The 102,564-nt window shown below is 40.8% G+C and overlaps 3 protein-coding genes across 9 annotated transcripts; 2 read left to right on the top strand and 1 right to left on the bottom strand.

Moving 5' to 3' along the window:
- Positions 1-13,806: 13,806 nt before the first annotated feature.
- WDR20 (WD repeat domain 20) lies at positions 13,807-58,934 on the top strand (the record flags this gene model as incomplete). Of its 7 annotated transcripts, none has more annotated exons than XM_084270609.1 (4): positions 13,807-14,070; positions 40,961-41,143; positions 46,011-47,288; positions 58,172-58,934. In XM_084270609.1, 4 exons carry the CDS (start codon positions 13,807-13,809, stop codon positions 58,223-58,225), a joined length of 1,779 nt encoding a protein of 592 aa, XP_084126735.1. The 7 variants fall into 7 exon arrangements, with proteins under 7 accessions (XP_084126735.1, XP_084126734.1, XP_084126733.1 ...); XM_084270608.1 differs by lacking the exon at positions 58,172-58,934 and adding an exon at positions 56,442-56,519; XM_084270607.1 differs by having other exon boundaries at positions 13,822-14,070; positions 40,961-41,147; positions 45,943-47,288.
- A 5,260-nt stretch (positions 58,935-64,194) lies between these two features.
- MOK (MOK protein kinase) lies at positions 64,195-85,708 on the bottom strand (the record flags this gene model as incomplete). Its single annotated transcript, XM_084270707.1, has 5 exons — positions 64,195-64,327; positions 70,651-70,732; positions 74,278-74,348; positions 80,724-80,829; positions 85,702-85,708. 5 exons carry the CDS (start codon positions 85,706-85,708, stop codon positions 64,195-64,197), a joined length of 399 nt encoding a protein of 132 aa, XP_084126833.1.
- A 1,739-nt stretch (positions 85,709-87,447) lies between these two features.
- On the top strand, positions 87,448-100,006 carry ZNF839 (zinc finger protein 839; the record flags this gene model as incomplete). Its single annotated transcript, XM_084270506.1, has 8 exons — positions 87,448-88,155; positions 89,044-89,979; positions 92,079-92,330; positions 93,113-93,205; positions 93,562-93,714; positions 95,319-95,459; positions 96,741-96,879; positions 98,645-100,006. The coding sequence occupies 8 exons, from the start codon at positions 87,448-87,450 to the stop codon at positions 99,625-99,627; spliced, it is 3,405 nt and encodes a 1,134-aa protein (XP_084126632.1). The 3' UTR covers positions 99,628-100,006.
- Between the last annotated feature and the right edge of the window lie 2,558 nt (positions 100,007-102,564).

Raw genomic sequence — 102,564 nt, 5'->3', positions numbered from 1 at the left:
AGTAAAAAATTTTTTCCTAACATCCAATCTGACCCTGCCCTGGCCCAATTTTGTACCATTTCCCCTTGTCCTATCACCTGTCACTTGGCTGAAGAGACCACTGCCCACCTCTCTACAACCTCCCTTCAGGTAGTTGTAAGGATATTTGACTAAAAAGGCCTTAGACAAACAAAATCCTAGATTTCTCATGAAGACATTAAAAAATTATAGTGATGGTAAAGTTACTTAAGAGCCTCTGCATCAACAAGCATGGAAATAAACCATGTGGAAGGACCACTTTTGTTTAACAAAGAAGATTTATTATTTATAAATATTATTTTATATAAAGAAGACATATTTGGGATCAAATTGTTCTAATGCCTTCAGCAAAACCAGGAAGGAAAATTGTTGGAAAGGCCTTCGTCATTCAGGAACACTTCAGAAACTTGTAGGTCTTAATAAGCACAGTTCCTAGAGACAAAGAAAAAACCTTCAAAGAAATGTTTCCCTTAGAAATCAGAGGATTCAGGGAAAGAGTGAGAGAGCAATCTGATGTGGAGATCACTTATACTTTCAGATTTAGTTGTCAGTGGAATTTTAGGGTTTTAAGGGTTGAAAAAGTAGGTTTATTAAGCAGCAATGGCTGGAATAAGTTAAAAAAAGCAATTGCACATTTTTATTGAGGATACTGAGCATGCAGTAACCTCCACCATTCACTTTTAAGAGGGCACAGAAATGGGAAGAACTGATGAATATTGCAGAACTTCTTGAAATGGTGCAGAAAAGAATCTGATATAAACCTGGGTCTAGAAAGAATTTGCAGTGAGGACTTTTAGTTAATAATTAAGTTTAAATTGTGGCTCAAAACTAGCTCTGATACCATGCAGCCAAGTTACCTCGGATCTGACCGCTATGAAAGGTGCAGTGTGAGAAAGAGCCAGAAGAAGCCTTGGCTGAGGTTTTGCATCTCAGCTGAGGAGCTGCATTGGAGCTGAGGCCCTTGGTGTTGCTCTTTCCCTGAGCTATGCCATAGCTGTGCCTGAGTTCAGCCTTGCCCTTTGCTGATCCCAGCCTTGCCTCACTGACCTGACAACTGAGCTTGTCCTTGGACCTACTTCATTATTACAGATTTGTGTGACGATCAGTGAGCTATTGGGTAAAGCAACAGAACCAATTCTCCTCCCCTTGTTCAGGTACCATGGGATTATCACCACTGCCCCTGCCTGCCTCGGTTTTGCCCTTGTCTTTTGGGTCTCCATCCCTTGTGGAGCAACCTGCGCTCTGTCCATCCTGTCCCTCCTTGAAAAAGGTGTTCAGGTATGACGCCTCATATTCTGGGAAATTGCTTACAAAATCTGTTATGTCTTCTTTCCTTCTGATGGTCAAGGAAAACGCTGAAGAATGTTATTATTCCACTTTTTCTTGTCACCTACAAGTCAGTTGTTCAGAATCCAATACACACTGGGCTGTACTTTGAGTCTGCTACATGCATAGAAGCTTCAGATTTCGTTTCAACATAGGTTTTAGAAGTCATAAGAATTTTAAAAATCTGCAAGTTCAGGTTCTACATTTTTCAGGAAGGGAGATTATTAGCATTTAAAATTGATGTCCATAGAAATTGATTATTTCTAGGTATTTCAAACAAAAGATACAGTCTTTACTTTGGCACTCTATAGTCATAAGAAAAAGGCAAGAAAATAGTTTAAATATGCCCATATGTTCTGGGTAGGCTTTTTAGTACATGGTTGATAGATTTGTTAGGGTGTTGTTTTCATATTTCAGAAGGTACTTTCATTTTATTGAGAGATACAGTTAAGGAAAAAACAAGGTACTAAAATTATGGAGTACTTTCAGATAATCACAGACTAACACTTCACAGCTATCCATAATGAATGCTGAGCTTAGGCATAGTTTAATGATATTTCCCTGCTGTGTCAGACAGATCAAAAGATTTATTTCTTGGGAAAAAACCAGGAGAGATCTGAATCCGAGCTTCCTCTTCACAAAAGAATGATGAAAAAAAGAACAGTAGCAGTAAGACAATTCTGATTAGAGCTGACTATGAGGAGGTACTTTGAGAAATTTTGTTAAGAGCTGTGTAAGGACTTGATTAATCATTCACTTTTCTATCTGTAGCCTACAGTAACCAGGGAGAGTGAATTAGAGGGAAAGTCAGTTTTCATCTCTTTCATATAGATGCTTCTTTCCATACTGAGGCAAATCTCCTGGAGGAACTTGGCTGTTCATACTGAAATCCTGCTTTGCAGTCAGCTGAGCTGAGAGTATTCTTAGCCAGTTAATATGCATATCAGTATAATGCAGCTCCTCTACCTCAAGAAAGTAGGACAAACTAGAGTTACTAGAAGTCACCAGCTTATTTCTTATTCAAGTGCTGCTGGTTAATACCTGCCAGGAGATATTTCTGCCTTTTTTTTTTCTCTCACCACTGACAAAACAGAATGAGAGAGAACAGAAACCTGCCAGAAAGGCTCTTGCAGCTGGGTGGGAGTCACCTTGACTCCTGTGGTTGACAAGCTTAAAACTCAGATGCTGACAGACCAGGTTACCTGCATCTCCCCTTTATTTGTGTTAGGTATGTCTGGAATAGTGGAAGTACCTTTATTTTGTCAAAATCCAGTTGCTTGTTAAATGTCTAATGTTTTAAAAAAAAAGTTCACTCTAACCAGAAAAGTTCTTTATTGTAAAATAAAACTAAAAACTGATGTGAACACATTTTCTGGTTCTGGTTCTTGCTGTCCTTAACAGTAGATCTACAAAACAGATGCAGGAAGGGGCAGTAGAGGATTAGGATAGTAAAAGAAGGGATTTTTCAGCTTTTCTACCTCAGCACATAGCTGTCCTTTCTATTGACTTATCTAAAATTGTAGTTCTTTGGACCATTTGTTCAAAATGAAATACCTGTCTTACCTGTAGTTCTGACTATTCCAAGTTTGTTCCACCTGACAGAAGAACAGTTTTGCATCCATGTAACCATGATGACTTGATTTCCTTCTCCTTAATTGTCTGAGACAGAAAATTGCAAGGGCCCATTCTTTCCCCCAGAAGCCTCTGTGTTCACATTCCTATTCCAGTCTCTATTCTGAATGTTATTTCCATCTTGATTGATTTCCCTGCATATCACTGCACCCCACAACATAATGTAGAGTCCTTCCTGTAAATGTTAATGCTAGCAGTAGAGAGACAGCTTAGTTAATGTTACACAAGTAGCATCTGGGAACGATCAAGGACATTAGGTATGCAACTAGTGTTTCATTGCATGTACTATTAGCATCTCAAACAAGGCACTTACAAAGAGTGTAATTGGATAGCTGATGAATTGAGAATGCTTCTTCACAATTTCTTTGATTTACCTTTCTTCCAAATATTCTCTTTGATCTTCCTTCAGATTTAGGATAATCTTTGTTCTACTGCCATGGGGATCCCTTTGTGTGAAATCTGAGAGCTTTACTGACAGCACAAATGGCCAAACACCAAGATTTTTTTGAAGTGAAGAGTTAATATAATTGTAATATGACATTCTTAATCAACACTGACTACTTGATAACGATAAACTGGTGCTTTATGCCCATTCTGTGCTCCCCAAAATGCAACAACTACAGGAATCACACCACTTCAATGTGTATTTCTGCATTTTCAAAACCCTGATGGAGCACAGGAGTACACAGCAACATACGAACTGCAAGAGGGAGTTTATAACACAGAAATCGATCAACTTTGACCTTTTTCTTTAAATGTTAGGTATACTAAATATGAAATGCAGCAGTGTTGCTGTATTGTGTGATACCATCTTGATGCTCTTGCTATACAAAGTTCAGTCCGTGGTTATTACCCAGCCAGGGCAAAGTTAGAGATGCTAACTTAATTTTTTAAAGATTGTGCAGTATGCTCTGCAGTATCTTGGCTTAACATTAGCCATCTACAAGACAGAGAACAGTGAATTCTGTTCACATTTATCGTTGTCAATGACAGAAAGACAGCCTGGAACTGAAGGTGACATACATACTGCCTTTCTGCTTTGTGAGCATGGTCACATTTGCCATCAAATGTGGTAGGCAGAGAAGCTGGCCCCAACCAACCAGTACTGGAGACATCAGCATAAGCAGTGTTTCTATTAAAGCTCTGCTGCTGGACCTCACTACAGTAGTAATGGGATCAGCTTTGGTCTTTCTGTGCCTGAATCCATGATATTGCAGTGCAGTTGTGCTTGTTGGGTCAATTATTGCCAGGATCCAGCTTGTTTGGATCAATCTGGCCTCGAGTCTGATTTTGTTCAGAGACCACAAGAGGAAGCTTGAGCATTCTCTGGATATACTTAAGAATTTAGGCAGCCTTTTACTAGCTGAGTCACATTAACAGCTAGATTATTTGCAACTGATGAATTGCAAACGGGCTCCCTCAGAAAGGTTTTCTTGTTGGAACTGAAAGTGTTGAGAAGCGACTATTTCAAGTTGGAATGCAAAAGTCTTCTTGTCTTCACCCATGGGCTGCTTTTCAGTTTGCACAGATTCAGTCTTCATAAGGATAAGTAGAGCTGAAGCCATACAGCATGTATGTTTATATTTATACACACACACATGACTGTGGCACATGGCTTTTTAAACTGAGTGGAAAAAATACAAATAATTTTGGATTTAAGTCTTGAGAGTGAAGGACATAGAAATATAATTATTGTTTCAGATGTATCATCAATGCTCCATTATTTATTTTGGATTTGCAGTTCTCTCTGATTTCTACTTTCTTGCTTAAGATGAAGACAGCACAGGATGAGTATTTGTTCAGTCAAGAGGAATTTAGTAAGCTTTTTAATGTGGTCATGTTAGCTTGTATGACAAAGCAAGAAAAGTCATCACAAGATTTGATTCACTGTCACTAATTAATACACATTATGGGACATCTCAGAATATTCTCACTCTCCCTTAACTGAAATGCTACCTATACAGAAACACTCTGAAGTAATTATTTTTAAGCATGAGCTTGAAATTTCTCAGGAAGAATGATAGATATTGACTTAATTGCTATAATGAGACTAATATGGACTTGCTCATAATCCATTCAAGTCAGTCTATCAACTCGTAAATCCAAGCAAGAAAACACACTGTATTGAAAGGACATGTTCTAGTGCGAAGTCCCTCCTGTTGCTTCTTTGATGTTAACCAAGTCTGAAACCACCTATAGACACAGAGTTCCTGTTTAAGATAGGCTTAAAGAGAGCCCTATATTCACCTGTTTTGGTTAAAGACTGTGAGACCCTGGTGTGCTGCTACTATCTGGTTTTATTTTGCTCACAGTTCTGTCATAGCTGTGGGAAGGAAAGAAGACAAGAAATTGAATAAATTGTAATTCAGACTGACTGGAATTATTTAGAAGATTATGACAAGATTATGTTTGAATTTTCCAAAGGGAAGTGATGGAAAGAAACATACTGTAGCCACATTTCAGCTTACCTGAGCAGAGTAACTAATCTTTATCTGCTAAGTTTGGCAGTAAAAGAATCACTGTCATCACTCATGTTTCTGCAGAATTTACGTAGGCAACTTTCAAAAAACCAGCAGCCATCACTTGGTTTAGACATGCAGCAGGAGAAGGAGAGTAAAGAGAAGATGAGGGCGACTCTTCAGGCATGGAGCAAGTAAAGGCAGGTGCTTAAAGTGTATTACTCTGACATGCCATGTACCAAAGGCTGACTGGGATTGCTACCTGTGCAGGTTTTGCCTGGGGTAGAGTTAATTTTCTTCACAGTGGCTGGTATGGGGCTGTGGTTTAGATTTGTGCTGCGAACAGTGCTGGTGACACAGGGATGTTCCAGTCACTGCTGAGCAGGGCTTACACAGAGCCAAGGCCTTTGCTGTTCCTCACCCCACCCCACCAGCAAGTAGGCTGGGGGTGCACAAGGAGCTGGGAGGGGACACAGCTGGGACAGCTGACCCCAGCTGCCCAAAAGGATGTCCCATACCATGTAGCATCATGCTCTGTATATGATGGGAAGCTAGCCAGGAGGCAGGATCACTGCTTGGAAACAGACTGGCCATTGGGGGTTATTGATTTCTGCAGGTGGTGAACACTTGCAATTGTTCATGATTTGTTTTATATTATTATAGTTATTGTTATTATAATAATAATAATGATAATTATTTTCCATTTTTATCCTATTAAACTGTCTTTACCATAACCCACAAGTGTTTTTCCATTCTTTTCCTCACCCCACCGAGGGGGAGGGATGAGCATCTGCCTGATGGTCACTCACTGGTTGTTAAACCACAACACTAACATGTATATTAGAGGCCAGCAGCCTCCTCATTTGGTGTTCAGAAACAATGATTCTGATCCTGTAGTTAGAAAGAGCTTTTATAATCATTATTTTTAACAAAGTGAAGTAAAATGCTACCTACTCAGAACAGTGTTGACATATTGGTGTTGCACAGATATAAGCAGGAACATTAAGTGTAAACTTACAGAACCACAGAGTGTGTGATGTTGGAAGAAGCCTCTGGAGGTCATCTCATCAAACCCCTCTACTCAAGCAAGGCCACCTAGAGCAGGCTGCCCATGACTATGTTCAGTAAGAGCTGCTTTGAAACGAACTCACTGATGGGTGACATCTCTTTGCAGTCACACAAAGAGGACCACAGCCCTCTCTCAGGAAGAATCTTAAAGCTAAACTTGGTACAGGAGCAGCTGATTCTGCCCTGTCACACATGGCCTCAGCTCAGAGAGCACTGAAGAACAGAAATGGAAGATACCGCTGTGAATGGGTGGTGACTGAAGAGCCTTGTAGGACTGTTCATGTTTCTGAATGCAAATTAAGATAGTGGCACCCTCACTTGTAAGATTAATCCATTAAAACAAAAAAGAAGCTTAGAAACTATGTTAGCAATATACTAATGAGAGTTCCTTCTTGGTGCTTGTGCTGTTACTACAGTGGTCAGTAGGCACAATATGGGTCTCTGTGTATGCCCTACAACCCATCTGAGAGCTGGGATGTGAGAGTGCAGCAGTCTGTCTAGTTTGCAATGCTGTTCAAATTCACCAGATGGGGCTAACACTGCAAATATAAATATTCTCTACAGAAGTCATACTGAACAAATATATAAAGGTCGGTAAAGAGAGTGATACATATTTGTTTATGTGGCACAGGAGTTTTAACCTTCTAACACTAATATTTTGTTTCAATAATTTTCTATTAATTATATGTTTTAACTACTCAAGTATTCACCACCACCCCACAAACCAATAGCTGTCTCAGGAAATCTGTAGGCTTAATTTTTAAAAAAAATCTCTAACCAACTATAAAAGCACATATATAAGAATGGAAGGGTATCCTCAGCTGGGCAGGGGAGAGAAAATATAACAAAAGACTCCTGGGTTGAGATAAGGACAGGGAGAGATCACTCACCAATTACCCTCATGGGCAAAACAGACTCAACTTAGGAAAAAAAGCAATCTAACTTACTACAAAGGAAAACAGAGTGAAGTAATGCAAAATAAAACCAAATCTTAGAACACCTTCCCCTACCTCTTCCTTCTTCCCAGGCTCAACTTCACTCTCGATTTCTCTGCCTCCTGCCCCCAAGTGGCACAGGGAATGGGGGTTGTTGTCAGTTCATCACATGTTGTCTCTGCTGCTCCTTCCTGACACTGATCCTGTCTCCAGAGTCCATCTCCCAGGTTTAGTTTCATGTAGAGACTCTGAATGTATTTAGACATGCCAGTAAAGTTTTAGTTAGTTATTTAAGAAAAAAAAAAAAAAAGGAAATCTCTGCATACCAATGCATCTATCAAATATCCTTGTCTGTGTCAAATCACCGAATCAGGAGGTTTGTATTTGAAAATTGAAATTGTCTTTGAAAGATTTCAGACTGATGCTGCATAGATTCTTCTATGTCTTTAATAAGCAATTCTATCATTATAATTATCAAAGGGGATGAAAATACATTAAGATTTAGTGTGCATCCACCCTGTACTTGATTTTAGCACTTTATACCTAGTTATGAAAATAAAAATAACAGTGTACAAATAGACATCAGATGGCTTTTAGCTCAACTGACAACAGCTACTGGGAAATTACGAGTCATGTTACAGCTAGGGCATAGAAAGATGGAGGCAAAAGAATGTCACACTAAAGTATGCACTTGATTAAATGATTACTGATAAGTATATGTTACATAATATTGTATGAGCTGGGTAAGGCTGACAGTTTCAGGTAAACCAGAAAAGCAGGGACACAAGAGCCTACTCCACATAGGTAATCTTCAAACCACACTTTCCTTTAGTAACCCCAGCCCTTGCTTTATATATGCAGCAAGAGAATAGAGTAGAGAGAAACTGAGCAAGACTCATTAGGCACAGAGGAAGTCAGACTTCCAGTTAGACAGGCACTTAGACTGCTGAAAGCCCAGGTGCTGATAATTTATGAGTATTTAAATTTTTTGTGTGATGAAATTATAAGGTATATACGATAATGACATAATACATACATCACAGCAATAAATCCCCAATCTCCTCAGCCAATCCCTTTTTGTCTTGCAGATGACAAAATCCCTGTCATTAGAAAAATATCCCTCTGTGGTAGAAAAATTGTGTTGGGAAGTTTTGTCTAAACAGTTACACAGTTTCTCTCCCCAGTCTTGGGGAGTAAGTACAGGTAAGTGCTGGACACCAAGTGGATGGCAGAGACCTGTGAATTTAACTTAACACCTTTTTTGCCTTGCAAAGGAAAGTCGTGTGCATGACCATAATAATGACCATAATGGAACCAGTACATAATTCAGAGAAATAAGCTCTCCTTTCTTTAAATGTGCAATGACTCAACTAGCGCTGAATGAACAGCCTGTGCTATGCAGTACCCAAAGCTCCTGTGCTTCAGTGAGCTCATAGAAAAACTCATAAAAAGTCCCATTATAAGATCATCCATCTAAAACTTCAAGGCTTCATCTAAAACAATTTGGAGACAGTCATTCAGGCCATGGAACCTAAATTACACTTATGACACTGATGGAGAATCTCCTCTGACTGGACAGAAAGCAGATAAGCATTCTTCTTCTGAAGCTTTCTGGAACATCTTTGGGACAATATTGCCTCATTAGAGAAAGGTGATAAGGAAATGTAAAATGTTCTAATGAGATTTTAGTCCCTCTTTGACACATACAGCAAAGTAACAGAGAAAGATCTCACCATCACTTAGGTAGAAGACATGTGGGAAACTGAGGAACCTAGGATAAATTTAAGACACCTAAGCACATACCTCTCCAAACATTAAAATGTTCAGAGGTTCTTGATTCTGGTCACCTTTTAGAACTTCTTTGTTTTAGGCTGGCAATGCTTCCCTTCCCTTGGCTGTTAAGTCTGTTCTTTCCAAAGCCACCTTTCTCAGTTTTCCTTATTTCCTGTTCTGCTTAGGGAGTCTTAAATCACACGATGGCAGCCACTTGTCTTGCACAGATGACTGTTCACTAACTTGTTCACACCAACTACAGGTTGCTTGGTTGACCTGCAACGCCTATCCATAACCATGTATTACCACAGCATGATAAACACAAGCTTCCCAGCGAAAACCAGCTGAATGAAGCAGCTGGTTCTGATAGGAAGATAATATAATTTCTTAAGTTACAAATACACAGGAGTCTACTGCAGAGTTCAGAAATGTTCTTGGCCTTCTCAATGGCACTGGGTTCTCACACAGCAGCACCAATAGGCATCACTGTCTAGAAATTCCAGTTTTGTAAGGAAGTCGGTCCTTGCTGCTGGCCAGCAACCAGACCTTACTTATTCATAGGTTTGTCACTCCTTAGCTTGATTACAGCAATACTGCACGCATGGATGTCTCCCATATTTAGGGAGTTTTGAGAAGGACATAATGCTGTAGAACATTTTAGAAACACAAGCTATTTGTAGGCATATCAAACCAATCTCTCTGACTTTCCCTAGAATTTAAATTAGATTTGTTATCTGTCTTATCTTCAGAGAATATAATTTCCAGGACAGCTAGGGCTACAAGATAAGAACTGCTTTTGACAAGACCAAGACTCCTCACTATGCAGGTAAAATAGTCTGTTCAGGAGACAACCTACAGAATGCTGACTGCAAACAGCAAAATCAAATCTTCCAAAGAGGCAACAGTTCAGTCAATCATCCAGCTGCAAAGCAGGTTTTCTTTTACCTTGCCCACATCAATGTTTTGAAAATGTTTGTTTTGAAAAATATGTATGTTTTTAAGTAATAAAACCCCCTAACTATGAAAACAAAATGTTTCACATGCTCTTGCTATGGATGAGATGGGATGAGAGGACAATCAATATGCAGTGTATTCTAGCATAGCAGAAACTGTCTGGATAACACACTTTCACCTTGTAATACGTCTCCTAATGCATCATCTCATGTATGTATTGTTAACTATATGTAGTGGTTATGAAAAGATTCTTAACACAAATAAGGAGCTATGAAATGATACCATAAACAGTATTTTCTCATTATGAAAACAAGTTAGATGTACTTTAAAGTCCATCTAAGGCATTGGAGAAGTATTCCCAACACTGTAATTCTTTTTCTTCTCCACATATTAAATGGCACTTGCATGCCATTCTCCTCACCAGCACCAATCTTTCCACTAGCTCAGATTTGTCACTCACGTGTATGTGTGTGCCTCTCTTAGTAATCCACATGTATTCCTGGACTGTTAAATTTTGACACATTGCAGAGCTTTTGACTCAGTTGACTTCTAAGTCAGTCACAAACTAAATGCCTAAATTGGTGTTGGCATCAGAAATCCAAGCAAGACTTGAAAGGTCTACTATAGTTGACAGACACTGCAGACATTGTCTCCTGATTCCTACATCATAATCTGCTACTGTTTGCATGATGGAATATGGGTGTAGTCACCATCCTCTCTTTTCTTTCTTTTTTTTCCTTTTCTTTTTGGCTCAGAAGAGCTGGTAAAAGCATCACCAATGTCAGTTGTTGCACTTTTAGGGAAGTAACAGATGGCACTCAAATTCAAGCAAAGTTTTGTTGATAACTGTACTTGTATTGCATAAGTTTTAAAGCTGCAGTTTCCTCATGGCCAGCAAAAGCACTATTAATAATACTACATCCTGAAAAGCTGCAGATCCAATTTATGCTCTGCATAAATCAATCTCAAAGGACCACACTATTAATGTTAGTGAATTTTGCTCATGTCTGTTTTCCAATTTGCCAAAACATTTGCAAGGGGTAAAGGCATGAACCAGCAGTGATTTTGACTGACTTCAATTTACTGGGATGTGTGGTGAATACAAAAGGACACATAAGGGGATGTCCTCATGGGATCATTTCAGAACTATCGTATTTGGCTAGTTTGAAACAGAAGAATTTGCAAGTAGTACTGAGAGGTTTTTTTATAAGGCTTATCTGAGTAATCTCACTTTTTCCATTCTTTAAACAAGTATTTGATGAGTATTGTTGATGGGGCTGTACAATAGTGGTCTTGTGACTTGCAGCTGTGTTTTTCAAGCGAGAATTTGTCTTGGATTCCCTGTGGAATCTCTCAGCAGCTTTTATTGATGTTTCTTGGTAAATGTTAAACACTGCATCAATTCTTTGACTTTCTGCACCACCATGTACTGCTGATAGCCAGGTACTTGTTAACTGTGTTTATTCTTTGGATCACACTCATTCCATCAGTGACAGATGGCCTGCTGTGTTTTCAGTACGATTTGCATTCCACATGGCCCCTCTACTAAAGTTTCCCACTTTGCTGCTCAAAGTGATCTATCCAATTGTGTCAGTGGGTAATGAGTAAGATATATTGAGTATGCTTCCTGGGGGCAGCACTTTTGTCTTTTTAAAAAAACAATTATTATTATTTCCTTGCATTTCCTGCTCTTTTGGTGACTGCAAATATCCTGACCTTCTCTCTGAAAGTCCATTCATGAAATTTCCACAGGAAAGAACCACTCTTGAGATGATTCTTAAAATAATTTTAGCTCTGCTCACCCACTTCATGTGTTTTTAGGAGGTCACCAAAACCATATGGCTGGGCTGACTGAAAAGCTGACAAGATCTGTTGGTAATTATTGATTAGCTTTATCTTAAGAATTTCAAGCAAGGCTTCAATACCTGGCCTTTTGCAAGTTTGATTATCTCTACTGGATCAGATATTAACTCAGATACACGGTCTATTCTACATGAGTTAGCCTGTAGATCTTTGGCTTTTTCATGTTTATCAGCAGCAAAATAGTATTTACCTGCAAACTAAAGCTCTTCACACTAAACTGACTTGAAATTAAATCCATTTAACACCCTTGAGTCTGAGCGGACTTCTGTGATGGAGCTGATCTAGCAGAAAGGGGGGTCCTGCTTACCTCCAGCTCTGCTGTGTATTCCCATCCCCTCCCTCACAAAGTGGGGTTTTTTGAACCCTATTTATTTCACGTGTGCAGGGAGTTTAATTCTCTAACCATTTATCTTTCAGAAATGGCTCTCATGAGGTCAGGATGAGCACTGCTGCTTGTGAAGCAGTAGGTAAATCACAGACAACAAAGAAAAGAGCAGGATAAACTCTGGTAGCAGCTACATTTAAGAGCAACAGCTACAGCATGAAACTATACCTTGAAAGCACTAAATTTTATTGTTAATATAAGATGGTCTAACTCTGTGCTGCTTATCTTCCCCAGCTGCATGTTCCAAACTCCTTGTTTTGGCTCTGGCAATTCCATGACGAGGTGGATGAGCCTACTTGCTGATCAATAGTTTGCTGACTTGAGAACCCATCGTTTCTCCATGTATGCTAGTTTTCAAGTGGATCTGACTCACCCTTTGGTTGCATGATTGCCAGAACCTCTGCAAGGAAGATAATGGAAATATGTACCTGAACACAGAGGAGGGGCCAAGGCCCTTTTCTACAGGTGGAGATCAGTCTTAGATTAACCTGCATCAATGGTGAGGCTGCAGTTAGCCAAACACTTCCAGCTGAAACTGCTGCCTGAAGAAACAGAGTCCTGCCTCCCTGCCCAGGGAAACCAATCCTTCCCAGCCCTGCACCACTTCCATCTGGCACTCATCGGGTTCTGTGCAACACAGCTGCTTGTGTAGAACAAAGAAGCGAGTTCGGTGACAACCAGTTTTTCAGGTTAACGTTTCAGGTCCCCTCCCCAGCGCGGCTCTGCGGCCGCTGGCAGTCCAGCCGGCGCAGGGCTGGAGGGACGGAGGCACCTTCCCTTCCAGGGGCAGCGGGGCTTGACGTGAGGCGCGGAGACACAGCCGCACACTCCTCCTACTCGCTGTCCCTTCACAGACTTGCCCACGACGCCCTCCCTGCGGGGCTTAGCGACCCCCGCCTCTCGGGAGCTGGCAGCTCCACCGGCAGCGGACAAAGCCAACCGAGCCTATGAGCGTAGACAGGGTGTCTGCACCCCATTTTGGCGGCGGCTTTGCGCTGGGACCCATCAGCCCTGCACGGCTGCGCTGCCCCAGCACACGCTACCCCACCTCCGGCTCCTCAGGCGGCGGGTTCAGCCGCCCCTGAAGCGAGGCAGCGGATCCCCACGGCCCCCAGTGGCCGCTCCCCACAGCCGCATCTCCCGCCCTTTTCTCCCTGCAGCTCCGCCCCGCTCAGGCCGCACCGGACCCCGCGCCGAGAGGCCCCGCCCCCTCGGCACGTCGGGCCCACCCAAGGGCAGCTAGCGCGGCGCGTGCGCAGACGCGCAGTAAACAGGCGCCGCCGCTCCTCCCCCTTACGCCGTTTGCGTGGCCGCCTCCGCGCAGAGCCGCGAGCGCGCCGACGGCGGCGGCGATTGCGCAGTGGCGCTACATCCGGGCACTGGGGCAGGATGAATGCTCCTTTCCAAGATGGCGGCGGAGGGAGGAGGGAAGGAGATGAACGAGATTAAGACCCAGTTCACCACCCGGGAGGGGCTGTACAAGCTGCTGAGCCATTCGGAGTACAGCCGGCCTAACCGGGTGCCTTTCAACTCGCAGGGCTCCAACCCGGTCCGTGTTTCCTTCGTCAACGTCAACGACCAGAGCGGCAACGGGGACCGGCTCTGCTTCAATGTGGGCCGGGAGCTCTACTTCTACATCTACAAGGGGGTCCGCAAGGTACCGGGGCTCGGCCGCTGGGCTGGCGGGGAGTGGCGGGGGCTCCGCGCCGGCAGCCTGCCCAGGATCCGCCGGCTGCTAGTGGGGTGTGGGAGCCCCGCCGCGGGGGGCCGCGCCGTGGGCGGGGGGCAGAGACGGGGCCGCCTCTCCTTTGGCCCCCCCCGCGGCGGCCTCGGAGCTGCCAGTAGCCCGGTTCGTGGCCCCGTCGTGGCTGGGACTTCGGTCGCTCCCTCGATTAACTGGCTTGTAGGGTAGCGGTTAGGGGAGGGGTAACGTAGGCCTGGGCCGGAGGGCTCTGTGAGGGGACCGACGCCGGCTCGGTACTAGTGGGCTACGTCAAATACGGTGTCAGCGACCGCAAGAGTGAGGGGGGTGGGGGCTTTGAAGGGATGCGATTGTTTGCGCTCTCCTTGGTGTGCCGGAATGAGGGTTGGTTTTCCAAGACAACCCTGGGCCTCCTTCATCTGCTGCTTCAGGTCTGAGTTTGCTGGATGCTAATGCCTGGCGTGATTATGGTGGTGTTGGATCTCAGCTTCCAGGATCTTTCTAGCGTTGACTGGATGGCTACAGTATTCCCTGCAATCTTAGGCCTTTATTATGACTTTGAAGTATGGGCTGATTTTGGGGTTGTTTCTATATGGGAGCAGTGCAGTGAGCTGAGTTTTAAATGTCAGATAATTAACGCAGAGAAAGTTGCTCTTACAGAAAAGAACCATTGATGGACTTGAAAGATATTCCTTAAGTGTCATTATTTGATGTAGGACTAACAGTGCATGCGTTTGATCTCTCAGGTGACCGTATTCATGATCAAACCCCTTTTCTACTTGTTTCTTAAAGTCCTTGATTTTATGAGATTTAGAGAAGGATTCAGAATTTTTCATGCTGAGTGAAGGTGTGTCACTTCTGATATATGTAAACACAGATATCATGATTGTCAGGTTTCTATTTTGTGTTTCAAAAAAGTGGGTGTTCATTATTTTACATACTTAGTTTTCATCTGCCAGGATGTGAGCACCTTAAAATCTTCCCGCTCATAGCCCACCATTCAACCTGAGATGAAGGCACAGAGAACTAGTGAAATATGCAGGGCTGTGCAGGAGGTGAGCAAGAAATTATACCTGAATCTACTATGTACTAAGCTAGTGCCCATATCACTCCTCTTTTGTGTAAAATGTAAGCACCAACTGGAGAATAAAGCCTACGGGGTTATCTCTTGTCTGTGACTTGACAGATCTGATATGCTCTGTGTATTTACATGGAAAAGTGGCATGTGGATTTTAGTTTCACCTTTTGAGGAATTTTAATAATCTAGTTATGTTTCAAATAATACTTGGCCAATAGTTTAAGTATATGATGAGTATTTTGTATAAAATGGTATTTGCTATTTATAAGCTCCTGCTATCCGTGCTATTTATAGGTATTGCGGGTGGCAAAAGCTCTGAAAAATCTGTATCCTGAATTATTACTGTGTTTGGATTGTAGTATCTTAGGTTCATTTTTTACATAGCAAGTAGCTGCAGAGTTCTCTCACAGAGCAGGCCTTTATGTTGTGTAGTAATGGTGCATGTGATTCTTTTAAGTTGTCTTAGTCATCTCTTGCTACACTTCTGAACAAAAATCTAAGCCTGCAACTTCATTGAAAATAGGGAATTGAATAACTTTTTGAATTAGAAAACTTGCTTTAAATGTAATGCTTTAGGTGCTGGCGTGATGCACAGTGAAAAAATTTTAGTGTTGTCAGATTCTTCACTCGTGAGCTTTGAGGCATACCTGTTACCGTGTTAAATACTTCTTTTTTCTTGAGTAGTGTAAAACATACACATTGTTAGAACAGAATTAATTTCAGTGACCTTTTATAATGTTAACAATGTAAAATACACTGTATGTTCTATATGTATAATACATTAACTTTATTAAAATGAACCTTGAAAGAGCTGTAGTAGATTGAAACACGCTTATCAAAAATGCTGTAAGTAAGAATGAGGAAGATGGTCGGACTTAAACTTGTGATACTTGCTTCTTTGGAAATTATTTTGAACCCATTTGACTGGAAGCCATTGTTTTGTCTATGTACAAGCTTGCAATAAGAACAGGCTGATAGTCTTTGGACTGTTTGAGCTTTTCAGATTCAAAAGGTGACTATCGTAAAAGGGAGAGAGTTCTTGTTACCTGAATTGTCGATATGTAATTCTGCCTTAATCTGGGCAAAGAGAGTGATGGTATGCTGAAGACCAACCTAGTTGTGATCCTCTGCATAATAGAGATGACATCTTCAGCTTTAACTGTTAGTTCATAATTATCTAAGTATCCCCTAAAAAAATTTCCCTAATTACTTAAAGACTATAATTTTCATTTTGGCTAAAGCGTATTAGAATATTAGAGCATGAGTTCAGTTTAGTGAAGCCGTGCTGTGTGTATATATCAGTAGCAATGATTTTGTCTTTTTAAAACCTTTTATTAAGATCTGCTGCTTTCCTTCCTCTATTTTTACTAAAATGAATGAAAGAATCACCAGGACTTTATTTTAAGCAATGATGTCTGTTAGATACTGAGATAATTCTTGCATCAGTAATTCATTGCCGGTCAGGCCACATTAAGTAAGAATCACACTTAAGCCATGAATGACACTTAGGAATAAATAAAGTAATATTGAGTCAAAGATACCCCTGGAAAAAATATTTTTTTAAGTTAATGATGCTAAGTTTTCTTCTTTTAGTTTCCCTTAAATCCCAAATGCATTGCATCTGTTACATCTAGTTTGTAAGTCATCCTTTTAAGTAGACTGCTGAGGCATGTGTTATGTTTAGGACATTAAACCTATATAAAAAAAAAATAAACAACATTTCCAGGGATGTCTTTTTAACCTTGCTTCATTTTCCAAGAAACTTGGTTGAAAAGTTACTTCTAGTGTGCAAGACAGTAGTGTGGAGATTGGAGTACTAACAGGCAATGATAGTAGCTTGGTGTAGAGGCGAGAGTTTTGGAAAGCATTTCAAGTTCTCTTCAGAGACTTTTTGAAGGAAGAAGGTATTTTCTCCCAACTTTGTTGTTTGTCTCTTTTAAGGAAGCTGAGTTTTTACTGTTTCATTTTTTTCATGTTACCCCAAAACTTTACTATTACTGTGAAACACATCACCATGTTTCTATGTTTTCCATGTCATAGAAAACACTTCAAATCATGAGCTGGTGCGTTATTAGTTTTAAAATGAAACTTATGCAGGTCTCTTGTGTTCATAAGGCAAAACAAGCTTCCAGAAATCTTCTGCTTTCTGATTTCGATCCACTGAAAAAAGAAAGGAACCTATAGTTCAGTAAGGAGAAATTAAACCGTGATGGAATGAGATGTGGTTGTTTTACTTAAGTATGTAATAATTCTCAACTGAACTGTCAGTGGGCTTTCCCATTCACTCCTCCTTAAGGTTAGATGCGTATGGTGACCCTTGTTAAACAGAAAGGGTAAACTTTCATGAACTCAACTGATCTAATGATAGCTAAAAATGATGGTCCAGCAGTATAGTATCCTTCTGGCAGTATGCTCCTTTCTCCTTGCTGTGTTTGGCAGTGCTCAGCCTCTGGTGGAGCTAGTTCAGCTTGCTAAACCAGCAGCAAAATACTTGCTGTTTTTCTGGGCAGATTTTCTCTTGGCTGGGGGAGTTGAAATGTCTCATCTTGGGATAGAATATTAGCAGGCACAGCATGAGTAAAGAGTGTTGGGGGTGGTGGAAAGGAACAGAGCTACCCCCTTCAGTGGCCTGGGCTGTCAGATTGGATCCACTGCCTTATGATGTCTTGCCTGAATAAAGCCTTTCTTCTGCCTTAAGTCAGATTCAGAATGATCTGTTCTTGGGGAATTGTTGACTTAATTTTGATTAAGAGAGTTATAGGTGTCAAAGGAAAATTTCTGTTTTGGGGATTTGCTTCTTTATGGAGTAGGGTTATAAGGTAATCATTGAAAAATTACTGCTCAGACTATGATGCAATGATGCTTTGGATGGGTTGCCTTTTCCTGCAGCCCCAAATCAGGAGTGAGGGCTGTTACTTGGCTCTGGCTTATGAGACAGTCTTGGGGTACTGAGATACGGTTTGTGGCTAGTTTTGCAAAATGATTTATTAGATTCATTAGGCTGGAAAAGGAGAGCACGATCTCATCTCTCTTGCCTTAGGAATGACTGACAAGACAAGGCTTTCTAGATTGTTGCTGACATTACCTATCAGTTTCCCTACTAGGAAGCTAGTGAATCTTCCTTTAAGGAATTGTGTATGTGATAATTAATGTGTTATTCTCTATATTTTGTAAAGGTTTCTGGCCAAGATAGTCTGCAGCTGTCCCTGCAGTACAGCCAGATACAAGTACATACTAGCAGTAGTGTTGCGTGGTGCAGTCTTAGCTTTTATGTGACATATTGGGAAATTATGAAAATAGAATGTGTATGCATTTTACTTAAATTCTGGCTGCCTACTCTGTTAACATGTGGCAGACTTTCCTAACGTTGGGTTGGTAGTTTTGGGAGGGGTTTTTTTGAGCCTTTTTCATAAAGAGGTTTGTCTTTAGTTTTACTTTTTCCCTAAAGCAGCAGTCTGTCAGTAACTATATCAGTAATTAGTGTATTATAGGAAGCTGTAATGGTGTTGGAGTAGAAACATGTAGGTAATAAGCTCAAGTTGGTAGAGGCATGGAGGGCAGATTCTGTTGACTGCTTTTCAGCCTTACATTTAGCAAGTGGCTTATAAGTAATAATATTTATACTTAGGCAAAAGTGATCTTGTATCTCAACTTCTTTTATTAAGACTTTGCGTACTCATGATCTGTAAAAATACCCATCATGTGTAGGATTCCCTCCTTTGCAGTTTTCTAAATTACTTTTGTTATGTATGGGTTGATACTGGAGTCTTTGACCAGTTGAGAAGTGTTACCCTTGGTGGTAACTTCCATTCATTTCATAGACTGTTCATCTAAGATCTTGTTGCAATGACAGAATAATAATGTGTGGCATTTGTCATTGGACAGATTGCTCTGGGAAGAGTAGTGAGAGAGAATTCTAGGTTGGAAGCTAGAATCTGTGGGGAAAACCAGCAAATTTTCTCAAGATGTGGTGGGACAGTGTGTTTATATTACTGTATATTTAGAGATTACTAAGATGTGTCAGGCCTCTGAAAAAGATGTACATTTTAATAGTGTGTATAAGCTATAAAAACCCTGATACTGTAGAGATCTTAGAAGATGCACTTGCTCTGAAGCAGAGGGATGTATACCTGTGTCTTTGACCAGTTTTTAAACTTTCAGTGACAAGAATTCTACAGCCTTCTTAAATTGTTTTGGTGTTTATATGTGTGCCCCCCCCCCCCCCTCCCCCCCAATTTAATTAAACTTCTTGTTCAAGGAAAAAACAAAAAGCAACAGGCTGAATGCTGGTTTTTGCTGTGGGCATAGAGAACAGTTGACCGTTGCCTTTGGCTTTAACATATTCAAAAACTTGTTAATTTGTCCTCTCCTTTTTCCAAAGGTAATAAATACATCTATTTTTGTTAAACTTCTCAGATCTTGAGTTCCAAATGTTTGATTGATCTCCTCTATATTGGCTTCCATTAGCTTGCATAAACTAGATACAGTACTTCCACTGTGACTTAAGTGTAGAGTAAGGGAGAATTATTGCTTGATGTGTCTGGCCTCTAATATTCTCACTCATGAATTGAATAACATTGACATATTTTAATCCTGCTAATTGTTTTGACCTGCCTGAATTGTTTCTTATATTGCTGCTTTCTCTCCATTTTTATCCATATTTTCATTCTTTTTGGTTTCTGTTTATAAATGCAGCGTTTTAATTTAGTTTTATTAAATCTATTAGAGGATGTTTTTATTTACAGTTCTGTGCTACATACAGCAAAAATTTCTTCCAGTCTTGATTTTATTCATAAATTTTATGTGTACTTTCATCCATTAACAAAAGTATCTCATAGAACTTAAGAACCATGTGTAGCCTTTGCTGCTGACCTTTTTCTCAGGTTTGGGTTTGTTTTTTTTTTTTCAGAAGATAAATTAGACTTGTTTGGTGCTTCCTTTTGGCAAGTTTGTCTTGTATGCTTTTCCCCCCTTTGTCTAGTGACTTATAGTCCATTCTGTCTCAGTGGTTTTGATACCAAAGCAAGGCGTATTACCATAACTATCAAATTCTGCTACAAAGTGTTCTGGGTTTAAATATGTATTTATATCAGAACCAAACATTACTCGTACTGTCAGAGAGATGCAAAGGTGGCTAAAGGGAAGTTTTTAAAGAAATTCTGTAATTTCTTCCTGATTTGTTCCTTCTCTGTCTTGTAGATAATAGTTATGTTGGGACAGGATTTGCCAGTGGAGATATTGTGAGTAGATCAGTAGTACGTCACCTGTTGATCTGTGCTTCTGAAGGTATTTGAAAGTCTCTTGGAAACTTGTTTCAGGTGTTTAATGAATGGATATACTTAGCAGTTTGAGTTTTATTATGTAGATAGGCATTTTCTTTCTTAATTCTAGCTGGGCTGTAGTGAGGGCTGCCAAGAGATGTTACAGAATGTTCCTGTAGAGTTTTCTGAAAGATACAGGTTTTTGGTAACTCCTTTCCTTCAATTTATGCTTCTGAAGGAAATAGTGATGATCCAATATAGATTACCAGAGTATAGGTAGATTTAGGTGTTTAACTCTGTTGTGAGGCATATATAGAGCAACTAGGACTGGCTTAAGTAAAAGAAAAGAGGAAAAACAGATTTAAAATGACAGTGTTATACTGTTAAATGTTCTTGCTGTGGAAGAGAACAAAATGTATGCACTTGGTGGAGCTTGAGAGATGATGATCATCTGGGGGCTACTTCTGAGTAGTAGGTGGTGGCATTAGTCTGTAGTATTTTTGTTTCTCCTAGTCTGTACTTCAAGCTCGTATCACCACTGTTTGCCTTCCATAAGCTATTGCAGGATATTCTCTGAAGGATTACTCTTGCAGGGAATAGTTCATTTATCTGTGGCTGCCTGTTTGGCTGGCACGTTGGAAAATGAGTACTAGGGTATACAGGCCAAACCCTTGAACTGGTATGTAGTATTTTATAGACAGTAAAATTGTGCATATGTGTGGTTGGTTGGGGGTTTTATTGCCACTGCAGGTATAATTTTTTGTTTGTATTGTATTGGAGTGTATTTGTAGTAATATTACCCTTAGGTGAATTCAGCTGGGACAATATAAATTAGTGTAAAACCATCGATTGTGGCATTTATTCTTTGCAGACTGACAAAACTTTAGTCATAATGCTTCACAAATGCAAACAATGGTAATTTGTAACAAACACTTCTGTGTCTGTGCTGAGTTTTGTGGGCTGGCTTTGTCAGAATATTTACAAAAGGGTTGTGCTACATGCTTAAATTGCAAGGAGTATGCATTATGCTTTGACATCTGACAGTCGGCAGAACAGTTAAATAGTTAACTATTAGTAGTCAAAATGTACATTGAAGATGTCTCAAATTCTAATTAAAATGTTGCCTAGACCCATTTCTGAGAGGATTGCAAGCCAAAATTGACTTGTTTGACATTCTAGAATCAAATTTAATGCCCTAGTTTGATGTATTATTGTAGTTCTCTGGCTAAAGGGAACCTACCTGAAATACTTTCTTTTGAAGCACATGTGTCCAAAGGCCACTTGCTGTCCAGTTGTCATGACTATGCACTGACACTTTGGCAGGTTACTATTTGAATATGGTGCCATTTAATGCCAATAGTGCCCAATAACACTGTCCTTTTCAAAAGTTTAAGGAAACTAAAAAGTAACATTGAATGTGCCGTACTGTAAGTTAAAGTAATAATACTCTGTTGTGTCCTCAGAAATCAAATATTTTTCCTTCCCTCTCTGCACTTGTAAGCCCAAATATACATGCAGTCTGTCTTCTGGCATCTACGTACCTCCCATTCCTTGTCCCCGGGAACTTAAAATAAAGCAGCTGCTTTTGTTCTGGCTTCTGTTTAGCAGACTGTTGGTAGACTAGATGTAGCTCTTTAGTCTTTGTGGGCAGGACCACCAGCCGCTACAGTTGAAATCTTTCCAGTGGCAGTGTCATAACTTGAGTTGGAATTTTTCTTTTGCATTATTCAATAAAGCTGCTCATAATGGAATGATAGATCTCTAATAGATACTTTCTGCAAATTGATTTCAGTTTTGGTTTACCAACTATAATCGGTCTTTAATTTCATTAGTTAATCATAAGGTTCTCATGTGGATGTAATGGTCAAAGAAATAATACTTTATTCTTTTTTCTTTCCCGTTTTTAACTGTGTGGGATTGGAAGGTGGCTGTACTAAACAGTTTTTGGTTTAATAATGCCTAATTTTTGTACACCTAGTGCTGTATTAGACTAAATGCTAGTCTAAGCAAAAACTTACACTTAAAAATGCCCTGGAGTAGGGAGACAACATTGGATGTTATGAGCAAACTTCGTTATCCTCAGTCTCCTAGGAATAAAAAAAAAGTAATTGTTGTTATCTTACTGGAAGTTTGCAAACATTTTTCAGGAAAGTGATGCCATGTAAAACTTTGAGAGGACTCCAGGCTCCAGTTAATGGCTTTAATGTTCCCCTTCACCTAAAGGAAGGGAGAGAAGTGACAACAGGAGACTGAATGGGTGTCTATATATATTCAATCTGTCTGTTACAAAATCAGTGAATCCGGTGAAATAAACTATTGGAATGATGTCTTAATGACACTTTAGCTTGCATAGTCACATGGATAATGCACCAAGTCTGACTTAGATAAATGCTGTAACCATAACAAAGATGTTCTTTAAACTAATGCATGTGTTATTTAAACGAAAGTTGAGGGGGATGGCAACCTCCATCCATCTCACTCTTACCGGTTTGATGCCAGTGCCAGCACTAGATGCCCAGAGCTAGGAGAAGGATCACAGGTCAGCAGGAGAGCACCTGAAGTGCAGCACAAAGGAATTTCAAGTGCTCTACCCACACTGCCCAAGCCTCAGAAGGCAGAGACAGGAAGAATGAAGAACTGCCCACCTTAGGAGAAGACTGGGTTCAAGACCATTTATGAAACCTGAAGGTGCACAAGTTCATGGGGCCTGATGATATGCATCCACGGGTCCTGGTGGGTGAAGTTGCTAAGCCACTCTCTATCATATCTGAGAAGTCATGGCAGTCTGGTGACTAGAAAAGGGGAAACAGAACCCCCATTTTTAAAAAAAAGGAAAGAAGGGAGATACAGGAAACTATGGGCTGGTCAGTCACACCTCTGTGCCCAGCAAGACTACAGAGCAGATCTCCCTGGAAACTGTCCTAAGGCACATGGAAAATAAGGAGGTGATTGGTAATAGTCAACGCGCCTTAACTAAGGGTGAATTGTGCTTGACAATGTGGTGGCCTTCTCAATGTGGTTTGTGTTGATGGATAAGGACAGAGCAACCGCTGTCATCTAACCGGGCTTGTACAAAGCATTTGATGCTGTTCCACATGACATTCTTGTCTCTAAATTGGACACGTGGATTTGATGGATAGCCCACTCAGTGGATAAGGAGTTGGCTGGGTGGTCACACAGCTTTGTGGTTAGTGGGTCAATGTCCAAGTAGAGATCAGTGATGAGTGGTGTTCCTTGGGTGCTAGTATTGTAATCAGAACTATTTAACATCTTTGTCATCAACATGGACAGTGGGATTGAGTGCACCTTTCGCAAGTTTGCTGATGCCACCAAGCTGTGTTGTGTGTTCAACATGCTGGAGGGACCTTGTCAGGCTTGAGGGATGGGACCATGTGAACCTTATGAAATCAAGCAAGGCCAAGTGCAGGGTCCTGCACAAAGTTTGGGACAATCCCGAGCACAGTTACAGGCTGGGTGAGAATGGATTGAGAGCAGCTTTGAGGAGGACTTGGTGTATAAGAAGCTCAACATGAGCTGGCAATGTGTGCTTGCAGGCCAGAAAGCCAACCGTTTCCTGGCTGCATCAAAAGAAGCCTGACCAGGAGGTTGAGGGAGGGGATTCTTCCCACTCCATGTTCATGAGACCCTTTGGTGGTACTCAAGATGATTCATACTTTTCTTCATTGTCAGAGTAACAGAGGACTCGCTGTCAGTGAAGTTACTGCAGCAGGCTGGAGGCAGCTTGCTTAGCTGTTCTCTCATGGTAGCAGCATGCACTTCTGTTCCCTCTGAGCAGTACGTAGCCCCTTTGGCAAAAAAGTATTGGGCTGGCATTGATGTGTGTAGTGTTTTCTTCAATCCTGAACTGATAGAGGCACTGATTGTACATAAGAGAGAGATGAAAGGGGCTGCTAGAAAGATCAGTGCTCAGAGAAGTCCAGTCATGACACAAAAAATTATTTTGCTGTGCTTTCTCTTCAGTCACTTGGAAACCCTTTCTTTGTTTGTATCACCTCTGACTAGCAGGTGTTTTCCAGCTGTGGCATGTCCAGTGTGAGCTGATATAAAGAAGAATTTATATTTGGACAACTTGCTGATATTTGAGCTGGCTAAAGGTCTGATTATCTTTTACAGCAGGAATCCCTAGCATGCATAGGATTAGTATGCCCATATCAGTGGGAGGGGTGATTTAATGGTTGGGCTGTGTTCTCTCATTAGCCTTGGTTAGCCATTTAGTTCTGTGCCCTTCTACAGGCTTCTGTTAGGACCTTTAGCAAAGCGTTTGAAATATGGGCAGTTTCCAAGTGGCCAGCACTAATGGCTGCAGGAAGAGATCAGTAGGTGACAATAGATAGTCTGGTCTCTCCCTCCCACTCTTGAGACAAAATTCAGCCTCAGGTAAGAGACAATGTTATGTGACCATCTGGTATATTAAATAGTGTTAAAGCCATTTAGTGGTAATTTTTAAAGAAAGTTTTAATAACAGACGAAAGGTTTTTGTTTTGCCTTGTTCTTTGACCCCACATAATACCAATACCAGTGAAACTGTCAGCACTTAGTATTACTCAAAGTATCTTAATGCTTTGCTTACTATGAAATAAGGCTATTGAGAAGTTAGTGCTGAAATTTGGAACATGCTGTCTTTTGCTCTAAAACTGCTCAGGCAGGATTCTGGCCTGCAAACTAGGTGGTACCTTAGACCTTGTACATGCCAGACTGTGGGAAATCTGAGTTCACTGCAGGATCTGTGTTGGGGGTTTGGTTCTTCACATTTGTTTTTTTAGTAGCCTGTGCCCCTATTTTTGCCTAGTTGGGTTGGGTCATTACAAAGTGTCTTCAACCCCTGAAGACACATTTCAAATTAATGACTTGAGGACAAGAGTTAAGGCAAATATGCTATTTCATCTGCCTGTTCCTAAATACGACCAGAAAAAGCATAAACCAATGGTCCTCAGTCTGGTTTTGGAGCATAGGTTATATGCAGTTGGTCTCTAATTGATTCACCTAACTTCTGTAGAACTGTTCTGGGGCTCTTAGAATAACAGCTAGTTAAATCTTATTTTTAGTACAGAAGTAATTAGGGCTTTGTTCCAGTAATATTTTGTTAACATGCTGCAACATGATGGAGTTATGGGCTTAATAAAAACTCTGTTTCAAAAATGCCCAGTATTCCTGTAAGGCTTGCAAAATCCAACAGTAGCCAGCAAAGACTTAATTCTGACTTGCTGGATAGACATTATGTTGTATTTGACTCTTATTGAGCTTTATAATGGGAAAAAAAAATTGATTAACAATTAACTGATACAGTAAAATAAGTTTCCATAGCAACAGGGCAATGCAAGGTACAATTATTCAAACTGCTTTTCTGTAACAGATAATTTTTTCTTACAAGCAGTGAATTTACACTGTTGGACTAAAACATTGTTTTGTTATAGCAACAGATAATCCTGAGCTCTTTCACTGCTGCCTTTTTTTTTCCTTTTTTGTTTTCCCTCTCCAAAGAAATAATTTTTCCTCTTATGTGCTGAAAATGGGATGGGGGGAGTTTTCAAAGAATAAATGTGGTGGACTTATGGAAACTTGCCCTACTGCTACCTGTCTGTCTGTTATTTAGTCTAAGGGAGTTGTACTGGATATGTTGTGGTTCAGTATGTATCTATACTTCTACCTGTTGACAAGTCTACATGAAGCTGAACTTGCTCTAATTTAATAATAATGATCATATAGTAGCTTGCAAATTTTAAGTAAATCAATTTAGTCCTATGATGATTCCCTGAATCAGTCAGGCTTTTGGGTATTTGTGCTTTTTATGTTTAAAGTCTCTGTATTTTATTTCAGTAATTCTGAGCACCCTTAGAGGGTCTACTTTAAGCTTCACCATTCAAATTGGAAGAGATTAGGGTACTGTCAAGGGACTGCAGGTGTTGGGTTGGGGTTTTTTTTTGCATTATAACATACTTGTAAAGCCAACTTTTAGATGTTACTGTGTTTTGATCTTTTTAAAGTTAGACACTTGAACAACTTCAGTGATGAAGTTGCAGCAGCCTTAATCTTTCACAGGAAGCTTAATTTTGTGTAATGGTTTCTAAGGGTACTTAGGAAGTCTGATCACTTGAAATAACAAAAGCAGCAGTTCTGTCTGGCAAGCTGTATGTACAGTCAACCTCAAGGGATGCTACTGATACCTGTGCATGTATTTTTCTGATATCATAACAAAACCCTACCAGTTTTTCAGAGAAGAAAAAAATATGGTTCAAAGCCAAAGTGAAAGTAGTTGCTTTGAAAGTTTGACTGTCTAAAGCAGTAGCCCAACAGGTCAGGGAACTTTGTGTGTGTTTGCATGGGGAGGAGATTAACAACTTTGAGATGACGCTATCATTAAGTCATGCAATGTTTACAGTTTGTTCCATGTTTTGAGCACCATCTAAAAGCAGCCTGCCAGCTCTGATTTAAATCAGTGTCACCTTTAAGAAGTATAATTTTCTAACCAGTTTTACTTAGAGCTAATTTTCTAACCAGTTTTACTTAGAGCTGAGCCAATTTAAACCAGTTCCCAGTGAAAGTAACTTACTAAGTGTTTAGTAAGTATCCCAACTGAGCCTGTGAGCAGAATGAGAACAGTTCACAGATTCAGAGGGGTTGGAAGGGACCTCTGGAGGTCTAGTCAAACCCCCTCCTGCTAGAGCACCTTGCACAGGATTGCATTCAGAAGGTCTTGAATATCTCCACAGAAGGAGAATCCAACAACCCTTGTGACGTAATGTGTGGTTTGGAATCCATTTGATATTTACATACATATTTTTCTTATTTTAATTTGTTTCTTACATCTAGTAAATGTATTTTATCTTTGTTCAGCTCATCTGAATTATGGCTCGTTCCACATTAAAAGCAGGTGAGAAAGGACTGATTATAAGTGTAGGCAACAGTGTGACTAGACTGTAGGAGTAGGAGGAAATGAAAAGATCCACTGGAGGATAAGGAACAAGGAGGAGATCAAAAAGATAACTATTACTTTTTTGCTTTAGAGCTATGGATCTGATAAAACTTACTAGAATATAACTATTGAGGAGTTACAGTTAACTAAGCATAAATCTTAATCTTGCAGAACGTAATTATGAAGTGTAGTTAAGAAAAGAGATAATTGTCACACTTTGCTTTTGAGGAACTGAGAAAATGAAGAGATTATGTGCTTCATTGCATTCCAAGCTTTACAGAAGGTGATAAATTCTTTATGCATTATGTGACAGTCTGTAAGTATTGCAGCATTCATGAGAATATCTGTAATGAGCTCTAATATTGTGAAATTAGTTGTTTTTAATTCACCATATTCCTTATAGTGAAAACTTCTACTAAAAAACCTTTGATTGCCTGTGATGCCAGCGATGGACAGGTGTTTTCTTAAGGCTTATTACTGGTTGTATTTACATAGAGAAAAAAACATTCAAGTCCACTACTCTCACCCCTTCCCCAAAAACCCAACAAAACACTCCAACAACAAAAGAACCCCTAAAAACCCGTGCAGAATCCTAAACTGCTGCAAGTTACTTTCAGGTTTAAGTTTTGGCAATCTGAGGGGAGTAGACTTCTATGTTAATTTGGTTTGATTGAAGTAAAACATTGTCAACTGAAGGAAAGTGTTAATGTATAATATGTGTTATACAAGCAGTTTTATTTGAAGTCAGGTGCTCAGCCTTTCTAGTGTGATGCTGTGGTAGTATGGAAGAAGAATAACTGAAGTTCACATCCTTAGGAAGCAGCAATTTTAGATTGGTATAATAGGTATTTTAACTGAGGGAGTTCTGCAGAACCTTAAACACTGTCTGTTCTGAAATGAGGAGAGAATTAAAATATGTAGCTCTTTTATCTTTTTATATATTTCACTGATTACAAGGACTGTGATGTCAGCTTCTCTGGAGCCATTCTAACAGGCCTGGACATGATCTTGTGCAACCTGCTCTAGGTGATCTTGCTTTAACGGGGGGGTTGGACTAGGTGATCTCCAGAGGTGCCTTCCAACCCTTACTGTTCTATGAATCTCTTAACTGTTGGGAAGAGAGCTTGAAGTTGAGATTTCCTTGGAGTGATTTTTGGAAACAGTTAATGTTTTCATGGGTAATATTGGGACAAAGAAGTAAGAACATGTGCATGATGGTGAAATTCTCAAGAAAATTGGGTGGCATTGCTGTTTGTAATCAGAGTATTTTATAAGGAGAAACAAGCTGATTCTAGAACAATAAGTTAAGTGAAACTTCATTGAAAAAATACATACTTAGGGATTTTTTTTTTCTTCAGCCATAAAACTGTGAAAAGATTACAACCAGAGTGTAATGTTGATTACAAGCTGAGCCAGCTTGTGATACAGCTGTTGAAGGCAGGAGGCAATAACTGCAACTCAGATGTAGCAAATGAGGTTTGCCAATAGGAATAAGGAAGTGTCTTTAGTGCCATTGTACAAGGCATTGAAAAGATGGCTTTAATATTGTCTGAAATTGCAGTTGCTGGAGTTGATGGTGATTTTCAAATCCTGCTACTAGAAGATACTGTCTAATGTAAATCTGGAAAAAGAAGAGTGATTTTAATTAGCTGAGTAAAGCAATCACTGTTTCTTAAAGCACTAAAATAAGAGACAAAAGATGGGAGAGAATAAACAATACAAAACTTTCCCTACATGTATGAGAGACACCGCCAATTCTCCCACAAATCCCAATCATGCAAAATTCAGTCAATTTGTAAGGATCACACTTTGACTAGCCCTGCTGTAAGCTGTTGCTCATAGTTGAACTGTAAAGTTCAAAGAAACGCTAGCAACTACAGCTTGGCTTTGCCCTGCTAATGTTAATCCTAAAGTATGTTATCCAGTTACCTGGCCCCTCTTGCTCTACAACAGAATGGTTTTACACTAGGGTACAAGCTTTAATGTATGGAAGCTGTCTTTTTCATTTAAAAGCACTCATGGGACAGATTTTCCTTTCTGCTATGAATGCAAATGTTGATTCACAGGAGAGAAGATAGTGTCAAATAAAGACTCTTTGCTCTTCTAGTGTAGCTCGTTCTATAGTGAATATACTTGGTTCCTCACACTTGAATACATTCTCTTTATTTGATTGCTGTTTGTGCTCATTTTTAGCAATAAAGTTTCCATTACTCTCCCGTTTTAAACAACAGCAAAAATCCTTTGAGGTTTGTAATAGTTAATAAGGTGATTCCTCTAGTATGAGAATTGCTTTACTCACTGGAATGCATTAGGATGTTAATGTGTCTTGATCAGTATGCAGCACTAAACAGTTAAACAGAATTTCAAGTAGAGGCTCAGGCTGCTTGGTTACTGTGGCAAACACTGTAGGAAATTCAGGCCAAAGTTTGGAAACTACCATACACAAAAGAAAACTCATAAACTGAAATAATCACTTTGGAGAATAAATGTAGTTGTTTATAATTTCCTAGAATCCCTTTTCCAAATAATACTATTTTAAAATCCTTTTTTATCAAGCAAATCTTAATTGCCAGTTTGGAGTTTTGCACAAAGCAGGCACTGCTCACACGCAGGGAAGAGTGGCATTCTTTGTTGGTTTGCCCTCTAACTGCAAGGGCATTGAGTGAATAGAATAGCCTCTTGGAGACAGATAAATTACTTAAGTACCATAATAGAGGTTGACATATTTTCAGTGTGCCATGTCTTGTTTAACAGATATGACCAGCGTGCACATATATAATGATTTGCCTGTGTTAGTAATTACATGTATGTTACATCATATATAAAAGTCTATATATTTACTGATTCATGTGAAAGATTTGGAAGTATTTAATTAACTTTCCCACAGTTGTTTTGTCTTAAGGCTTGCTAACTGTAACAAAGATCTCTATATTGGTGTTTTAATGGGGTGAATCTCACTTTGATGGTTTCCCTGTTTGATCAGCTATCTTTCAACTGTCTGTGAACACAGTATTTCATATTGCAGTCCCCTCAGTATGTTGTGGCAAAGTCTGACATCATTGCATGTGACTTGCTGTACAGTTTTCTGTAGGTGTGGTCACTTGCAAGTCAGGCAGTTATTTTTCTCTTTCTGAATGCAAATTACTATGTGTATTTACATGTATCTTTTCCAAAAATCTTACTGCCCAAAGGCTAAGCTATTATGTGGAAAGGTCATTCTGTAGCTTGAGAGAGTCACTGCTTCTAAAAATCTCTGAAGATCAAGGCTAGAGTTGTAGTTGGACATGGAGAATGTGTGCATCTACCCTGGCATGTGGCTCAACCTCATCGCTTTATGCATTGCATAATCTGGATTGGAGATTATGTTAGATAGGTGGAGGCTAGGGGAAAGCAGTTTAAATTGTTATTATTGAGAAACTACAAGTAATTTGCTGTTGCCTTTATAGTGTGCTGTGTCTTGGGGAGGAAGACGATGTAGTGATTACTGAGAAGTGGTGTCACTGGAACATGGAGTGTTGAAGGTGATGGAACAAGCAGTTCAGTACTAGGTTGAAACGGCGTTTGGGAGCTCTCATGAGTTATAAATGTACAAGGGCCGAGTTGCAGACTTGTTACAGGTAGTAACTGCTATATTGAATTACAGGTTAGTCTGTGCTTTTTGCTGACTCCTTTAAAAAGGGGTTTACTGATCACTTTATAATTAAAACAATTTTAAAAAGTAAAATGTGAAAACATGTGGAAAGTTGTACTAGTGCTTAACTTGGAGGCTACAGGAAGTAAGCTGTGAAAAAGAATGAGTAAATGATATTACATTATATAAATCAATGTCCATTTAAAAGTGTTAATACAGGCCTAAAAAAAGGATTATTACAAGGATTCAGAGAAATGGTGAAAGTTGTGATAGCTGAAAACTTCTGTAGAAATACTGAAAAGGATGGAAGAATTTATTCTAGAAAGTGATTTAAGTGCTGTGTATATAAGGAATGTTTTGTCTTTTTGAGGGAACAAGAAGGTATTCAATAAAATCAGAGTGAAACAAAATTCAGAACTCATCCTTTTCCCCCATATATTTAACTATATCAGGATGTGTTGCTCTAGTCATTTAACACCCATTTTCTATTCCTTGTTTAGTTAAAATCTGGTGATATTTGTAATGCCATGTAGTTGTTAATGAAAAAAAAAGCCCCAACCCTGTAAAGGATTATTAAACTTTCATATTTGCAATGTAAATGGCTTCCTGAAAGAAACCTAGAAAGGACAATAATCCATTAAAGCAACTCACTTCTTGAGCTTCTGGAACTAATGAAGAAATAGTATTGGAGTAAAAAGTCTTGGATTGTAGTTCTGCAGTCTGTGATCGTGTGGTTTGTATGTGTGATGACTTGTTAAATCTGTGTCTTAAAAATTTATGCTAGTGAGGGAGAGACCAGTCTAAAAATGTGACCTGGTATCCATGCTTTATTAATAGCAGTGAGAGATCATTGTTTTGAACTTAAAACTGCACAGTGAGATCTCTTTCTTGCATGTCTCCTTAAAAAGAGCTGAGTAGGGGGAGAGGAGGAGGAAGGTGTCTGCACTGCACGCAGAACATACGTGAGTCTGAGTTAGGTTTCTGTTGAAGAGGTTTTTATCCAACAGGCTGAGCTACAGTTGAGCCAGAATTCTGTAGACCAGCTACTGGGAAGAGACAATAATATTGATATCACATCATCTTTTGCCTTCTTCCTATTAAAAAAAAAAAAAAGGCAACTAATTGCTTAAACCAAAATAGACCATCTAATTCAGTTCATGTCTGTTGGGAGTGTGTGATACAGTGACTCCATTCAGAGCTGTTTGAGTTTAACCAGCCTGTTTACAGATTTAGTGGGGCCGAGTGGGTAACATTGAAGTGAAAGTATCAATTTTTATCTGAATGGATCATGTTGTTAATTGACAACCGCTGTAAGGTGAGCTTGCAGAAGGAACTGTGACATACAGCTTTTGTTAATTGTTCTGCAGTGTGGGTTTGAGAGTGGTTGTTTATATGATGAAGATGAAGCTAAAACTCGTGCTCTTTCTGTATCATAGTAAAGCAGCACTGTGCAAAGTGTGTTTTAAAGGATTGGAGCACTTCTGTGGAGGAAAAGGACATGTTTTTTTCTGCAGGTGTAAGAGAAATTAACTTTATTAAATACATAGAAGAAAATGCCTCTTGAAAAGTTAACTTACAATGTCATGTCACTTCCCTGAAGTTTTAGTAATTTGATTATTGTGCAGCTGAAGATTGCTCAAGTTACTTGGAGTGCTTCCAGTCTACTTCCTGGAGTGAGCAGGCTGCCTGGATTCTCTTAGAGAGGATAGGCGCTGCTTGCAGACTTTTTCAGGACTAACCAAGACTTGCTCTGGAGAGCTGTTTTAAAGGTTGTGGTCAGTTCATCAGAACACTTTGAATCTGACCTGACTCGTTTGAACAGCAGTCACAAGTTGTAAGCTTTGGTCTTTCACCCGAAAGGAGCACTGACAGTATGGGTGTAAGTTTTACCAAATGAGTAATGGATTGCATTGAAAATGCTTTAAGTTTCTGAGGGAAGAATTTCAATGACTTGAGACCTCTGGGTCGTGGCAAATGGAGGCAGCAGCAGTGTTCTCTGCTCAGAAGACAGAGGAGGTATTTTTTGTGTGGATGGGTTCAAAACCTTGTTTCAATTTTCCTCAACCTCCCTGGCTTAGAGTAGTTCAAATGTGTTAACATTCCTGTCCTACTTTAATTAATGCCCTTTGCCCAGTCTTATAGAGAAACAAAGGGTAAGTTGATTCTTTATGCACCTGGGAAGTGAACAGGGATTTGCAAACAAAAAAGGTTTTTGGGGTTTTTTTTGAGTCTGCTCTTTGGAGCTTTTGAACTCTCTTAAAATAAAAACGTCTACTTTTTCTGGAGTTACTGGTTGACTGGTGCTTTCACCTTAGATAAGCACATCCTATTGGAAGTTATCTATACTTTAACCAGATTACTTTTGTTTGTTTGTTTATAGCCTTACTAAAATGGGGTTAACATTGTTATGGTAAACTGTAAATCAGACAGTCCTTTATGTGTGTTCTTTATGGTGTTCACATCCACTTTCTTGATCTTGCCAATTATATAACCACAGGGTCAGTTAATATCACGTAGATTCATTTCAAACCAGTGTGTGCTCTTTCCTTTGAGTGCTTAGAATAATTCTTCTGGAAACAGAATATGATTATTTTATTGGATGCTTCAGAAAACTAAACTGATGCTTGCCTAAGTATGGATTTATGTCCAGTTGTCTGGACTAGAGCTTTTATCTTAATGTATGTTGTCAGAGTTGTTTGCTGTATGAATAAATGCAGAAATTTTATTAAGTAATGCGTTTCTCCTTTCAAAAGTCATGTATGTCTTGTATGGCCCCAAGTGCAAGCTAAAGCTAGAAGGGAGGAGAATATCAAGTAGCTTCCCAAAATTGCAAGCAGCTTTGCACAAAATTGATCTTTAGGACTTTGTTATGGATGAATTGTGTGGAACACTTAAAAAAAAAAAATTAGGTTAAATAAAATTACTTGGTGTCCCTGTTTTACAGTATCCTAGAAACTCTTGTCACATGCCTTAGGTGTTCCTGTTCAGTATTTAATCAAGTGTTTTATAACTTATTAAAAACTGTTCTGCAAAGATACAGGAATGCATTCATGGGGAACAGTGGTGTTCAGGAGGGTAAATGATCTGTTGAGTGGAAAGAAATCTTGAAATGTTTTTGTTTGGAGCAGGTAAAAATGAAAATTATTTTAAGCTTTGAGATCTTTCAAAATATTTGTGTATTAGAGAAAGTACATCAGAAGATATGCCACTGAAGCCAAACTAATAATAACCATGATTTGAAGATCAGGATCTTAAGATTTATGAGAATAAAAATGCTACCTATTGGCCACTGTGCCTTCTGGAGGCTTTCTAGAGAAAGGGAGCTAGAGAGAGATACCTTAATGGAAAGTCTTTGAGGCAGGATGTTAAAAATAGATTCTTTTTCCTGCCTGCTAATTGTTTTTATCCCAATTTCTGAGTTCATATTTTCCAGTGCAACTTTCATCCCTTTCTTGTAGATTGTCTTGCCTTCAGTGAGAGAGGAATAAGGGAAAGCAAATGCATGTGCTTATTTTTAGTGTTTATTCATACCTGCCCTTATACTAATTATCAGCAACTCCAGCATTAGTTTTGTTATGTTAAGCTATTGCTACTTCAATTCAGAGTTGAGGTTTCTGTTAAATTTTAAAAGCAAAATTAAAAATTAAACACGAATTTTCTTGAGTTTTAAAAATGTGACTTTAACATAAAGCAGGTGCATTGAATGCAGTGTTGCAAAATAAAAGATGTAAAATTTCCCTGGCATTAATGTCTTTGCAAGGCTTGGGAGACACTTAAAACTACTCTGTGTATAGACACAAAACACCTGTTACGCAACCCTTAAAGCTAAGCACATCCCTTGTGTATGGAAAAAGCAGCTCTTACTTAAGAAACCTATTGCAGCTATGTATAAATAGGGCAGCTTTACAAATGCTGATTGTCTGGTGGCTTTTTATAGAATCCTAAGGAGAATTTTGGTTTGTTTGTAAGTGTTCCCAGAAGATTTCAAATTAGTTTATAAGTTTTCTGGGGGCTTTTAAAGTGGCCCTGAATGTCTGTTCATTTGGACAGTACCCAAAAGATTTGTGCTGTTGAATCTTGAAGAGATTCTGGGACTGATGAGAGTTCTTGCCAGACTTTAAACTTTCTACAGAGAAAGCTAAGGTCAGCAGTCTGCAGCTTGCTTGCAGTTGTGTTTGTAGAAGCAAGTTTGTTAGTGATTGGCTATGGCACTGTCAGCTTCCCTGAAGAGTGTATTATTGGAGCTTTATAGTTACACAAAGTCCAGGCAATGCTTTTTGTATCTCAGAAATTAAGCAGAACTTTGCTCTACATCAGTGCTCGTTCCAGGGAAAGATAACTAACTTGTTCCTCTAGTTTCCTTCCTACATGAAGTTCCTTTAAGACATAAAGCATGTCTTAAATAAGCTGGGAGTGGCTGTGTTGCTGCTGCTTTGATTGATCCTAAGGTTAGGATCTCAGGGTCATTCAGATTTTAAGGGACCTTTTGAGAATCTCCTGCCCAAAGCAGGGTCAGCTTTGAGATCAGACCAGCTTGAAGCAACAGTGATGTAACTACAAATGATTTTATTGCTAATATTAAGTGAGCTGTATGTTGGTTCTATAAAAGAAAAATATCTGAAAATGTACTCCTTGATAATTAAGTAGAGGGATTTCCAGTGTGGAGTATTGAAGCTAGTATTTCTGGCAGATCAAGAGAGGAATGATCAGCAGGTCGAGGGAGGGGATTCTCCCCCTCACACCCTTAACAAAACCCCACTTAGAGTGCTGCATCCAGCTCTGGGGTCCCCAACACAAGAACAACATGGAGATGTTACAGGAAGTCCAGATGAGGGTCACAAAGATCATCAGAGGGCTGGAACACCTCTGCTAAAAAGACAGGCTGAGAGAGTTGGGGTTGTTCAGCCCAACAAGAAAGGCCCAGAAAGACCTTACCACAGCCTGAGGGGGCTACAGGAAAGCTGGAGGGGGGCTGGTTACAAGGATGCAGAATGAAAGGACAAGGGGTAGTCCTTCTTAAGCTGAAGAAGGTTAGATTTATGTCAGATTATGGGAAGAATTTTTGACTGTGAGGGTGGTGAAGTCCTGGAAGAGTTTGCTCTGAAAAGTTGTGGCTGCCCCCTCCCTGGCAGTGTTCAAGGCCAAGGTGGATGAGTCTTTGGATGGCTAGTGGATGCTGTGTGGATGATGTCCCTGCCCATGGCAGGGGGTTGGAACTAGATGATCTTGAAGGTCCTTCTAGCCCCATTCTATGATGAAACACTTGTGTACTGAAACAATGAACAAAGTTCACAAGAAAATTCAACAAAAGTACCTGAATAACTCGACTTTCTTGCCATGTTCCTCAACTTTCTGTCCTTCAGTTAGCTCTGCAGGAAAGAGATGGAGACCAGCACAGACACTGAGGAAGAATAAACAAGTTTAACAGGGGTAACAGGACCTCCTGCTTTAGGTTTTCACTGTCCTCTCTAATACAGTGATCAGGTCTGTCCTGGAGCACCCTGCCCTGTTCATAGGGAATACTGCTAAGGCAAAGTGCTGCAGCAAGGGTTACCTTCTCTTTTTCTTTTTTTTTTTTTTTTTTTTTTCCCAGCTAGGGTTTAAAGAGCACCTGTGAAGTTCAGTGAAGTTCACTTAGTAATAATTCTAAGAGTTGATTTATCATGCTATTTCTACAGCACTATATACAGCTTTCTCAAATTGTGTTTGTAGACCAGGCACCATTAAATTCCTGGACAGCAAGGTACCACAGAAATAGCAAGCTACAAATAATAAGTGGTGAATTCTGAGCTCCATAAATGCTGAGGAAATTGCTTTCAAAAGTATAATATCTTGGGGGTTTTGTGTATTCTCTCTTGCTTTGCACTAGAGCTCTACCTACATAACCAATTTATAATCTGCTGTTCAAGATCAACTAATTTTGTGAACGAGATTTTCTTAAGAGGATTTTTTGAAGTCAAAATTTTATTAAATGTTTGCCTTCACTTCCTGGCTTAGAGACCTAATAGTCTGTCTCAATCTCACTTATGACTATGACCCATTGAAATCTGGTCTCCTGGCAAATGTGGTATTAAATACTATAACGTATCTAAGGAAAGCATTTTGATGACTACAGTTGAAATTATTTGAGATAAGTGAATAACTTTTTTTCTTTCTGATCTTGAAGATATTTTTTAGCTTGGAAGGAAATGTAGCATCTGTGATACATTTGATTCAACTAAAATTTGCAGAAAGCTGCAGATGTAAGTTGGGAAAAGAAAAGATACAGGAAGAAATCACATCTGTCAAGGAGCACGATTATTTCAAATCAGCATTTAATGTGATTCACTGTTTGGGAGGTCTTAGTATGAAATCTCTAAGTCATGGATCAATAGTACATAAAGAGAATGAATCTTGGACAGATATTAATCTTGGTTTACAGACCCAAGGTTATTGCTGCCCAACCTAATCAGACATTTCAAACATCAGAATCTGAAAACTTAAATTCAGGCTGATGTAATATATTGTTGTTGGGATTTTTGTACATTTTCTTTTTAGTGCTTAGGTATTTAAAGCTGTGGGTAAGATGCTCCATTTGACTGCCTTTCTGCTGGAAGTCACGATTCAGGCTGAATGGGCAAGTGCTGGACTGTTGGATTTTTTTTTCCTTCCCTACCCCAGCAGAGTGGGGGTAGTTTTGTTAAACTGTCATACTGTGAGAGTTAACTAAATGGGACTGGGCAGTCCCCAAAACAGTTACGTGGCTCACATTTTATGTTGCCTAAGTGGCAAAGTTGGTCAGTTTTCCTTCTCCAGAGTGTTTTAATCTGTTCAGAGACAGGGCTTGGAAGCTGTTGATGCCCAAGGTACCCAAGTTTTTTTCACCTGTATCACTGACTTCAGACAGGTGGTGTGTGACATTCCTCTGTTCTTGTTGTTCCTGATAACCATTATTCCTTGTTCCTTTGTCCAAGGGGTACTTGAAATACCACTGTGTGTTGGAAGGAACAAGCTTCTAATGCCTGTATCAGTTGGCCTAGGTGCTAATACCTGAGTCTTAGTTAACTAAATTGTACTTCAATGGCTTGCACAGATTTTTATTCTAAGGAAGGATGGTATTGACGCTTAGCCTTTCATTAGGTGCTCCAACCTTCTTTCAGTCATGATTATAAAGCGTTGGTCTCATCATGAATCATCCACATGGAGTCAGTTTCTCAAGGTGAACTACTGGAATAGTACCGAGTGTTTTTCAGAAGAAAATCATAAAGGAACTGGGATGGGAAGCATGCAAACAGCTTGCTACCAGCACAAGTAGAGGTGAGGATGCCTCATCCTGTGCTTGTAGCTTCCATGTTTGGTAACACCTGAGTCCAAGATCTTTCTGTTCTTTTTCAAAATACATCACCATTCTTCTGAAAGGAGGGCAGTTCACATCACCTTGTTCAGTAGTGTCATATCCTTGGATGTGACAGTTACTGACTTGGATCTCATGTAAAAGCTCTTTGTGGAGTATCAGATCATCCACAAAATTACTATTGCAAATGGACTTAGCCATGAGCTAATGAAATGCTGAGTCCAAGGCACGATTGAGTTCTATGAGTAAACGCTTTTCTTGCTCTTACCAAAATCCAACAGCAGCATTCAATTGTGCAGAAATAAAGAATATGTCTCCTAGCTCTTATGCTCATTGATTCTACCCTGCTTTTCAATTAAGAAAGATCAAGGTGAAAACAGTACTGTTGTGCTTGTAGATTTGTCTTATCTCCAATGGGCAACTGCATTCTACCTGAAAACGCTAGCTGCATGTAAATAAAAGGTGGGGCATCCCTGTCAGTACAAGCTGGTTAATTCTGGGTTAAATTAGTTTATTTATACTCCATTTAAGTTCAGACAGATTGTCACTGCCATCTGGTTCTCAGAAAACAGCTAGAACAAGCACTGTGAAGTCTGTGCTTAGATTTAATTTATCAGAATTTCATGTCTTGCTTGATCTGTTATTACACAGTTTCAGAAGATGGGGAACTTCACTTCCCTAAATTTGTGGACAACAAAAACAAAAGCTAGTGGTGTAAAACCTCAACCAGACAAAAGAGCAAGACCATTCTATGATAGTGAGGATTCTGAAAATGAACCTGGGAATACCTGTTTTTTCTGCTGGTTGTGAGAGTCTGTGGTGGTTCTGATTCAGGCTGAGTTCTGTGTACTTGAAAAGGGATTAGGCATTGAGTCCTGCTGGAACTTTGGTCCAGAGGACACAACCTTGAGTCCTATAGGTTAACCTTGTTAACTCTACGTTTCTTTGAGGTACAGAGGGATGCATCTATGTGTTTCTAGCTGGAAGACCATTATACAAAAAAGCTAACTCAATTTAGAGAGTTATCTCTTGGTAGCACTTATTTTGTAGTGATACAGGTCAAGGGAACTGTACACACTGTAAGAGATAACTGCATGGCCTCTAGGATCTGATCTTTCAGCTTCATGTTACAGACTTAACATCTGTCTGTGAATGCTCCTTGATAGGCATGCACGATCTCCCAGTAGAGATAGTATTCTATTTAAGTTCTCCTTGAAGAGGTATTGCTAATATTCTTTTTTAGCTTGTAATGGATCTCTGGTCTCTGAAGAATAACTTTTTAATCTGCTGACTTTAGATGTTGAAATACAACACCTCATTTTGGAGTTTTCAACTAGGAAACCATATGCCTGATTAAACTGGTTTATAATACACATTGCAAAACATAACTGCAACTTTAATAATGTTGTATATATATGCTCCTCATGTGTATTCCATAGTTAAATTTGCCTTGGAAATGGCTCACCTGATATGATTCACTGTGCGGGTAGCTATGATTTTTCCCTACTGACCACACCAAGGATGTGCTGCTCTTTAGACCTCATCCTTGAAGGATGAAGGATACGCTGGAGTAATTTTCTTTTATGTGAAGCTTGTCCACTTCCTCAAAGAAGTTTTATTTCTTATGTTGCTGGCCTGATTTCCTCTGCCTAAAAATACTGAAAAAGTATGTATGAAAATTAGAATCGGAGTCCAAAATCACAGCTACATCTCAGGTCTGTAATATTGTTGAGTATCTGTAGCTTTCTAATTACAGTCTCCAAACCTAGTAAATAGATAGTTTAAAAAAAAAATAAAAAACAAACAAAAAAAAAGAAGTTGAACCTGATGTATGATCTTGCATATTAAATGTGTGGGTTTTAATCTCTGGGTGATGAAAGATGAGGTTGTCTGTTCAGAAGTGATACGGGGATAAACATGGGTTACACAACAGCATTTTAAATTGCCTTTCTGTGCCTTTTGATTCTTCTGACACTTCTGTACCAGATCTTCAGTTGTTTATATTGAAGTTCCTCAGTTTTGTTGGCACTTATTTTGTCTGAGCTATATTTGAATTCTGTGTTCAGTGTTAGAAGCACAATTACTTTGTAGCTTAATGGCTTAATACAATAACTGTATCAGCATCTTGAGTAAGTGCTCTTAGGAAATGCTTTCTTAGGATCTAGTTGATATTTTTTTTTAATTATTGAGACCAGTATCATGTATTTGCCCATTATAAAACAATGGACTTGCAATACAAGAATCAAGTGATTGAGGATATGCTACTTTGAATTCAAAATTGGTTGTACTCAATATTGAGAAAGGTCCTACCAGGAAAGTAGAAGATACTTTGAGTCTGTGATGGAATGCCACTTCTGGTAGGAGAAGCCACCTGGGGATAGGTTGATCTTGAGGACTCGCTAGAGCCTTTGTGTAACTGGATGGTGGTGGTTGTTTGTCACATGATGTAGTTCCAAAGGCTAGGGTAGGTCTAGTGTAAAGCTGCTTTTTAAAGTAGGGTTCTGTAACAGCATGAACTGTTGCTTAGAATAAGCATTATTGGCAAATAGAAGTGGTTATGTGCACACATTGTGATAAACTGTCTTAATTCTGTTTGCTCTTTTTGCAGGCTGCGGACTTGAGTAAACCAATAGACAAAAGGATATACAAAGGAACACAACCTACATGCCATGACTTCAATCACTTAACAGCCACAGCAGAAAGTGTGTCTCTTCTAGTGGGCTTCTCTGCAGGCCAGGTCCAACTTATAGACCCTATTAAAAAAGAAACTAGCAAATTATTTAATGAGGAAGTAAGTAGAATTCTTAACATTGTTGCATGCAATGTATTTGTGATCCTGGATTCTCAGAGTTCTGGAGATGGCTCCGTTTGCCTATACAGCTTATGATTCAGTCACTACCTTTCTTTTCAGCTTTTTCATTGGCTTGGAACACTACAGAAAAATGTTATTCATGAAGGAATCTTTTGGGGAAAAGATTAGAAATTCGGACTTTCTAGTTTGGGTAATGCTGTAACTAGAGCTAATGACAGCTAACCAGTGGGGAAGAAAGGTCTACAAATCTAAATGATGCTGCATGTGCTCTGCAGTCAGTTGTTTCTGAGGATTCCAGTTCAGATAAAGACAACATTTAAGCCCCTTTTAACATAATATATTATGGTCAGAATATTTAATCATGTCAAAATAACAGTTTTTATGGTCAGGATGTTACAACAGAAACTATATCAAGGATTCCTAAAAGTTTTCTTGGAGGAGACTAGGGTACCAAGCTGAACGGTGCATAGGAAAAGCTGAAGGCTTACGAGGTCTTGGCCATGTGATGTTCCTAAAGAAACTCTCCATCAGCTTTTCCTGCTTCTGGGCAATAAAGGAAGATGGAAGGGAGTGCAGTGGGGAAGGTGCTAATGCCAAGTTACAAGACCACTGGCTCTAATTATCTGCTAGCATTGGCATTCTCAGAAGTGGCTGGATGCCTGATAACTGGTACAGGGGTTTTTTACAGCACTTTCTGCAGAAGATGAGCTATGGGATTTTGGGTGGTTTGAGGGGATGATTGGGTTTTTGGGTTGGGGGGGGTTTGCTTCTTTGTGTTTTAATCAAACTGCATGTCAGTTGTCAGGGGCTAAGAGCAAAGAGCTTTGCAGGTGTCTGGATAGGAGCTTGGCATATGAAGTTAAGCCTTGCTCAGCTTTCAAACTGAGCAAGGCTCTTTCCCACCTTGGAGAGATGTGTTGCCTTGTTCTGTCTTTGTGCAAAGAAGAGTGAATTATTGTTCTCAATGGGGATGATTTATAATTAGAACTGTCTAATTCCTTCTCAGCTTTCTAAAAGTAGCTACATCTAGATCAGAAGGGGGGTGTTTTTCTTCTTACCTAGCCTTTTCCCACCTGCTCTGTCTCTCTGCTTGTGTTGAGTGGGAAACAGTGCTGGAGAATCTCTTCATGTTGCACAGAGTGGCCTGGTAGAAACCTCTGTATAGGTGGTTGAAATGCTCATTTTAGCATTGTCCTAACACCCCCTCCCCCTGCAAATACTGCCCCTACTTCCCCCAAGAAATAATCCCAAAACCTCAAACAAAACAACAAAAAAGGGATGGGAACAACTCCACTAAAACCCCCAATAAAATGCACCCCACCCCAAACAAAACCCAAAACTTTCTTATTGGTGCAGTGTCACCACTGGGAACAGTAGTTATTTGTATAATTACTGCTCTGATACCATAAACAGCTAGAGCTTTGTGTCACAGAGTAGTTCCCACTCTTGTAGCTGAACTAGATTTGCTTTGAGGAAAAACATCTTCTGCAGAAACATTTAAAGGTCCAGTGCATCTTTACATGTCTGGGTGTTTACTGTATGGCATCTACAGTGTCAAGCTGTGCTGCAGGCTGAGTACTTGCTGGGGCAGTCCACAAATGATGGAAGCACCGAAGCCACGTTCCACTAGACAGTGCTGCCTTTTCACTTCCTGTGGTGGAATACATCCTTTGACATTTTGGTGGAAATTAAATGAGATGATTTCTACAAAACTAACATAAGGATTTGCTCGGTGCTACCAAAGTGATGTGCACAGGAGACTGGAGTTAAATGACAAATTCTTGTTTCCTACATTGATCTTATCTGCAGTTACAACTAAATCTAAAGCTTTTATGTGTTTTTAATCTGTCAGTTATGGTATTGAAGTTTGCCCTAGGCATGTTTGGAAGTTCTGGCTTGTATTTAAAAGCTATTTCAAAGAAATATCAGTGATCATTTGATGTTTCAGCCAGTTTGCTTGCTTCAAGATAAAGGGGCCTGTTGGATTTTGAATATATTTAGAGTTTAGATAGTTTGAGAATAAATATGTCTTCGTAGGCAGAAGGTGGTCTAAATGAGTGTTTACATCTTTTGACAGATTCAGTGCTAGAGGTAACAGAATTCACCACCTGCCCTGTTACTAATTTGGTGATTCAGGTAGCCCAAAGCTCTGCTTTGACTGTTACCTGTGGTAAAGCAATCTTAATCATATGTGAAATAACTTAACTGGTTATGACACAGGTTATCTTCAACTTAGACTGCATTAAGGCTATTGAATTTTAACTTGCTACTCTTCCACTCCCCCCCTTTCTTTTAAATTCTATTGACACAGAAGACAATAGGGACTTGAAAGGCTGAGGGGAGTGATACTGTGCAGTTTGTGGCTGCCTACCTAAATCAATCTGTGTCAATGGTGGTATTCCTTCTAGCTGTGTCATTTAAATTAGTGATGTCTTCTTATTCCCCAAACCAACCAAGTATACCTCAGAGCTTCAGTTGTTTCCAAATGATGGTTATTCTGAAGCTAGCCAATTGACTTACCTTTCTTTCTCTCTTTTTTTTTTATTATTTAAACTGAAGCCTTAAGCTGTTTGTTTGGGTGTTTTCCTAATAAACTTCCTATACCTGTGTTTCCAAAGCTCTTTGTCAGAGCTAAATGCCTAGTCATTGGTCACCTCAAGTTTTTTTTTGCTTTTCTGTGGCCTATGCCTCTAATTTTGTCCCTTCAAGCTTGCTCAAAACATGGCTACGAAGATAACCTTGGCTTGTCTTCCTGAGTGGTGACTGAAGTTCCTGCACTTACTATTCTTTCACCAAACTGAATGTAAGCTCCTTATCCCAGCTGCTCAGCTGATTTGCCTGATACTGCATTCAGCCTGTTCTTACAATGCATCTGCCAGTCTTATGGTCTTGTTTGGGTGTGCTGCAGAAGTGTGTGAGCCCAGTTGAAAGCTTTTAAAACCTGAGAATTTAAGAGTTTTATCTTCTTGCTGAATTCAGAGTTCTTCTGGTTGAGAAGGGGATGAGTTGTAGTCCCTTGCTGTCTATCAGCTTAAAGTCACTCTGCATCTTGTCTCTGAGCTAATCTGTTCTCACTGCAGATTGCCATCTTCTGTTTTGCTCACAACCTTCTTGAGGTAAAGATCAGGTTTTCAGGACTTATGTACAATATTTAGGATCATGTAGCCCAACATGATTATGGACTTAAAATGCTATTTCTAGTATGAAAGTTGATCAGCTGCTCTTATGAGTAGAGGTGGTATGTTGAGTTGAGTTGCTTTAGCAAAGGGGAGCAAGAAATTTTACTTTGTGGCCATATTAGGGGTAGTTTTGTAATGAGAAGATTGTAGCCTATAGCAAGCCAGCTGGGATGGTGTTCCCTGTCCCTTTTCTCTTGGTGTGTACCAGGTAACTGTCTGATATGTCTGATGTCATTGTTCCTGAGGCATGAATGATACGTATCAATGAGCAGATGACAAACTAGTTCAAATACCACAACAGAAGCTAAGAACATGTTGTTTTAAAGCTGCTGCATTTGAAGAAGCATTCCCATATTAAGTTACATGTCTCAGCTCTCATGTACAAAGCAGCCTGTTTAACCAGTGAGAAATAGAGAAGAGAGGCTGCCTGCTGTTACAGCAGTAACAGTATGGGCAAAAGTGCAACCTAAAATGAGCACGTGTTGCTTTCTTGTGATAGTTACAAGCCCAGAATGGGTAACAGCAATGTATTGTTCATGAGCTTGGGTTGGTACGTTTTTGGGGTTTTTGTGATAAACAGTATAGCAAGGGGTTTTGGGTTGTGGTTTTTTGTTTCTTCTTTGTTTGTTAACACTTTTGCAACTTGTTCTGGTATTTTCTTAGTTTCTTAGTATTTGCATTCTTGCCTTTTGTGTAGTTCAGCTCTTCTTTCAGCCTATAATCAATCTGTGCCAAATACAAATGTTGAATATGCATGTAAAGAATTACTTGTCTCCAAGATGCAGTTGAGTGATGCCATGGGTGACTTGGTAAGTTTTAGAAGTCCACCAGAACTGCACTAGCAAACTCAAGGAGTTAAACTTTGTCTCTCAGTTCTTACAGCATTGAAGACACAATAAGGAATCTTTGTTCAATGTGTGTGTGTTCATTCTTGTGCTATGATGGACTCTCCTTTAAAGAAAAACTTTTTAATAAACTTCTTAATCAGGTGATAACTGAGAGTACTGACAGGTCCTTGACTAATGAATGAAATGTAATTGGATGGTGAAGAGCATATGGTGCCTTCTGAATTCACTGAACCACGTGTGCAGTTAACTACTGACATTTCAGCCACATAAGTCTTCCTGCATATGGAGCTTTTGCTCCCTGAATCCGTAAAAGCTGATAAAGGCTTCTAAAGCCTCTTTTTCCTTCCTTCAGAGGATGGACTTCCTTTGTGACTTCAGATAAAACTAGTATCTAAATGTACTGCTGTTGATTTCTAACCTGTTTGCTGTGTAGTACAGATGAGTAACTACCTTTTTTCCCTTTAGCTCACTCTGTGTTTTCTTGATTGTTTCCTTTTCATTCTCTTCAACCTACACAGCAAAAAATAAACTTTAAAACACTACCTTTAGATTTACAACAACAGTTTGGCTTGATTGAAGTGTGTACGTTGTGTGACTGGCCCATAACAATAACCTTTGGTAGCACTGTCTAAAAATAATTTCCTTTTTACTGCCTGAAAAGTTTTTGCAAATGCAGTAGCATATACCTTCTCTCTAGAAAGCAGAGTTCACTTTGGTTAAGTATCCTTCCCCATCCCTCCTGAAAGCTCAGATTTACAGTTAATCATTAAAACTTTAATTTTCAGACTTTCTGATGTGTATCTTCTTTGTTTTTCACAGAGACTAATAGACAAGTCCAGAGTAACCTGTGTAAAATGGGTACCAGGTTCGGAAAGCCTTTTCCTAGTAGCTCATTCCAGTGGCAATATGTACTTGTATAACGTGGAGCACACTTGTGGTACCACAGCCCCGCACTACCAGCTACTTAAACAAGGAGAAAGTTTTGCAGTTCACACTTGCAAGAGTAAATCCACAAGAAACCCTCTGCTTAAATGGACAGTGGGTGAGGGTGCCCTGAATGAATTTGCCTTTTCCCCAGACGGGAAGTTCTTGGCGTGTGTGAGCCAGGATGGTTTTCTCCGTGTGTTTAACTTTGATTCGGTGGAATTGCATGGTACAATGAAAAGCTACTTTGGAGGACTGCTGTGTGTGTGTTGGAGTCCCGATGGGAAATACATAGTGACAGGTGGAGAGGATGACTTGGTAACAGTTTGGTCTTTCGTGGACTGTCGAGTAATAGCGAGAGGCCACGGACATAAATCGTGGGTCAGTGTGGTTGCGTTTGATCCATATACCACTAGTGTAGAAGAGAGTGACCCCATGGAATTTAGCGGAAGTGATGAGGATTTCCAAGACCTTCACTTTGGCAGAGATCGAGCAAATAGTACGCAATCTAGGCTATCCAAAAGGAACTCTACAGACAGTCGTCCAGTAAGTGTTACGTATAGATTTGGTTCAGTAGGCCAGGACACACAGCTCTGTTTGTGGGATCTTACAGAAGATATCCTCTTCCCCCACCAACCTCTCTCAAGAGCAAGGACACATACAAATGTCATGAATGCCACAAGTCCACCTGCTGGAAGTGGTGGAACTAACCCGGGAAGTAATGGAAACAGTATCACAACACCTGGAAACTCTGTACCCCCTCCTCTTCCACGGTCAAACAGCCTTCCACACTCTGCAGTCTCAAATGCTGGCAGTAAAAGCAGTGTCATGGATGGTGCCATTGCTTCTGGCGTTAGTAAATTTGCAACCTTATCGCTACACGATCGGAAGGAAAGACACCATGAAAAAGATCACAAGAGAAATCATAGCATGGGACATATATCTAGCAAGAGCAGTGACAAACTGAACCTAGTTACTAAAACCAAAACGGACCCAGCTAAAACTTTGGGAACACCTCTCTGTCCCCGAATGGAAGATGTTCCCTTGTTAGAGCCTCTTATCTGTAAAAAGATAGCACATGAAAGACTGACTGTGTTAATTTTTCTTGAAGACTGTATAGTCACTGCTTGTCAGGAGGGATTTATTTGCACATGGGCAAGGCCTGGTAAAGTGGTAAGTTTTAATCCTTAATGCTGCATCAAAGAACTAGAACTCTGAATAGGTAGTTTTCTTGAAATATAAATGAATGTTGAATATAAAATTTCTTTATGCTTAATGTAAAAAAAAATAAATCCTCAGAGCCATACTTTTGGATACTGCATGCCATATTTCTGAATGATTTGAAGTGTCTTGGATACAATTATTAAGTATAGTTGCCTTCCAGCAGAAGAAATAAATACTGTGCATCTAAACTATTGATCAGTGTTCTTATACTTAAGCATAACAACAATATGGTGAAAGCTCTTTATGTAAAAATCAAAGTAAAACCTGTCAATCACTAAAATAATTATAATCCTTCTAATGTTTTCTACAAAACACAGCACTCCCAGTGAGAGTAGCTTATGAAAAGCTGCTGCTTTTAAGTCTAATGAGAAACGTGAGCCTCTGAAAAAACTCAGACCAAAGCGTTTTGTTCCTCCGTGCTTTTCTGTGGCTGCCAGCCATTAATGTCCAGCCACTTCTTATTACACCGCCAGCCATTGCACGCACAGGTTTGAGAGCCCTTTACTGGCTGTAGTTTACGCTCTTGAAATTGAATCAGTGTTATCAAGGAACTTTAATTTTTAATTAAAGTTGATTTAAGTTAGGGAAAATCACACGAGCTTTCTCTGGGTAGCTGCAGTGTTAGGTTACTGTCAGTTTCGTTAGGCTGTTTGTTCATCCACAAGCTCATGCTTTTTGATGGCACCTCTCCTATCAGTTGAAAGTTCATTAGAATGTATTACTGGTTTTAACTCTTACTGCACTTGTACACAGGTAGAAGTTTGGTTTTCTCCTGTCCAACATAGAGCAAGCCAAATTTTGACTGAAGCTAAACTTGGTGATGATTTTAATAAAAGTATATTGTGCTGCAGTAGCTTTTTGCCACCAACACCTTCAAGGAATACAGCTGTGAAAACATTACCAGAGCTGATTGAGCAAAGAGGACCATTATTTCTGTGAAAATTTCTGAAAGGGCATGTAGGTTATCACCTGAAGGAAAAGTACTCTGGCAATACCTGAATATTGCCACACTGGGAAACCTAAATGAAATCTGCCATTCATTAGGTTTTAGCTGTTTGGTTCATAAACCTGACATGAAGTGGAGGTACTGTATATATTTATATACCACATCTTCATTGCTATAAATGTTGGAGTAAAACTCAGTAATTACTTTTAAAACTGTTCTATAAAATAAGCTTCTTTGAGATGTTAGCAGCTTTGCCACGATGTAGGTATGCAGACAGCACTACATCCACTCTGCATCTTAATGCATATTTAAAGGTTGAATCTAAAACTAAAAGTTGTAAACCCTTTCCTGGGGAGAAGGGAAGAGGGCATCACCTAAAAGTATTTTTTTGCCAAAGCACTACAGATCCAGCATTAATTTAAGGAGATATTAAAAAAAAAAATAGCCCCCCCCCCCAAAAAAAAAAAACCCTACTATTTTAAAAACTGTTTTAAAAGTTTGTCCTAAAGCAGTTACTGCTTCTGTGACTCGATGCAGTTCATGTGTCTTATGAACTAACTGTATACACATGCAGCAGTGCCTCAAATCCTGTTGGGACCTATATTTTCTTTTTGTTCTAAGACTCCCTTGCATACTACTAAACACTACACTGTTAAATTTATTTTCAGTGGCTGAGGTGGGTTTTGTTAGACTGGGTATAACTTAAATATGTTTGTGTATTGACTTTGATTTGGAATATGACATTTCAAATATTTCAGAGATAAAGTATGCAGTACCAAAAATCAGGATATATGTATTGGCCAATATGGAAAACTTTAATTACAGGTAAGTAATTTTCATGCTGAAGTTATCACTTTCAAAATGAATATATTGCACACTAATGTAAATGCCATATTGTTTAGGAAGTATTTACTTAGAAATTTTCAAATGAATTTGTTTTTCTGATTTCACTTGCATTTCTAGTGAGCTCACTCTGCTGGTAAAAACTAAATTTTGGTGGCATGTTTACAGGGCTTTGATAGGAAAATATTTGTGCCAGAAGGACGTTATAAGCACCATTTTTGTTTATAGGAAAGCACTTAATGATTTTATTTAATGAAAATTGTCAAAGTATAAAACACTCATGGTAATGTCTTTCTTACTGGGTTATATACCATGCATTTCTGTTTCGCCAGCTGTTTTATCCTAGGCTATCCCATTACTCTGGGGTTTAAAGCTGCTATTTCTAGTCTTCCTTTTGAAAAATGGGTCCCCAAGTGATCTTAAAACTTAGTCACTTTTTTGTCTGCCAACTCTAGAGTGAAAGCCTCTGAATCTTGCTGCTGCTTCCATCATTGCCTCAAAAGGCCCTCATTAAATTCATGCCACTGCCAGCCTAAAGAAAGAATTGGATGGAAAACTGAAGCAGGCTTGCAGTGTTTTAAAGTAATTTCCATTGAGCCAGTGCTACCTTTCCCTCTCATTTTTAATAGCCATCGAAAGACGTGCTGGATGATTGGACAGTGTACGACAAGTTCTCTCTGTTTTCTGCTTGGGCTGGTGCTGCCCTTAGTGGAAAAAAATATCCAGAAATGTCTCTTCAGCCATGATCCTTATGATAGCTGATAGGCTGTATGGTGCTCACAGAGTGTCCTGACTGTTTATCAACTTTCCAAATTACTACTTCAGTGTATACATAATCATACCTTGAGCTTGCTCACTGGATGTACCATCCTTGCATTGCACTTCCAGAACTGTTGCCCTGCCTCCTAAGGGGAGTGAGGTGAAGTGAATGCCAGATCTGGTTAGAAACACGTTGAATGAGGCTCAGGGTTCATTAGTTTCAATTGTCTGGTTCCACTTCATGTTAGCCTGTTGCTGAGGACAGAGGTTCAGGGTGGTGAGAAAAATAGGTTGCCTTAACAGGAACGTGAACTTTCTTCTCAACGTGGTGACAGTTAGCTGTCTCCCCTTCCTTCTGTCTTTTCTCCATCTAAATGGGATTACAGAACTGTTGTATTAATCTGAAAATGTATAAAATGAAGTTTAAAAGAACCAAGGTGAACTTCACGTGTTACTTCAAGCTGAATTGCAGGACCTGCAGAAGCAATTGAAAAAAAAACCCAAAACAAAACCCAACAAAAACCCCACAAGAAACGGATAAAAACCCCAACCACAAAACCACAGCCCAACATCACCCCCAAAAACCAAAGCGGTACCTGGATATGCAAAACAGGTTTTCTCTGAACTTAGTGCTCAGAGAAACCACGTGTTTCTGTGTTTGGCTTCAGAGTTACCGATTCACCATCGTGCTCAGTGACTCCGGTAAGCGTTGCCGACTGGTTGTTTCCTTTGAGAAAGCTCAAGGTAAGATTGGCCAGGTGCACGAGCAGGTGAAATGGCAGTGTATAACCTAGCAAGATAAACATGCTACCATTTTGTACAACAAATGCACATGCAATTTATTTATTTGACTTATTGTACAGGAAAACTTAGACTTAAATTATAACATCCTTGAATTTTCTAGTTAACTACAATTGTAGTACAGTATCATGTTGTAGTCTGACTTCTGTTTTAGTGAAAGTACTTAACCATTCATGTACTATATTTGAGTGAGATGAGCAGCTATACATACTAATTCTTCCTCAATGGAAAGGAGCATTTCATCATTACAATTGAAGTTCAATTGCTGGTATTTAAGTACTATCAAATAGATTTCTTTTAACGTGATACGGTATCTGTATAAACTTCAGGGATGATTATAGTAAAACTGAAACACAGCTGTATGACTTCAGGTTACCATGCTGAAATTTGAAGCTTTCTGTAATGTGCATAATAGCAAAGTTGCACATGGCATACCCGCATCGTCAGGGTGAACCCAACCCTAGTACACTGGTGTGATATTTATAGCAAGGCGTGTGTGTGTGTGTGTGTGTGAGTGTGTGAGAGAGAGATGGCGTGACTAGCGGCTCCAGGAAAGCCCGGAGAGACCATAACCCTGTACAGGCTTTATGATGGGGATGTCTGCATTAGGAAATAACATTGACTTTTACTAAACACTTTTTAGAAAACCCGTGTTCTGAATTACCACCTCTTAAAAATCGATTATGTACTTGGAATGACTGTGTATGTCTGCCCCTTTAACAACATAAAGCTACTAAATTAATATTTTAAATGCTGGCCTGCTTATGTTACAATAATAAAATCTGTGTCAGTTAATTTACTGTCAATTTACGTGTAAAGATTAAACTATTTTTTCTGCATTTTATGAATTCTGTATACTGGAGTTTGTTTAAGATTGACATGTTAGGTGATACTGTACAAAATTGTATTGACTACCTTTAGTGAAAATCAGAAGTAAAATTCATATGTATTTCCTTTTTACACTTCCATCTAATTTCTCGACAACTTGAATAAATTTCATAGAGCCTTTCTAACATGAACTATTGTTAATTTAACTGTTGCAATAATTAAGCTTTAAGAAGTATTGTTGGTATATTTATAATTTTAAGATTATGTTTGTTTCATACTGCTTATTTTTAGCTGTTCTATTGTCACTGTTACAGCTGAAGAACTTTACTAAATACTTGACATTACAAAATAACTTGCTGGGGTTGTCCTCTGTATACTGATGTTAAATAAAAATGTGTGATTGAACTGTTAATGTAAATAACTTTCAATAGTCCTTTCCACATTTGAGTTTTAATTTATCTTGCAGTCCTTAGTGGTCTTAAGCTATCATACTGTGCTGAACAAGTGGCCACGATGAAAGCTGTTAACTTGCCATATTCTAAACTAAAGTTGATCGCATCCTGTAACCTGCTCTGAGTAAATGTTTCACTTCATCTCAAGACAGTGCATACATTTTGATGTTTATCTTGCTGATAAGGTCATGTCTCATGCTATTTACTTTTCTTTTAAGACTAGAGTAATATGAAATAGAATACTTAACAAACCACTTATCAGACTGTTTTAAACTCAGATTCAGTAAAACACAGGCGTGCTTATTGTCTCTCTGCCTATCTGTCAGATAGGAGCTGGGGCAGAGCATTGTCATTCCTTCTAGGACTCTACAGGAGCTCTTTCCTCTGTGGACTCTGGTGCAGGGTATGTTCTTCCAGCTTTAGATCTTTAGAACACTTAACTACCGAAGGCTGAATTTACAGCCCTGAGGATAGGCCTTACTCAGATGATTCAGATGTTTGCTGCCTAGAGAAACTGGCTGGTCTGGAAATAAACTCGGCTCAACTAGAACTGAACTAGTCGAAAACTTTGGTCTCAAAATGTCTTGGAACCAAATTAGATAAGGACTCAAGACCCTTCCACCTGAGTGGACATGGGATTGCATCACCCTTGCAGCAGTGGTTCCTGCATTAACCAATCAGAGAATGAGAAATCATCGTTATGTGAGCTTGAGAACATTCTGGTACCTCAGAAGATACTGTCTCCTGTGCTTGTCTGCTATGTGACACATACATGTATTTAAGAACATGAACAAAATGAAATTCATCCTCAAAGCTTCTAGAAACTTCCAGTTGCATCAAGTGGTGCCTGAACTGTTTGACCAAACCAGTTTCTAAGCAGTCAGTGTGAGCATGAAACAAATCTAACTTTGAAATCATAGAAGGTGCTTTGGCAGACGATGTCTTGGAACATGAATGTGTCTTCTTGCTTGTGTTCATTTAATAATGCACAAAATTCTCAAGGAGATAACCTGTATGATCACATTATTGTCTGGGTTTTGATTTTAGGTAGATGCTGGTCAAACTTTTCCTCCTGCTAAATCACACTTACCTTACAGCTAACCCAAATGGGGTTGCCTGAAGTCATATGCTTTCCCCTGCGGCTTTCCCTGGTCTATCTCAGTTCCATGATTTTCTGATCTGAAAATTTTAAACCTTACAAACCTCTGCAGTTTGAGGACACTAGAGAAACAACTGTTCTGAAGTACACAAGCCCTTACTATTTAAATGAACCTTCAGGTCCTATTGCTTGAGCCAAATCAGGTTTCTGCTGGCAACAGGCCTTTGTGTGTTTCCCAGCACACAAGTAGTTGCATCTTAAGTATTTTTTTCATCTGGAAAATGTCTATCTTCCATTTGCCAGTCATACTGGGCTTAAACTTATCTCACCTAACAGCACTGGACAGATTTGTAGTTAGTCTTAGACTGCTTGTTTTCTAGCAGCCTTGGCTTTTGTTGGTTTTTGCTGGTAACACCCCTGTCAGGAGAAAGCTCCTTTGAAAGTGAAACCTTGATGCTATTGCCTGATTTTACAGGATCTGGTGTCACATGGTTTAAGCATTTATACTTTACTGTAACGCTGCTAGAACAAAGGGGGGGATGACACACAAATTGAAGACCAATAATGTATTTAAAACTCTGTTTAGCAAACATACAGATTGTAAAGATAGCAGCTTTGCTGTGTCGCCCTAAATCCCATGCAGAGGAGTTCTCTCTGGCATTTTACCTTCAGCAGGCATTTCCCTTAACATTGTCCATTACTTTACAGTTTCATTAGAGACTAACGAGTCTTTGCAGCTCAGAGACTGATGCTAATAAATGCTGATTCATTTGGATAAGAAACTGGTGGCAATGTTGTTTATGCAAGTCTTAAAACCAGTTCAGCTGATTTGACTACAGCAATTTGAACAGATGTGAAAAATCTCTGTTTTGGCATATTATTGTTGTTCAGATGCTGCAGTGGACTGGGGCCTCTGGGCCAGCAGAGATTTCGCCCCAGATTACTTTTTCTAATCACTCCAGGAATATCACTATTCTGGACAAGAATAGCTACTTACAGGCAGGCAGTAAGACAGTCTTAGTTCTTCTGGTTATTTCATACAGGATTAACAAGTCAATGTCCTTCCTGACTGGGCATTCATTCAAGTCAACCATGTTTTTAAAAAGCATTGAATTGCAGTACTGAAGCGTACAGTTAAACTAAGCGTGCCCAGAAGGGTGTTGGGGTTTTTAACATTGTTTCATGTTTTATTTCCTACCTTTCAATTTCAAAGGAGAAATTAGGAGATGGGGCAGTTCTGCCCTGCCCGTGTTGCTGAGCAAGCGCTCCTGCCCGGGGCCACGGCTGAGCATCAGCCAAGGGCCTGGGGAAGCAGCACTGGGACATGAACTTCACACTAACCTGCTCCTCTGTCCAGACTTGCAGCTAATTACCTAGATTAGTGAAACTACAGGTGATTGCATCTTTGGCTCAAATTAATCCCATTCTAATTTACACAAAGCAAATATTAACTCAGTAGTTCCTGATGGCTTCCTACTTAGTAGTACCTTCCTGATTGCTTTTCTTTTCAAACCTCAATTATGTGCTGGTCTCTCTTAGAACTGGTTTCTGTTGTGAAACCTTGTGTTTCATATCTTTGGGGGGAAAATTAACCTTTGGCCAGAACATGAGTAGAATTTTTTTGGTAAAAGCCCTCCCCCTGGGGTTTTCTGAGTGGTGAGGAGGGTCAGTGGTAATGCTGCTCCCGAGCTTTCTGGTGAGACCACAGCTCTGGGTGGAAATAACCGCACTGATCTTGTTTGTTGAGGCTCTTTGTTCCTACCTGTGCAAGCCTATTTCTCCCAAATAGGCCAAGCCCTCTGTTTTGGGAAGTCAGACTGCAGACACAGAGTAGCCCTAGCAGCTGGTGCTGAAACAGTCTGTGCTCAGTACTGTCACGCTGGCTGAGTGATGTAAGAAAACAGACGCTGTCCTGTGAAAGAAGTACTTTTCAGCCTTAGGAGTATTTTGGTAAGATGGCAGATGATGTAGCACCTACTTGGTTGCATCAGCCCCTCTCTGAGGTTGTGAAGAAGATTGTTTTATCGAATTCCTGACTTGGGTCTCGTTACTGTTCCATGTCCCACCCCCTGCTAGACCCACGTGCTGACAAAATAATTACAACTAAGTAAAAAACTACATTTATTTTCAAAACTTTTTTGAACAGTCTTGTTTCTACTGCTTGCTCAGTACGATCTCTATGTTCTCAAACTCCAAGCTGGTGGGCTGTCTTGCCTTGCAGAGCTGCAGTTGTTGCATCTCTCTTGTGCTCTCTGTCACAGCTGTAACACCATGCAGCTTTGCTGTTGCACTAGGAAGTTGCTGCAGCTTTTGTTCCATCTTCCACCACCTGGGTGACTGGTCTGGGTGGTTTCATGACAGAAAGCACTGCAGTCTAATGTCTTTAGTCTTTATTCTTTCTTTACAGGCAGGAGCTTTCTGTATTTTTGCATAGCCTTATCCATTATGATATTCCCAGGGAATGTGGTTACAGATATTCTAGTCCCACAGCCTGTGTTGCAGTCAGACTCTTAGAGGGTAACTTCTGTATCAAAATGGTAGCTTTTTTTGGTGCCCTCACTTGCTTTTCTGATGTGTCTTTCTGGTGCTGGTGTTAACACCTGCCACAACTTCTGAAAGGGCCTTGCTTGGAAGGCTCTGCTAGAATGGCAAAATTCTATTGGAACTGAGAACACTCACCACTTCAGTAAACCTTCTGTGCCTGAACCCCAGATTCTTATTCTTGTATGAACATCTAAACTCTACGATGTCTTACGAAGTTGAGTACTTGGAAGAACTCGACATTCCCGATCTCTTCCATAGGAGTGAAGTTCTGGAATTGCCACTGTAGTCTGGTCAGGTTTGAAGGCAACACTTGCAAAGTTTTTGAAATGTCTGTCTGCAGTCGCACAAGGATGTTGGTTTGAGATTCTTTCCACTCTGGTGTTCCTCTGGCTTGCCTGCTCAGAGCTGCAGAATTAATTCAAGGAGTTCCTTACCCAGAGCCACCTGCGCTGCTCTTCAAAGCAGGGAGTATTCCTGGTCTGGGAGATGAAACCAGCCCTGAGTGACACCTTGGTCCTGGTATTGGAACAGGAACTCCAGAATGCCTGGTGTTCATGGGGAACAAGCCATGTATGTGCCCCTTCTTTCTAGAGGTGTTGTACAAAAATGAGACTTCGTTTTGTTTCCCAGCAGCTGGTTGCATCACAGTGTAAATCTGGTGCTCGTGTCTCGGTCTGTCTAGCGTGGTCATGAGCCTGCTGGAAAAGGGTTCTTGCTATGCCATCCCTAGGATGTTCTGCACACTTACAAAGCTCATACTTGTGTGTGAACAGCTGGGATCCCTCATATATTAAAGGCTACAGATAATACCTTTGGATGTCTTTTTCCAGGGTGTTTGGAAGTTGCTTAGTGGAGGTAATCTGGCAAGAGAGACCTCCCAGTTGCTGCTGGATTTAACAGGCTTCTGAAGAAAGCCTCAGCAATGAACTGTAGAGTTCTGATTCATCTTCGTCACTTTTGTGGTAAAAGTGTTTCAGAAGTGCTTCAGTAGCTTGTTTGCCCTAAAATTCTGCCTTTCCACCATCTATCCCTTAACTGATAACTAGGAACCTTTTTGTTCTCTTCTCGTGAAATAGGCTTTAATTTTTGCACGTCCTGAATGTCGAACAAGTTCAAAGACCAACCCACTTCGTTCTACCTCAGCAGCAGATACCTGCTACACAAGTGAAAATGAAGATGGTGTTCTAGTTCCTGAGGCTGTGGTCTGTGGAGGGCATCCAATAAGGCACTGCATACTTCCTTAGATATAAATGTAACACTAAATGTGTGCTCGTGTGTACACACACACACATGCACACCCACAGACTGCTGTAAATCCTACAAATGTGTCCAGGTTTAACATGCCTGGACTGGCAGATCAGGTGGTTTTTAAAAGGAGAGGCTTGGTTTTAGTAGAAGCTTGATGACTTGAATCCAGCCAGTCCAGCCCACCCTTGACCCCTCTGGTCTGCAGTCAGAGTTTTCTTCCATCTGCCATGACTTGGCAGTTCTTAGATCCAAGCAAGAAAGAGCTCCTGTAGATTCTGGAGATGTGACCTACATTGTGTGCTAATTGCTGCCTGAGCTTGTCTAGTTTGATGGATCTGAGTCACAGGATCTTGATTTTGAGGTAAGACCCTAAGCTGGTAGCTGTTGAGAGGAATTGCTAAAAGTGCATTCACGGTGCCTACGTAGCGAGGAGTCGCACAGTGAGAGCCACTGGTGTGCTCCCGGCTTGGCTGCCCCTGGGCTCCTCATTATAACTAATGACCCTGTATTGTGATGTTAAGCTTTTCCTAAATAAGTCTGATTCGCAGCTACTTTGATGTGAACGATTATTAATAAGGGGCTGCCACACAGAAATCTAGGTGGGCTCTGTCCGTGGATCTCTGTCCCTAAGGTATCGTTGCCTTAATGCGGAGCGGCAGCCCCTGCCTAGCAAAGGGCGCCGCGCAGTCGCGGGGCGACGTCTGAGGTGAAGAAAGGCCCAGTTCTGTTCAAATGGCAGCGTAGGTAAACCAGCTGGTACAAAGTTCTCCTGAATGCAAGCTTAAATCCTAATGGGAAATCTCTACAGAGCTCCTGCTCACTGTTTCATTCTCTTTTAAAATTGCCAAGATAAATATTTGGTTAGATGATCTATTTTTCTATTCAAAGCCTGTAACGCTCAGTAAGGTAACAGCATGTAAGAGATTGAGCTCTTCCCTGCTCGTTGTGGGGGGGGTCAGACTGGTTGATACTGGAATAGGTGGGTTTGTTGCTGATGGCATTTTTGGTGGATGATTTTGAGTTTCACAGTTCACGATGACTCAAAGCGCCAGGTAGATGAAATCAGATGCTGAGATCAGATTCGCCACGTGCCGTAAGCGCACACGCTCCCTTCCCTACTGCAGGCTCCTCTGTGCGCTGCTTGACTGACGCAACCGCGGCCGAGAGCCTTTCGTAGGAGAGAAGGTGCCGTGTCCAGAGTAAGCAAGCAGTGGTAAAAATAAGTTGTACTTGTTTTAGCTTCGGGCTAAGAACTTTATAAAATCAATGCCAGGTTCTCTTGCTGGATTAATGTAAACTGCTTTGTTTGCAGGGTTTATTGTCATCCCAAAACCAGGCCAATTCTCCAAGTGGAACTGTAGTATAGCCATCACACTACTGCTAGCAAACCTCTGAACGCAGGACAAGAAGTAATGACAGTGGAACCAGGAGCTGTTCTTCAGGCAAAGAGCATCACAAATTATAATGTGGCAGAGTGTAAACATGGAATTATGTGAATCACATAGTAATTTGCAAAGGAATAATGTAATGAGTTCTTATTACAGCTAATACTGCTAGGCTGTTCACCCAAGGAAGAGTTTTCATGTGAAAAGAAAAAGAAAAGGCTTCCTTTGGTGCTGCAGGAAGAAATAGTAACACTTTTGGTTTTCTTTATACTTTTCAAGTCCAGTGTAATTTAATCTCTCTATATAAATATATAAATAAAAGACATATATATATATATATAGTGTAAAATAAAGTATGTTTCTTAAATTCAAGTAAGTTCAATGGTTAAACTAGTACTTCACCATTGTTTATTTTGCACTGATTTTTTTAACCAGAGATGGCTAGAAGACAGCCTGGAATGCACTCATGGAAAATGAAAGTCGTTACTTTCTGGCTTCAAAATGTTATTCAGGAAGATGGATGCTGCAATCATAGATTTTTAAAAGAAAATTGTTTTGCACTTAAATAGTTTAATGCTAATAGAGAATTACTTTAAAACTGGTGTCCAGACACCAGAAAAACTATGTTGTGGAGAAAAGATCCTTTGTATCTATTAAACATTTATTTTAATATTGTTGTTTCCAACTGCAATCGGCTCTGTATTATATGTATAAATAATGTAATTCAGTGGTGGGGAAGGGGAGTAATGGATCATTACACTAGAAATTCTCATTCATTTAAGAAAGTGATATTTCTTAATTCAGAAAATACATATTAAACTATCTTGAATATGCATTTTTGTTTACTTTCTGTTTAAATCCGATCACTTTTGATGTAACCAATCCTTTGTTGAATTAAATGTTTGGTACAGAAATATCACCAAAGCTTCGTAGAACAAATTCCTTTCAAAAACACCTGACCTAGAGCATTGCTCCATATTTAATGTAGCTGCATTTCAGGTAGGTAAGTGAAAGAACATTGTTTGGCTCTTGTTCTTCATGATTTATCTCAAAATACATCATACAGCAGAAATCTTGCAGCCAGGCAGCTCTGTGGGGTAAGGAGTTTGTGATCACATAGTCCTGTGTGTTTGCCCGGGGAGCTGTGAAGCGAGAGACCCAGCAGCAGCAGCAGACGTGCCGCTCCCTGACTCGGCAATCTAAAATTAGGTCACAGAGTGGAGGAGATGCTTTTCTCAGACAACTTGTTTGTCTTCAATCAGGCGTCTCATTTATAATTCAGCGCTCCTAAACTGCTCAGTGTCACAGAGACAGACGTGCCCGCGGAGCTGTGTGGCTCAGTGCTGCTTGGCTGAGCGCACGGTGGGTTTAATCAGCAGGGAAATGGCTCTGGGCAGCTCTTGCACAGACTACACACCCCCCCGCCCCTCCGAGGGATGCTGCTCCGTGTGGAGGCCCAGAAAGACAGGAGCCAGTGGTACCCACCCTGTCCCCTCTGTAGCGACACTCACAGCTGGGCTTGTCCTGAATCGGGCAGCGGGCAGGCGGAGGGGAACCTGCCGGGGAATGGGGACTCGGCCGAGTAAGCACAGGCCGTGTCTGAGGGCACATCACATGTTAATGCCCTTCCTGCTCTCCCATGATAAAGCTGGGCAGAGTGGTTTTTGTGTGCAAACTTGAGACACTTTCAGGCCTGAGAAGTTAAATTTTTTTCAGAAAAATGAATGAAAATCTGTGAAGCAGCAACTTGCAGCCAGGTTTTATTCCTGTAAAGCAGCTAGTGTGTAGAAAACTGCCCGATACGTTTGTAAGCCAGCATTTAGGTTGTCTACTTTATTAGAGATGGAACTGTGCTTTATCATTCTTAATCATTCTTGTGAAATATGAGGAATGGGGAAAATACTGAAACTGAGCAGGATGATTGTTCAGAAGTTTTGTTTTATTAACATCGTGGGTTTGACTGTTAAAATACAGATGAACCTCTCACTGAAGTCTAGAGTAGTTACCTCCCTGCTGTAGAAGTGCTTCATATGGTTTGAGTCAAAATCAAACAGCTGAGAAAGGATGTAGTAACTTTAAAAGACTTTTCTCCTTCAGTTGGGAAGCTGCAAAAGCAGCACTGACAGGGCTGTAGTATCCAGCATCAGGGCAATGGTAGCAGCTACTCACGTGTGCTTTGATAGAGTATGTCCCTGCTACAAATCACAGCTGAGCAGCACACAAGGTGCTGTAGGCAGGTTTCCTTTTCTTCAGCCTCCTCTTTGCTATCGGGAAACAATCCAGAAGCTTGAATTGCCCACCCCACCCATTACTCCATATGGGAAAAAAAGATTAGGAAGAAAAGGGATACAGGTAACTTACCTGGAAAGACCTTTGAGTTCCACTGTTGATACAGTTCTTAAGAAATAACTTTTTCTTGCTGTGTTAAAAAAAAATAGAAGTGGAACACAGATGATCTGGGTATGGAGTTTCAGCTGGAAGAATGAACAATACTTGCCAGTTTCTAGTTTAAAGTTCATTGTATGTGAACAGTAAAGCAGGTGGGAAAACCCAGGTTTGCCCACTAACCCAACAGCCAGAGAAGTGTAAGTTGTCTCTAAGGTGTAACAGCAAGGAACTTGTTATGAAATAAATACCCAGGATGCACCATAGATGCCAAACTCTGTAAGATCCACCTGAAACGTAAAATAAATGAAGAAAACATCCCAGTGAAACCCCATTGAAAACCCATTGAAACCCACACATTGAAACCCCACATTTTCCTAGCAAAAACAATCTGCTAAAGGTGCAGCTGCCTTTTCCTAACAGCCCCAGACACAGAGCACGGGAGAGAGAGAACTGCTGGTACCGTACAAGATACCACTTTGGCAACAGGCTTTTCTCTCCAAGTTAAAACTCACCAAAAATCCTGACTTTGTCTTTTTCAAGAAACGAACCACTTTCCTGCCCCATGACTAAAGTAATTACCTACCTGATATTCATTACAGAAGCAAACAGTTGCAATAATGCTTCTGGAAACAGGGAAGCATCTGGTACACACAGGATCTGCAGGAATTCTTTCTTCTTTCTTTTTTTATTTTGTAGTTGAATTGTTAAATGGAAATACTTAAACTTCAGCATCTGTGACTTGAGGTTTCCAGAAGAAGATAATGGGCAGCTACCAATGCAGTTAACATAGCTCCATCAGCAACATGCTCCTGATAATATGAGCCTTGGCCTACTGTGCCATGCTAGCTAAGGGCGCTCTGAGTCTCATCAGTCAAATGTGGGTAGTTGGATTTTTCTGGGTTTTCTTATAAGAAATTAATAACTGTGGAGAACAAGATCCCTCACACACAGTGTTATCTATGTTTATACCGTCATTTTTCCTGCTGCACAACACGCTCAACTCCAAATACATTAACAACAAGCAGCTCACCACCCTCCTTGTGAAACAAACCCTGGGTAAGCTCACAGCACCTTTAGCTTGGACATGCAGAGGTAAGAAGTCACAGGTTACTGCTGTTACACTGTGTTGCCTGTATCATAGAATCACAGAATGTGTAAGGTTGGAAGGGACCTTTAGGGGTCATCTAGTCCAACCCCCTTGCAGTGAGCAGGGACATCTCCACTAGACCAGGTCGCTCAGAGCCCCATCAAGCCTGACCTTGGAGGGATGGGGCCTCCACTACCTCTCTGTACATGTTCCAGTGATCCACCACCCTCATGTCGAAGAATTTTTTTCCTAATACCCAACGTGAATCTCCCCTCTCCTAGTTTAAAACCATCACTCCTCGTGCTATTGCTACGTGCTCCTGTGAACAGTTCTTCCCCAGCTTTCTTAGAGACACCTTTGAGGTACTGGAAGGTTGCTATACACTGGCTTTATGTTTCTTTGCTCATGTTTTCTCATGTCTGAACCTTTTAACTATTTGCTTGGCTTTTTATGTCAGAGAAACTAAAATTGAACACTGAGCCTTTAACTCAGGTAGCAGTCACTGAAGTGTGATCACCATTTCCTCTTTACATCCCATCTTTGTATTTCTTGCTGCATATTGATGATTTCATCTAGTTTTTTACAGTACTATGCCCTTATCCTGCCAGGCTGCAAAGGTTTCAGACCTGGTCATATTTAAACTGGTGGAGACCAGTAGACCTGCAGTACTTAATTCCATTTCCTAAGCTTTACATCAGGCCTTTCCTTTTTACACACACATATAAGCCTATGCTAGGCATTCCAACAGCTATTGTATTGCCTTATTGCTGAAGCTCAATCTGTTCTAGCAGTATGAGCTGCTAACGTGAAAGCACAGTGAAGTGGGGAGGTGATTAACTGTAAGAGAGCAGTAAAGCTCAGTCACTCTGTCTTCACCCCCTGCACTTGGAGATACTGTGGTTGGGTGCACATTTTCTGCTTACAACTAGAGGAAAGAGGTCATCCCTCTCATGTGAGCTTCAGTAAAATGAGAAAGAGCACCTGCAGCCTCATTTTTACAAGAATTCTTGCCAGGGCTGGGATATTTTTCTTGCTATTGCTACTCTGAAAGTTTGCTATGAAGAAATGGAGTGAAATAAGCAAAGGCACAGTAGGTCGTGATGCAGGTGTAAGATTATCAACTTGGATAGTCAAAATTCGAATAAGCAGCAAGAAGATCACCCCCATGGTGTGCACCACAAACATCTGGCCTGCTGATAGTGTCACGGTTCGAAAGGTCTGCCTGTACACGTCATGCTGATCCTCTGTACAGTGGATAATGAGAATAGAATAGATTAGGTGGAAATAACACCTTCAGAACATGAAGGTGACCATAAGACAGAAGGGTGCTTGTAACCAGCATGACTTAAAAGGTAAGAACTTGAGTCTCATGAGCTTCTCCACATTGAAAAGCTATCTGCAGGTGGTGATAAGGTCTCCCCTCAGCCTCCTCTTCTCCAGGCTAAACACCCCCAGCTCCCTCAGCCACTCCTCAGAGGATTTGTCCCTCCAGCCCCTTCCCCAGCCTGGTTGCCCTTCTCTGGACCCGTTCAGGGACCTCAATGTCCTTCTTACGGTCAACATCTGTGGTACCAAAGTGCAATGACTACTCTTTTCCAAGTAATAGAAAAAGGCTGCCTTTTAACTCTTGCCTTTGATAGCTCTAGTAACAGTGACACTAAATTACTACTGGTGATCCCACCCAGAATTTCTGAAAGGTGCTAAGACAGATAGATGTCTTTGCTGCTCTTTTAAAGACCAGCTGCAGTATCAGGCACCGCTAAAACTTTTGATGAATGTTAGTATCAGTGGCTTGAAGAAAATAATGACTAAAACTTATTTGCTTTTGAATCAGATAAAGTTGCTTTATCTTTTAGCTATACTTATAGAAAAATATGCAGCAGTTACAGAAACTGCATCAAAATCAAGTCTCTCATACAACTGCATAATCTGCACATCCACAATAAAACTTGAGCTGGAACTTCAGTTGAATACAGGAGCTGAATACTTTCCAGACCTGACTGGAAAATAAATGGTTTTCACACCTATAAAATACACAAAAGTTAGCTGTTGTTTATAATATGAAAACTTCTATTTTGTAGATAACATTCCATTCCTAATACTGAAGCTCAGAGAACCCGTTCCTGTTATTTTTAACTATCCTCCTCTTCCATCAAGCTCTAAAAGGAAAATGTACTTTGAAGGTTCAATGGCAAGTGCTGTCTCAGCTGTGTGAGAGCAATGCTTAAATATTGGTTACTTAAATGTTGATACCCCTGAGGAACAGAATACCAGACCAGAGGTAAGCAGCCCTCATCACCTTGTGGGATTTTCCTACACATTCCTGTGTATCATTTCTCTGTGTGTTTCTCTGTGTGTCAGAGAAACACAAAATGAGGCATCATTCTTCTTGTTGATCTCCAACAACAGAAGCACAAGGGGGTCACTCTCACTGCACAGTGCTTTTCCTCACGCTCCAAATACTTTACAAGACGGTCAGTAACCTCCTCCTCCTCCTCCTAGAGCAGCTAAGTGGAAACATTTTGGGGAAGACTTAGGTGCCTTCTGTTTCTCAGACTGTTGAGGAAACAAAGGAAGTTTGAAATACGCTCTGTAGAACACTGTGACACTTTAATGAGCAAGGCAGAGTCCATACCTCAGTGTCTGATCCAATAAATTTAATGGATTGGGGGTTTCAGTGCCTTCCTCAGGTGCCTGGAAACCTGAACACAAGGCAGGATTAGGACAGGAAGTCTACTTGGCTCCTCCAGAAAGATCTCACTTTGGCAGTTCTCCACGAGGATGTCCATGTTTTGCTTTTTGCCTGGAGTTTCCTAAGAGAATGCTTTTAAAATAAACAAACAAGACTGAACTTCTTTCTGAACATCTTAAGGAATAAAAGAGAAAATCCAAATAACCTGAAAACAATAACTCAGCCAGATACTACTACAGCTTTTTTAAAAAAAACCAAAAAAAGTTGCTGCCTTGCTTGATGTTCTTTTGCATTTTTTCCTGAAGGACTCTCTTACACAGCCCACACTGGTGAACCCCAGAACTAAACTGGTGGAAAAACTGGCTGCTGCTATAGAAGGAGAGTTGATGCTTTCAGGGTTAACCACATAGCCAAAAAATATTTACTTTGTTTTTCTACTGTAATTTAATTTTTGAGAAAAACCTGCATTTGAGTTTTTCATGTAGTACTAACTTCAACCTCATCTTTCAGAGGAGGCAAATCCTTAGGATTGAACATTGAGTGTTTTTCACATAGCTTGAGTAAATGAAGTTTTAGTTCCACAGAATTTTTAATCAGATTGTATTTTTGTCATTTCTGGTGTCAAATGTAAGTTTAGGATTTTCCCTGCTATCATCTAAGTACAGGATAATTAAGTTTTTAAAACATAGCAGCTCAAAATGTAGACTAAAGGCTTTAAAGGGCAAAAACACTTTCTGTCTGTGCTACAACTTCATCTGTAAAACTCTAATGCAAACAACAAAAACAGGATATTAAAAAAACATACATGGAACTGACCCTTTAAGTAACAGCCATTATGACAAGAGTCTACTGAAGGGATTATGTGATGTCACAGCTTCTAAATTCTAACTGAGGTGTTTCACGGTTTTGGGGGGCAGGGGGAACAGCTGCCTCAGACCCAATAAAGATCAGTTTTTAGGCAGAGTGAATAAACAAAAGCCAAGTAATCAGCTTAAGTAAAACAATTGTTTCTAGCTAACAAGCTCAGCATCACAAATTACTTTCTCTGACAACCCTTCCAGTTAAATTTGACTTTCCTTTGAAATTTGCCACAAATGCAGAGGCAACTCACCTTGAAATATTTCTACTCACCCTCACCCTGCTGGATTGCCTAATGTTATTAATGCTTTGTGCATGCCCAAAGCTGCTCTCTCAGTTGCCCTAAAAGTTTTGTGGGGAAAAAAAGGAAAAAAAAAAGAAAAAAGGAAACCAGCAGTTCTGCTTTAGGTGAAGTTTGAACTCAGTGCAAAGAATTAAGTTCACTGTATTGCAAGCTAAGCACTGTAAGCAAACTTCCTTCCAGTCCACTTTAAATGATAAGCACACAGTGCTCACCCACATTTAATGTTAATCTTTAAGACTGAAGTGATTTGAAGTCACTTGCCAGAGCTCATGAAAACCAGGGTGCTGTAATGCTCATCAGGCAGCAATCTGTCCTCAGGATCCTATTTCACCATTGCATACAGGAGAGACAAATTGGGCACAGGAGGAGGGATTCCTTTTCCTTAAGAGGGACAACAAAACTGGCAGTTTTTGACCTGTGTTAAGCAAATTGAGAACAGAGTTATTCAATTATGACTATTCAGAGACAACTAAAATTTACTGAAAAAAGCAATATTCTCATCTGCTTTAGGGAACCATTTATTAGGGACAAGTAAATAATACTTGGGGGTAAAAAAGTTTGTTTTCCTAAGTTATGTCATTTGCCTCCAAAGATACTGTGGAAATGAAAAGCCAGGTAAGACTGATGTAGGGTCAAATCCCTCTGCTCTGCCTACAAGGATCACAAACACAAGCCTGTCTCTGGGGAGGGGTGCAAGTCCCCACTCTTTGGTCAGCAGCCATCACAAAAGAGCATTAGGTTTGCAGCGGTGGCTCCCTGAGCAGATACTGCACACAGCTGCAGTGTTATATTGTAAATATATTACATATTATATATCTAAGTGTGCACTTACTGCTTGAACTTCTTGAGATTTTGGTTAGCCAGAGGGCCTGTAACATTGAAATCTGGTCCAGCTTATTAGATCCAGGAAAGAAAGGCTGAAAACTCCAAGGTGAGAGATGGTATTAGCACTAGGGAAGACACAATTAAAGTAGTTTAAGTGGCATAGCTGCCACAGTTTAAAAAAAAAACTAATTTATGAGGAAGATGCATTTTAGGATGATTCATCTGAGAACAGTTTAATACCAACTGACATCTGAAAGACAAAGTGTGAGCAGCAAATTAACACAACTGCAAGTTTCAAGGGAAAGAGTGGTTTGGGTTATTAAACTGAAACCTGTAGTTTCCCCCCTCCTCACGGGTTTGGGGTAAAATATGTAAAGAGAAGATCCTTCCTAGTGAAAGGCAACAGACAGGGGATTGTCTTCTTCTCCTGAAGTGGCAGATCCCAGAGTGTTTTCCTCATTTGAAGACTGAGAGCAAACTGAGACTGCCTGCAGAGCCAAGCAGTCCCTTTTGTTGAGCACAGATGTAGAAACAGATAAATCCCACTCCTAGCACACAGGTTCTTCACAAGCAGCAGTACTGGAAAGATGGTAATTTAAACTTCCTTCCTCAGCTTGATCCTCAGTTAGTATGAAACTTGCAGAGAGTCCTTGAAAACATTGTTATCAGTAGAGCAAGCTGACTTAACAAGTTGGGTCTCCTAACGCTTCTTTCTTGCACATTTTGCCTTCTTTCATAGCAGCAGAACATTTCCTTGGGCTTGTAATTTCAGAAACATTTCAGCTGCACCACATGATTCTTGAAACCAGAACGCTCAGCCCTCTGGAGACAGAGGAAACTTCTTTTATCTGTTTGCAAATTCAATCAAATAGCTGGCTGCAGCCTTCTCAGGATGCCTTCATAAAGCTTGGAGAGGAGGGAGGAGAGAAGAGAGACCAGATTCATGCCGGGCAGCTCTATCAAGACAAGCAGTTGGGAGCAGCTTTGTGTCAACTACAAATGTGTGTTGTCTCTAAAACTGTAACACAGGGAAGAACAAGAGTGCAATCCACCAAAAACTGTAATCTGGGAACCATGACTTACAAGGAACAGGAGGAGGGAGACAATTTTTGTGATAAGCATGTCTGAGTAAGATTAAATAATTCTCACACACTGTGGTGTAAAGGCTGGCAGAAATGTGCACAGCAAAACACTGCAAGAGCCACTTAAAACGAAACAAACCTGTCCCTGACTTCTTTTAGCTTGGCAATGCTGTACCTTTTTTAATTCCTTAACTTCCAATGAACTCCTCAGCTCTCTCTGAACACACCTCTCAGGTCTCTGAAAATGTGCAGCCCTTGCAAAGGCTGAAATTTGTTACATTAAGGTAAATTTATGAGGAAACACCTTTAAGGTTTTTTGCCCTAAGAAAACTTCTAGTTTGGGGCGTGTAATTTTCTTGCCAAACTTCAAAGCCCACCTGATTCAAATTGAAATGGAAAAACGTGGCACTTTTAAAGCTTTTGGTCCCAATTTACTTTGCAAGAGAACTGCCACACTTGGGATTTTTCTGTTAACAGTTTTCTGACCGAAGTGGAACTGTTTCTACAAGCTAGCAGGCAAAGCATAAGGGTTGTCATTTAATGTGATGGGGATGGCAGCAGCTGCACTTGCCATGTGGAGGAGGAGGAAAGAAGCAAAGCAAATGTTATCACTCCTGGTTGCATATCAGAGACAGCAGTGTGGGAGGAGAATAAAGAACTGCTGCTGTTGCTAGGGCACAAAGATAGTGGAGAAATACTCGTGGTGGTTATTTTTTCTTGAAGACCAATGGCAATTTTTTTTTTTGAGTTGCAGTTTCATCATCATGGAAAAGCTTAAAGGGCTTTAATCCAGGTTCTCCTGAACTCTTCCTGCATCAGAATCTGACTTCAGAATACTCCAGGACATAAGGTCATGGCACAAGGGTCTTATAAATCAAAGTAGTAAATGAAAGGGAGCATCTGCTCTGGTCTCTTCTGCTTTTGGAGAATAGTAAGTAAAAAAGAAACTAAAATTTAACCATGGAGTACATGAACAAGATTGAGGGTCCTGAGAGATGCTCAGGCAGGAAATGAGCCACACTGTATTCAGAGATAAAGCAGAGAAAACATACTTTTATCAAACTCAAATATGAAACCAACAGGGGAAAAAAACCCCAACAAACCCCAACAAAACCACCAACTGTTCAAAAATGTCATTTTACTTGTAAATAATATTTGTGGGTACTACATTCTCTTGAACATCCCACCCCTTTCTTACTAACTTACTGAGAAGAGTGCCAGCCAGGCAGGATTACGGCCTCATGAACCCTGCAGACTAATCACAAAAGAAGCTTCCACAGAACCATGGAAACGAAGATCACGTTACCCACACCGCGTGCTCCTTATTTGAGTGATTTGCATGTGATTTCATTGATTGATAACATGCATGACCCTCCCCTGAACACTGTACCTTGTGATTCCACAGAGAACACAGCCAGCACTCTACATACTTTGTAAGGACAGAGGCCATTTGTAAATAAGCATTCAGGTGCTCAGGACCAGAGTGTGAAGATACATTCTGTGTGTGGCTGCTCAGAATAGATACCCCTCCAATATCTAACATCTCCTGACTTCATGGTATTCTGCTGCAAAAAGAAATACAGTATTCTGAAAAATGAGAAACACTGAAATATTCCAGAAAAGATACTCCTTAAATGTGTGAAGTAGTCATCATTAAAAAAATCACAGACTACATTAAGAATAAACTTTCAGAAATCCCAGGAGTAGTATTATAGCAGTAAAACTGCATTTAAATAGCAAGTAGCTCCAGGCTTGAAGATATCTGCATCCCATAAAATGTGCAAATACCATTCTGTACATCATTAACAAAAAGAGCTCAGAGTTAATTTAAAAGCATATGGACTGTTACTGAAGACTGGTAAATAGGACATCTGGAATATGTTATTTTCTGAGAGTTCTTGTGTTTAGCAGAGATACAATAGGTGGCTTTGGCTTCTAATTGTAGCAGCTGCTCCTGTACACTTCTAAGACTTAAAGGAAAAAAATGATCTCCAGAAAATAAAAATTCATAAACTGAATTTTGAGCTCTTTCTTTTCAGACATTAGCAAAATAACACTCCAAAACTGTCAGGACAAAAGATTTCAATGAAGAAATCTTCTGAAAGCTAATGCCTTCTGCTCTCTTTCACATGACTAACTTCCACCAAACACAGGAATTGGACACAGAAAGAGAGCTGCAGAACTGAACCCTATTGCTTGTTTCTAGGTTAATGCAGAAAGGAAAATACATATTAATAGAGGATAAAGAACAGGGTTTTAGATTAGGGTGAACATATGCAGGCTGTAATGCATCTAATTAATTTCAGGGTTTAGCCAGTAACAAACTTGCTTGTTCACTCCTCTAGGGCTCTGGTATAAGAAATAACTGTCTATATATTTTTTCAAATCTGTGCTTTTATTCATGAAGAATCATTACTTTCTCAGAGTAAAAAGAAAAATGCTGACATACTTCACCTTCAATTAAATATTCTCACATAAAATGAATTTTACCTTTATCAGTATGTTTCTTGGTTTCGCTTCCTGTACCTATATAAACACCCCAGGGAGACAAGTTCAGTAACCAGACAAACATCCAGTGCCTCCAGGTGTTTGTAAAAAGTATGTAAAGAAACTAACACTTTTTTCAAACTTACCATCAGCACAGGAAAACACTTGAATTTTGCTCCCATGGTGAGACAACAGCTACAGGCACAGGAATGGGGAAAGGACATGTCCCAGAATCCCAGAATGGGAGACCATCTAGTCCAACCCCCTGCTAAAGCAGGATCACCTAGAGCAAGCTGCACACAGGTGAGTTTTGGATATCTCTGGAGAAGGAGACTCCACAACCCCTCTGAGCAGCCTATCCCAGTGATCCATCACCTTCAGAGTAAAGCTTACCCTCATATTTTTCCAGTAAGGGGAAGCCAGGCCACCAGATTTTGCTCTCACCAGGTGTCTGAAGGGCTGCAGGGCCACCTGCTTCCAGGAGGGCTTCCTACAGCAGGCACTGGAGCTCCTTGCTTGCTGCCTTCCAGGGCTCTGCTATAGGCAAAGATGTGTCTGGGCAGTGGCCTTTTCTCCCTGCAGCAGCCTGCTGCCCCAGATGGTTGTACCTCTCTGCTTAGATGCTACCCTGAATAAATGTATGATATGTTTGCTGTGAAGTGTTGCTGACACAGGTTCTCTACCTGTGTATGCAATCAAGAGATTTGCATAACTGGTACGTGTAGTTCTCAATTATTTTTTTTCCAGGTAATGGCTTTCTCCCACCTAGAATTAAATTTCAAGTTGTACAAGTCCTTTTCAGCCAACAACTGAATACAGAAAGCACACTCTTCAGCTCCCACTAAAGCACAGATACTACCTTTTTCAATTACGCTCTTTCTGTCATTTATAGCTAACTTTGTAATCCATTTTCCACTCAACTTCAAACATAATTTAGATTTCAGTGTGCACCAGAATAGCTCAGCTAACATCTGTCAGCTCAATAGTCCATAACCTGCCTTAGCTTTTACTGCATGTTTTTCTTGCAGCATGTTTCCCCAATTTCTGAAAGAATTACAATATTTCACTTCTAAACATCCAATTTCCTCCCTAAACAAAGTAACTGTCCTTAAGGTTCAAGATTCATATCAATCACCTCAAATGACTGCTATGCTTAAATGACTGTGCTTCACATTGGATTTGCAAATTAAAGGTTAACCCATGTAGTTTAGCTTGCTATTGCTGCTGCACAATAACGAGTTATAAAATTCATCTATTTTTCAGAGCCATTCTGTAACTACTCAGCTTTTTTCTTTTCTAGGCTCTAAAGGCCTTTTAATCTTGCTGTAATGCCTTTATGTAACACTGCAATGTCATCAACGGAGGCAGAAACGATCACAGTTTTGAAAAACAAAGCAGGTACTGATCTGCCTGATGACAGTAGTATGAGTAATTGGCTGGGGAGGAGGAGGGAGATTATCAGGACACTAACTCATTGAGGCTGCAAGTCCCAGCAGCCAGCAGGACTTGTGTTCCTCACTGATTACAGTACTCCTCCAATCAGCCACATAATCCACTGAGCAGGATTAGGTAACAAAGCACTTGAAACAGAGTAGGGTTTACATCAGGACTTGTAGTATTATTACCCCAGCACAGATAAATGGTGCCTTCAACATGAGGATCTTTGTCCTTTGTAGTAGGAAAGCTTTACAAAATGCAGCTATTCACACCGACCCAGGTTACTATGAGTATTTAAGAAATCAGGCCTTCATAAAAAGAAGTCACCCTCAACAATTTTTTTCATTACAGGTCACTAGTGAAATCTGGAACAGATGCTCTTCCACTTCCAGATTTATCATGAGAGAAGCCTGATGGGGAAGTAGCAGAGGCTACAGCTGTCACTTGAGGCGCCTTCCGCACCTCTGGCTGAGCCACAGTCTTCCATCGCTTTATCTGACCAAACTGCTCTTGATTAAAACAAGGCAAGACTGGTTTTCAGTTATTAAATGATTTGTGATACCACTGTAAATTAACAGGAAGAGTATTATGACTTTGTGGAAAGACAAACAGCATTGTCTGGATTGAAATAACACAAATCTGTCAGCTTGTTAAGGAGAAAAACCTAAAGGATGGACTTTCCACATCAGGAGCATTACAGTGAGCCCCTAATCAGAGTGTCTCCATAAACGTTGTTAAATTAGGGATTCATTTTCAGTCAACCCCCACTGCAGGCTTTCATTACACAATTTGGTACAAACCATGCTTGCCTCTATGTTTTTCTAATTTAAATCTTTTTAAAAGTTGTTCTGCACCTATAGTGAACTCCATTTAGTAACACTCAGAGCAGTCAGAAAGAAACGAGCATTTGCATGACTGTACCCTGCAGAAATTTACAGGAGACTACAAATCACTCTGAGAACTGTTTTGTGACAGAGCATCCCTCATGAACACAATTTAATTGTTCTAAGAATTAGTAATGCACTCCTTCAAACCACAATGCTGGAAATTCAGGAGGAGATGCTTCTACCTGCCACTGTTACCAAGACATCCTCAGTCAGTGAGTGTTCTGCCTCAGAATTAAGATCAATTTTCCAATTTAATTACATACTTGGAATTTTTGCCCTATTTATTGTTTGAAATGACTGCCACCTTACATTTCTTGACTGCAACAAGCCACAAATAAGAGCTGTTTGGGGGAGAACACAAATAGAGGAAATTGTGATGTTGACATGTCTACTTTGAAACTCACAAATTAATTTCTGAAAAATGCAAACCACTTGGTACAAATGAAATACTTAAACACTCCTAAATAGTAAAATAATTAAAATATATATATATAATAATCTCCATAGGACTCTGTTGTTAATTCACATTTTATTCTGTGATTCAATAAGCTCCACCCCGTGTGCCACCACCTTGTACAAGGTGAAAAAAACAACATTGTGTCCTGGGAAACACAGTCCAAGCACAAACCCCAGGCCATAAAGAAGAACCAGCAATTTACAGAGGTTCAAGTAGGCACTTATTAATGTTTAGATAAGCTCTAACAGCAGCATTTCAGATTACAACCGAACACAGATTTCATTTTGAATTGATTTACCATGCCATAAAAAAGGAGGGTTTTAAAACTAAGTGGCAGAAAAACAATCTTCTTATGGGGAACTTGCATTTGATAAAAATGTATTAAAAAAAAAAAAGCAGAACATACTGAAACTATTAGACTAATTTCCATCTGTATAGAATGCCTAATATAGCCAGCTTTTTCACATGAAAAGAATGAGAGAAACGCTGAGAAATGTAACCAAAGGAAAGCAAATACTCTGAGGTTTAAAAAAAAAAAAGGTAGTTAAAACCCAAACCTGAGCATTCTGACTTTTTGTAACTGTAATAGGGTATCTTTCCTGGAAGAAGGACTCTGCAATTTATAAATTTATCCTGGAAAAATAAAATATTTTATTAAACCCAGGAAGAAACACCCATGTCTGCTTAAGTTACCAGCAAACAAATGTATTTTAACCTCAAGTTCTTATCTAGGTCAGGAACAGGGGTACTCCTTTTGTTAGAAATACGAATACTCAGGTGTCACTAACATAATGTTTGGGAGGGAGTCTTTTATCCACTCAATTACACTGAATAACAGTTGCATATTCAGTTTTTTAAACAAATTTTTAATTATTAAGAAACCCCAACATCCTCCATTAATATTGAACTGTAAGCAAATGCCTCTCCATTTGCTGCATCCAATTCCCTTGGTGTCTATATGAGATCTGGCTTTAAATCAGCTTTTGTTTTAAACTTTTTTGTAGGAACTCTTCTTTAACCTTTATTGCCTCCCATCTGCTTTGACAAACGGCTCCAGAACTTTTAAATATAAGAGGTTTCAGGGAACAATGTTATTTTATAAAGAAAACTTGGTAAAAGGCATTTTTACAAGATATAAAAAACTGCAAATCATTACTCACTGGTTCAGTAGTTTTTGAAACAAAAGGGAATCATTTTCTTTTTCTATCATTACAGCCCTGACCTAACAAAGAACCTATTTAAGTTGTACTTTTTGTTACATAAGGCAATTATTTTGTCTTTTGCAGTCAAGGTTGTTTCCCTGTTCTCACATAAAGTTTGTCTGTAGAAATAGATGGCCATTGACCTGACTCACTAGAAATCTGTGTGCAGCCATGCCTTAAACAATTGGGCACACTGCACTGGAAAGAAACAGTAAAGCAGTATGGCACAAGATTTCCCTATGAATACCTAATGGTGAACAACCAAGTGAAAAATAATTAATTCAACTTTGGAAGGGTTTGTGTATTTCTTAAGCATATGCTACATACCTTTTATCAGCTCATAAATATTCATGTCCATAAGTTCACATATCCGTGAAAGGGAGCCAGCTTTTTTATCACTGAAGAAACAAATAAGGAGACTTTAAGCTAGAAATGTCGATCTCTACGCAGCGCAGAAAAACCCACCGCATTTAGTTTCACCAGTATCAGAAAGGATATTTTCATTTTCAATTGATAATTTCTCATAGACCTTTATCAACTTAGGGATCTGAGATATCATAGGTTTAGTTTACACTATTAAAAGTGTTTATTGCAAAAGGTAACTGATTTACTTGGTTAAGTTACTTGAAGTTACGTTGCTTGTTTTCTGGCAATATCACACCCTTCAGTGTCAAGAAATTTCCATTAAATTAACTGATAAAATCTCACAATAAAAGATAGGAAAGCCATTGCACCACATGTGAAAGTACTTCCTAGCTAGGTTGTTGAGGGCTTTCTAGTGAGCAACGGACATGTGAGCAATCCAGCCTTTGTTGAAGACGCCTGGGCCGCGAATTAAGGGCAAGCCAAGGACGCTGACTGGGGAAGCGAGCAGTGAAGTAAACAACCCCTGGAAATCGAAGGGGGAAGTAGAGGGAGAAGAACTGTAATGGTGGTGTGCGTGCTGTCAGGCGTGTAGCTGATCACTGAATGCATTAAGGCGCCTGCTTTTAATCATTTGACCAATAGCAAGAGTTATCTGGGCGTGTGTATAGGGCAAAAGGCTATATAAGCAGGGCAACAGATTGAATAAACAGCATTCACCTGATCATATTGATCCCTGTGTGTCTGTCCTGAGATGATCTCCCGTAACTGGCGCCTGAACAGGGACCCTCAGATTTGCTGCTGAAGCTGCCACCAACAGCTTAATAGATGCAAGATGAAGAGGGTGGAAAGCCAACCGCAAGTGTTGCTGCCCCGGCGACTACGCTCTGCAGTGCCCAGCGGACGGACTGAAGGTGCACCTCGGACTCCGGGTCCGCGAAGGAACCTCACTGAAAGACAAGTGAGCAGTCAGGGAGGAGATGGGGTCTACGCTTACCAAAGAAGAGGAGGCAGTAGTTAAGCTCCTCCAACATATGCTCTCTGTGAGAGGAATTAATTATGAGTCACAAACACTGGAAGGCTTGCTGCAAGGGGCACAGGACAGAGACTTGATCCCTGAGGTTGGTACAGTGTTTGAGCTGCCCACCTGGGAGGCCATAGGTATAAGCCTGTGGGACGCAGTTAGCAGTGGCGGTAAAGACAGGAAGGAGGCCAGCAAACACCCTACCTTATGGAAACTGATAAGAGAAACCTTGCGCTCAATAGAAATGGAGTGGGTAGCAGCTGCTTCTGCCTTTGCTGCTCCGACACCTATCATGGGAGAAAAGGGTGCAGTTGCAGCCGCCTCTTCCACGTCATCTTTTAACCCCTTTACTCAGAATGTTGCCATACCAGGTCCTCGGGGCCCTGCTACGCCTCCACCGCCGCCTTCACCAGGCCATTCTCCTGAGATTCCCACCACTACAGCTCCTGCTGCTGGTGCTTCCGGAAGGACGCAGCAGGCGGGTGGGGAGAGGACTGAGACCATGGCAGAAGTGGAGCCATGTAAAAATCAAGAAGAGGGTGGCCTGTCTTGTAGACCAAGACAGAGGCTGTACCCACCACTGCCTGAATCCCCCACTGAAGGAACAGTGACCCCTGCTGGGGAGAGGCCATCACCAGGAGCGGTGGAAGACTTGCTGAAGGAGGTCTTAAAAACTCTATAACCCCGACCTGCCAAATCAGGACTTGGCAACGAAACCGCCCCCCGACTCACCACCTCTACCACCACTTTACCCAGCAACTCAATCAGTTTTATCCGCCAACATCGGGAGGGCCGGCGTTTCCCACTCCCATGCAGCTTCCACTGGTGCACCCTATGCCACCGCCTGCCCAGGAACCCAACGATTTTTCCCAAAGATGGAAGGGAATTATAAAGGACAACATTGTTGAAGGGTCCTTTATTCCACAAGCCCTTCTGGTCGTGGTTAACCCGGGGGGAGAGGGATATAGATGGGAAGCCTTTGACTGGAAAATATTGAAAAGGGTGCGGGCCGCCATAGCCCAGTATGAGTTACAATCACAACTTACACAGCAAATTAGTTGTTATATTTTCACTGCTGACCTATTGATTCCAATTGATAACTCTCAGGTAGTGAATGTATTACTTACACTGTCACAACTACTTATGTTCCAGCAAGCTTGGCAGCGACTCTGCGATGCACACCAGGCCAAGCCGCGTCAGCAGAATGACCCCTTTGTATGGGGTCCAAACACAAATGTTAATGGGAACTGGCCCATTTGCCAACGCTCGGATACAGTCACAATTTACAGTAGAGGTGTTACAGTTATCCCAACAATTAGTGTTACAGGCCGTACTCACGATCCATGACAGGAAAATCTTATGGGTTTACACACATTAAACAAGGGCCCAACCAGAGTTATGCGCAGTTCGTTGATAAGCTGTATTCGGCCATTGGTAACCATCCCGACCTTAATGACAGCATGAAACAACAAATGTGTAAGCTGAAGTTGTGGACCTGCTTGACTTGGCTGAGCGTACTGCACAAATGAACAAACTGGCATATGTTGCTGCTGCCATCCAGGGGGGCCTTACCCCTTTGTTAAAACAGAGGGGGAGGAAGGGATAAAAGAGACAAAAAGTGCTTTAATTGTGGAAAATCAGGACACTTTAAATCTCAATGTAAGGCCCCAAAACAAAGTGGTGTGTTCCCTGTGGAAGGACAGTCACTATACCGTGGAGTGCAGAAATAAGGGAAATGGGAACCAAGCAGGAAACCCTCTCACACAATGAAACAAATTCAGGGGGCATGGGCGGCATCCCAACAGGGGGGTGGCCTCGATGGCATACCCTCCGCCACAGCTGGAAGTGCAGGAGTGGATGTGGAAACAACAGTAGATGCTCCCTTACAAGATACAGGAGTACACTTGCTACAGAGCAATGCTCAAGGCTCATTAGGGCATGGCCTCAGCACCTTATTGTTAGGAAGGTCATTAACCTCCAGACAAGGGTATCTTTGTCTTGCCCAGAATTATTGATGCCAATTATAATGGAATAATCAAAATAATGGCCTTGGAGCCAATAAACAAAAATTTTCCAAAATTTCTAATTTATCATTATGTGGATGATATACTGATTGCTGGAGAGCAATTACAAAAAGATGTCATGTTAAATGTGTTAATAAATGAATTGGGGAAGCAGAGTCTTCAAATAGCCCGGGAAAAAATTCAACAACAATCACCATGGAGATACTTGGGCTGGATAATAACAGGTACCAATATTAGACTGCAAAAAATTGAGATAAGGTCAAATATTAAAACACTTAATGATGTCCAGAAACTGGTCATTCAATGGGTCAGAACCATTATATTGGTCCCTGTGTGTTCGTCCTGAGGTGATCTCCTGCACTAGGTCACCAGTGGTGTTCTACTGCATGGAAACAAGTATCTGACTGGAATCTGTGTTTTGCTGACAACAGCGGTTTTAAGTACTATCACGATATGATATTACATCTGACACTTTATTTTTCATTTCACTGCCCTGCAGAGGCAGACATCTTTAGGTCTTCAGTTTTCCTTACAAGACAATTGCATTAAAACAAATCCCTGCCACAACGTTCCATTAACCCAGACAGCAAAAGGTTGAAGGTACAATCTGCAATTCACTTTACAGGCAGACTGTGGAATAGCTAGGCAAGCAGGCTGGCCATCTGGATTACACTTCGTTACCAGCACAGCAGCTGAAGCTGAGAATTCCAGAAAGCTAAGCTGCTGACACGATTACCGGCTTTCCATGTATTTGGAGAAAACAGGCCTGTCAATAACAGTATAGTACTGGAGCCTTGAGCACAGAAATAAGACAGCCTGAAGAGCAAGGAAAAATATTTTAGAGCAGTCAACAAGTTTTCTGTCACGTATTTGAATAATGAAGTGTATGTCTGCTGCTGTAATGCACAGTAACGGAATAAATGCTGTCACAAAACCTGATCTCTTTAGGGAGACAGGATGTGTCCCCAGAAGACACTTAAGTGCCTAATGAGGCTAAGGAACCCAGCTTCATCACTCTTTCCAAGTTCACAGCTCACCCGCTGCCTCATTCAGAGATCTAAACTTCCGTTATTTGCAAAGGGATCTATGTCAAGTTGCCTATGAAATGAAACTACCAAGTAGTTTACTTGGATCCCTAGTTCAAACTGGCAAGTGAAACCAAGATCCTTGAGGTACCAGAGCCTGCCTATTCCCACAGATAAACTCTGAGGGTGCAATACCAAAATGCTGTCTCCAGCAGACCTGATGCAGTGCAGTTAAAGCACTCAGTGGATACACGACATGGGTTGAAATCAACAGCCAGTATTGCATGTTACGATATTAAGCTATGATTTATTACGATTTAGCTATGATTAAAATATATCTTCTCTGTAAATTTAATACTCATATTGGAGTATTTTTGGACTGCTGCAAGAGAGCCAGAAAAAAAAGTGAGAGCTACATCAGATTTTCTTAACAAAATAGGCATGAAGACTTCAGAATTTGACAGATTTGTTGTTTTTTTCTTTCTGTAGGGAAAAAAAAAGCTGGTTAAGTGCCTACAGATTGCCTCTAGACTCAAAATTGTTCATGTAATAGAATAAGGAAGAAAGAAATGAATGTACCATACTTACAAAGCAATTTCATGTAACACAAGGGTATCAAGATGTGGACTCAGCCTCCTTAGCACTTGTATGTTTCTCAGATTAAATTTAAAAAAAAAAGAGGAAAACTGACTTGCAATCAGGGACTGGATTATAATTGTCTTTCTTCCCTGTCAGGAGACTGTAGAATCTACTCCACTTTAGTCTGTAATTGAACTTTCAAACACAGGACCTGATAAATTTTTGTCTGCTTTGTTCTGTTATAGAACAAATGAGTAATCAGGGGAATGGATTTATTCCTTCTTGCAGTCTGGAGTAGATGGACTCACCCAAACAAGATAAGTTGCAATGTATTGTGCTCCAGACATCAGTTACCATGACAAGGAGCTATCTGGGAGGAATTCTGTGTTGCAAAATAGCATGTATGTACTATTAATTCTGTGCTGGTGTAGCATCATACCTTGCAACTAGTGCTCAGCACGATGCCAGAAGTGACAATCTAGCCTTGACAAATATAACATTGAAAATTAAGTTTTAACTAACCTCTTAGATGAAAAATAGACACTATTCAACTATTGTTCAATTATTATGCTTCCCTCAGAGACTTCAAATAAACAACAAAACTATATGCTATAGAAACTCTGGGGAGGAAGCAGGAAATAAAGAGCTTTGCACACTATTTAACGGATCAGAACAGGACACATACGCCTTTTCACAGTCAGACTTAAAGCTAAACACTTCCCAACTTGAAACTAGGGGAAATACCTTGTACAGGCAGGTTCTGTTTAAAACAGCTGTTGCTAAAAGAGTTCATTTCATCAAAAGAATTCATCTGTCAATTTATCAAAGGGTTAGAGGCCTAAAAGATATTTTAAACATCCTACATGATAAAAAAGTCTGTTTGTTATGCTCTATTGTTACGCCCTACCACTGATTTGTATAACGTCTGACCTTGATATAATTAAACAGTTAGGTTAAATACTCCTTTCATCATAAAATGGACAACAGGATCAGTTGTAGGTAATATATAAATGGACCAACAGTTCTCTAACAACCCAACAGAGAATCAGAAGCCACATTAAGATATTTGAGTGGGTTTATTTTTAAATTTACAGTCTTTGAAGCACTGAGTTACACTGTGAAATCTCACCTAAGAGCAAAATGTCCCATTTTACTTAGTATGAACAAATGTGTCACTGATGTGTCACCGATTCCACCAAGAACTTAATGTATTTAACGGAGAATACAAAGTCAGTGACCCCAAAGGCACTGCTTGACACATATACTTGGAAGAGAACACTAAGTCTATGTCTACTTCCATGCATCCCTCTCCTCTATTTTCCTAACTGATAAAAAGCACCCATGTTGTGACCACATAGCATCTTGCTGATGGATGTAACTAAATATAAAAGCATATATGAAGTAGAACTAATGCTGTATATGGAGTAAGGATAAATACAGTGCTTTTAACTTGCATTAGAACAACACTTAAAATAAGACTGAAAAAAGTATTGTTCAGAGGGAGGACTGACACATTTCTTCCTCCTATTATTATTTACAGCAAGAAGAAAAACAACACAAGTATATTCAGTGCATTTGGAAAGGCAGAAATAAACTATTTAGTCTTCATTCTTTTTGTTTCACCCGTGACCCAGTGGCCAGGCAGCCCTGAGTACAGTGGATGACCTCAGCTAGAGTAACTCAAGGAAACAGCCCCAATGCCAAATGGGAAAGCCCTGCATAATCAGCTGCAGTTCCCTTTCTGTACTACACACAAACCTTTCTAATACAGGTTCACATGCATAGTACTTTCCAACCCTAACACTCAGGGTCTTCAGAATGCCAGGAAATGTTCCCTCTCCTATCTTACCAGCTGGTTTGTATTCTAAAAAAGAAAGAAAAAAAAAAAAAGATATTGTTTCAGTATGTTTAAAATAGAAATTGTAATGAAGACTGCATATCAAGCCATACTTGATTAATTGTTAAAGTGTGACTAAAGGAAAATGTTTAAATAAAAGTGGTTCTTGTTAATGCAGAAGATACACATAAATGTCTTTGGCAATAAAGTACTACCTTCTTGTTCAGAGAGATGATGCCTCTGCACACAGCACATAACTTTTTTTCTGCTGCAGCACAAGATCAACCCATACTGGAATGTATTCTTTGCTTCTTTTCATCAGGACAAAGTAAACCCAACCAAGACCACAACCCCCTGTATTTACATGTACTGTAAACATAAAATTATCTTGAAAAGAAAGTGTGTCTTGTCATTGTTCAAGCATGGGGATTTGGTTGTTTTGGTGGATTGCTTTATTTGGGATTTTTATTTGGGTTGAGTGGGTTTTGTTTGGGTTTGGTTTTTTGGTTGTGGGGTTTTTTTTGAGTTTTGGGGTTTTTAAGCAAAGCAGCTGCTGATTTAGAAGCTTTATTCCCATATTAAATTCAGGTATTAGTTTTGCACTAGGCCAAAAATAATGCTTGGCTTTAATAATGAAATTAAATAATGCACCAAACAAAAGGATGTGAAAATCAGTCAATTCTAGTTCTGCAGAATTTTAGGTGATGAAGTAGATAACATAAGGGTTATGAAGAAAGTTTTATTTATATTAATTTCTGAATATTTTAATTTACTTCAAAACTGACATTTCTTTTCTTTCTTTTCCTCCTTTATTCTCCCTCAGCTTTGTGATTAACTGTTCCTTACTAATCCCACTGCCTGGTTCCCCTCACCCACTTTGTCCTCCTGTTTCCCTTTATTTTTAGCATCTACAGATTCTATCCTTGATAATTCTCCCAGTAATTTCATCTGAGCAAAACCCAGTTCTGGTTAGATCTATGCTGCTGTTGCTTTTGACGTATTCTTATTATTTTAGAAAGATTGAAACCCAGTCATTTTGAGGGAGGCAGAGCAGGAAACCTCTTTTATCATATTCAACTCTTTATGGGAGTCAGAATAACTGTCGGAGCCTTAAGCCATGTTGATAGCAGTAAATTCAATGAATTTTGTTACTGTGACAACAGTCCCTGGCATGGATTTGGCTTGTGACAACCACCACTCTCCTAGGCACCTTCCCAGCCTGATGTGAGGACTCCTTCTAGGGTCATTTCTCAAGCAGTTTCTGTCCTACTGCCTTGTTTTGGAAGATAAGAGAATTTACTAGCATAGACGTGGGGTCGTTCCATGCCAGTTGCTTTTTGTATCCAAGAAGATTTCCAGATATGTTTAATTTACAAGTATAAATACAGCCTCACAGTGGAGAAAGCCTGCCAAAAAATTTTGCGGAGGGAAAAGTTACTTAGGCAGAGACATTCTAATGCTGCCTTCCAACTGGCAATCAATTTGTGTTCTCTTAATCTCTTTTCTCCTCCCAAACTACTTTCACACTTACTCCTGTTTTAAAAAAAAAAAAAAAGTCTTTTCATTCCATGTGATCCAAATGCTTGTATTTTTTACTAGCAAAAACCTTCCCCTTGCAGATCCCTCTTTCTCCAATACAGTAGCAGCACTTCTGTGACAACTGCCAGTCACTCTTCTCACTTCTAGCAGCTGCTGCTTAGGTTTTCTGATCATTACCCATCATACTGGATCATGAACTAAATGATTAGGCCATCTACATTTGAATAGGGAAAAGCAGAGTAATTTAAAATCAGTGACACCATCTACTGCACTCTACACCATTTACATACAGAACTAATTTAAAAGCAAAAACGGAATTTGAAAATCATTATAGGTAAAAGAGGCAATCCCTAATAGGAGCCCAAAATAGGGGAAAGCCCATGAGATGGATTCATGTGGCTGTTATTTGGGAACTGGCCAGTTAGTGCTTGAAGCAAGGTGATGCCCAGGCTCGGGCATTCACTGAACGAGCAACGTGCATTGTCAGCAGAAGTCACACTGCACCCTGCTCTTTACCTCCGCTTTATGGTTTCATTTTTTTATCTAAATAGCTATATATAAGATGGACATTATAAATTCAGAATACTTAAATCCCACTCTTACAGAATTCCAATGAAAAAGTATGAAGAATTCTTTTTTTAGCAACTGATCCTCTGCAATTAGCCTGCCACACACTGGCTACGTTACATGTTCATACAGTGTGAGAGCCAGTCCCTGTGCCAAAATATGCCCAAGGCAGGTGAAAGGAAGGAAGGAGAGGGAGGAGAGGGAAGAGAGGGGGGACTATTTGTTGACCTACTCTTGGATTCTAATATATAGCAATCCCATATTTTTTCTTTTCTTAAATGAAAGTAATTGAATCTCTGACATTAAAAAAGTTTCAAAGCATATGATCTGAAAACAAGGTATTTATGAGTATTTATGGTACACCAGCCATAGCTGTTAACAGACCAAAGTATTTAGGCAGAGAAACACAGGGAAAGCATTACTGTACACATTTATTGAAAATATTTGTAGATATATAAAGGAGTCAGTGTATGTTTATATTTTTTGCTGTTTATACTTTCTTCTATGCATGTATTTTTTTTTTTCTACAAGAGAAGTCCAGGTAACAGTGGAGGGGTCAAAATAGTTTATTTTTAATTTTAAACTGAAGACTTCTAATCGTGTAAGAATTAATTCTTTATACACTCTAAAACATTCTTACAACACTAAAGATATTTTTTAATGTAAGGATGTAAGGTTTGTTAGTTTTTTTACAATAGGATGGTATATATAGAAAATAACCCCCCCACACACATAACATACAACTGATGCTTTAATCTGGCACTTAAGAGAGAGCCATCCAGTGAAGAGAGTGACAGCAAAGACCTAAATAATTTCAACTGATTGGATAAAGTGCATATAATCAACACACAAACGCTCAACAGAACAGGCCATTCTGAAGATGGGAGCTTTTCTGCTAGGGAGAAAGTGACAACAATCTTGCAACTAGTTGGTTATTGTTATGAGAAGCTGAAGGGAACTTGAACATTATAAGAATAATAACATAAAAGTTTATATAGAATAAGAAGTAAAATTTAGGCTCAAATGAGCTAACAATTTAATACAAATTTTGAAATCATGTGCACAAGCCAAGATTTCTGGAGATTCTTAGAAATCCACTTCAGCACCACATAACTGGTCCTTTGAAAAGGACTAAGTGGCAAAAAAACCCCAACAAAACCACAGACTTCAACCACACACTGGTAGAGAAGAGTCAGGTCACAGCATCTCAGTTTTACATTATGAAACTACAGCTACAAAATGAAACTAATTACCTGTTGGTTTACCCAAATTTGTAGTAAAATAAAAGCTCAAAGGTGAAGAATGACAGAAATGTTAAAAATATTATCAGCATTTTAAGACTGAAAGCTTTGGGGGGTTAAATGAAGCAGTGTTTTAATTACACTTGCATATAACATTAAAGAAGACCTAATCAGTGGTTAGGAATTCTTTCATGCCATCTCCAACAAGCCAAAAATTACCTTCTCTCTTCCTTCCCTCCCCTCAGTTTCAGCACACACGGATGTTCAGGCTTATAATGGTTAGTGGAAAGGCAGGTAAAGGTTAGGAAGAATACCTTGCAGCAATCAGAACTAATCTAACACCAAAAAAGTGGTCATGAAAATGGCAGAGAGGTAGTCGTTCAACAGAAGAACAGTTTGATGTGCAACAGGCTACAGGACCCAGCAAATTAAGAACAGCGTAAATTAAAATCATGGGCAAGTGATGGAATTCAAATACTATGCCAGTATTGCTATATCTACAGAGCACCAAAAAAAATATTAATCATCATTTGCAATTAAAGAATGCAATGCAAAATGACAGAAAAAGATAGCACTATGATAGTCAAAACAAGATATTACAGAAACCTAAAGCAGATACTTCGTTGTAAAGATGCTGAAATGCTGACGAAGAAAAAGCCACATTTAAATATGATATTGATGCACATGGGAAGAGAGAAATAAACAAAAACCATGAAGAAAGCAACGAGCAGTTCTGCTCCAGTCACAGTCACAAGGCCATGGCACATAATCACTGCATTCATAAGCTTGTCACACGTGTAGGATGCAACATGGGATGATCTGAAGAGGGATGCTAAGTAATGGAAGGGAAGGCTTGCAGAACAACGCATGAGAACACTCAGCAGTTTCTGAGAAAGTACTTAGAGAGACCAGGAGACAGACAGGCTGCAGCTTCACAGGGGTGGGAGAAAGATTTATTAGCCCCCCGGAGGACTGGCATGCAGAGCCCAGCGCTTACAGGCGCTATGTCGGCAGCGAGATCTAGGAGGTGGCAACAGGCCGCAGTGACGGCGGTTTCCAGGGAATGAAAAAGCACCTACGGCCGCCTCAGCCCGGGTGGTCCCCGCGCGGCCCGGGACCCCGGTCTGCTCGGGCCAGGGTCGGCGGTGACGGCCGGCCTCCTCAGAGGCGCCCGGGCCTACGCCACCTCTGAGGAAGGGCGCTCTGCCCCCGTCCTCCACACCGAGCAGGGCCCGCTGCTTTCCCCCGCACCCCCTTACTGTTCATACTGCGCTCGCCTGCAGGTCTTGGGGTGAGCGGCCCGGCCCCCTCCCGACCGCCGAGCGCCTCCCGGCCCAGCCCTCAGCACGCCATGTTGTATCCCCGTCACCCCGGCAACCGCGCAGGCTCCAACTCCCCGCCCCAGCCCCCGCCCCCTCGGCGTCACGTCCCCTCCCCCTGTCTCCACCCTCCAGAGCGCGCAGGCGCAGTCCGGCCAGCGGGCAGGCAGGTGGCGCACGCGCAGTGAGTACCAGGCGGGGCAGCCGCCTCCATTGCCCCCGCCTCTACTTACCGAGCATGCGCAATGCTCTTGTTCCACACCGGGCGCGTGGAGCGCGCGAGCCGGTGTCCGTTACCCGGTCGGGCTGCCCTTTCCGGCCATGGAGCGTCCTGCTCTCTGAGGCCCATCGGCCTGCCCGCCCCGTTTGTGTGGAACGGTGCTTCTCCGCGCACCTCTCCGTCTTGGGACGGTGGCGTCGAGCCTGACGCCGGTAAGGGGTTATCCTGGGCAGCCCTCGGTCCGACCCGCTGAGCGCTCCGCGAGCGCGGCGGCGCCGGTGGCCCGGGCTTGTGTCAGCCGCTGGCGCACGCGGCCGGTGCGGGGCTCGGCCTCGAGAGTGCTCCGAGGGGCTCGTGTATCCTCGGTGATGGCCTGATCCCTAGCGGCGGGCGTGTGCGCTGCAGGCCCGCGCTGAGGCGGGCTTTGCTTCCGGCGCGGTGAGGTGAGTGCGGCCGCTCGTCTCCGGTTCCCGGCTCGCCCGAGGAGCAAAGGGAGAGACGAGGATCCGGATGATGGCCTTGCCTGTGCTAGTGATGTTCCCCTCGCTGAACGACAGCGAGCCGGCCTCACAAAAAGCTGTTGTTTTGGAGAGGTGTCCCCGCGCCCCCGTTGCGATGTTTGCCTCGCGTTCGGCGGGCATAACGTGTTTTGATGGAGGCTGAGAAGACAAGTGTTCTTTCAAATAACCCGCGTGTAGTAAAAGCCAAATACTGGTAAAGGCGAACCGTTGGTCCCTGCAAACAAAGACCCTAACAGCCAAAGAGTTTCAAATGTCCAAAAGAAAAGCTTTGTTTAATTAAATGAAAGTAAGATAATATCCTAGAGCACCTGGTGCTGTTGACTGAGGAGGGAAGTCACTCTGCAAACGTGTGCTGCGGTGACTGTTACCTCCCAGGAGCTGTATCTCTATAGGCGAGGCCCAAGTGCTTTGTGGGTGAGCCGATGAGTTACGCGCGTTTACCCACCTGTGCGGGCCTGCTTCTGGGGGCCGAGGAGGCGTCTCCGCTGTCTGTCCTGCCGGGATGCCCTACGGAGCTGGGGGCGGTAGGGGCGATGTGCGGTTATGGACTCCCAGAGGGGGCCTCAGTGTCAGCTGGCCGGTTAGCTCAGTTGGTTAGAGCGTGGTGCTAATAACGCCAAGGTCGCGGGTTCGATCCCCGTACGGGCCAGAGAAAAAACACCTTTTCTTTTTCCCCCTCTTCTTCCTTCGGTGTGCCCCAGCCACTGCCCCGCACCCGTTTCCGCCGAGCCGCGCGTTACTCTGCGCATGGAGCCGCAGGGGCTCCGCAGCACTCGCCGCCCCACCAGAGCGGGGAGTCTTATTTCTGCGTGGCCGGCCTGCGCCGCGCTCGGGTCAGCCCCTCAGGCGCGCCCTCTCCGTGCGGGTGTCACTGCACGCCCGCTTGCCGCCTGCTTGTTGGGTTTTATTCCCCGCGGGCGTGCGGAGCCTTACCGAGCGCGTACTTCGTTAGGAGCCGCTTACGGGAAGGGTAACGGGGCTGGCGTTAGCTCCCTGCGGCTGGTGTGCATCTCCCCTGGCTGCTGCTCGGGGCCACACACTCCCGGCGCCACACCTCCGAACGTTTTTGCCGCCCTGCGGCCGCCGTCGGCGTTGGGCGGCCCCGCCCTGAGGGCGCGGCGGGCCGCTGCCGGGGGCGCCATTGGCCCGCGTGCCGCCGGTGCCCCTCGTTTCGCCCCGCACCTCCGAGGCCTCCCCGGGGAGGTCGATGCGGCTCCCGCCCGCTGACGCTTGCCAAGATGGCGGCTCCTGAGGAGGGGGGCACCGAGGCGCCGCCACCCCCTCCTCCCGCTGAAGACGAGCCCCCCGGAGAGGCGGCCGCCTGCGCGGCCCCCCTTGGCGTGGTGGCGGTCGGGGCTGCCCGGCCGGCGGCGGAGGAGGACGGGGGCACGGTGGAGCCCGGCAGTCCGCGGCCCCCCGCAGAGGGGCCGGAGCTGCTGGCGGTGACGGAGGAGCTGGCGCAGAGCTTGGCCGCCCTGGAAGGTGGCGCGGCGGCGGGCACCGTCCTCTACCTGCAGGCGGACGGGAGCCTGGTGGAGGGCGCGGAGTTGAGCGCCGAGGAGCAGCGGCGGCTGCTGGAGCAGCTGCTGGCCGCCGCCGAGAGCCCGGCGTCTGGCACGGCGGAGCAGCCGCCGCCTCGGCACGCCGCCACGCCGCTGGCACCCGCGGAGCTCCAGCGGGTCATCGAGCAAGTGAGCAGGGCCCAGGAGCAGCAGAAGCCGCCAGCAGCCGCCCCGCTGGAGCCTTGCCCGGGGCCGCCGCCCTGCCGCGGCGGGGGTTGCCCGCCGCCCCGGGACGCTGGGTCGCTGCCGCCGCAGGCCTCCGGGGCCGCCCCGCCGCGGGCCAGCATCATGCACAACGCCGCCCAGCAGCTGCAGAGCGTGGCCCAGCAGGTCGCCCTGCAGCAGGGCAAGTGCGTGGCGGCCTCCCGGCTCCTCCCGCAGAAGGTAACTGAGGCGGGGGCTGGGACGGGAGGGAAGGAGCCCGTTTGGCGATGAATTCCGCTGTCCAGGGCACGTCCCGCGGTTAATTATTTTTTTTTCCTGTTCGGTCACACCTGCCCTCGGGTGTCGACTCGAGTCTCGAAGCTGAAGGAACTTTAAACGTGGTTCAGAAAAATCCCCGTTTGAATGTTAGATACGAGCTGCTGCGGTCAGGATTCGGTCCGACTACACGTGCAGCTAAAACAGCTTGGGAAAGCTGTTCCATAGTGGTTAGGCAATGATGCACAAGTAGATAACGTGTGCCCCTCTTACAGAAGGTGACAGTACCTGGGCTTTCAGCCCACGGTCTGGGGTGCAGGGTTTGCCGAGTGATTGTTTTAAGCTGAGGCAGAAATTTGGGAGGAGGAGGAGAGACTGTGAGCGAGAGGAACAGTAATACATACCTGCTCTTAATCGTCCTCACAAAAACTGAGGTTTTTGAACTGAGCACGTAACAGACCCGGGACATACTGTATTATTTGTCCTGTGTCGTTTATCAGGCTGTAGTTTTCCTGTGTTTGATTTGGTGAAGGTTATGAACCTGCCTCGGTGATGACATTGATTCAGCTATTCCAGAACAGGCCTCCTAGCAGGAAACAAAGCTCTGACATGGCCTAAGAGCAAACTTGAGTGGAACAGCAGTTGTATCAGTAAATGTGCAGGAAACCCATAGCTTGAAAGGAGAGAATCTGTGCTTTGATGGTAAATCTGTGTGGTAAAATAGAAAGCTCATGAGCACTGGTTTCTCCGTGCTTTGGTTTAAGAGCAGCTGTGTATTATCTTGATAATTATTTGCTTTATTTATAAATACTCTATTTGTGTGATCTCAACTCTTCCTTTTTTCCACAAAAGCAGCTGGAAGCCATTTGTGTCCAAGTTCAGCCAGGACAGATGAAGGAAACTGAAAGGCCAGTGCCATCATTGGCACCAGTCCAGTCTAAAACTGTAACGCTGAGTCAGTCGGTTGGTAGAAATTCTAGCATACCAGGACTTGGCATTATTAATCCCCAGATAATTAGGATACAGCCTGTTACAGGAACTGAACAGCAGCAGCAGCTATTCCTGCATAGTTCTTCCGAGTCTCCAATTCAGTTGCTTATGCAGACACCTTTACCATCTCATGGATCAGTATCTGTGAACAAGATTCCCACATCTAAGATGCTGAATGGACAGAAAGCTACATGTGCCACAGTATCAGCTACGAGGTCTCCAAATACTAGCACCGTTGCAGCTGGTTCAGCAAATACTCTGATACCATCCCTTGAAAAAAAACCAAAACATGACAAGTTAAAAAAATCCTTGAAAGTGAAGACTCGTTCTGGAAGGATTTCACGCCCCCCAAAGTACAAAGCTAAAGATTATAAATTCATTAAAATGGAGGATTTGGCTGATGGTCATCAATCTGATTCTGATGACTATTCTGAGCTGAGTATAGAAGATGATGAAGAAGGAAAGGTGAAGGGAAAGGATGCGTTATTCAGTTCTTCAAATTATAATCTGAAACCCAAAATGTTTAAATGTCAGACTTGTGAAAAATCCTACATAGGAAAAGGAGGATTAGCAAGACATTATAAACTTAACCCAGGCCATGGACAGCTGGAGTCTTCACCTCAAAAAATACCTTTAAATAAGCCTAATGGAAGTATATTTGTGGACAATGCCTGTAGAATAAGAGAGGAAGTGATGAGTCCAGCACTGGGTTTGGATTCAGTTGCTGTCACTTTAAATAATGAAAATGCACTAAGTACCAATCTGGAAGAAACTGTTGATTCGAAGGCTGGAGAACAGGTAAGTATGTTACTTGGAAAAGCTGTCAGTTCTGTAGAAACTAGAATGGCAGTTTTGTAGCTGCATACTGTACTCATTCATCCGAGTTCCAGTTGGCAGCAGTGTAAGTATTGTCAGAAAGATTGAGGGTAGGGATTTAAACGAGTGTCAATTCAGGAGGGCAGTTTGGAAAATGTAGAAGTCTTGTACTGCTCAGAAATACCCACCCATACACTAAACTGAACAGATTTCCCACTGAGGTGCTTTGAAAAGCAAATCTCTTGCAGTGCTGCAGGAATAGCATTCGTGCACAGGCACATAAACCAAAGCATTCCACGGAGTGTTCATTTGTTTCTGTTTTTTTGACACGCAATTTTTGGCTTGAAAAAACCTTGTCTGCATTATAGTGTTCTTTACATTCCAGTAAGAACACTGTGGTGTTGAGTTACACAGCCTTTAGCATGATAGGCAGCAAGGCATCGTCTGCTTAATCAGTTTCTGTTACTGTACAATTTCTGTGGTAACAGTTGTTTGGAAGCCAACAGCACAGTTTTCCTAGAGCAGGTTGAAAGCGTGGCTTGGCTACTGCCAGCCAAACCCTTTGCTGAAACTTCACTCTCTGGATTGGAAACTGCTTTACCAGCAACTTTTTTTCTGTGATGTTTTAAGCTGATGACTTCAAAGTAAAGTTTCTCTTTTAATATTAAAATTACTCTTAACATCTTGCAGTAAGAGTTGATCCAGCTGCTGTCTATGACAAAATACTCATTTAGATGTAGCACTCTCACATTTATTGTTTCTGTCTATAAATGTGCAGTTGTTATTGGAAATGTGAATGTTTACAGCTTAAGATGCCAATGTAGCAAGCCAACCTCCCCCACCCTCTATATTCTTCTATCACCTGTAGAAAAGGAGAATTGCAGTATACTGTATGGTTATGTAGTTGTTTATTTCTTCCATGGGCAGCTGCTCTTTTACCCAGAATGGTGGGAATTTGGAAAAATTTCAGTCTCATAGGTACTACTGAACAGATTGCTGTTGTACCTGTTACTGTTAACTAGCAAATACAAATTCTATAAATTTGCACTTTAACTTGTTGATTTGTTACAGTTTTTGAGCAGGTAAATACTTTCTAGAAAGAAGAGCAGGATTATTATAACTGGTACGTTGACACAGACAGGAAGGCAATCAAGATCCCCATTCTCAACCTAGTCTTATGTCATATTTAGAACTAATTTAGTAATTTAATCCCAGGATAGAACTGACATAAATTTGCCCTCTTTTTAGAGCTTTCCTAATCACTGGAATAGCAGGGAGCTACTGAAGACTGGGATGAACGTATATTGATTACGAAAAGAAGCCTGATACACCTCAGTACTATTGTAACCTCTTCTCTTAAATAAATAAATGCTAGGACATTCTTAGAAATTCTAGCCTGGAAGAGAAGACAAGGCATGTTCAGTAAGAAATCACTGCTTTGATCTGTTAAAAAAGAGAAATACTGCCCTGAAACCCAAACGATAGCTTAAGTATAGAAAATGTACTTTGAGTTTGCCACGTGGTCTTAAAACAGAAGCTACTTCTTAGCTGTGCTCTTAAGGAAGAGTAAGGCCTTGGAAATGTAGAAACTGGGCAAGACACTTGGCTTTTTAGGTACTGGGCTTGTCCCTCTTAGTGGCTGCTCAGAGTTCTGTCTTTCATATACCATCCATGCTTTAACATGGTTACGATGAAACCCAATTTTTCCTTTGGGTGTGTTTTGCTGCTAATTATTTCTACAACCTCTTTATTTGAAGAGGACATATTTTATTTAAATATTAAACACTTAGCTGACATAAACCATCTCTTCAATAATGTTCCCTTGGTGTTTTGTATCACATTTTGTGGATCAAAAAAAGCCAACTTTGCAAATTAGAGTGAATATGTGCTGCAGAAGTAGCAGTGTCACTAGTGTGTTGGATTTAGTTCACAACTTTCCTTGCAGTTACACTTGGATCCAGCTTGGCATTTATTTAATACGCTATTTATAGTTTTCATAGAGTAACTTAATTATAAATTCTTCTTCCTCAAAACACTGTTTAAAATTGTCAATCAATACTTTTCTCTTTCTTTTAATTAAGACTTGTCAGCCTGCAGAAAGCAGGCACATGTTGGCAGAACAGCAAAATGAACCCAGTTCAGGACGCCGGGGACCTGCAACACCAAAAGGACCTGGAAGACCTAGACGACCAAAGAGACGTGGTCGGCCACGGATGGGTGGAAGATCTAGGTGTTCTGGAAGGCTTAGCAGACCTGGTCAGTCCCCTTCAAAGTCACTTAGTAGTGTGTCAGCAGAGCACAATGTATTCAGAAGAAAAGCTAGGTTAAAAGAGGTATGATTCTCTTCTGCAATTACTCACAAGTATCTTTCCCCTGCCCTCTTTTTTTTTTTTTTTGTTTTTCTTTTTTTGTTCAGATCACTTATTTTCCAGGAATCATTTTCAAAGAGGTTGATTTTTATTTTTCTTTCAAGTTGCTTTTTTGGTTTTTTTACATCCTTGTGTACTGACAAAGATGAAAGCCTAAGACATCTTATAAGAAGAAAACATTAAGTTGTCTTTCAAGGAAAAAATACTTCTAGCAGAACACTGGCAAAGGGAAAATGGGAATTGCGTCTGGAAAGGGACTTTGGACATACAGATATCCTCTCAGTATTCTTTTTCTAGAGAAGGACAGTTACTAGCTACAATTCTATGTCTCCTCTAGCAAAGTAAAAAGAAATAAACACAGTGTTGGGCAACATTGAAACAGAAAAAAGAAATACAAAGAAGCTCTTGGGGAGGACAGAATGGCTATTAAAAATCCATGTGACTAACACAATATTTTGTTTGTTTCCTGTGTGTTGTGGGAGGTCCTTTAGGGCTCTAAAGCGACTGATGTTGCTTTTCTTTCTATGAATTGGCAACATTTATGGGACTGAGTTTAGTCTGTATGGGGTAGTAATTGTTTTGAGGTCTTATGTTCTTTTTTAGTGTTATGTTTGCATCTGTTCTCAAGCTACTTAAACATATAGTGTATCTTTCAAAAAATGTAGTGATATTTTATGTTCTGAATGTGGGATGTGTAACCTCTGTAGGTTACTTTGCTCTAATAAACTCATTCTGGCTTTTGACAGCTAATACAACAATGTGATAATGAAGATTTAATGGAGCTGGCTCTCCCACGTCTTGCAAAGCTTGTTACAGTGTATGAATTTCTGTTGATGAAGGTGAGTTGGTTTTTTTTTTTAAATGTAAAAATGTTGAATTATTTTAGGGGGACTTCCATTAGTATACATAAAAAGGTTCCTGTAGAGAGGCACCTGAATTTCCTGTGTTAGAATTGTGTGGAATGTAGATGTTGTACCGATCGCTTCAGTCTTACACAGACAAAACTCGTGTAGGTCTCTTGGTCTAAAGCCTTGCATTTGGCTGCCTGGTTCAGTGGCATTTTTACATATTCCAGAATCTTTTGACTTGAATGTTTACATTTTTAAATGTTGGAGAACACAAACTGACAGATTTCATATTTCTTAAAATATAGGGAAGGGGAAACAAATCCTTTTTTTCCCCTCTTTATTTCTAGGTTGAAAAAGGGTATCCAGCCAAAGCTTACTTCCCAGATGTGTATAGGGAATTCGAAGACTTGCATAATATGGTAAAGAAAATGGCTTATGATCACCTCAGTAATTCTGATTTGCTGAGTTGCCAGCAGCCTGTTGAAATAAAAGATGCTAAGGTAATAAAGCACTCTATTTGCAACTCTGGGGTTTTTTGGTTGTTTTTATTTTAGATACTTTGCTTTTTTATTTTTCTCTGCTAGCCTTTGTTATCCTGGTAAAGTTATTTGAAGAAAACAATTTCTGATGAGCAGAAAGCTGACATTGATGTAAAAAGTCCAACAACTAACTGAAGAGAAAAAAGAAACCTGTAATAGAACTACAGTTCTTGTTAATGGCAGTAGATGCAACTAGAAATATAACTTAAAAATTTAGTGGCACATATATCTACAGTGGTATGAAGCTGCATGTTACTGCAAGGTGTGTTTAGTATTAACTGCTAATAAAAATACATCTTGATGTTTGATTAGGAAGGAGGGGTCCACATTTAAAAGGAGTGGCCTTGATTTAAAGAAATAGGTGGTTTAATTGCAAAATGAGGACAAACAATGCATATGTGTAGTTCACAGTTGTACTAACAAATATGAAAGGTTGCAAATATATTAATAAAAGTGCAAACTACTATTGCAGTGACTCTTCAGATTTGTTGTTCATGCAGCTGTATCTAGAAAGACAATGTAGGTTTTGTTTTCTTTAATGTGGATTTGTTTATCCTTATGGATCCTCATAGATATTTATTTCAGCAAGTTAGACCAAAACAGCTCATTATACGTGTTTTGGGTTTTCCCTTCTATTTCCAGTAGTAAAAACACTATTTTGTATGCTACCTCCATCGAAATTTCTTAAATGATGTACTAGCAGCACTGGACTTGTGAGTTTTATGAGAGGAGACCATACTGGAAAACTCAGAGTAGGGATGGTAGAGATAAGGTTTTGATTCTTATAATAATCCTTGTTTAAGAAATTAAGTCCTGTATGGACTGTTAGCAGCAGTTAATACTTCTTTTTCAGAAAAAATTGTGTTCACTGTATGTACTAAAAATGTTCCAGAATTGCTGTGTACTCATCTGGCTATTTTGTAATTAACACTTTTATATTTCCCTTTGGAGAAATGAAGTTGCACCAAGTACAGGGATGCTGTTGATACTGGCAGTCCCAAAATGGAACCTCTTTCTTGCTTCTCTTCAGTGTTAATGTCCCTTCTTAATATAGTTATGCTTAAAAGAAAAAGGCAACCCAACAGAAAAAACCCACCCCCAAACCAAACCGAGCCAGCATGGAGGACTTGTGTAGTAGCACACCTACGTACCTGTGACACGCAGGAATGGAATGGAGGGGGAAGGGGGAATCCTTATCTACAATGGGGATACTCTTAATCAGGAAGATTTAAATGTTTTGGGGTTTTTTTTATAATGGAGAGCCTCAACAGTGTTCTTTATTAAACTCTGCTCTTAGTAACTGTCTCTGGATTCTATATATAACCATTGTACTCCTAATTTTGCGTTTGCCTGCTAATATTCACCTTCAAGTGAAAGTCATGTTTTATTAATGTGGAGGCTGGTAGGAAACGTGGAAGTCTTAATACTTCATTAAGCTGTGATGAGTGATGATTAGACTAGACCTGGGTAGTTCTAGGTGAGTTCTAAGAAAACAAATCTGTATTTCAGCATTTACTTTTTCAGACTGGAGAGGCTAACTTACCCCCCCCCAACTGTTTTTAAAGGTTGCGGAGTCACTGGGAATTACAGAAATACTCACTGGAGAGCAGAAGATGCAAGGCATGGACTCTTGCTCACAATCTGTGATTAAAATGGTTAGTGAGCAAGTGCCTGTGGAGCTTCTGGGACAAAAACGGTTAGCTGAGGTATGGAATACCTTTGTGAAAATTGAAAATGAAAGTAACACAACTTGCTAAAACAGATAATTACTCCTTATAAAATCTAAATAGTATTGTCTGGTTCATGTTCAATTAAGGTGCTTGGAGTTTGGAGACACTTACATAGAATCACTTAGGTTGGAAGGTACCTTTAAGATCATTGAATCCAACCACAGCCTAACCCTGCCTAGTCCACCTCTAGACCATATCCTCAAGCACATCCATGCCATACCTCCAGGGGTGGTGACTCCACCACTTCCCTGGTAAGCCCATTCCAATACCTGACTACTCTTTCAGTAAAGAAATTCTACCTGATATCTCACCTAAATCTTCCCTGGTGCAATTTAAAGCCATTTCCTTTGGTCCTATTGCTTGTTACCTGAGAGACCAATCCCCACCTCTACACTCCTTGCAGGTAGTTGTAGAGAGAGAAGTAGCACTCTCCACTGTGGTATCACAGCATGCTAAAGATCCACTTTGGGAAGATGCTTGATAGTATTCAGGACAGACTCTCAAAAGCTTACAGGTAATCTCATGATAGAAAGAAGAAATAATTTTGTTATGCTAGGAAATGGGGGCCCTGCAGTGAGAAGGATCCTCAGATTCTAATATCCTGTGTTGGAGTAAATGGGCTATCCTACAGTAGGCTCAGATGTTGAAGTGGTTGCTGTGCTAATTTGTGGCTGGTAGAAGTGCATGAAAACAGTTCCTTTCTTTCTGACAAGTCACTTAACCAGATTTTATCTGTTTACAGTTGTAGCAGGGAGCAGTGTTTCCTCTGAAATTCACATCTCTATAGTCTGTCCCTTAACTGTTCTACTTTTTATTTAATCCCAACTTGTTTCTGGAGGTGGATAAATAAGACCAGTGCTTTTCCATTTTCTGCCTGTGATTAAATTTAAAGAGCCTGGTCAGTCTTTCAGTAACCAACAATGCTGGGCAGGCTGTACACAGCCCTTCACTGAAGTTGGGGAGAGAGCTTATAGCATGTTTCTCTGACCCTTAGCTGTATGGCATGAGAGACTTTGATGTTGAAGCAAAGGCAAATTGTTTCAGCCAACTATTAAAAGTAATCAGTGGCACTTTGGCAAAGTATGAGGACTGTGTTTAAATCCCTTCCTTTTAGGAAGACCTTTAGTGTAAAATCCTGTTTTCAAGGAGCATAGCAAGCAGGTCACTGCCAGGAAGTGCCCATAGTTAGTTGGTGATCTTTTCCAATACTGTCAGCTGCTACAGGGGCAGCCAGTTAATTCTCTCTTGTATTGACAGAGCTCAGGGGAGGAACTGTTGCCATCAGCCAAAAGGACCAAGTTAGAAGACGTAATGGAGAATGTGAATAATGCTTATGCCAGTCAAGATGAAGTGAAAGAAAAGAGTGGGAATTTGTGTACACTGTTTGAAAAAGATGGTAACCTCTTCAGATCTTCCAATTCTGTTCTGTTCATGGATGAGCTGAACAAATCTTTGTTCTTCAAGCTACTGTGGTTTTTGTCTTAAGGTTTAATTTCTTAACTTGCTTCCCAGGTCCTTTGAAAATAACTGTTTAACTGGGAAGGCTTTGGGTGGTGGTGGGGAAGTTCCAGGTGATGCAGACACAACAGTAGCTCAGTTCTGAACGCATGATAATCTGGTTACAATATTACTGCAGTCCTAGGAGAACAGCACTGTCCTCTGCTGCATACTCCTGAATGCTTTGTGTGGGCCCTATCCCTTACAGCAGAGCCTTACAGGGTGCACAACCTTTGTGTCAGCCGTGGGAGAGCAGAGGAAGAGGAAGCAGTGTGCATCTCCTTCCTCTCTGCCCCAGCAGCCTCTGCAATAACAGAATCATCAGAGCTGTGTGGATCCCGGGGAGGGAGGGAAGCTGGTGCAGACTGACCTGTGTCCCAGGGGAGGTATGGGACCTGAAGATTACAATTGAGGCACCATTTTGCACTGTACTCTTTAAGTGGTTGCCTTTCTTTTTATCTCTTTATCTTTAATCTCCCCGCCCCTCAGATGGACAGGCTAACAGTGGATTAGAAAGGAAAGTGAGATGGGTCTCCACCTGTAATCTCCCCAAACTCCACTGTCTTTTGTGCAAAAGTGTAGCAGTAATTCAGGAGTGCTACGTTCGCTGTTGGGAGATTCCAGCCCTTACACATCTCTAGTAAAAATGTCTGTATCAGCACTGTCCTCTTGCTTTGTAATATTTTCTTCTGGTGTTGCTCTAAGTCACTTTGCTTTTGCCCTGTGCTTGTCTTCCTGTCAGTGGTTGAGCTTTTGTTTCCCCCCTTAGTTTATTTTCTTTCTCTGAGAGGCTGTCTGCATGAGCACCTATTATGATTTTCTTCTAGGCTATGAGTTGGGTTTTTTTAAATTTTGTTTCACTTGCACCTCCTAGTAGGGCTCTTGCTAGTCTACAAAAAGTTGAAAATGGTCCCTTCTGCAGTGTTAGCCCTCCTTTGTTGTGCACTGATGTCTTTCATAACAGAAACCAACCCTAACCTACTTGGCCCTTTTGATCTTCTGTAATAAAAACTGACAGCTTGTGCTACTGCAGCTTAGTTATTGTTCAACTACCTACTGGGTTTGTGACCTGGCTCTTGGTCCAGGTCAAATAACTGGTTAAACACTAAATTTCTGGTGGCTTTTAGCTTTTATTTCACAGGACTAAAGTCCTCCTGGAGCTTGTGGCACAGCTAAGTAGATTTGTAGTAACTTGATGACATGCCTGAGTCCAGGATGAGCTTGATTATCAATAGAAATATTACCAAGTTTAAATGCTTCTGTCAATTTACCAATGGTAATGGGGATGAGCAGCTGACAAGGCTGTGCCTGCTATGTTATTTTATCTTTTAATGTGACCAGCTGTGTGACAGGGAAAAAAATTGAATTTGACTTTCAGCCCAGGTTGGTTTCAGGACTAACAGAAAAAATCCTACTTGTAATGTAAGATTCCTTGGTATGGAAATGTTCACTAATATTTCACTATAACAAAATACCTATTTTTATAGTGCCTTTCTCTTTGGGAATTGCTCTGAAGCTCTTGTAAGATGCTTCAGGCTTGCTAATTTTGGGGAAGAAAGCAGGGAAGTAGTCTACCTTTTCTTCCAAAATAATTGCTGAGAAACTGTTTTTGGATGTGCAATATTAGATTGCCCAACAAAATGTGATTTCTCTCACCTTTTCAGGTTTTAATCCATTAAATGGAGAAATCCTCCTTTCAGAAGACAGGCATATCACTTGTTGCACAACTGGAAGTACGTTACCGACAGCAGAGGAACAGAATCCGCTTGCTGATTCGGGAATTGGAATCAATGCTGAAAATTCAGGTACCTTCTCCCAGACTGTGAACATGAGGATAGAGTATTCTCAACCTGTGAACTTAGAGGGACCAGATATGTCAGGTGATGCATCTCTGCTACATACTGAAGTTGTATTGCCTGTTGAAGCAGACAGCTCACCTGAATTAGTTCAAGCACACTTTGTGGGCAAGAATTCGGTAGGTGCACTCTCAGCTCCTGAACTTTGCAACTCTCTGTCAGAGAATGCAATGGGCAGTCAGAGCACTGACGTATCAATGAGGGAAGAAGAGAATCACAATCAAAAGTACCCGAAAATGCAAGAAGAAAACTGTAATTTTGCAATTAAAGAACATTCTGAACAACTTCATAATGCTGATGAGATCCGGGAACTTGAAAAAGTTTTTTCAACAAACGTTGTGCCAATAAACTACCCACACAGTGCTCAGACTGAGTCACACCAGAACCCTGTCCAGGAAACCTCCCTGTCTGCTCATGTGAACCAGGAAAACTCTTTTAAAAATGTGAATGCATTTTCTTGTGGGACAGTGGAACATCATGAGTTGGAGAATACAGTTACTGTAGATGAAACTGTAGCCTTTGAGATTACTGATGAGAGCCATGATTTTTTGTCTCAGGGACACGAACAGATTTTTATTCAGACTTCAGATGGGCTTATCCTGTCTCATCCAGACACTGCTGTTTTGTCTCAGGCAGAAGGCATTGTTATTGTAACTGATTCCAGTGGTACTACAATGCACATTCGCACACCTGAGGGGATACCTTTGGAAACTGTGGAAGCACTACTGGCAATGGAAGCAAATGGCCAAAGTGAAGATATTTTGCTTTCGCAAAGTGAATTGGAGCCATAAATTAGAAAACTATATGCTTTCTTCTGGGAAAGACTGACTATAAAATGTATATTTTTCTAATGTGAATATCGAAATAATTGAAATTTAACTTATTTGTAAACTGTTTCTATGCCCTGTACTTTTTATAACTTATGTTTATATAAATCTAGCAGCATTGCAACCAAAAAAATCTTAGAATTAACGTTGTTCTATTTGCTTTATATGTTGGGGGTGGGTGGAAAGTGGAAATCTGTGAACCCTAAAACTGTTGCACTATTCCCTTTTGTTACGTAATTCCTTTTCTCTCTAGCCATCTAAAAATACAGTTGGTTGTACTGCTGTTCAGCAGTGATGTGCTGTGTACTGGCAAGCTGTATTATGGGTAAAATAAAAACTATTAAAAATGTCTGTTTTCTGTGCCATTGGTTGCAAAACACTTCAAGGAAGTGGAAGAACAAAGCTAGCTTGAATATTCATGAGTATCCAGACTTGATGTGCATAAATCTGCCTGGGAAAATGGTCAGTTTTATATATAATCCATACTTGTGCATTCTGGGAACAATGTGACAGCCTAGCTGATCCTTACTTAAATAGACATCCACTGAGTTAGAGACAAAAATAGCCTCAAACAAGATGTGTTTCGTACTGAACTGTTGGAAATCTCTTTAAGTGTGCTTGTTGGGTGTTCAGCCACACCTTGAAAAATTGCTGTTACTTAGAAATGGGGAGGTGCACACGTAGCGATCTGATTTTCCTTAACGAGGCACCAGGTTCTTTTTTTAACTGTAGTTCGTGATGGTCTATTTTTGAGAAGACTTGTTATACTTCTTTCCTTTCAGATGACACATCCTCTATCAGTTCTAAGCTTTGACCTTCCTACTAACCCCACACTGCCCTGTACTATTTAATTGTGATAAAAAGATACCCTTGACTATCATCCCTGTTTCTCTATGCAGACAAATGATTTGTCAAATTAGGAATCTACTGCTATCTTGTATTTTTATCACACTTTAAGTGTGTTGATTGGATCATAATATTTTTGTGGAGACCTCCTAGAAGCTGCCTTGTTCAAGGCACTGTTTTTTCTTTCAGGAAGCTTAGAAGGTGAAAAATAACAGCTTTAAAAGACCAGTATATTTATGAGCTATTGCAGATCTTACTGAAAACTGGTAATGTACCTTTAAATTGACACTGAAGAAAAGCTCACATCAAAATTGAAGCTAATAATTTAGAGATGAAACAATCTTGTTTTCTATCCTTCAACATAGTTGGTTTGGGGTGGTTTTTTTTTGTTGTTGGTTTTGTTTTTTTCTTGGTTGCCTAAGTCGAAGATGAATTTGATTAACCAGACCACTGTCTTTTATGTGTGGATGTTAAAGATGTCATCATATACTCATGGACTTCTGTCTTGTGGTTTGGTTTATGATGTAGTCTTTGTTTTAGGGCTCTTTTCCCCCTGTTTTGTAGGAGGTGGTAACTGTCAGAGGACACAGGCCTACCTCACAAGGTAAGAGTCCACACAAAGCAAGGTTCTGTTGGTCTTTCGATGTCTTTGATTGCAGTGAGCAATTCTTTATTACACTCCTTTGTGCTGAGTGTCTTATTAGCTGCATCCCAGGGCTTCAAACAACAATCAGCTGCTTAGAGCTATAATAACAAAACATCTCTGCAGTGATTTTGCAGTAATCTTCCTGTGTCTGAGAACAGGGGAGGAGCGAGGGGGGCTGTGAGTGTGAAGATTCCTCCCCAAAGAGCATTATTTCCTCTAAGAAAAAAGAACAAACCACAATTTTCACCTGTGCTGAAAATTAAAGTCAACTTCAGTTCTGCCTTCCCTATTGATTTGCACATGCTGGGAAATACAATACACCTACTCTCATCTTAAAAGAAAATTCTATAAGTGAACCAACCTGTTCTCCTTGGAAAATATTTTCCAAGTATGAAGGTGTTTCCATAGTGACAAGGGTCTGGCCCTACTCAGATAAATTAAGGTGGCTGTTAAACTAGGTGGAACGCTTGTACAGAAAAATAATAAAACCCAACAACTCTATTCATAACTGATTGTATTCTCCTCGAACTGCAGCAGTGTTTCTTTTTAGATTCCAGAAATTTAGGGGTAAGAATAGAACCCTATTAAGCTGTCAGAAACAACCTGCTTGTTGAATAGAGCAATGTGTCAAGAAAACTTTTCCAATTCATGTGTGTCTGTTCTGTTATTGCAGGAAACTCATGTATTTCCCCCACCGACCTGACGGGGTTTCATCTTGAACTAGTTAAGTAAGTGACCCTACTTTTCCTGTCAGAAATCTCTTCCAGAGATTTTTAATGACATCTTTCTAGTGTTGAACCACAGCCACTATGGTTGTTTCATAGCAGTGTGCATTTTGTGTTACAGTCTTTTAAGTTTAAAGATCTGTTTCAAGAAGAATCAAGGGTAAATAAACATCTGTCAGGGCACTTACATAATTGTGTGAAATACATCTAAATCCACAGTTTATATAGGAGCAGGTCATACAGGCAATCAGTGAGAGGAATTTAGATTATTAGACATAACAAAGCAAGCAAAAGGCCTAAATTCCCTATATGTTAGGGATTTAACTAAATCTTTGATGATATAGTTGTGTGATCTGCGCGCTGTAATACACTTCTCTGAAAAGTACTGATTTGCAATGGTGGCTACCAGTTATTAAGGGCTGGGTAAGTGTAGCAGCTTCTCCATCCTATCCTGGTCTGATGTAGCAACATGCTGCAGTGATTATGGCCTCTTCAGGAATGAAAACAAATAAGGGTATTGAATTCCACCTCAGTGTTTAGCTTTTGCATTATCTGTTTCTGCTGAACACACACTCTGCTCTCTTTTCAATGCAGCAGCATGAAAAAGAACATCAAGATTTGAGATCCCGATTCTTGTCATGTAAACAAGCTCTAACCAAAATACAGAGAGGACACACCTTTAAA

The sequence above is a fragment of the Gallinula chloropus genome (assembly GCF_964237585.1).
Source record: "Gallinula chloropus genome assembly, chromosome: 14".
Taxonomy (NCBI): domain Eukaryota; kingdom Metazoa; phylum Chordata; class Aves; order Gruiformes; family Rallidae; genus Gallinula; species Gallinula chloropus.
The sequence above is the reverse complement of the archived record's forward strand: the minus strand, read 5'-3'. Positions and strand labels throughout refer to the sequence as shown.